The sequence below is a fragment of the Hippoglossus hippoglossus genome, chromosome 7 (genome assembly GCF_009819705.1).
Source record: "Hippoglossus hippoglossus isolate fHipHip1 chromosome 7, fHipHip1.pri, whole genome shotgun sequence".
Lineage (NCBI taxonomy): Eukaryota > Metazoa > Chordata > Actinopteri > Pleuronectiformes > Pleuronectidae > Hippoglossus > Hippoglossus hippoglossus.
The window spans coordinates 26,068,322-26,209,038 of record NC_047157.1 but is presented as its reverse complement, the minus strand read 5'-3'; the positions used below and the strand labels follow the sequence as shown (position 1 = coordinate 26,209,038).

Sequence of the window (140,717 nt, the reverse complement as noted above, 5' to 3'; positions counted from 1 at the left end):
AACCATCTTATTTAACTTGAACTTATTTACTTGAACTTTTGTAGTTTTGCTCCACGTCCCATCTGCTAACTAGGAGGAGGCGGCCAGCCACCAGGCGGAGATTCAGACTTTGGCTTCACTTTCAGGAGCCGTCATATCGTCCATCTTCATTTACAGTCGCTGGTTAGAATGAGAAGTGTAGGTGTCGTGTTTGGTCCAGATGTTTGACTGCTGCTGTCTGTCTGGTTGCCAGGACAACGCCTCCAAGCTGCTGCTGGCTCTGATGGAGAGTCGCCATGACAGCGAGAACGCCGAGAGGATCCTGTTCAACCTCCGACCACGAGAGCTGGTCAGAGATTCCTTCCTCACGTCCTTCCCTGCTGCCTTCCTCTTTATTTCTCTTCCCTCTGTTGTATTTTCTATATATGGAATAAAAAATATTAACATCTGTGTGTGTGTGTGTGTGTGTGTGTGTGTGTGTGTGTGTGTGTGTGTGTGTGTGTGTGTGTGTGTGTGTGTGTGTGTGTGTGTGTGTGTGTGTGTGTGTGTGCAGGTGGAGGTGATAAAGAAGGCCTATAACCAGGATCAGGACAGTGAGTGTGAGGGGGTGGAGGTTTCTCCTCGGGAGGTTGGACACAACATCTACATCCTGGCTCAACAGGTGACACAACACAACGTCTCTCTGTTACTGCATAATGAGTACTTCTGCTTTTAAGATGAGAGAAGATCCACTAAGATGAGATAAGATAAGATAAGTTAAAATAAGATAAGATAAGTTAATCCTTTATTAGTCCCACGATGGGGAAATGTTCAATATTACAGCAGCAAGAGTCAAAAATAGGCATCAGTAAGTACTAATAAGTAACTGTACTCACTTGTATTTAATACTTGAAGTAAAGTTTTGTGTCTGGTGTGTTTGTGCTCAGTTGGCCAGACACAACAAAGTTCTGCAGAACCTCCTGAAACCACTGAAGAAGAGTAAAGAGGGAGAGGAAGGAATCTCCTCCATGGTAATTCATCCGTCTACACCCTCAGTGACTGTGACAGTACTGCAGTACTGATGGAGCTACTGCAGTACTGATGGAGCTACTGCAGTACTGATGGAGCTACTGCAGTACTGATGGAGTTACTGCAGCAGTGTTACATGAATGTTTGTGTGTCTGCAGCTGAACCTGAACAACCGGCCTCTGTCCCAGATGTTGAAGTCCACAGCTCCAGCTGCTGTGGTGGATCAGGATCCTCTGGAGTACTACGAGCTGCTGACCTCTCAGATAGAGGTACTGCTCATGCTACACGCTAACAGAAATACCACCTGACATATATATATACATATGTACACATGTGTGACGTTACCGTGACGTCTGTGTGCAGATTGTCCGTGACGACCGCAGCATGGAGCAGATCGTGTTCCCCGTTCATCCCATCTGCGAGTTCCTGACCGAGGAGTCGAAGTTCAGGGTCTTCAACACCACGGAGCAGGACGAGCAGGGGTCAAAGGTCACACACTTCTTTGAGCAGTCGTCCTTCCTGCACGGAGAGATGGAGTGGCAGAAGAAGCTGAGGAGTGAGAACACACACACACACACACACACACACACACACACACACACACACACACACACACACACATAGCATGTAAACAGAATGTTTTCCTGAAGTTCAAAGTGAAGAGATGATAACTGTGTGTGTGTGTGTGTGTGTGTGTGTGTGTGTGTGTGTGTGTGTGTGTGTGTGTGTGTGTGTGTGTGTGTGTGTGTGTCAGGCATGCCGGTGTTGTTCTGGTTCTCTCGGAGGATGACTCTGTGGGGATCCATCTCTTTTAATCTCGCCGTCTTCATCAATCTCATCATCGCCTTCTTCTACCCCTACAACTCAGGACAAGGTACTGATGCAAATACTACTTCTACTACTGCAACTTCTACTACTGCAACCTCTACTGCTGCAGTGGTCAGTGTCTGTTGTTAATGTCTGAGTTCATCCATCATGAACCTCGGTCGAGACTCTCAGGTGTGAAAATGTCCTCGAGGCCTTTAAATGAATGAATTGAATGATGTCCTCTCAGCTGGAGCCATCGACGACTCCCTGCTGCTGATGCTGTTCTGGATCCTGACCGGTCTGTCCGTGCTGGGTCTGTTCTCGCAGCGTTACGGCCTCCAGCCTCTGACCCTGGCTCTGATCCTCAGATCCATTTACCACTTCGGCATCGGGCCCACGCTCATCCTGCTCGGCGCGCTCAACGTAGGAACCACGTCTTCCCCCCCTGACACAAGTGTCCTTAAATTACAACTTGATTTTATTGCGAAATTTATTAAACTTATTTAAAAGACTTGGTGGACACTCTCCTGACGACCTGCTGTGTTTCTCTGTTCACCTGCAGCTCATCAACAAGATTGTGTTTGTTGTGAGTTTCGTGGGAAACAACGGGACGTTTATTATGGGATACAAAGCCATGGTGATGGACGTGGAGTTCAACTATCACCTGGCGTACGTCCTGACCTCCACACTGGGACTGTTCGTCCACGAGCTCTTCTACAGCATCCTGGTAAACCACCGGCGCACCTTCGTCCTCACGTCTCATCTGTTTTCTGAAACAGATGTTAACCCTGTGTGTGTGTGTGTGTGTGTGTGTGTGTGTGTGTGCGTGCAGCTGTTTGACCTCATCTACCGCGAGGAGACGCTGTTCAACGTGATAAAGAGTGTGACTCGTAACGGTCGCTCCATCCTGCTGACGGCGCTGCTCGCTCTCATCCTCGTCTACCTCTTCTCCATCGTCGGCTTCCTCTGCCTGAAGGAGGATTTCATCATGGAGGTCGACCTGCTGCCACAGCTCGCTAAAGGTAACACACACCTGCAACAATCACCTGACTGACAGCGTGTGTGTGTGTCACTGCTGCTGTGGGTTAGTGACTCTGTGTGTGTGTGTGTGTGTGTGTGTCTGTGTGTGTGTGTGTGTGTGTGTGTGTGTGTGTGTGTGTGTGTGTGTGTCTGTGTGTGTGTGTGTGTGTCGTGCAGCTCCTCAGCAGAACGAAGCCTCTCAGGATTTCCTCGACTCGTGTTCGTCAGACGGAGTCAGCTGCACCTCGGAGACCAGCGGCGTCGCCGAGGAGGAAGGTGAGAGGAGGAGTCTGATCCTCACACATCTGGACTTTAACCCTTTGAAGCATTTAGATCAGAAATAAATAAGTTTGGAACCAGGTTTGCAAGATGGGCTCAGTAACCATGGATGTTCAAGTCCTAACCGTGTGTGTGTGTGTGTGTGTGTGTGTGTGTGTGTGTGTGTGTGTGTGTGTGTGTGTGTGTGTGTGTGTGTGTGTTTCAGACGAATCGCACACGGAGCGAGCGTGTGACACGCTGCTGATGTGCATCGTCACGGTGCTGAACCACGGGCTGAGGAATGGAGGAGGAGTCGGAGACGTTCTCCGCAAACCATCGAAGAACGTGAGGAAAACCACTGAGCTGAACTCATCACGTGTCATTACTCAGTTACTCTGCGGAAAGTAACTAAGTACTAACAAGTATTAGTACAACACCTTAGTCATTGGCTGATACTTTTTAACTGTAACTTTAAGTCGCAGTTTCTTTGTTGTTTAAGTTGTTTAACTGATACATATAAAATAAGTTATGATTAATAACTTTATTCACAGTTCAAAAGACAGTGACTAATGTTTTAATATGATCAGCTTCTAAAATAAGATCTGACTGAATAAATAAAATACTATTTACAATAATCCAATAATAAAAAATACATATAATGACATGAAGGAGTAATTTAAATGTCCAACTTTAACCTTTAAGTTTGAAAGTATGATTATATTTTTTTATCTTTGTGTGTGTGTGTGTGTGTGTGTGCAGGAGCCCTTGTTTCCCGCCCGGGTCGTGTACGACCTGTTGTTCTACTTCATCGTCATCATCATCGTCCTCAACTTGATCTTCGGCGTCATCATCGACACGTTCGCCGACCTGAGGAGCGAGAAACAGAAGAAAGAGGAGATCCTGAAGACGACGTGTTTCATCTGTGGTGAGTTGAGCCTGAACCAGAAGGTTCACCGGGCTCCAGGGTGTTTTAGTGTTTAAAGCGTCGGGTTGTGTTGCTGAGGACGGTTGTGTGTTGCTGCAGGTCTGGAGAGAGACAAGTTCGACAACAAGACGGTGTCGTTTGAAGAGCACATCAAAATGGAGCACAACATCTGGAACTACCTGTACTTCATCGTCCTGGTGCGAGAGAAGAACAAGACGGATTACACCGGGCCGGAGAGCTACGTCGCACACATGATCAAGGTACACAGACACACACACACACACACACACACACACACACACACACACGATGTGATCGAGGCACAAACACACACGTCTGAACGTTTTTTTCTTCCGTCTCTCAGAACAACAACCTGGACTGGTTTCCACGGATGCAGGCGATGTCTCTGGTGGTAACCGACGGCGACGGGGAGCAGAACGAGATGAGGATGCTACAGGACAAACTGGCGACGACCATGAAGGTGGTGATGACTCTGACGACTCAGCTGATGGAGCTGAAAGAGCAGGTACACAGACACGCACACACACACACACACACACACACACACACACACACTCCCTACACTAAAGATCTGAGCCAACAGGACTTTGTGTGTTTCTTGAATCTGCTTCCTGTGTGTAGATGACGGAGCAGAGGAAGAGGAGGCAGAGGATGGGATTCGTGGACGTTCAGTCGGGAGCCAACGCTGCACTGCCCCCTAGTGCTGGAGGAGGAAACCACCAGATGTACAAATCATAAGGACAGACCGGTTATGGAACGATATGACGGAGTTTCACTGTAAGATGCACGACTGTAAAGCAAAGAAAACACTAGAACACGGATACAACATGTGCAACGGATGTTTGTCTCCGAAGACACACGGAGAGATTTGTTTGTTTTCACTTTTTTTAATATCTGACCGATCCAGAGAGAGAAACACGGATCTCACAGCAGAAACATAATAAACATGTTATCGTTAGCAACTTGGATAAATGACATTAGGTTCAACATCATGTATTTAACTCCACAGATGTCTGTGTGTATGTGGAGAACTGTTCATGTTAGTGACTTCACACTTGACACGTGTGCTGTCAATCACCAGAGGAAGTTCCTGAAGCCGTAATTGGGGGCGGGGCCACGATTAAACCCCTTTCAGAAATTCAAGATTCAAGATTCAAGATTCAAGATTCCTTCATCATTGTAATTCAGCTTATTCAGTTTGATAGTAAAAAGGCATCAACTCACTTTAGTTAATTTAAGAAAATGTTAAATGGAAACAGAAAACGTTTGAATGTAAAGTGAACCCGTGTTTTTATTTGTTTTGTTTTTTTAAATGTAGTTTCTAAGTGAAATGTTTTACTATGAATATTATGGTTTGACTGTGATGTATTTATGGAGCGAATCCTGTTTTCTAACACTGTAACTGGCTCAGTACAGACACTGGACTAAACGTGAGCTGCTTTCTGCGAAGTCAAGAGAATGACTTCGCAGAGAAACAGAGGGAGGAAGAGGAGGATGGTGTGATGAAGACTACACATCTTCAGAAAAATAAAATATTTACTATGAAACACAAAGTGCACGTTTCCCTCACTTTTGAATGGATTCTAGAAATTCTGCCGTGTATGTTTGGGTTTTAGGAGAATCTGTCAAATGCATTGACCTATATAGTATATACAGTATATACACTAAGCCTTGCACAATGGATGTGTGACTACTAACCACTACTAACCCTAACCCTATCAAACCACAAGGTGGCGTGCTGCTGTCCTTGTGAAGCAGGAACAGCATGAACGGGACAACACTTCCCCCTAGAGGCTGACATTTAAAATTGCTGTTAAGTTCATTTGAACTGATGCTGGTGCTCATGGTAGTTTCACGGAAACATACATGGTGATAGGTTCAGGTGCATGAGGGGAAAGACACACATGTAATATCAGAGAGAGAAGATGACAACAAACAAAAAGAAAAGTATGATCTATGATTCTTTATTGCTGTTTTAATTGATGCCTCTTAAGTCCTTGTTCTTTAAAAAGAAAATCTATATACATGTCTCTATTTTCTAGATGAAATCGTTTCCTTGTATTGTTTGTTTATGTCTCAGCCAGTTCCTGTATGAATGTTCTACTTTATGTTTTAATTGATGAATAAGAAATTCAAAAGGAGTGTGTCAGCCAATCAGAGCAGGGTTGTGTCGTCACAGAGGCGAGCCCAGCACTGCAGCTGATTGGCCAGGGGGAGGGGAGAGCACGTGCCTGCCAGGTGGAGGTGAATGCTGCCTCCTGATTGGATGTGAGTAGTTAAATAGGAGGCACGAGACCCCGCCCACTTCCCCGTCTGTATAAAAGCCTCGGTGGAAACAGATGAAGAGAAACAACCAGGAGAGAAACAAAGTTTAAAGATCATCAGTCACAGGTAGGTGGACATTTCTGTTTCACTTTATACTTTAACTTCACTTCAGCTGAAACAGGAAGTTTCTTCACTCTGCTTCTTCTTCTTCTTCTGTTGCTGGAACTTTTTCTTTCATACAAACACTTTAAAAGTTTAGCATCAGATTTTCCTGCTGCTTCGTTTGTGTCTGTTCCACCTGTAACAGAAACAGTTATTCATATCAGGGATTCATGGATTCATGGATTGACCCAAACATTTGATTGTTTCTCAAATGTGAGAAATCTGAATTGAAAACAGAATTTTTGGTCGATGGGATAAAAAGGTATTTTGAAAAGTGGGATATTTTGGGATATCGTTCATTTTCACTTTCAGATTTGTAGATGATGTAAATAATCATTAGTTCACACTGAGTCTGGTCAGTGGGAGTTTGTTCTCTCTACAGTCTTAATATTATAAGTATATAAGTATATATTGTAGGTGTTGTGATTTGGTGTTGTACCAATCAGATGCTCTTTCATAATGTGAACGACCAGGTATCACACAATCATCAATATGTGATTATCAGATTTTAATCAACATGTCAAACATTTGATGTTTTCAGCTTCTTACATCATATTAAAGTGTTTCTCAGTATGAAGATCTACTTCTTCACAGAGGGGAATGAAGTATTCAGATCCTTAACTGCAGTAAATGTATTAATACTGCAGTACTTTATGATATTGTGACAAGTACATAACAAGTCCTGCATTTAAGAAAACATGAATAAGAGACAAACAAAAAGTCCTCTTTAATAAGATAATATATGAATGAATCTATTTAACGACCATAACACTGAGTTAATCTGTTCAGACAAAGTTAACATCTGAAAATGTTGTTTGTCAAATATCTGAAGATTTTTCTGTGAAGTGAAACAAAGAAAATCAGCACAAAAAAGCTCATGTCTGAAAAGTTCCAACCTGCAAATATTTCACGTGTTTGCTTGAAGAAACGACTCAGATGATTATTAGTGAAACGCAGTAAAAGGTGAATCACCGGTGACCGTCCACAACACAAAGACGAGTGTGGAAGTGAAGGAGCGAGTCACAGGGAGGCAGTCGTGTCTCACACTGGCCCACCTGCTGAGTAACGTGGAGTCTGTGTTCGATTCCCTGGAGGCTGCGTCGTCACCGGCCTCGTTCTTCAATTCACCTGAGGTGTGATGACACTTGTGCATCATCAGCTGACGACGCTGCTGCTGCTGCTACTGCTGCTGTGTGTGTGACCTCCAGACCCGAGGAGTTCAGGAGAGGCAGGTTGAGACGAGTTGTTTCCTCTGCTCGACCTTTAGCAGCATAAATACTGAGCCTGTCGGGACCAGTCGAGCTCAGAGGGACACGGTCTGGTCCTGATGAGGCCCGGTGTCATTCCTGTCCTGACATGGGGACTGTGGGTAGGTCGAGGTTAAAAGGAATGAATGATAATAAAGTTAATAGAAGAATGACTGATGGAAAGGTTTTGAAGACCAGAGGCGCTGAGCAGGAGTTTTATTTCTTATAAAAACTCTCCTGACGTCCTCGGCTGTTAAATTAGAAAAGATGAGGCACAGATGCATCAAATATTAAATAATACAGATGTTACCGACTCCAGCTCAACTTCATAAAATGAGACTCTGATAAAAATCCATGTTGGGATGTAAAAGTGATCTGGGAAAGTTCCTCGTTGTGAAATATCTGAAATACGGGAAAACTGGCTTGTGTTCTGCTCGAGCGTTAAATCTTTGATTTTGTCTCCTTGGCAACGACATCGAATACAAAGTCATTCAGTATTTTTTTTTAAAGTTGGTCTCAGATCGGATCACAAAACTGGAAAAATCCCTGATGTCTCAACGATTCTGATTTTTATCACATCAACACATGTTGGAAAATGAGTCATGGGAACGCGTCTGGTTTCATGTGGAGCTGAACTGGAAATAAAAAGTACATCAGATAACTAACGGTGATTCACCCTCAGTGTTTATTTCATCTTGTATTGATGATGGTAGCTGAGGCATGTTGACATGACCATGAATAGTCAGAGCGAGGGATCAGGTTTTAGGACGTTTACAGAGAGTGGAAGTCGATGCAGGATAGCGTGTGTGTGTGTTGTAGGAGTGTGAGTGTGTGTGTGTGTGTTGTAGGTGTGTGTGTGTGTGTGTGTGAGTTGTCTGCTGCTGGTCGCCCTCGGGCCTCAGTCGGAGCCCTGTCACATGAGAACAGATGGTCGATGGCGGCGTGACGTCCTCTATTGACTCTGACTCAGGCGGCGCTGATGTGCAGTCGCTCAAATTGATTGATTTCTGGGAGAGGGTTTTGTACAGACGTGAAAGAATGACTGGCACCTTTTTGATCTGAAACACGCAAAGAGCTGAGGGTGACGTTCACTCGTCAGCGGGAGACGGGCGTCGTAAAAGTTTAACAGCTTCAGCAGCAGAGGAGAAGCTGAGGAGAGAGTTTGTCCTCAGGTTAGTTTTACTAATTCAGTCGTCCTCTGTCTGTCTCAGAGTCTTGTTTCTGGACGTCCGGCCGATCGATCACTCGCACACAGAAAACATGGCCTCCGTCGCCCCCTTCAGCCGCAGGCAGTGGGCGTCCCAGTCACTGAGGGTCACCGCCAAGGAGATGTCCATCGTCTCCGCCCGGGGCAAAACCAACGCCATCGCAGAGCGCTTCTCCAAGTAAGTCGCTCGTCACTTTAATAATTCAGCAGCAGCCACTCAGCAGATCAGCCTCTGTCTGTTTCCCTCATGTGGCGCCGCACCCCCTCTTCTGCTCTCCTGGTGAGAAACCAGGTCACGACGCTTCCTCTCCACTCGGCTGTTTTTCAGTTTCCTCTTTTCTGTAAAAAAAATGTGACGATCACACCTTCAACCAGTCGTGTCGGTGTTTCTGGTTCACAGACTTTACTGAGTGGAACTGGGCTGAATCTCACCTTCACATATCAAGTTACTTCTTTCTGAACTGAGCAGGTGGGGGTTTGGATGTTTCCTCTGTAGTTCCTCTGTGTGACCACCAGAGGAGCCAGTGCTGCTGTGGATGATGAACACACATTTTAAAGGTTCAGTGTGTAGAATGTAGTGACACCTAGTGGTGAAGTCTCATGTTGCAGCTGAATACCCCTCACCATTTAGATGAAACACAAGTGAAAACATCACTAGGGTTATTTTATATTCAATTTCTGCCAATAGATCATTTTGACCTAAATATTAAACACTGAACCTTTTTTAAATACATTTATATAGATTTATATTCCCTATTCACCTGCACTTTATCGTTTTATTCATTAATCGTTGTAGCTCATCGTGTGTGTGTGTGTGTGTGTGTGTGTGTGTGTCTGTGTGTGTTCGTACGTGCACCAGATGCTCCTGATTCTTTGTCTGTGGTTATTTTGCGTCTGTCGTCTCATTCACTGTCCGTCCCACGTGTCCTCAGGTATCAGATGGCAGCGGAGGAGGGAAATGCAGAGAAGAAGAAAACGGTGAGTGTCGGTATGAAAACACAGATTTACTGTGTTAGGATCTTTATTAGCAGTATTGTATGTATTAATACTGCAGTAATCTAGTACAAGTCCTGTATTTAAGAATATGAGAGTGAGTTTCTCTCTCAAGCAAAAATGTGCTGAATGCATCAAAAGTAAAATCAGGCAGAACTGAGTGTTTTTAAGGATGTGAAATGACTCCAGCTGCAGTTTAGTTATTTTCATATCTTTAAAATGAAGTTCACAATTAGAAGCTTTAATTATGAGCTGATTATAAAACTGTGTTAATTGGTTTATAAGTGATGACATCACCTAAAGTTTCACTGACTTTCCAAGTTGATTATTCCGACATCACATGAACAAACTGTTTCACACCCGCTGATCCACACACAGACTTTATGTTAGAGACATTAATCTGAAGACACACACACACACACACACTCCAGCAGTCCAGCAGTGCACAGAGAGCTCTGGTGAAAGTAGACGAGGAACAATGGCATCTGCTGTCGTGTGGTAACAAGACTCCTCCGACCCACCTGATCTGGGGGTGGGGGGGGGGCGAAGACACACCCACCTACCACAGGTTTTCTCACTACGACTCCTGTAGCAGCAACACACACACACACACACACACACACTTTTATGAAGCCTCTGGAGTTTCCTGGCGGCCTAGACCCCCGGTCGTCCTGAGCTGGTTGAACTGTGGCTGTTGAGACGGTCGAGGACACGAGGGACGGGACAGGATGGGGGGGACGTCCACGCTGTCCAGGCTCATTACACTTAGGTCTCTTCTCTGGCTCCGTGTCACAAACAGAATTCAGTTTAAATGTCTCACTCTTACGTCTCGACATTTATGTACCAGGTCTGTTTCTCTAAGAACTTTACTGGACTTAGAGAAACTTTATACATAAAAACAAATGTGTATATAGATGTTTTTCATAACAGAAAATTCAGTTTACAGCTAAAAACACATTTCGCTGCCGTATCACTTTAATACGTTTTGTGCAGTAATATATTTTTTGTAGAGCAGGAATGAGAAAGTACTCTGAGGCTTTTCTTTGGCTCCAGTTTCCTAAATAAACGTCTGATATCTGGGTCACGAAGGTTCATCACTTTCATTCCAGCTGCTTCGGTCTCTGAGTCTTTGAGGAAAGTTTCTCTCGCTCTGTTTGGGTTTCTCTCTCTCTCTCTTACCTTTCACTCATTTCCTGTGTTTTCGCTCCTTCCCTCACTGACGGTGTCTGTTTCTGATTTTCTCTCCCGCCCCTCGTCCCCTTCACTCCCTCTGTTTCCTCCCCTCTCCGGGTTGTAGGGGGTGGGCTGCTGGCTTCTCTGATCACTTCTCAAGTCTCTCACATCTGGGACGGGTTGTAGCATTTCCAGCCGGTCAGTAGACACACACACACGCACGCGCACACACGGTCGCACAACGCTGACTGGACCGCCGGGTCGTCCTCCTCTCTCTCAGGTTTTCAACTCTCTACTTTGACAGTAAGAAACGTGTGTGCAGCTGTTTCCAGGTCTGTGGCCGACGAGCAGCTCTTTGTCTTTGGTGCAGTTGTTTCTCTTCACTGTCTTTTCTTCTGACTCTGCAGGACGTTTGAGTTGAGTTTTAGTGGTTTCTTTTTAGCTTCAGTGGCCCGAGTCCAACTCTGATGAGGAAATGAAAAACCGCTTGAAAGAAGCGGAAACGTCTTGATGTCTCTGACTCTTTGTATCTGAGGTGTTGGTTTCTCACGTCTCTGTTTGAATCCTCCTTCATCCAAACTCTTCCTCATGAGTCAGACCGTGTGAAGCTGTAGTTTCACTCCTCTTCATCGACTTTAATCCTTGTGACGGTTCGTTGAACATCTTTTGATTCAACAGATTTTTCTTTGTCTGTTTTTTAGCTACATGATCGATTTAGTTTATGTTGTGTGAAATAAACTAGACTAAATACTAATGGTCCTTGTGTTGTTGTGTTAAATGGATCGGTCATTTGACCTTTTACAATCATTTAATGTTGACGTCGCTTTTTTTTTCCAGTAAAATTTGAATAATCCAGATGAAACTTTGCTGCTTTTCTCTGTTTTTATATTTGAATTCTCCGTAAAACACTTTGATGACATCACCTTGATGTTTAAGATTATTATTAAAATGAGTAATTAACAAAGAATGATTCATAGTTGAGGTCCTAAATCAGAAGATGGTTCATTTGCATTGGCTGATCTACAGTCAGTGTCTGGAAAGTTGCACATTTTGTGTTTCTGCACATTTAATTATAAATAAATTAGAAACTGCACCAAAGTCTCAGCTTAAGATTGAATCTAGTTAAATGTTTGAAACCTCCTCAGGTGAGTTTATGAAACCTCCTGAGACGTGAGCTTTTTCAAGAGGAACCAATGAGCTTGAAGCTGAGACTCAAATGCAGAGTCACAGCAGCTTCATCTTGAAACCAAGCTTCAGGATCTTTGTGTGACTAACAGCTGCTTGTTCTCCGCAGGCTGCAGAACCTCTGCCCTCAGCGTTACGCAGCGGGAATCTAAGTGTTTTAAAGAAACGCTGGGAACAGCAGCAGCCGTCGTCCTGTCACCGAGCCCAAACTCAGGAGGCCACACCCTGCGGCCCCGCCGACCCTCAGAACCCCATCAGCCAATCGACGGGCCCCAAAGCCTCACCCAGGTCACTGTTCAAGAGCCGCTCGGACACCTGGGGGAGCTCCGCTGTGCCACAGGAGCAGGACACGGAGCCACAGCCTGAGACCGGTGAGGATCAGCTGGACCTGACGGACATGGAGGCGCCGCCGAGCAGAACGACCGACGAGCTGGAGGCTGAGGCCGACGTGTCGGAGTGTGAGAAGCCCAGCGTCCCCCTCAACAGCCTGAAGAGGATGTTCGAGACGGGAGAGAAGCCGAGAGACGAGGTGAGTCCGTCTGTCTTCATCTGATCTGCATGAAGGCTCACGGGGGGGGGGGAAGTGACTAAGTACATTCACTCAAGTACTTTAGTTGAGTACATGTTTGAGGTACTTGTACAAATTTGTATGTCCCTTACTCTACCACAATCCAGAAGGAACTTATTTATACTTTACTAATATAATTATGTTACATTACAGTAATTGCATACATTAATAATCTAATTACACAATATACTACTCTAAATATCAATGAGGTCATCTAGTACTTTTACTTTTGATATTTAAAGTAGATTTTGCAGATAATATCTTTATACTAACGTAACATCTGGAATCAAAGTGTTTTAAACCTTCATGGAGGATTTATTTATTCGACTGCATCAGTTTTGACTGTACCTAACAAACCGCACACTCGTTGTACACCACTAGTTTGTCTCTGGTTGTTGTGCGTTTGTCTTTTTGTTGTCATGTGCGTGTTTCTGCTGCTGTGACGTTGATGATCCGTCGAGTCTTTTGTTCCATCGCAAACTAAACGGGATCCTGATTCGTTTTAGTTTCAGAGGAGGAAAAAAAAAAAAAAAGACGTCTGCTTGTTCTCAAAGAATCAGCGCTGTCATGCTTCAGTCACATGGTGCAACCGCACTATCCTTCATCTCATCACACACACACACACACACACACACACACACACACACACACACACACACACACACACACTCAGCTGACTTGCATCTCCTCTCAGTGACCGGCTCGGCTTCACGCTCCCCGGGGCAGCGGATTGTTTGAGGACCAGAAGGTGGAGGCCCTTAACGTCCGGTCATGAATTTCCCTGGAGGCGTGTCCAATGTAAAGTGCTCGTACTCGAGGTGTGACTCGTTAACAACGGCCACGCTGTGCTTCCTGCACACAGAGTGTCCATTTACCACAGAGGGAACATTACGAGTCATTATGAGGCTTTAAACAGCTCAGGACACTGATGACTCACTGTGTAACTGACCCAGAATCTGCCTCCTAATCCATTCACCGCACATGTTCCGCTCTTTGTTTTGACTTATGCAATAACACTGTTGGAGTTTATGGAGTCGAATTTAAGAACTCACAGAAAAACAGACTCTGCAGCCAGACAGCCTTTTCAAAATAAAACCATCTCTGTCCACACAAGCGTTTTGGCTTCGATCTACTAACACGCCTGGATCACATGACCTCTCGTACACTGGACACGTGTGTGCCGGTGTCACTAGGACAACATCTTGTCTCCTCCACATTCACACAGTTGTATAAATGTGAAGTACAGAAAGGAACTGACCCACAACTGGGTCAGTGACACATGTAGTTGATTCCCGGTGATGTTTTCTAGTCTGGTGGTTTGAAGGAGGTCATGTGATGCGAGTCTGACGAATCAGTGAAAGCTACGTCGTGAGTCATCGTTTCCAAACATCTCAGTTTCTGCTCGTTCATTCCTGGAACTTCTCTGTTCTACCGACTGTAAATCTCCAGAGTCGTGTGAAGCGGAGTTGATGCATTTCAAAACAGAAACTTATCCCGTTTTTAGACGTGAACCCCGGAGGATGTCAGCAGAATAGCGTTCTGTCTTTCTGCTGAGTCTCCTGAACGACACAGAATGTGGTGACGGGCGGAGCCGCAGGATGAATTCACTCGGCCGTGGAGATCACGTGTTTTTGTTTAAAGCAAATCGACCCTGGCGTCGAATGATGTCACCACAAACTCTCTTGAGATCTCCGTCAGCGTTCTGCGTGTGTGACTCTGCGTTTTCATCCCGAGATCTTTTGGTTTTTCTTTTTGCGTCCGTCCCGTGATGGAAACGTCATCCACACGCCCACATCTCCGTCTCCTGCTCCTTCACTCATCAGCTCCTCTGGATGTTCTGCAGACGTTCCACCAGGAGGCTGCAGGAAACGCCCGGACGTTTCTGTTGTCGCATGCAGCTCCTCTCTGGAGCTCGGTGCAGGTCTGAACGTGTTTTTATAAAGATTCTCGTCCTCGGGAACAGTTCACACAGAAGATAAATCAGGCGTTGGCTGCTCGGATTCTTCTCGTCAGCGAGTTTAGTTGTTTCATGAGATTTATTGAGAAGAAGAGAAACTGAGCTTATCCTTTTTTAAACGTCAGATGGTTTCTGTTGAGATTCCACGAGAATCCAAAGTCAACACAGGATCGGCTCCTGGCAGAGAAACGTGGTGGAGACATTAGAAAGTGGATTTTCCAGCCCCCCCCCCCTCCCCTCAGCACTGACTTCCTAATGTGAGCGTTTTAAAGACTGAGATCAAGCAGCGCTCCGGGAGTTTGGGGGATTTTTTTTTCCTGACGCGTCGCATAGTTTTCTTACTGAAGGAGGAACTGTTTGGGGAGTTGAACAGTAGAATCCGATCCGTACGGTTCCTCTGACTCACAAGAGGCTCCAGTGTGGAGCTGCTCCTCTTTGTTGAGCTGCACTTCACAGGATGATGTAATGGTGCAGGCTCATGACTGCAGACAGCTGATCTGACCGTCTCCCCTGAGGCCCCCCCCCACCCCCTCCCCCTCCCCCTCCCCCTCCTCATAAATCATCCCTGTGCTCCACTTTCTGCTCCCCTCCTCCTCCTCCTCCTCCTCCCCCTCCTCCTCCCACGCACGGTCAAATACCTCCACCTCCACTTTGGCCTTTTTCTTCAGGGCTCAGTGTTCAGTCCACTTTGTTCCACTTTGTCTCAACTTTCAGACGGTTGAGTTTTCTACAGGCGTCTAAACGAGGAAGAACATTTCAATCCCCCGTTTTATTTGTAAAGCCGATGTTCACAAATCACACAAATCACACAATCTGTCTCGTGGGGATTAACAAAGTGCAACATCCTCTGTTCTCGACCCACAAGACGAGTGAGAAGAAACGATGATACAAACAGAAACCCCAGAGAGTCGGTGAGGAAGTGAAGCTGAGCACAGCCACAAAATAACAATATGAACTACGTTGCTGAGAAAAGACTGAAACATAAGTAGAGTTGTATCAATGTTTAAAGGTTTTATTGAAAAGAAAATGTCTGACGGAGATGAAGGAGCAGTAATGAGTCTTGTCAGTTATAGTATATGAGAAGTTATATTGTTTTTTTTAATCCAGTTGCAATAGTTTGAGTGATTTACTGAACTCGTGTTATTTTGTTAAACAACCGACACAATTTTTAAACCCAAGATCACAACTTTTCAAAATAAAAGCTCTGCAGTTCAGCTGGACACGCGCAACAAAACAAACCTTGTGCTTTTACTTTGAAGAACCTTCTTATAAATTAGAAACATATTAAACTGCCTCATGAAGACACCCCCCCCCCCCCCCCAGCTAAGATGGAAATGATGCCACGCCCACTCTGAGGGGAAAATGTGCATCACCAGACACAATGAAATTAATGGACCTCCCCCCCACCCACACACACTCAGCTCAGCCCCTCCTCTCCCTCTGCCCCCCCCCCTCTTACAGCACCAGCTGCTCCACCACCCACTGTCCCCGATGACTCCACCCCCCCCCCCCCCTTGTACGCCTGCCGCTGTGTGCCGCTGATTTAACTCACCCATCTGTAACACCCCCCCCCTTGTCATCCCCACCTTCATTCAGCCACACCCCCTTTGAACAGCTCCCCCCCCCCGGAACACCTGCTCCCCCCACTGAACCCCTCTCCAGAGACCCTGGTCCCCCCCCCCCCCCCGGTCTCCCCCCCGGTCTCCCCCCTCGCCGTGAGTCAGACCCTCTCAGTCTGAGTCTCTCTCTCCTCTGGAGCTCGTCTCCTCAGAGCTGCGTCTCCTCAGTTTCTCTGCGTCTCCTCGTCTCATTTTCTGGCTTTAACTTCACGAGAGGTAACTATGACGTTTTCATTCATGTTTGACTTCCTGTCTCTGTCTCTGTCTCTGCAGCTGGAGGACGACGCAGCTGCAAAGACTCAGAAATGAAAAACAGCTTCTCAAAGAACTTTATCATTTTATACTGATGGACTGTGTTGCTCCAGTTTAACAGTTTAATATTTCTAGTAACTCTGTAGATGCCTTCGTCTTCTGTCTTTGTTTTTGGGGGGGGGGGGGTAGGGTCTTTGTGTGTGTGAGGTGTGGTGTGTGTGTGTGGGGGGGGGGGTGTGTGTGGGTGGGGTCATGAGGGGAAGTCAATCTGTCAGTCTGAGCGGGAGCTTTAACAGTATCAGGATTAGCAGCAGACTCTTTGTCTCGTGCCGCTGATCCAACGTCCTGAGACCGACGGTTTGTTTACATCCCACTGACCGCTCTATCCCCCCCCACACCCCACCTACCTAATCCACCCTCAGGGACAGATCCCTTTATTATAATGACTGTTTCCTTTGTTGTGATTGTGTCTGTTCTTCAGAATCAGGCTCCATCCTCACTTCTGTGTTTTCCTTTGAAAACACATGAGCTCAGTTTCAGAGAAGCTGAAACAGAGACGTTTATAAACTGGTCCCGTTTCAGTCTGGACGAGCAGAAACTGAGATGTTTGGAAACGATGACTCAGACTCGGGCTGCTTGCTGATTGGTCTTTAAGGTCACGACGTGTCCTCGTGATTCTGACCCTGTCGTCTTTGCTAACAGCTGCACACGCCCAGTGCACGAGGGGGGGGGGGGGTCACGTGTTTTCAGGCGTGTTAGTGGACGGAGATCGTTTTGGTTTGAAAAGTAAAAATGAGACGAAGATACTGAACCGAACTTAAAGCGACACGATGCAAGATCCGCTCTCGGCTTTTACACAGGCTCCCCCTGCAGGTGGGAGGTGTAATTCACTGTTTTTGTCGCCAAGCTGACGGAGAAGAAACCAGAAAACGTGTGTGTGTGTGTGTGTGTGTGTGTGTGTGTGTGTGTGTGTGTGTGTGTGTGTGTGTGTGTGTGTGTGTGTGTGTGTGTGTGTGTGTGTGTGTGTGTGTGTGTGTGTGTGTGTGTGTGTGTGTGTGTGTGTGTGTGTGTGTGTGTGTGTGTGTGTGTGTGTGTGTGTGTGTGTGTGTGAGATGTACTGAGGTACCGCTTCCTACTAACAGCAAACCTCTGCTGTAAAGCCTGAAAGGTGCTTTGTCCCTTTGTCCTCAGGTTCATGACACGTTGTGGAGTCAGGCTGCAGATTGTTCGACTCTTTTCTGCTTGTGGGGAAAGTGAAAGTTACACATGTTTACTTTAAAAGGAGATAACAAGGCGGGGGGGGGGAGTTTAACATCATCGTACTGTTACTTGGAAACTTGCGATGAACAGAATTGGGAAATAGCTGAACCCTGAGTCACTGATGAGCAGGAACTTGTCTGAACGTTGTGAAACAGCTGCTGTGTTTTCTGTTGTGAAATCTTCCTTCACCTGCTGACGCCTGCGGGGGGGGGGGCAGCGACCTCCACCTGGCACCGAACCTGCAGCAGAGACCAGATGACGTCATTCTATTTCCAGTTGCGTCTTCTTGTAGATTGAGTCTTTAATCGTGTTCTGGCGTCACAGGAAGTCGAGTCGGTCGCGTTTCTCGCCGACTGAAGAACGAGTAGAAGCGTCGGTTGTGTCACGGTGGAACGACGTGTGCTGGACGCAGGCATCGACCTGACGGCGTGGGCGTGACGGCTCCAGGAGAGTTTAGACTTGTCAGCAGATCAACAGACGATAACACAAACATGAGATCATTTAAGATCCTGCAGCTCTGAACACGCTCCTGCGTTAGATTCCGAACTCTCTTCCTCACGTTGTTGATTGTAGATGCATTTGAAACGAGGCTCTGCAGCGAGTCATGGACGTCCTGCAGCCGAGGGGCTTGTATCCTCTGATCTGGGATCTTCACCTGGTCTCGTTGACCTTTTGTTAAAGCCAGTGCATCATTGTCATTCCTCAGGAGATCGTCTGTTAGATTCCTCCCATGGTCTCAGGTTCCATCTTCACTCATTATTCAGTTTAAGATCCTCACTGCGTCACATCCCTGCTCCATCAGGCTGCTTCGTGTCCAGCAGGTCGACTCCATCCGTCCTCTGACGGTGTAAAGAGACGCGTCTACAGACCTGTGGCGTCGGAGGTTGTGTGATGTCCTCACTACGTCTTTAAAGGGATTCTGTGGAGTCATTTAAAAAACAGTTTAAATATTCATTTGAAGTTCTGGTCTTAACGTCTAATATTCGGTCTTTAGCTCAGTTTTTTGTCTACCGACTTGTGAGGGAAATATCTGACTCTAGTCTCTCTCTGTCTCTGTCTCTCTCTGTCTGTCTCTCTCTCTGTCTGTCTGTCTCTCTCTCTCTCTGTCTGTCTCTCTCTGTCTCTCTCTCTCTCGCTCTCTCTCTGTCTGTCTCTGTCTGTCTCTCTCTGTCTCTGTCTCTCTCTGTCTCTCTCTCTCTCTCTCTCTGTCTCTCTTGTGCTGACTTCAGCCTTCAAATCCAAACGAGCTGAACAGACGTGTACCGCTTTTCTGTGGATTCATCACTTTTGTGTTCCAGCTCTTTCTCTTCATACTTTTCACTGTTTGTCATTTTAGTTTGTGTGAAAAGTTCAATACAAACAAACTTTAGTTTCTATCTTAATAATAATAATCAGTTCAAACAGACATTTAAGTATCATCTAGTTTTCCGTGCACGTCTCATATCGGCTCCCCTCGTGTTCTGTTATCTGAGGCCTCGTGGTTTCTTTTTGGTTCTTTGGTTTCTGATGAACTGAATCTCGTCTGAATCCAGAAATCTCTGAACGATCGTGGTTAAATTATGTTTTCATATTAAATTAATAGAATTTACGAAAAACAACAACAGTGACGTGATCTGTTTGTTTTGTGGCCGACTGTGAACAGACGGAGTGAGTGTCTCAGACTCCGTCTCCCTGAGCCCATAAGGGGATTAAAGTGGTTTGGACTGGACACACACACACACACACACACACACACACACACACACACACACACACACACACACACCTTGTTCATCCATCTGCACTTTGATCATCCTGATGGACACGAGTTCTTCTCGTCTGTTTGCTCCACTGACTGAAACATGTGAGAATGTGTCTGTTGTTTAAAAACAGCTTCACATGACACGAGGCTGTTTTTCACTTTGACTTGTGTCGTCGTCGTTGACCTTGTTGTTGTTGTTGTTCCAGGAGTCCAGGGAACAGACGGGCGATAACATGGAGCAGATACTAGGAGGTACAGTGGATTTGTTTTTATGTTTCATCACATGTTAGAGATCTGGAGGATGTGAATATATGAATTCAACCATCCTTCAAAATGTTCAAAGCTTCTCTAATCAATGTGTTATATCTTTTAAACTCTGACTCCACTCAGCTCCACTGAGCGTTTTAGCATCTTTAATAATAATAATTGTTGATTTGTGTCAGATCTGGATCCTGCAGCTCTTGATGTGTTCGTTGTAAGATTTTTATTTTTAACTTAAACTTGCTTTAAGGGTTTCTTATTGGCCACTGGGAGGCAGCACAACAAACTGTAAACACAACACTGACGTATTATCACCTTCAACAATATTGTTTATTTAAAGTTGTGTTCCAGGTCACATGACGTATTAAAGTCCTTTTAACTCAGTTTGTCTAAGTCCGACTCGTTAGCTGCTAAACAAGTGAGCTTGAAAAACTTCCTGAAGACATAAACAGTTTCCTCATCTCGACCCTGAGAACAAGGTTTAATTCATGTGACCCTTCAGCATCATTTGACTTGATTTGAACTGTGTGTGTCTGTGTGTGTGTCTGTGTGTGTGTCTGTGTGTTGTCGGAGCAGATGGAAGTCTCGCTGACTCCACTCCTCTCCGGGACAGGATGGCCCTCTACCAAGCTGCCATCTCCAAGCAGGACGTCACCGTGAGTCACTTTCTCATCACGTGTTACCCTGACGTCAGGAAGTGAAGTGGGGAGGAAAAGCTCGGACTGGGTTCGGACTGGGAGTGTTGGGGGGGGGGGGGGGGGGGGGGGTGGTGGTCACGGTCTTAAACCCAGAGGTCAGCTCGGTGCCTCCAGTCTCACCTGCAGGGTGGAAACCTGACGAGGACCCGACGGGTTCAGACTCAAGTTTAGAAAGTCGAGTTTGTTCACGTCAGCCGGACATTCAGGCGTCGGTGTAAAAAACCATCGACCTGAAGTGTGTATATATATATATGTCTATATCTATCTATATATTTCTTGTGAGAATAACGAGTCTGTAGTTGTGTGTGTGTGTGTGTGTGTGTGTGTGTGTATATGTATATATACACACACACACGTTATTCTCACAAGAAATATATATATATATATATAAAACCCTATTCACACAGCCGCTGTTTGACTCTGAAGTCACGCTCAGAGTGTGAAGCAACAGAGAATAGAAAGTTACAATCTGAATGGAAATGGGGACATTGTCTCTCTTCTTTCTGACTACAGTGTTGATAAGAGACTTGTTCTACGTCCCTGACTCGGCTGATTGTTTCAGAGCCTGTAAAACTCTGTCCTCTTTGGTTTTCAGCCAGTGGAACAGACAGAAGACGACATTAAACGTTCTGAGATGCAGCTTGGACAAAGTGAATCTCTTCTAAACCAGAGTGACGAGGCTGAACACTGATCTCCTGACAGTTAACAGTCTGGCAGCTGAGTTCTGAACAGTCTGTAGTTGCTCAGTAGATTTTTAATTCAGTTGCAGTAATCCAGACAGGATGAGATGAAGGTGTCTGAAATGTTCTGTGTTTTTAAAAGTGAAGAGCGATCGCTTCCATGTCGTGGTCGGTGCTTTAAACCACGAGGTCACAGGGCAGTTTTATTTAGAGCATGATGTTTCAGAAACCTCAGCTATAAACGATGCTATCGAGTTGCATCATGGGAATTGTAGGATCCAGATATTATTCAACTTGTTTACCTAGCGGGGACTAAAGGTCTGGATCAGATTTGTCCGGCTCCTCTCTGAAGCGTTCAAGGTGACTGTCGTCAAATCCAATCAACCAAACTGACTTTGCAGCCAAGACGCAGCTCATGTGAGCGTCGTCAGCTGAGACAGAGACAGAGACCGAGGCCACCGGCAGCTCGGTCCGATCTGAAGTCTGAACGAGGTCGTGTACGAGGAGCGTTGAAATATCTTTGTCCCTGAACATCGTCTTTGTTTGTGTCTCAGAGCGAACAGCTGGACGGTTTCTGTGGGAAGCAGAAGGAGAACGTCCCTCCGTGCTCGCTGGACCTGGTGAGGAGACAAATCCTGTTCAGATGATTTATCATAAATATCTTACACACACGGTGAATGTGAAGTCGTGTCGAGAACAAATCAACAGGATGAATGTTTTCTTCTCTTCTCTTGTTGCAGAGTCCAGAGTCTGAAGCAAACGGCAGAAGAGTTTTAACTGCAGAAAGCAACGGTGATTAACTTTAAGAGCTCATCAGAAACCTTTGTCCATATGTTTATATTCTTAAAGTACATATTATAATTATTTTAAAAGAGCAGGAATCACATTTATTTCTTTATCTCAGGATTCTCTCTATCTATTCTACTGTTATTAAAGATGAGGACAGCTCCCTCTTGTGTTCAGAACATGTCGGTGCCTCCTCTCATCCTGGTCTGTCCCCTCAGGTTCTGGTCCCGGCGCCCCGGTGTCGTCCAATCAGAAGGACTCGTCTCAGCCCAAGACTCCCAGAGTAAGTCCCCGAAGGAACGAGGAGAAAGTTTCCTCCTTCATCTCCTGTGAGAAGAACTGACTGAGAGTCACAGCTTCAACTGTCACAACCAGTTGAAGCTGTGAAACTGAACTGAGATCAGTTAAAAAGACTCAGAAGTTATTAAAAACCAGAGTTTATCTCCAATATTCAGCAGGAAACTTTGAAAACATAAAGGATTCTAAACAGTTTGGTGGATTTGTTACAGCAGCTGATCTCAGGCTGCAGGGGGCGCTGTCGCTCAGTAACAGTCGCATGTTGCACGTTTCGTGTCGGTGACAGATTTTGGTTTCGTGTGCAGAACTTCCGGCTGCCGGTGAGGGAGACCTGCGTGTCCTGTCTGAAGACGGTGTATCCTCTGGAGAGGCTGGTGGCCAATCAGCACGTTTACCACAGCTCCTGCTTCCGCTGCTCGCACTGCAACACCCAGCTCAGGTGAGGAGGGGGAGGAGCCAAATATAACACCCAACCAATCAATGCACTCATTTACTCAGCAGCGTCGCTTCCAGGGTCAAACTGACATCACAGTAAAACCCTCGGTAGGTTTTCTGGACGTATCACTAACTGCTTCGTTCTCTCCTAGTCTGGCGAACTACGCCTCCCTGCACAACAACGTGTACTGCAAGCCGCACTTCTGCCAGCTCTTCAAGGCCAAGGGCAACTACGACGAGGGCTTCGGCCACCGGCCCCACAAAGAGCTGTGGGAGAGCAAAGGCGACGCCGGTGAGTCTCCGCCGCCGAACAGCCTGAAGATCCAGAGCTCGGCCCCGGCCCCGGCCTCGGACCTGGACAGCCCCAGCGTGGAGGACTCCCCGCTGGCGAAGGTCAACGTCCTGATGGCCACGATGGAGGCGCTGGGTCAGGGGTCGGCAGAGAAGGCCGACAGACCCACCGAGGGGCGCCGACTCAAGATCTCCTGGCCGCCACGCACCGAGCCGGAGGAGGGCGGAGCCACCACAGAGGGGGGGTCTGCTGGTAAACCCATCAGAGCCAAGTGGCCCCCGGAGGACGACTCCCCCTCCTCACCCACCGAAGAGGCCAAGGAGACGTCCTGCCTGCTCAACAGCTCCTCCCTGAAGGAGCGCAGCCTCCCCTTCACGCTGGCCAACAGTCCTGACTCCAGGAAGCAGAGTTCACCTCCTCCTCCTGAGGAGCTCAGCCCTGAACCCTCCGGCATGGAGCTGCAGCTCGGAGACGGCCAGTCGTCCCACAGCCAAACGCCCACTGAAGACAACTGCGTCGACATTCACACCAGCTCAGGGGAGGAGGAGCAGGAGGAGCAGGAGGAGCAGGAGGGAGAGATGAAGAGCGAAGAAGTGGCGGAGCATCATGTCGTCCAGGAGGAGGAAGAGGAGGATGCTCTGGGAGGACGAGCTGAGCAACAGGAGGAAGACGAGGTAGATAAGATGGAGGAGGAGGAGGAAGATGGAGGCGTGTTGGAGGAGATGCCGACAGAGCAGGTCTCGTCTCCTGAGGTGGAGGTGGAGGCCAGCAAGGCGTCCCAGGACGTGGGGTTCTGGGACAGCGAGGAGGTGGATGATAAAGAGGAGGCGCTGACGGTGGAGGAGATGATCAAACGTAACCGTTTCTACGAGGAGGAAGAGGATGTGTGAGGCCAACACGTCGACTTTCAGGACTTTTTCAGACGACTTCCTCTTCTCCCTCCTCTTCCTCTTCTCCCTCCTCTTCCTCTTCTCGCTGCAGTTTCCAGTACGATCTCTTTACTCTTCTGTATTTGTGCCTCTTTAAACATTTCAGCTCATAGTTTTTACTGTTGCTTCGGCATGACTAGTTTTTTAAGTGAAATATTTAAAACTACATGTTATGAATATTTTTAGAACAGAAAAAGTTGTGACACGTTGATTATGCATTTTAACTTTGTGTACGTACCTGTTGTAATAATTGTGTTTTCTGGGGATGCCTCTCGATCTGTTACACCAGCTACGTGGTCTTATTACGCCAAGAAGTGGGAAACTCACTCGTCACTTAGGAGCAAAGTTAAAGGTGAAAGTCCGAAGCTGCTCAGCCCGAAAAACAAACAAACATTTCCTGTTTTTATTAACGACGGGTTTTCAGTGGAAAATAAATCTGTCACTTTCTTTTCAGTTGCCATGAAAGAAAAAAAAAATACAGTCATCTTGTTTTGTTTCGCATTTTGACGACGTGTATCTGAATCACGATCTTTTTAAAATCAGGGACCAAATATCCTAAACTTCTACTGTTCAAATAAATTGTTATTTACTAAACCTGTTGAGTTTGTGTCAAATATGTTTGTACAGATTCTTGTTAACGATTCCACGTCTGGTTGTGTAGTTTAATTGTCTCGAGCTGATTTTGATTCGTCCATATTTTGTTCCCTTCAGTGTCCAGAGCAACGTTTTTGAAGCGTTCACAAAATCTGGAATTTCCAGCAACCACTCGACGTTACCTTTTATTTCATTTTTTTTTTTGTTCTTTAATTCCATCAGAAGGAAGCTCGAGGCGTCACTCATGTGGTGATTATTCTGTCTATTGATTTAAAAATGTAAAGGAAAGCTAAATTTGGGATCAAATACTTATTACAAAATATGACAAACACACCGAGAAACACAAAGATGTGATTTTCACAAATGATAAACATCAGGTCATACTTTTACTTTGAGATTCTTAATGTCTTTAAATATGTGAAATCTGGTGCAGCTTGAATGAGACTAACGGACAAAGAGTTTAAGAACCACAAGAATTTCAAGATCAACTTAATTACTGAGACTAGACAACAACTGGTTGGTTTTAAACTAAAACATCTGTAAAATATAAACCAGATTTATGAATCAACTTCCGAACCTTTTTAAATGGATTGAGAAAGTTAGAAACAAGTGGACACAGCGTTGTTACTTCACTGAACCTTTATTGATGATCAAACATGAAGTGAACAAGGCCGTTATAGTGCAATGTCAACAAGGCCAGAGATTATTATTATTATTACAGGACTGAGGAGGTTAAGAGATGCTACAAAGATTTTTAACCAGATTTTGCTCTAATTTGGTTGAAACGTCATTTCTTTTGTAAACTGAGATTCTGAGTAAACTTAAATACGAGTGACTTTAATACCCTGAACGTCGATGTGGAGGAAACGTCCACATCAGTGTCACATTAATATCTTTGCACTGTCTAGCTTCAGTTTTACAGTTCAGACGTGTACACGAGTCTCTATCCAGCCCTGCAGGACAACAACACACTGATTTACACAATTCTTACACATTTCACCGATGGCTCGAAATCAAACGCACAACAGCTAAAAACAAACGTACAATCTCCAGCAGATTTGTGATTCAACAGTTAAACCCTGTGTCGTGATTATACAGCATGTTAGTGTTACTGTCTGAAGGATCCTCGTTGGTCTACATGCAAAACGAAACCACTACAAGAACCTGCTGTGTGCCCCCAGAGGAACGTGTGATTAAACTACACAGAAACAGACACACACAGATAACCGTGAGAGACTTGATGAAGGTTTTGGTTAACCCATTCAGCTGATACATTAAAATCGTTCCCTTTAATCAAACACAAGACAAGAGACAATCTTTTAACTTACCAGCCAAACACGACATTATTCTAACTTTACAGGTGAAACGGGGAGAAAATGGAAAAAGAGTAAAACCGTCTACGTGTCAAAGCAACAGTGACAGTATGATCCAGTTCAACAGCTCGGACTCTGGTGAAGGTCGATGAGACTTTCAGGGTCGTGAGTTGATAACCGAGGAAACTTCTGTCCTGAGGGAACTGATCAAGTGTGATCGACCCAAACTCGTCCTGAGATCGGAGGCGTTTTATTCTTTTAAAATAGCAACTTCCTTCTTCATAGCAGCACAATGATTCACTCTCTCTCCTTCATGCCAACACACACACACACATCTGGAAACTCTGACAGGATAAAAACATTATTTGTGAGATCTGATCAAACGACTTCACAGGAGACGCATCCAGGACATTACATGTTTTAAAGGTGCGAGTGGACGAACGCTCACCACTTGTGTTCAGATCCCTCAGGACAGATACCCGGGGGGGGGGGGGGGGGGGGGGGGGGGTGTCCTGATATGGCTCTGATGCATTGGACTGTATCATACTGGAAGTTGTCTGTTATCTTGTCCACCCACTGTTTTGCACGTCTCCCCACCGTCCACGTCACATAGTCAAAGTGCAAAAATCAAAACACGCTCCCTGAACCTTTGACGTAGAAGATAAATTTAAATGCGTATTTTGCAGATTCCTTGTAGAAAATATTCCTGATGTGTTCGTTTGATCGTTTCCAACACGAGACTAGAAAAATACTCACAAATCTATTGATCCGCTCTTAGGAAACGTCTGATCGGACGCTGCTCAGGAGCAGAATCTCATGTTTGGTTTGTGATATAAGATGAAACGGATCCAGAGCAGCAGCTCCCTGATCGCTCACCGGGGGGCAGCGTCACCCAGAGAGAGGAGAGGAGCCAGGCTGAGGGAGGGAGGGAGCGAGGGAGCGAGGGAGGGAGGGAGGGAGGGAGGGAGGCTCTGTCACCTGAAACATAAAGTGCCAACGAGCTCTGACTCGGCACAACTGTTGGCCTCGCTCTGCTTTGCTTTGGGGTCGTGACAAGCTAAACAGAAGACGTGAGCCAGCCCTCAGGAGCAGGATGGAACAGCTCAGTGTTTCAGAGACGAGCTTCATGCAGGACGAGGTGAGAGGACGACAGCAGAGCAGGTTGCATAGAATCAACAGTTCAACGTCTGTCAGGAGTCGCCTGCTCCTGGACTCACGGTCACCCGGGATCTCTGCTACTACACAACCAGGAGGGGGCCCCGGTTGTGCTCCTGCTTATGATTGTGTGTTTCTTATATAAATAAAAGCCGGGGGGGGGGGAGCGACGTGCATGTGTGCAGCTGATCTGCGTGTGTTCTGGTGAGTGTTAGCAGCATGCTAGGCTACCGGGGGTGAGCTCTACAGCGCAGCCAGCTGTTTGCAGGGCGTCACGAGTCCGAGTCCCGACCCTGAGCTCAGCCGCTGAGAGGATGCAGATCCACCTTCACCTTCTCGCCGCTGCTCAGCATCCCCACGGTGGGATAGAGGCCACCAGGGGGAACCAGCATCTCCCTCCGGCCCATCAGCTTCCCGTTCCTTGTGAAGAACACCTGCGGGACCACAGGGGGCGACAGCGAGTTAAGATAAACAAACACAAAGCTCTGGGTGAAGGTAAATCCTCGGATGGAGCGATGGAGGAATTAGTCAAGAGAAGAGAAGTCTTACGTAACGATTCTTAAACAAACTCCATGTGAGAGGACTCGGTGCTCCGCCTGTAACCAGGAATCATGTGCAGTTCGGATATTGTTAAGTAAATAGGCGACAGTGTAACGTCTGTCTTCTCGTGGGGGTAAAAAGTCAATGTTTGCACAACGTGTCTCTGCTAAATCAGCGAGTGATCAAACATCATCCAGCTGTTCTCAAAAGAACATCAACAAGCTTTTCGATGCTAATGCGAGGGCTTCTCTCCAAGTCCGAGAACAAACACTGACACACGAAACACAACAAGACAAGTTCTGTGAAGTGTGTGTCTTCAATTAATCAGGCTGAGTCACACATCAAACAGCCAGTGTGCCACCCACTGCACCGCTGCTCAGTGACTGGAGAAGGTATGTGACTGGTTTCATAGGTAAGAACAACACACACACACGCACACGCGCACACACACACACACACATGCACGTGCAGCCGTGCCCATAGTGGCCTGTGTGATGTTGTGGAGCGTTGCACTGTGGGTAAATGTGTCCTGCTGGATAAATATTGACAAATCCCTGGATTACAGTTCAGCCTCTTCCTTCTCACCCACTTGGGTTTCAGCACCGTGTTGTTGCACCAGCGCTGTGAAACCCCGCCGGCCTGCGAGCGTACGATTCTCAGCAGCTTCGAATCGAGAACAATTAAAAAAACGCACGGTGTTTGATTCCCAGCTGCCAGGTGTCGCTCGGTGAAAACAAGACGGAGTGGCGACGTCGTGAAGAGGAAATTGTTGCCGTCAGGAGGAGGAGAAAAACCTGCAGAGCTTCTCAAAACAAACGCCCTCTGAAGAAAATCCCGGAAACTAAAGTCCCCGCTCTGCGAAAGGTTTCGTCCGCCAACCAGAGCAGTTTATTAAGTTCAGCCGGGCGCAGCTGACAGAGACAGGAAGTGACGCATCATCTCCGCTGCGGAGGTCACGTGGTTTTCTTGGCAACACACGGACACAGTCGTCGGCTCGTATCACCTCAAACTCTCTTGACTCATTCATCTGCGTCTGCTACGTGTTTTCAACAGGAGATTTGTGTGTTTTTGTTGTTGTTTTCATTTTTGCGTCTGTCGCTCGCTGAACTTCCTCGGGTGTAAATACCTGCGAAGTTCTGTGCATGTCTCAAAGCGGCTGATTCTTCTACACAAAATTATTGAGACATCTACTGTGATTCTGTATTTCATTAAGAGCCTCGTGCTCGAACCGTCACCGGCCAATAAATCTAAAGTTGTGCAGATTTCCTCTTCTTCACTCGTCGTGGACAGGAACCATCTCCAGCGCCTCCGACCTCTGTGCGTTCCAGTGAGGTGCAGGGAGATTGGGCGTATGTGTGGTATATTTAGATTCCCAGTAATGGGTCCCACAGGAGCCATGTTACAGCAGAATATGAAAGTATTCATTATGATGCAAGTCTCTGGGGCTCCTGCTTTTACAAGTCATGTAAAATAATTGCTGTAATCCTGCTGAGTGCTGCTCCACAGGTAGAGCTGCCAAAAGAAAGATTTAATATATGTTAAAGGTACCCAGTGGAGGTTTTGAACACCAGTGAAGCCATAATGTTTTTACAGGTGGAGCTCTGTTTGGTTGTTCTCGTGCACGCACACACGAGCACATGCGTGAAAACACACATGTAAAGATATTCCACTGATCTACAGATGGCGGTAATGCACCAAAATATGGAGCCAATATTGAGTGTGTAGAGAGTTGTACATCTACCTCAATTAATGTGAGTTTATCAGATTTGTAATTGTGTAAAATGTATAATGAGATTTGAAGATGAATCTGTGAATGTGTAGATAAAGAGTAGAACCACCAGAGAGAGAGAGGAGGCTGAGACGAGCCGCCCTCTCTCCCTCGTTTCTCCGCCATGTTGCGTTCTGTCAACGCCATAACCGCAATGCATGATGGTATTTATTGAGGGACACGATGAATCCACTACACAGGGTAGAAAGAATTTCAATAAACATTTGGAAAACACTACAAAGTAAGAGATTTCAGACACAGCCCAAGTTTCCGTTTCTGGTTTTGTCGGCTGAATTCACACTGTTCCACAGAATGAATGTTTAGAAAGTCCTCCTGCAGTTCCATAATATCTTAACTCCTGATGTTTAACGCTGTTTATTCTCTATTTGCTGAATTTACTGTGTAAAATGTTGCCACATATCTGTCGTCACGTCTGTAGCTCGACAACAATGACATGAACTCAGTGGAACCTCCCAGGAAATCACACATTAGGTTAAAGCTCAAGACGTGAGAACCACCGTCACCTCCACAATAAGAGTCAATACTGTAACATTCACTGAACTGGATGAAATATAGGTAACAGTCAGTATTCCTCACCGTGACCTTCCTTCCCTCCTGTCCCTGCTCTACCTCCTCCCCGTCTTCCTCCTCCTCCTCCTCCTCCTCCTCTTCCTCTTCTTCGTTGAGGTACAGGACGTTCTGGACGCCTGCAGGACCCGGACGGACCTCCGGCCGATCCCAGTCGTCCATGTCACCTGAGGACAATAAAGCGAGTTAAAGAAAAAGTCATTCATACAAAAGCAGAGCACAGGTTAAGTAACTGATTAAATACCAGGTTATAGTTTGGAGCTAAGACATTTTTCATTAATGCCTTTAAACATACGTATTAAAAAAGTGTACATGTAAAACCTTGCACTGTATAAATGTAGTGAAGGAGAAAGTACAGATATATGTAGCAGAGTAATAGTGAAAAGTACCTGAGATTAAGTACAAATACATGAAAAATGGAAAAAGAAAAGTATAAGTAACTAAGTAAATGTACTTAGTTACATCCCAGCACTGTTTGTGCGCTCTTATTTGGTTTTATTAGTTCCTGTCATGTTTCATTAAACGTCGTGAAACCACATGAGAGCAGAAAGTTTATGTTTCAGGGAACAGATGGAGGACAAGACGTTTCACCTGTGAGTGACTGCTCAGGTTTCCGTGCCGGGACCTTGGTTAATATCCAGTTTCTTTCCAAACACAACGAACCTCTGTTAAGACCGAACGTTGCAGCAACCGTCTTATGCTAAACCTCGGTAATTAGGGCGAAGAGCGAAACCTCCCACGAACACGTCAACCGCTTTTAACGAGTGACGGACGGAATTCTACCACCTGAACCCACGCCGCTCACCTTCTCCGTCCAGGATGTAGTCCCGTGGGAACATGATGCCGCAGCCCATGATGTCGCCTTTGAAGCAGCGCGGGCCGAAAGCGTCGCCGACCCCGCTGCCATGAAAGATCTTCCCATCGTCTGTGAGGGCACAGAGGAGAAGAACTGGATTTATTATTGTTGGTAGGTAAATCAAACGAAATGATGCAACTGTGTGGGTGAACCTTTCTGCAGCAGTCTTTCACAATCACATCTGCCAGCGTACGAAAGTCTGATGAAGAACCATCGAGCAAAGAGACGTGAGTTTACTGGTACAAAACCTTTGAGCAACTTTAAACCTTAAAAGGCATCGTGACAAACTGTAAAATCTAAATAAGACAATACGCAAAACTGAAAAGACATTAAAAGAGCTACAGAGAGAATAGAAGTCTATTTAAATAAGAAGTAAAAGAGTTAAAGTCAAAATTAGTCATTTATTAAAAGTAAACAAGAAAGTCCTGAGCTTTGATTCAGAAGTTCTTTGGAGTTCAGTCGGGACAATATGGCCTCTAACGATTTATTATATTACATCAATAGAATGAATTTAATAAATACGACTTGCATCAGGTGCAGTAAGTGTCATAAAAAGGAAATAAATTCATTATCCTTCATTATAAAACTCATCAGGGCTCGCAGGTGAAGTGATAAGTTACTGGAGCAGCAGCAGAGACACTTTGTTTCAGGCCCGACGCCAACTTCACCAAATCTGCAACTTACACAATGAGACCAATTCGTCCAGCAGTGATTTCCACATGTTTAACTAATCAAAAGAAAAAAATCATACTGGACGTCTCCATAAGAAAAGATCGAACTGCCTCCTGCAGCATGATGAAGTGTAGCACATAATAAATTATACAGGAGAAAGAAAATATTTAATTAAGTTTAAGACTTTTCTCGCTGCTTTTTGAATCGAGACCAGTTTGAGGTGTTTTTTGTCCCATTGCTGGAAATCAAGAGAACCCGTTTCCCAGCGTGTGCAACATGTGAACATGTAACGCGGCACCAACATACAGGACATCCTGACATTCCAGTGAGATGATGGTGTGTAAAGGTGAAAGCAGGCCGAGTAAAAACACTTCTCACCCCCCCCGCCCCCCACACAGGAAAAAAAAAGACATGCACAACATCCAAAGGAAATCATCAAAACAACACATCGCTGCAGCGGCGAGAGACAACAATGGGGGAAAAAAAGGGCAAAAGAAAAACATTACAGAGGGAGACTGCAGACGAGCGCTCCTCAAGCGAAGCGGCGTGGCTGCTGCCGGTAAATATTTATGGAGTTGTCATGGGACCCGTCCCCGGCTCAGGATACTGTTTAAACAATCTCTATCTGAGCACCAGGAGGGAGACGGAGACACTGTATTATTACGGCTCCCATGCGGGCCCTTGTCACAACACCACACACCAGGCGAACAGCGGAGCCACGCCGGCACCGGGGCAGCGCGGCTATAAATAGCAGAGGTCGCCGGACAGTGACACAGACGCCTGCTGGAGGTGAGCTGGGCTGTGGAGGCCCAGGTTCGGGCCTGAGGATGGAGCCAGTGAAACGTAGGAAGAGCCGGCTGAAGAGCTGGAGGCGTGTTTTGCCACTGGAGCAACTTTCAGATGTGTTGGAAGTTTTTATTCAGATTGTATCTATAAATTAAATCAAGTTTAACTATCACCAAACGCTTAAAAGACTAAATTAATTAATAAGCTTTTATTCCTGCTCAGAACACACAAACTTTAACCCTCAAATTTCACTCAGAGATGTTAGTAAACTCAATATCTTGCAGCTGAATGAGAAACACATTTTTCTTGTTTTGTGTTTACTGTTGTTTCTTTAACGAGTGTCTGTTACATCTACAAACACACGTCTGACTTCCTGTCTGACTTCCTGTCTGACCGTTCATCTTATCAGCTTCACACTCCAGGAGAGTGATGTGTTGAATTCGGTGCCATTTGGACACGTGATATGTTCAATATTAATAAATATGTTATAAACAGGAGGCCGTCTGTAGCCGTCAGTAGTTAAGCGTGATCTCCATCATTAAAATAACATTGATAGAATCACTTCCTCCTCAGCAACGTGTCTTCAAAATAAAAGCACAACACCTGTTTTCTTGCCGTAATGCTTTACGTTGAGCCGGATTACAGACTTTTTATTTTGTAAAGTTGTGAACTTAAGTCTGAATATTGTGTCGGCTGTTTAACGAACCTCTGAAATAACAGCTTATACATAAACTACACACGTGAACGGTGATAAAGAAAATTCTGTTTCACTTTATGAAAAAACTTTGACGATAAAACTCTTCCCTGCAGATAAACCAGGTGGGATGAACACAAAGTTTTCTAACTTCCCTCTGCACCATAGACTGTTTATAAAAGTATCTGCACACAAACAATAAAAAGTGACGGTAGATCGTAGAAGAGTTCGAAGACGACTCACTAATGACGAGGATTAAATCTGACGTACAGTCCAGAGCCGGCACAGAGGACGGTAACTTCAGCAGAACCATGAAAAACACCGTGAACCTCTGGAGTTCTTCATGGCTCAGAAACTGCTGCTTATTCGTTCCCACTTCATTCCAGGTCCAACCAGCCATTACTTAAATATACTGTCCATGATCTTAATAGCTGGGCCTCTCTGGCAAATGGTCCCAGGAAGTACACTTTACTGTTTACGATTTATCAGCAGCTCAACACGTAGAAGCTGCAAATGGAATTTATAGTAAATTCTCAGGAACGTGTGCAAATATCACGTATGTGGGGGGGGGGAGAATATAAATATTGTGTCTTAATTTCTCATGTTTTAGGAGTCTGTGAAGTCATTGTTCCCTGGGCAGGGAAGCCCAGTCTTTTCCAGACAAACTCTCATGTTACGAGAAAACCTGTTTTCCTATTCCCAGCTGGTGTCGGTCCTCAGCCAGGTTCTGGGCTCCTGCCCTCTCCTCCCGTGGGCCCGGCTCCAAACCCTTAGATGGGATCCAGTATTTCACCCTCTTCACGAACCTCCCAGCCAGCACCTGGTGGTCGTCACTGTTTTCCTTCCCAGCGACCACCTCGCAGCGATCGGCCCGGCTTCTGCATTAACGCCATCATCAGGTTCTCACTCCATCACGGGCCTTGGTGCCAAACCCTGGTCAACACCTGTAAGCTAATTTTAAACTCTCTTAGTCTCCAACACAAATTTTCCACCACATCGTGGCTCCAAATTGAGCCGGCTTCCTGTGGATCGATTTCCACCCTTTTTAGCACCAGAGCACACTTAGAAAAGCAACAGAAGATATTATTGTATGCTCAGGAACAAAAATAGCTGCACACAGCTGCCTGCCAAGCTGAATTATACTCAAGACTTTTTTTAATATAACAAGATTAGTTCAATATTTACCAGAATTGTTTCTAATTTAGTGCGGTCATGATTTATTGTCGGTTAATAAACTGCCCATTTCTTCCAAACAATTACAAGGTGCCACTTTGAATTGTTTAAGCAACGATTCTGCACATGAAGTTCAGCTTATTTGTAATAAAGTTACCAGACACTCCAGCTTGTGAAAACCATGTCTACAAATACAAGTTAAGTTTTCGAGTTTCGTTCTCTGAACAAAATACAGAATGGAAAAGCAAATGTTTATGTTTATCTGTTGTAATCCTGAGAGAAAAGTTGTAATATTACAAGAATAAAGGAAGAAAAAGTTTCACAAACATTCTCATTGTGAAACCATGAAATCTCTTTCAGTATGAGACGGATGTGAAGAACGATAACGTCACAATCGACCACGACCAAACACTTCCTCCTCCACTTAACACACAGTTTCCTCCGGGTCTGTGGTTCTTTCTTCTGAACAGACTCAGTTTCTTTCTAATAATCCGACTTTATTCTCGTAGTATTATGACTCTTAGTATTACTTCAACATGGCCCTAATACTTTTTCCAACTCTCCCGTCAGAGGACAAGCTGTCACGTCACGCTTCCTGCTTTGGTCCAAGTCTTTAGTGTTTTTTGATTTGGTTATTTATTTGACAAATTACTCTCTTTACAAAGAGTTCTGTCATCACTGTAATGGCGTCTTTAACCACACGCACAGTGGAGCTGGACAAACTCTCCTGTGCCTTTATTATTATATGAATGTGCACATTGTGCTGCAGGGTTTTTTTCATGGCCATAATGAAACGGACACCGTAGCTATTTTCAAATGCCCCAGGATACCGTCTTACCACCCGACCCCAGTGAAAACACTACAGGGAGCTTTTGAAAAAATAAGCCAGCATTCAGGAGGAAGACGGATCAAGTCTGCGGAACTTGACCTGTTGTAGTGATTAAAGTTTTCTTAACTGTCCCAAACCCAAAGACATTTAATTCACTTTGAAATATTAACAGCAACTCCTCACATTTGAGTGTTTCAGTCCAAATGTAAATATATATTAAACCAGTGCAGTGCTCACGCGGAACCTTTAACTTTGCAAATGCTTTTTGACATTTTCACTGATATCAGGGAATAATCTTAATAACAACCAAGCAACTTTAGGGGATTTATATTTATGAGTATGTACAATTGTGTGCAGATCCAAATATAAATCTGTGAGGAAGTCCGCTGCAAACCTGTAACTACCACTGATGTGTAACGAACATGACTTTATGTGGAGTTCAACGGGACTGTTGGGTCTTGGCGGAGATGCATGCATGCGGAGTTCCATTCTAGTTAAATAACCGATTTAGTGAGAAAAACTATATAAGATTATATCAGGAGATGATTCCTTTAGTGGTGACGTCTTTGTTCCGTACAAAGTGTAACAGAGACAATATCATCCAAACCCATTTTTGTCCCTTTAGGTAAGAAGATGATAGCATCACTCTGCACAACATGTTGCTTCTGAATAATTGTTTTTGCGGAACCTGAGCTGGAATCAGATTAGACCCCGTCACTGATATACTGAGCAGCCCAGAAGTGAGACTGAGCCGTATTATCTCGGGTTATGTTGGTGGTGAGGGATGGATGGTGGCGGTGGTGGTAGGGCACAACCTTCAGCTGCGGGTGTTGAGTCATAGCACGTGTGATTCACTGATGGGGGGTTTAGACGGTTAATGAGGCTTGCTGAGGAGCACTCAATGGTTGGATGGCTGTTTGCTCCCGATAGGGCCCACAGGGGCCTACAGGGGCCCACTTTCCCACACGGACCATTAACCTGCGGAGCCAACACATAGGATGGAAGTCCACGCTGGGCCAGCTCTCAATACAAACACTGGTGGTAACACCAGCCTGCGCCAAAGAACTCTACAAGCTATACAGGGGAGCAGCGATACGGTCGAAGGCCACTTGTATATATAACTGGAATAAATCTGGAGTAAAGTAACAACCTTAAAATAATACAGCAATACACATCCCATGTGATCCAGGTCCAGACTGGTCAGAGGACACAGAAATAGAGCTCAGGAGTCAAACTGTACAGGCAAAGTATAAAAAGGGAAATCATTATGTTATTTATACATTTGCTTCCAGGCTGAACAATATAACTCAAGAAACTATGTAAATCCAGTGTATTCCTGAAAAGAAGTGATAACATCATTACAAACACTAAGACTATGAGGTTTCAACTGTCTATATGAAGCTGAGACCTGCCAAGAATATTCTGGCAGATACTTTTCCTTCTAGATTCTGAGGTCAAATACAAATGTAACCAAAAATAAACAAGGTACCACGAGTCGTAGCAGCACCTCTTCACCGCTTGGCTGGCACCGACCAGGAAAACCAGAGTGACAACGCTGAAGTCGTCTGTTCTTAAAGCAGTTTATGCTGTGGTCGCACGGCCTTGTGTGGGTAATACATTGTTTAAGTTTTTGTCATCCTGCCAAAGAGGGTCTGAATGCAGTTCTCGAGGCTCCGCAGCTGTTCAGTAAACATCTGGGATGCATGGAGCGGCGAGGCGAGACACTGCATGAAGAAGAGGCCCTGGCTGTTGATTTTAAGTAGCTGGATCCGAGCCTGCACCTTAACCAAAGCATGGGAAGGCAAACCTCATGCGCACAGCGTGGAAAACCACATGCATCATTTTAGTCTCTAACAAATAAGATTAATGGGAGCTGTGCTGGGGCGTGCACATTTCTGTGGTGTCCAGTGCACGGCAGCCAAACCAGACAGACCGCAGCCCTAGACCTCTGGGACTGGCACGGGGAGCCTCTGTGAATGATTGGTCTCGTCTGTCACTCAGCAACGAGGCATCATCCACAGACCCCGGCAGGACACGCAGCATCAACTGTTATTATTACCAATGTGTCCAGAGTAGAGAGTCGGCACGGGGACACAAGGATTCAGGACTACAAACATCAACTCCGAATATAAATGGAATGTGCGGCGTGAACAAGAAAATGTGTTCCGATAGATTGGGAGGTCAAACGGACAGTATGTACAACTAAAAACAAAACAAAAAAAAGAATTGCTCATTTCCGGGTGGAAATCCATGGAGAGAAAATGACATTTGTGGCGTGTGAATCAGAGTAAGAGCCGCTGAAATCCCCCGAGAGAGCGATTAACAATGCGATGCTTCAGACCAAAGTCATGTTGATGAAAGCCAGCGAGCTCCTAACTGCTTTGCCCAGATAAGGACTAACAAGATCTTGACTGTGACAGTGGATTGTCAGATAAAGACCTGGCTTCCCACTGTAGCTTGTAAGGTTGTAGTAGCAGCCACCTACCTGCTGTAGCTGACGCTTTTCTCATAACACGGCAGCAGCTAATCTCTTAGCACTGATAGCGACGGGTGCTGAGGCCTGGAATGGGAGCTGTAGGGGTTTAGTGCAGATGCCGGTGCAGATAACTCTCTCGGGCTTGTGGTCACAAACAACTAACACTGAATGTGTGTGTGTGAAAGCAGAGGGAGATGAAGATAACTTTGACTAAACTGGGATGAAGATACAATCGTTCTCCTTTTTCTGATGCTGTCACCATGTGTTTTATCTGCTTTCTGTCCGTCTCATCTGCCTGCGCGCCTCCTTGATCTCTGTTTGTGTGAGGCACCTCCACATCCAGCTGAGGCGGTGCCCTGTGATGTTTGCATCTGAAGGCAGCAGATAGGTGCTTAAGAGGAAGTATATCAAATTGATGTGTTTCATTCAAAACAGACTACAGAGGAATTCCACACATACGGAGGAAGTAACACAACAACCTCTTCCTGAGAAAATAACAAAAGACAAAAAGGGGAATGGTGAATATCTCACCTGCATGGTAGGCCACCGACCCTCGGCTCCAGCCCGGGTGTCTGTTCCTGGGGTAGTCCTTCACAAACACAAATACACACACAGGTTACAAATGCACAATGTCACAGGGATTGATTAGTTTTGTGACGCAGACAAGAACCTGCAGTTTGTCACTTGAAAAACGACGCCTGGTAGTTTCACTGAACCGTAGAGTGAATTTAAAGATGATCTACCCCTGGTGGTCGGCTGAAATATAGGTCATGTTAACTGCCTGCTCCATGTTAGTTGACAGGACAGGGTACAAACAAAAAAGTACAATGGTGAATAAATGTTTCGCAAAGATGCTTCCTGTCATTTTAGGTCGTTCTCATCCCACTGATGTCTGTTCACGTGTTGTTTTTCATTTGTTATTTGATGATATAAAAACCGAGTGAAACATTATGACTGACAGACTCTGAATAACGTCAAAACCACAAGATGGAGGCAACCATATCGGAGGTATTTTAGCTTAATTTTTGTACAGTGGGAGGAAGTGGACACGCGTCTTTATTTACAATCTTTGGGAGGAACTTATACAGTTTAATAATGGGGGCGTGGCTACTGTGTCATCAGTCCAGTCGGCTACTTCATTGTATCATATTTTGAATCTGATAAAATTGTTTTGATCCACAAGTTGTGATTGTGGGTGAAGTTTACGACCACAAGCCTCAGATATAAAGAAATGTTCCCGTCAGTCTGTATCAGACTCACATCCACATGTTCTTAATGAAGGTGAGTGCACGCTCAGAGGCCATGTGATGTCAAGTACACAGCAAAGAGTTGGAAGTTTCTTGTGCACAGAAACAGTGTGAGGAGAAGAGCTAAAGTGCAATGGCACAGGTTGAGCACAAGCAGAGCAAATCTAAAACACAAGCTATTTGAGTGCGAGTTCAAGGTTCAGAGTGAAAGCATTACAAGTTCTCAAACTGGACGACCACTCTTGAATAAAGAGTGGAAGAACACACACACACACTCACACTCACACACACACACACACACACACACACGTCCTCACTTTTCGATCCATTCCTCGCATGTTTATTCTTGCAATAATAAAGTCACCACCCTCCAAACTCTCCAAAATGCAGAATATCAATCTTACTACATCTCGTGCACATCGCTCCAACACGGGCAGCAAGTGAAAGTTTGACGGACGTCCTGCGCCCACTTGACATCGCCGGGCGTTTGAGGGAGGAGTTTCGCGGGCGGTCAGTTCGAACATCCACAGCTTTGTATGCAAATGAACCGAAGATGAGAATCTCTTGTTTCCCAGGGAACTGCAGGTGGAATCCGGTTGCTGTATTCCTTTACCAACGCTAATGACTACAAGGACTCCATATCTGGTCTCTCTCTACATCTGCACAGTATGGATGTCTCTCTCCAGGCCTCATGATGCCAACAGAAATAACTAGTGGGCCAACTTTTGGATAAGATCAGAGTATGACTCAGAGGTAATTACCAGAGATTCTTATCTGTCTTCTAGGCTGCACCTCAATTACTGTAGAAACACAATAATGAACAAGAGAGGAAGGACGAGGAGGAGGGAAATGACATTATACTCCTCTTTCATCTCTCCGTTAACTACTTCTAAATGCTTTCTTGTTCATATTCTTGCAGGTGAACTCTCTCTCGCGGCTGCATTTCGTTCCTGCTAGTACTAACAGGCAAAAAAAAAAAAAACAGAAAACCAAAAGGCCCTTTTATTTTCATCTTCTCTCAAGTCTAATAAATCCGACATACGACCACTATGACGTCCAAGAAAGACGAAAAGAAGGTCAGGCTTTAGCAAGTCACTGTAAAGGAAAACATGGTTTTATCCAAACAAAAGAACGGCTCCCGATGACGGATGAAGAGACTGAAAGAGGCAACACATTACTCATAAGCAAAATAAGGCAAATTAAATTATTACTATTAGCACCTGTGAGGAGCAGAGATGTGAGTAATGGGGACGCAGCGGACGGCAGCCAGGTCAGGCAAGGCAGCGTTTGAGGCCAGGACGGATCAGTGAAACACCAGCGATCATGTCTGACAACCCCATTGGGGACTGAGGAAGAGGAAATGGAGATGGATTGGGGGGGAAGCGAGCGGGCAGGAGAAGGACGGAGTGAGACATCAGCAGAGGAAGACAGAGAGACATGGAGGAATGCAGCTACTGCTCCAAGCCTGAAAGCCCCTGATCCGCCAAGTCTGCTCCTCTTTCTCCTCGTCTCAACCACAAGCCTGAGGATTCCTTTGGCTGACTGGCATGTGGGCTTCATCTCCGCGAGGAGAAGAGGAAAGACTGCGTGTTTGTTTGCTCCCTGATTGATGATCCACAGACTCAGATCTGATCAGTGATTTGGAGGAACTTGCTGAAATAAGACAACATTAGGAACGGCAAAAAAAAAAAAAAAATTAGGAATGGATTTATAGTGCTTTAATGGGAACCGCAGACTTGTGTCTGATAAATGGATCAACTGGTAAATGCCTGTTTGGGTTGCTGTCTCCTTAGTAATTGTTGTGTCCATCATCTCTAATTCAAAACATCTCCTCTGTGTGATCTGTCCGTCCCTGCGCTACAGAATGCAGCTTCACAATATCCCGTTATCTGAATAGAACAGCATCGACTACTGAGTACGGTCAGTCCATCGGTGGCCTAAACGGAAATATCTGAAAAGCTATCGTCTATATCAGGGGTCAGCAACCTAAGGCACCATAATCATTGGCACGCAGGCGATTTCTTAATAAAGAAATGTTCAAAGGTTTTGCCGTCACGCAGCCTGTATTATTTAGCCTGATTGATGTTAACACCTCCCAGCCACTAGGTGCCAGTAATGCACCATAGGCTGGATGCCAATCGCCATTAAATAATAAGAAGCCTCCCAGCCGGCGCTGCTCGCATTTCCCACATGAATCTCCGTGAAGTGCAGCCGTTCAGGTGTACTGGTGATGGCATGCCCGCTAGCTAAAAAAAACGAAGGCACAGGCATTTCAGCCCTCATGGGCAGAAGACTAAGGCTTTGTTTTTCATAAGGACCGTGCTGTGTGCACGTAATGTTTTGAGAATAATGAATAACGTAATGAGACTCAATGAAACGTGCAGTGTCCAGGTATGAGAAGCAAACCAACTCTCTCAAAGTCTTTGAAGCAAGCTTTATCAATTCTGAATACGAGTGTGGTTGGTGGGGTTAATGACAAACTTATTATTGCAATCATAATGAGATAAACATGTTTCTTTAAAGTGTTGTTCTATATATAGCCAATATGGATGGAATAAAATGACACGTCTGTTGGAAATAATGTGGTTCAATAATAAAACTTAATATAAAAAAGTGTTGATATGGCACACTAATTCACAAGAAAATGTTACATTGGCACTTATTGTCAAAAAGGTTGCCGACCCCTGGTCTATACTTCAAACACCAGGACCAACGAGTGCAACACCGCAGTACAAGAGCAACGCACTGAACTCTGATAATCTCCGGACATTATCCGTAAATGTCCAAGTCAGTCGCTCGAGACATTCTCCGGAGACTCTCCTGCCGGCTCCCTCCAGATAATGTCCAAGCGAGCCCACTTAAGAAAACAGCAGGATGTTGTCTGGAGAATTATTCACCACGAGCGAGTGGGCATGTCGACGATGTTTCTACCACACGCCACAAGCAAGACTGAAAAAACTAAAAAAGAGAAGCCATACATGTAGACGCAACAGACAAAGACGTCCACTTGGGAAGACGAGATTCGAGATGTGCTGTGAGTAACAACACAGGAGCTCCACAGCGGAATGTGATGTCCAGTCTCCTGCTTGTTGTGCTGCCCCTCACCTCAACGCTCCAGAGATGTCTCTGTGTTGTGTTGGACAATCTCCTGCTGCACTCTTCACATGTGAAAGGCAAACTCTGCAGAAAGTCCGGACCCCGTTACGATGCCGACCGTGGAACAAGTAGCTGTAGCTTCTTGCACGTGTGTGAAACCATCAAGTGCACATTTCAGACTCTCTTACCACATTGTTGCAGCAACAGGAATCCACAGACTGTTGACAGGCAACAAACTGCATTTTATATTGAAGTCCGTATTCCTGCCAGTAATTTGGGGCAATACAAATTTGCTATTCAATAGCCTCCTGTGTCGAGGAGAAACGCACTTTGCCAAGTAGCATTAATCAAATCACCAAGAAGGCAACACACTGACAGTCTAAAAACAAAAGAGTAAAAAGATTTGTTCTGTGGGACTTGGAACAGATCACGTCTGATAAGAGAAACATTCCAACCTACTGTGGTTTGGGAGTTAGGGGTGGCGCCACTAATTCACACCTACACTTCTCTATCAACACACGATGAAATGATGAAACGCAATGTTAATCAGCTGCTCCGTTCCCTTTGGAAACACGGTGGATACCTCCGCTGGCCTGCAGAAGCCATCAGTGAGACGCAAGCTGCGGAGCGAGGGTCTGCAGCATCAGATCCTCGGCTGCAGCACCAGCGTCTTCAGAGCAGCCTGCATTTCCACACTGTGGCAGAGTAAACAAGTCTGAGAGAATACCGAGCGGAGAGGTGCGGGCCGAGAGGAAAACCGTGTGGAAGCAGATACCCATCATCTGGTGCAGATATCAAACTGGCATATCACGGAGCTGCCTAAAAATATAACTAAAGCTGTGTGTGTGTGTGTGTGTGTGTGTGTGTGTATGTGTGCGCGCTGAAGCTTGGAACAAGGGAAAGTAGGGTGTTTCTGTTTGTACCTGCCCATACAACCTCACCTATAGGGGTTGGGCAGAGACTGTGTAGGGAACTAATGCAGGTCTGTTTGCATAACCTTGTGTCATCAGGCTAAAACCTCTGGCTCCCCACACGATAACAGCAACTGTCTGACATTAGCTGACGATCTGACTGGAGAGAGGAAAATTACAGCCCATCTGTGTGTCTATGTGTTCGGGCAAGTCTGTCACTTTTTACGGATGCAAGTGCTTTCTCTATACAAACAGATAAAACTGATACAATACCAAGTTTGTTCTGTTGCTGAATGAGTAGCTTAGCAGTGTACTAATACATATATACGTATACACATACATACATATACAGGTATATATATATATATATACACACACACACACACATCTTCAACTTATAACAGTATAAGAGATGTTCCGATCCCAGGATTAGAAATGACGGTGATACGGCCAAAAAATGCCCGGTCGGCCATCGGCGAGTACGTGAGTCCATGAACTGATCCGATAAAACGTCTTTAGAGTTTCACTCTGATAAAACTGTATTTTCCTTTTGCCAGAAATCTCTTCTTAAGTTGTGCTGTCACTGGCAAGTGCTGCTTTTAGAGCGAAGAAGAAGTAAAGTAAAACGGTGACGTGTAACTCAAAAGGTCTTTTCTTTTCATAAACAGTGGCTGCACATTAACAGCTTTTTAAAAGAAGTAACTGTTGTGTATTCCTAGATTTATAGATTTTTAAGTTGCGACTGTCGGAGTCGATAATAACAGAAGTTCTATGGCCGTCGTTCTCTGTATGCAACTCAATTTGTTTCCTGGGATTATCATCATGAGTATGGTCGTAAAAATCATTTCCTTGTCGACATATTTTCTCATATTAATGATTCATTGTATTGTATTTAAAATGTCAGGAAATAGTGATAAATGACTGTTGGAATTTTACAAGGATGAAATCGGGTTAGGGGTTTCGTTTATCCAATCAACTTTCAGAAACCCAAAGCTACTCAGTTCACTATGTACGAACAAGAAAAAAATAAAATTCTCACATTTGAGAAGCAAAACATCTTTTATAAATAAGCAAGGTACGGGAATTGTATTCATAAAGTACCTTGTACCTTGTCAAGGTGTTGTACAGGGACATTAAAAAATTATAAGAAAAATGTATAAAAATTGTCAGCTTGCTTTAAAAATGAATAAAAACCTACATGTTTGATAATAATTGCAGATTAATTCTCTGTCAATCTGTTCTTGTACCAGGGAGCAGGTCAGTAGCTGGGATGATGGCGCTGTGTGTTCTACAGCTTCCAGATCCGAGGCTTTGGCACAGCGGCTGCTCTTTTGTTTCATATCAAACTGACCTCTAGGAATAAACAGGGTCACAGGAACCGCGATTAACAGTCTTTGGTAGGACTGCTGCATCACAGGAGGAAGAGGAAGGGAACTGTTCCCAGGACCTGGTCCTGGGGCAAACGAGGACAGAGGAAACGCTGCCATTCCAGTCCGCGGAGCACTTCATGTTTCTCGCTTGTGTGTAGGAATGCATAATGTATTGTGTGTGTGTGTGTGTGTGTGTGTGTGTGTATGGCTTTATGGCTGCGTAGCTACAATAACTTTGAGTGAGCCAATACAGTAATCATTAAGATATAGAGGGGTCAAGGGTGAACTGAGAAAACTCTCGTTCCCTTCACTCCTCATCACAGATATGACACCTATCCATCAATCTTTTATGTTTTACATCCTATACCCCTACCTGCCTCTCCACTTCCTGCCCCCCCACAGAATTAAGATGTTTTTTTTCAGCACATGAGGGTCGTCCTGCTCGTTCCTCAGTGTTTTTCATCTTCGTCTTCCCTTTATTTTTCTACCTCCTAATGTTTTACCTCGCTACCCCCACCCAAACGCACACAGACACACCCACACACACACACACACACACACACCCATCTAACCCCTACACTTTTCCACCTCATAACTAAGGCGAGATCTCTCTTTGTCCCACATCCTAGCAACCGGTGTGTGTACCGGATGAAAAACAACCCACCAACATACCAAGCATATGCATGCTGTACATTCATTAAGAGGCTTTTCTCCAGAGGAACGGCGGAGAAAGCAAAGGGTCACGTCAGGTCTAGGAACAGCAGTCGGGTTCGAGATAACAAACCTACAGAAAACACATTTGCTCTACATAAAAAAAAAACCCATTTAAAATCAGAACGAGTTCCTCCAACTTCCCTGTTGGACAGGAAACTGGCAACAGGGACTCCGGGGATTACAAGAACGTACTTCCACATTTTTTAAAAACCCAATTTGATTTGAATATCTTGAGCCTCAGTTTTCCCTTTGTACTGAATCTTTGAAAAGATTTTCACCAGAATGAACAGCGAAATTCAAACTATGAATGTTCATGTAAACAAGATCAATAGTTGCTGGCGGCTCTGTGAGGATGTAGAGGTGCACGCTGTGTAATGTTACTGTGTGATGTTTACCATGTTTACCATGCTGGCGTTTTCTAATTAGTAGTAAACACAGAGCTGCAGCTGATGGTTAAGTCATTAGTTCTGCAGCCATGAATCAGGAGAAATTAAATCCTGACCTGCGCTTGGCACCAGAGGAGAAGTCTGTGGATCACAAACAACATTATGTTTAACGCTGATGGATACGTGACCGTCTAAGTCAAATCACGGAGTCTCGTCCAGCCAAGCCTCTGGTCAGTAGCTGTTGTAATTCACAACAATCACCAGTCCTAATTGGTCTATATTCACTCAAAGCACTTTACACTACAGCTTTACACACAAACACATTCATACAGTGCATATGTGTGCAGAGAGATCGAACCGCCGACCTTCTGGTTAGAGGACGACCGCTCAGAATGAAGTACCTGTGTTCACACCTGGTTTCAAAATACTTGTGATCCTATGTCACTTCCTGCTCTGTATGAAAATAATCAATCAATTGTTGTTGCGTTTGCAAAGATCAACTGATGTTGTTTCTAGTTTACAGATGTGTCTGATGACAGAGAGTCAGTGAGACGACTAAATTCATTAATTAATTAAAGACAGATTTTCCTCATTTAAGAAAAGATCAGATTTCAGGACGGATGTGGGCGTGTTCAGACCCGAACTTAGCGCTGACCACTTGTGATTGGATAACTATATGGAGTCTGAACAGGGTCCATAACTATTTACAACCTCAATCAAAAAAAAACCGTCTCTCATAGATTGTTTCTGTTGATGTCTCTGATCAGTTTGAGTTAACAGGGGGAGACGTCATGATTGACAGCTGAGACTGACTGGTGATTGGTCGAGCATGGGTAATGGCTGGAACTACTCAACAATCTCTACTGGGCAGGCTCTCGCTCTAGATGACATCAAAAAGTGCAAGATGGCCGCCCGCAAATCCAGGATATTTTGGCTTCATTTTTGTACAAAGGGAAGAAGTGGGGACGTGTCATCCGTCTATATTTACAGTCAATGGATGGAGATTGTATGTGTTTCATTTCTTAAGACTTAAGGGAAGAAAGAGATTTGTAAGGTGAAGATCTACGACAAAGTTTATCCTGCAGTCATGAACCACAGCAGAGAGAGAGAGAGAGAGAGAGAGAGAGAGAGAGACACTCTGGTATTAATGAGTGGATCTGTGTTTATATCCAAGCCTGCTTTCTTACCACAGGATGCTACGTGAAAGAGACCAGCATGCAAACTTGCGACTGCTGTAGAGTAAACAGTCATTACCCAGGGCCCTCAATTTGGTGCTTTATCACCTCTCCTGGACTGGAGCTTAATATCTTTATAATGAAACCCAGATGCAGGGAGAAAAGTGGTGGAGCAAACAGAAAGGACAGGGGAACTCTGAGGAGGTAATGGGACTGGAGTTATCACCTCTCGGCTTCTTTCTCACCCATGGGAACACCGTCTGTTTGTTTAACCCAGAGGATGTGTGTGTGCACATGGACTCCTTTTTTTTGTTCAGCAATTATCAGAGGGTATTCTAGTTCTAGTTTTGCATCACAATCAAACAGATCACAATCAAAGTGAATACAATAAATGTATGTGATGAGTATGATGGGATTTGAACCCATTGCTTTCAGCCCTGTCTGTGTTGGTTTCTTCAGAAGCAGGATTTCACAGAAACAGCCAAACGAATTTCCACGAAACTTGCTGGAAGGATGTGGTAAAGTCCAGGAAAGAACTCATTAAATTTTGGAGCAGTTCCAGGAATATTTTTCTTCTCATTCTTTAACATTGTGAGACATTTTCCCAAAAGAATAATTAATGGGTCTAGATATCAGGGGACTGAAATGTGGTGCAGCTTGATTGAATATAGTTTTCTTCCATATCCAGATAACTGTGCTGTAGTTGTTGAAGGTCCTGCTGTTCTCACATGGGCTCAAACATTATCCAGAGTGTTTACTAGGAGGCCGGCAGGAGAAACTCTGGAGCATGTCCGCAGCAACTGACTCTGAGATTTGTGTTCTCACACACAGCCCCTCCAGATCATTCCAGGAGACTACCTGGAGTTCAGTGTGGGCCTGAAAGCAGCTACACAGATGACTGAAGTTACACATCTGCTCGTCGCTCTGAGTTTTGATAGTCTGGTCATTTGCGGTCACCACAACTGGACCCATAAAAGAGAGAACGCGAATGCCAGCTCCTCCTCCGTATATATACGCGATGAAAACAAGTCCAGCAGGAGTTGAAATAACTGAACAAAAACTACCGTCTGGTGTGAATCTGTGTTAGACTACCTAACCTGCAACAAAACTGTCTACAAAAAGGATTATTCAGATTCAATTGTTCACTGGATGGAAACCTGTGAGTAACACACGTCTGCTGTCTAAGGCTACATCTACATTTTAAGAGGCCATTTTAAGGCTTACGTGAGAAGAAAGTGACAAATAAAGGAAGGACACAACGAGGCTGCTAAGACCCAATCAGGAGGCGGATTTCAGTGCCTGCATCATCATTTCCAAAAAGTCTCATTTTCTAAAACACAACCCAGGAGTTTTGACTCTGAACCAGAACCAGCTGCAGTTTCAAATCTCCGTTTTAGAGGCTCGAAAACCTCTGGAGTGGTGCAGAAGTTCTGCTGCATTCCAAACTAAAACATATTAGAGTGGATGTAGCCTAAGTGTGATCCTTCAGGCATCTGAAGCTCTCTTTGTCTTCATGTTATTCAATGACCTGTGAGTTCCTCCGTTCCTGTTTTATATAAACCGCCGTGGAGACCTTGAAAAACTGTTGTACAAGTTTCATCATTTACTTTTGTTATTAAAAGGAGCAGAGTTTTGAACCTGGGGGAGACGGCGCTGGCAGCGCTCCGCGGGCCTTGGCTCGGGCAGTCGCTAATATTTCACACTCATAACACTTTCGAGGCTAAACTGACAAGGTGTAAAAAACTCACAAATCATGAGCTCTGCTGTCAAAGACGTAGTTACCGAGTCAGAAGAATAATATTAGGTAAAAATGTAATGCAAATAGTTTTTATGAGCGAATCCATCTATCAGAAACCAGACATTTATACAAGTTTAATCCTGCTCTAATAAGCCTAACAAGGCAGATTCCAAACAGCTCTAGAGTAACTAGTGCAACATCCTTAACTGTTACTGCTCATACTTAACATCCTGGCTGCGGCGTATTGAAATGTTAACCTCTATTTTATTCACTCTTGGCACCTCTGGCTGTTTATCATTCGTAGTCGGTGCCAAAGCATCTACAGGTCTGCTTGTTTTATTCTTCAAAGCAGATCAACATGGTAATAGTCGCTCGCAGAGCTGCAGTGCTAATTCTGAAATGGGAACCGTATGTGCATTCTTTGGAAAAAGAAATGAGGGCTCAAATGAGAGGTGTTAAAATTTCTCTAATTGTATTTTCCTCTTGGAAGTGTTTCATGTTCCCAAAGTAGACCATTAGATCCAAAAGGAATGGCTCTGCTGATGGATAATAGGAAAGAATTTTTTAAACCTTTATTCAACCAGGAAAAACGCAAAAGGAGACAAAATTGTGAAGAAATAGAAATCAACTTTCAAAACTGAAGCTTTGTAAGCAGGCAGGTTGAAGCGATGCATCGTAGGGAGTCCGTCTCTAGTTCTTACTTTGGATTTAAAAGCATTTAATGAAATGGATTCCTCAAGCTTCAAGTGCTTCTGCAGCGTATAACAGGCCACAGGTGCAGCACAGACAGAACCAAGACGTTCTGAGGACGCTGAGAGCTTCCTCCAGTTCTTCTCTAAGTCGAATCTCCACTTCTGACATTTTCTGGATACGAACGCTGCCACCTTCTGCTTTGACGTCATTCGGAGCCGGAGTCTGTGCAGCGGTGATCGGTGACTGGAGCGTCAAGATCTCGCTGCTACGCGTGCTCAGTCTCAGCTGTCAATCATGTTGTTTCACCCCGTTTTTAATAGGATCTAATAACTAACTAACCCATGTTGACATGGTGCAACATATGCGTGTATACACCTTTAAGACATTTGGGTGCTTCTACCATTTGAAGTATTTTCCGTTTCTTGTCAAGACATGTGACTGATCGAAATACATCGTGATTCGCTGAAATGTTCGTGGGAAAGGTGAAATTCACTATAGGTGACGTGGCTTGTTTTTCAGAGCAGTGATATTCGTAGAAACAAATATGAAAACAACGGCAGATTCAGACCCAGACGATGTTCCTGCTGACCGAGGCTCAGTCGTTAAGGGACAGGACGAGGAGGACGAGGAGGACGAGGAAGAGTTTAGGGAAAACACAATGATTGACAATAGAAGCCAAATGTTTAAGCTACAGAATATCTTTATTCTAAGTTTCTTCCTGCTTCAGGAAACGTTAGTAATTCTTTCTGCTCTTCAGAAAACCCACAGGTTTCTGTTTTCTAACAACGCACTGGTTTCAGAGTGCGTCATCTTTCAGCACCTTAAGTCTAAATGGGTTAATATGTTGTTAGCTCAGCTACTTGTTGATCTATAGGGACCAGAATATGAGAGCATGCTGCAAGAATTAGCCAATAAGAGCCATATTAATGCACTCCACATCCTCATAGAGCTCGACTGCCTTAAATATGACAGTGTGGAAAATAACATGAGCGAAGGGGCCATATTAAAAAAAAGCTTCCCTGTTGAGTGGAGGTGCGTGTGAAGTTGTCAAAAGTTGCTGGTTTCTTAGAAAGCTTACCCTTCGTGCCAAACCCAGGGCAATGTAGCACTTCTCCCCGGCATCAACGATCTCTACTTCATAATAGTGGCAGCGGGTGGTCAGGGGCTGACGGGCCTGGGCCAAACCCACGTCCATGATGCTCTTTCCTTTGCCAACATACTCCAAGAGCTGAGGAAGGCAATAAAAAGAGGGAGAGAGAGAGAGAGAGGAATGGGGTTCAGAATTTAAGAGATAAAATAAAAAGCGACAAACCAAACAAAAATATGCTATTATACAGGCTCAGATTATCCACTGAGTTATTGTTCTTTCATCAGCTTGTTAAATGTGACGCGTGATGTAACATCCAGAGCTGCGTCCAAACCTCCAGGTCGGATTCCATAACAACGGCAGAACCTGTGAATTTATTAAACATCACGTCTCGTTTTTAGTGAGGCATCAATTAGGGCAAGAAACTAACTAAATTCGTTTCAGGTTTTTTCTTCCTGGCTAACGTTAGCATGCACGGGTCTTGTTTAAACTGTTCCACCATCTGAGATGCACAATTACAGAAGAGGACAAATCACTGAGGCATCTTGAAAATACTAGAACTTGGACCTGAACTCATGTCAACACGTTCACTTCCATCATATGTCATTTTTCACAGGAAGCGAAGACAACCTGTTCTGACTTGAACACTCTGATGAGCTTTTGCACAACGTTTTGCACATTTTAACGACTTTGGTTGTTTTCAGACCTGAACTTCGCACTGACCACTGGTGACTGGATCACTCAGGACGGATGTTAAGACCACAGCATTCTGTCAAAGACCCCGTTCAGACTTGGTATTCAGTTTCTGAGGAAACCGACTTCCAGCAGTCGTGTACTTTTCCTGCCTCACTCTTTAGAAAAGGTTCGTCAGGCGACCTGACACAAAGGGCCAGCAGGTCGGCTTCGTGAGGTGGAAAGTTGAGATGGAGACAAAAGATGGTCACAGCAGATCAAGCTTGGGCAGGATCCTAAGCCCAGTGTTGTTCAAGAGGAGAAGGACTTACCCGTGCAACTCGCTTTTGCAAGTGCGCCCTCAGTGAGTGGGCACCGTGGTAGATTGACACCTGCAAATCCAGTCCAACCCTCACTGAACCGCCCATTCAACAAGTATGAACAACCATTGGAGACGGCCCCGCATGTTACCTGATAATGAAATTACTTTCAGGTCTATTTTGATCCTAAGCATCTAAACAGGTGAAGCTGGGTGAGTACAGGTGAGTGGGTGGGCAGCTAGGCAACCACAAAGCCTTTAGGCTGAACAGTGTTTCCATGACATGTGAGTCCATGTGTGTGAGTGAGTGAGAAGAATACGCCCCCGGCTTGAAAGACCAGGATGACAGACAAGGTGGGGGTGGACAAAACTACTTCTGTTATTCAGCCTCTGTGTGTGTGTGTGTGTGTGTGTGTGTGTGTGTGTGTGTGTGTGTGTGTGTGTGTGTGTGTGTGTGTGTGTGTGTGTGTGTGTGTGTGCACGTGTGCTTGCCTGCGTGCGTGTAAAGCCGCCTGGGTGTGCTATGTTTCACTAGCCAGACACTTGAAGGACACACCTGGTGGGAACAGCTATTCAACATCTACGTCAAGTGGCTCAATGAACTTATTACCATTTTCCATTTCTGTTATTCCCTGTTGCTTAGTGATCCATCAAACTGAGAACTCCTCAGAAACGAAGCGAACACAGGCGAAAAGTTTCATTTCTGTCTCCGACCTTGATGATGGATTAAACCTTTTGCTGAGAACTTGTGTGTGTGTGTAGTTTCTGTGTGGCCATAAATTATACGAGTTCAGGTGGACTGCCAAACGTCACTGAGAGAAATGCAACAATCACCCGTGATTTTCAACAGTGCTTCATGTCCAGAACGCTTCATTTGACTTAGTATTCAACTCATTCCACTTAAAAAATAATACATTTGCTTGTTTGTCAGCAGGATAACACAAAAACTGCACAATGGTTTCTTATGAAACTTGGAGGCTGGGACATGAGCCAAAAAAGAAATGATTTCCCAAATAATAACTCATGGACCTTGATGCATGTTTAAATGACTGATATCTAAGAGTGCATGATGATTCAGGGGACTGTTTGGCTGTGGTGGACGTTCGCCTCCTCCACAGAGTTTATCTCTTCATCTTGGTTTGTTTGTTTTGCTATTAGTTAGTAGAATTACGCAAAAGCCACTGGACAGATTAACAAACTAGGTGGAAGGATGTGGAATGAGTCAGGAACTGTTTTGGTATAGATCCAGATCAGGGGGCAGATCCAGGAAGTTTTTTTTTAAACTTTCTTCAACATTTTAGTTTATTTCTCAGGAATCAATTCATGGTTCTTGATGATAAAAAAATCATGTTTTAGAGACTGATATTTATGAGTGTGTGCAATTTGATGGTAGTTGGAAGAGCAGCACATACACTGGTTTGGCTTTACAGGATTATTAAGCTAACGCCCGTGGCACTGATTATGTAATTCCATCAGTCTGGTTGCATAAAGCTGCAGAAAAAAAATCTGTCTCCATTGTCTGGTTGAGACAATTCCAACAGTATTTAAAGAGACACTACACTTTTTTTGAGCTGTGAACTTAACTTAATGACAGTTCTTTGATGAAATAAATGAATTATGGTTTAAATATCACATTTATTACCTTTAGTTAAAAAGATCTGCATGTATAGTTTGAACATGGCTCATGGAGCAAGAGAAACACTCTGTAACTGCATATTATTCACCACAATGTAAGAGCTGCCGTCTGACAGTCTCATGAGTACTAATGTCTCCAAACCCGGCTTCACCTTCATGCCAGGACAACGGCTGTTCTTTGAGAGGACAGGAGGGAAGTTTCAGTTTGATGTACACTCAGTCACACCCTTTTATTTGCTTCTTGCTGCTGAGTAATGAAGGAGGAAAGAAACAAGGGGGCAGAAGAAGAGAGACGCAGCTCTGAGCGAAATAAACCTCACTGTGATAGCTGATGATAATCTCTCTCTCTCTCTCTCTCTCTCTCTCTCTCTCTCTCTCTCTCTCTCTCTCTCTCTCTCTCTCTCTCTCTCTCTCTCTCTCTCTCTCTCTCTCTCTCTCTCTCTCTCTCTCTCTCCCCTGTAATTCCGAGTGTGGAGAACGGTGGTGGTGGTGTGCGAGGCCATGTTTTGTTGAGGTGCTGCCTGGGAAACAGATGCAACGCCCAAAGAGTGGTCCTGCCAGCTTCCTGTCACAGCTAATGGGGGAACTTATAGAAACTGAAATGAGGAGACCTCCTCTTTATTCTCTTCTTCATTAACTCGATTAGACATCACATAACAGTTGGTGAGTCAACATAGCTCAGCTGCTTTTATGTGTTTATTCTTTCCATTACACGTTGTCCTCTCTCTGGGTTGCTTCTTTGGGATTTTGTAACTAAATTCCTTTGTAAAAGTATATTTTAGTCGGCTTTTCCTCGCCTTCTACCTTTTTTCCTTCATTGCAACGACTTTATTTAATAAATCCTCACTATAAGTGTGATCAAAAATTACAACATAACTACATGACAGATACAGAGCAACTGTGCCACTTTGATTTGGAAAGTACATGAGCTGCTTCTGGCCTCGGGAACAGTGGCTGTGCTTCCCTGCTCCAATTAATATCCCATTTGGGTTAGATGGCCTCCAGTAGCTTAATGGGACTTGTCCATCAGTCTCTGTTTTGTGCAAAGAACAACCAAGATGAATATCTCTGTAATGTGTCATGTGACATTACAAGCACTTTCATGGGGACTGACATGAAAACACAAAGTGAAACCTGGCACCAAAAGATGTGCAAAATAAATAAAAAAAAACAGCTGTAATTGGCATGTGAGTACAATCTGTTACAAAACAAGGGGACCTTTGTCTCGGATGCAGCATCACATCTGCAGCAACACTGTGAAGAAGAATTTAAAATAATAGCGCATCACTCACAGCAGGATATTAACATTATCGTGCCAGACGGAGCATCAGGCAGCAAACACCACCTCATATGGTCTCACTCAATCTCAAGAGGAACCGGATGTTAACTAAACGTAAAGACTACGGTGCAAGAACTTGCTCTAATGTTAGTAGCTTTGCAGCGGCAAAAAAATATATATATATATATATATCAGAAGGCTGAAGATACAGTCGAGCTGGTTGGTCTTCAGCGAGAACTAGAGGAGAGATTTTAACGTTAAGTTTGAACATTTGTCAACAGAAGAATGTTAGCAAACATTCTCCTCAGGGCTATGTCTTGGTAGCACTATCATCTATCATCTGCTGCAGGATTAACACGATCTTGTCTCGATCACTGTGAAAGAACTGAAGTACTCGCAATCGTAACCGTCCAGACTTCAAGATTTAAACTCCTACAGGTTTTGGTTGTACCTGAAGCCAAGTGGGACGTCCTGAGTGCTCAGGACCAGACTAACATGGAGAATATCTCTGTACTTTACTCGCCCCCCCCCCCCCCCCCCACAGAATGATGCTGACATCACAGTTGAATGGATATTAGACAGGTGATGAGTGATGCCTGGTTTCCTCCAGGCCAAACTGCTCACTCTTACTCTCATCAAAGAGTCCTTAAGAAGCTTTCATGTGTGTTTCTCTCAGAAGAGGCTGTGATATAAAGTCCAGATCTGTGCAGTGCTGCACTGAGACTTGTTCTTCTGCAGGAAGTCTGAAGGTCACCCCAAGGTCCCTCTGCCATGGTGGCTCAGTTTGAACATCCAGCTCCTGAAGAGTCCTGGAATGTTTCAGACTTCTTACCAGTGCAGTGCCCATTGAGTTCAAAAGTTCAGAGGTTTTCAAAAATAAAAGCTCTGTAATTCTGCTCGATATAAAGCACTGCAGCAAAAAAATCTAATATTGTGCTTTTACTTTGTAAAAGAGGAAATGATTCTATGAATGTTGCAGCCATGGTGGAGATGTCATGTCTTGAGTGTCAGTTTCTCAGTCTGATATGGTGAAATAAAAATAATCTTATTATCAAAATGATCTGAAGGGGCAGATATTGCCGCCAGTTGCCGACCACTGCTGTAAGTTATCCAATGACGTGGAAGAAGACATGTTTAACTAGTTAAGGAACACTGCCCTGCCTCCACTGACTGCAGTAGCTGTTTGCCTTTCTATTGTTATCATTATGATTGCGTGTATTGCAGTTACTGCGACCTTATGGCTGTGGTGGTAGATGTTTTAGACTGAAACGATCAGTGGAACATGCCACAGTAGAGACGCCTCAATGTCACAGCAAATCAAGACTTGTGTCAATGTGAACAAAAACCTTTTTAAACTTCTGTTATTGCTTCGTCATTATGAGATTTCTGGATTGGTGAGGAGAAAAAGGCTAAATGTATTCTAGCTCAAGGTTGCATCACAACACAACGTGAAGAGGTCTGAACACTTTGAGTGAACTGTACAGTTACTTTGCGGATTTAATCAATCAATCGTCCCTGTGCGATTCCCGTTGAAACCTGTGAGAACCAAGGACCTACATTGTTGCCCTTCACCAACACCTCATCACTCATGGGCCATGTGGAGCTTTTCATCACCTTTTAATACATTCCTTTTATTATCACAGTTACCACTGCTGGGAAGATGTTACCCAAATTAACCTGCAGGCTCGGATGCCGGCAAGTATTTCCACCGGCGCTGATTTATTTGGACAAAGTCGTAAAAAGTTACGACTCTACAGGAACGTTGTATAAAAACACAGCGTTACTCTTGAGTAAGAGCTACGAGTACAAGAAATTCAGTTATACTTCATGTATTGTTGTATTTTAGTGGAAAGGATGAAACTGTAAATCACAACTACACCTTTAAAAAAAAACTTCCATCTGACACAAAGACTCAATAATTGGATTCAACAAGAAAGTGTCAGAAATACAGAGAAGCAGACAAATGAATGTGTTCATGATTAGCACCAGGTTCACTGACGCAGCATCGAATGCTGTCAAATATCAAAGACTGGAAAAAATGGCTATCGTAGGCTAGTTATGCTGAAATAGAAAAACTCAGTACTCTTGTAAACTAATAAAAGTTTTACTTACATTGTTTTATTTACCAAAATATATTGTGTCTATCACTGAGGTCTAACAAATTTGATATATGTATTTCCTTCTTCATAAAACATTTGCAAAACCAAACATTTTGTATTATATTATATTGTTTACTACCTTATTAAGCCCGAGAAGGCAAATTGTGATTTGTGAATATAACACAAATACAATTCGATTGATCTTTTGTCTGCATCTCTGTACATCTTGGTGAGTTAACACCATCTGTATGAGTAATGAGTAAATGGGAAGTTTATAACATTTAGATCATATAATGATTATTAAATCCCTGAGGTGTATTTTCTTCGTCATAAAACATTTTTCAAAGTAAAACAAAGTCAGGTCAGGGGAGCATGACTCGTTTGTTTTTTGTACAAAGTAAAATACATAGCTTTGATAGAGGTAATAAAATCCACAGGAACACTTTGTGTGAAGAAATTAAAAAACATAACTTCTTAAATACATAATTTAACCTCTTTGTTCTCCAAACGCCCTAATTGTGGCTGAACCGTAACAATATATAATGATTCTTGCTCGATCACACCTCCAGAGAAATGGAGCTTACAACCAGCTGCGTATCACAAAGCTGTAAACAAATAAGTTGCATGTTGCAGTGGGTGTGGAACCGTGTGAGGAGCGCAGCTGAAGCTGGAGCGCAGGAAATCTGCCCAAGCAACTAAATATCTGAGTGCAAGCGCACAGTTCGAGCACAAGCGGAGCAGAGCTAAGCACACGCAGGGTCCATCTGAGTGCGAGCGCCGGGTTTTGAGTGAGAGCTTTACAACATCTGAACGTGAAATCAACAAGTCCTCAAACTGAAAGACCACGTTTTGAATAAAGAAAGTTAAAAAAACTTAGTTGACCAGCCGGCCCAACGCTTGAACTTAAAACTAATACAGTTATTATACAACGGTACATTGTTATTCAGCTTTTCAGTGCAATTGCACAGGGATCTATTCAAATTTGATTAATGAAGTTATTCCTGGTTTATTCTTTCCTTACGCTGCTCAGGTCAGAGAACTGGAGCCAATCATCACTGAGCCACTGGCTGCAACAACTTGATAGGCAAGTCGTCCACTTTCCTCAAACAGCAGTGTCATGTTGGGATTCTAACATCTTCTGGAATCTATTGTTCCAAGAGGAAGACAGGAAACAGGAAACCTGCATAGGTGCTGCAGAGCAATGAGGATAATTAAAATCTAAAAAACACACACACTTGATCTGCTCAGACAGAAGAGCAGGTGCTGTGAATGGATACAACAATATGTAGACTGGTTTTTAAAAAAAATCTTAACTGCTCAGCAAAAAAAATTGTGTCAGAGGGTAAGAAGCATACTTCCTGAAGAGTTTTAATCTCCTCGTGGAGGGGAGAGGTGGAAAGAGAGGGGGGGGGGGAGCGAGAGAACACGAGATGTGCCAGTAAACTTGGGAAAACCGATAACTGCCGACTCAGGTGCCGTCCACTTACTCATCGGCCCGCTCATCCGCAGCTGAGGGGATTAACTCGGTGGGCACAGCGACTGCCGGGACAACGCAGGAGGCCGAGGATTGGAGGCCTGCGTTCACACTGAGCCGCACGTACGCACTGGAAACTCAGCCAAATGTCTCCTCTCAAGACAAACAGCAGAGCAGCAGCACGGCGGCAAGCGAAAAATAAACCATATTTCATTTCAGATTACTACGAAACAGGCCCTGTTTGCCTAAGACACAGTCCACTGGCAAGACAAAGGTATAGAAAGAAAGTCCAACAATCCATATGCGATGAGGTAACTGTACAGAAATCAAGAAGTCACTTCAGCTGGAGAAGAATGTTAAATTTATTGGTGTTTAACAAAAGGCCTGAACAGATCAATCAAGTCTTTGTGTTCTAAGCTCGACCTGTCGAAGGAGCTCAGGGACAAAACAGCTGTTTGAGTTCATGTCATGTGATCAAATAGATTTCCTTTCTGCTGTTAAACACCAATTTAACAAGTTCTATTTTTAGTTACCAACCAAGAACATCCTGCTGTGCTGAACAGAACATTACTGGCTGGGTGATAAATGACCGTTTCACCAGTTGGGCTTGTTCACATTATGTAATATTATATTATATAAAAGGCAAAATGTGCAACTCGAGTTGAACTCTGTTGCGTGTTACTGTAGGTCGCTGCATGTGAGACCATTTGTAACAATGAAGATGACGACTCTTAGGGAATGAGAGTTTCCTCCGTCTGGTTCCAAGTTGTCAACTTCTGACCTCACCACACTTTAATTGATCAGTTCAGCACAAGATAAACTGTGTGAGGACAAGAAAATTAAATCCTGTATTTTATATAATAAGGCTATTGATTTATCATGGTTGATAATAATAATGGGCTCTTTTCATCCCAACTCCCAGCAGCTCACACTTTATCATCCGAGAGACGATTTCACGTATCTCAAAGTTTACTATTATTAGTGTTTATGACCGTAATGAAAACCATGAAAATAAAAGATTTGAATTCCTACATGGTGTCTGACAGTAATTTAAATGTGCAGTAATTTGCCAGAAACCCACAAATCACTGATGATTTCAGACTGAGATTATTAACACAACCCTAACAAGCAGCGGACTAATGGTTACTTTTAATCACTAACCCATGTCCATATAATTTAGGCATGTCTGTGTGTGGGTTCCAGTCTGACACGTAACAAACCTGAGGCAACAACAAATGAAGTAACTGAGGTTTCTCCACTGATGGTCCTTTGACAGACAGATATCAGTCTCTTCAAAATGCCTGATTTTAAATTCAAAGTGAAGGTGAAAAGATATTCCTGGGTCCACCCCCCCGATTCAGATCCGCACCGAAATTGAATGGGTTCTCTCTTCACCCCCCACTTGAACATGCACCGTGTTTGACTGCTTGCGTGACCTCTGGCCTCGGCATGAAACACTGAAACTGTTATTTAGTGTTAAATGATTGTACTTTTCTTTATTATGAGATTTTGTTATGTAAATTTGCTGAGGGTTTTGCCCATATTTAAATCTGTACCATATCTATCGATGTATTCTATCTTCTATACTATCTATAAGTATACTTTGAACTCTTGACAGTTATATGTTAAATCTCCAATTTGTCTGATCAGTTCTGGCATCGGAAAAAACCCAAACATTGCTCAACGCCACCGGACACATGAGGACACTGAGGAGAGAAGGTAGTGAAATATTTGGTGAGGTAGGTATGATGATAGTGGGCAGAAATCTCGGATCAGACACCCACCTATCTAAACAGGAGTGGCACCCCCCCCCCCCTCTCCCCAAACTGTAATGTAAACAATTCACAAAGGCCACGATTTAGCTGCAGACAAGTCACTACCATCACCATTGTGCTCCGTGCATTCTGCGGCTTTGCGCTCCTCAGTACTGCCTCATCAAAAGCATACCAGTCAGGAAAGTCATTCCTCTTGCAGCAATCTTTCCCGTCACCCTGTTTTTTTCCCCCCTCTCCTCTTAACAATCAGTAAGGACAGCTATCATCCGGAACAGTGATTATCCACACTTATCAAATAGCAACCTGTAAAAACTATTCCACTGTTTTGACCGAATGTTTGCGAGGTGCTGCTGGGTGAGACAAACCACTGACGAGCCGCAGAGGTGTAATTCATCTGTGGCAACCCAGCGATAGATACATAAGTCATCGGAAACCACCACGACTGGAAATATCTGTTGCAAGCCGCATGTGTGAAAAAAGGAGGAAAAACATTTCGGTGCCTGTTAAAATATACACCTCACAGCTCGAGGCCTGACAGCTAAAATGTTATTAAAATCCATAGGAGCTTTGTAAATATGGAGCAAAGAGGAGGAGGAGGAGGAGAAGAGAGGAAACAAGGATGGGGGAGAGGAAAAGTGGAACAGTGGAGACCAAACAAGGAGAGGAGGGAAAAGGATAGTGGAAAGGAAAAGAAGCACGACGAGGGGGAGAGGAGATGAGAAGAGAGATGAGAGAAAGAAAGGAGGAAAGGAGACAAGAGGAGAGGAGAAGAGAGGAAGAGAGGAGATGAAGATGGGGAGCGATGAGATGAAAGGAGAGGAGAGGAAAGTAAAAGAGGAGGCTAGGAAGAGAGGAGGAGAGGAGGAGAAGAGATGAGGAGAAAGAGTAAAAGAGAAGGCTAGGAAGAGAGGAGAGGAGAGGAGAGGAGAGCGTAGATCCAAAGTAGACACTTGGAAAAGTTGAGGCAAAGCTTTGGTTAAAACCACTCAATGAAGTGAATTAGAAGTCAAAACCAACACAGAGATTAAGTGAGACCACCTTGTGGCTGACATAATGTTCTGCTCTTAAAACCTAATCTTACCTCATTTTAATCCTGCTCCTCAAACATGTCTGGCCTTCAAAACAAACCTCTACTTTACTTTAACTCCTCGTCCTGTATTTTTATTTCCTCGGCCACACTTTGCTTTTCTTTCGCTTGTTGCTCTTTCTCAACAAACTTTCTCTTGCTACATCCACACAAAGACATTTTTATTTTAAAGGATCACCTCTGCTTCAGATGCGCCCGGCGTCCACACGACTCCGGAGTTTTAGAGCCGCTAACATGGAGAAGTTCGGAAGTTTGGTAAAACAGATATTTGGAAACTATGACGTAGACACACAGCCTCTTGCTGATTGGGTGATTTCTGTCTAGATGTAGACTTCACTGATTCGTGAGGTTCCTATCACATGACCCCCTCCCCGGCTACCAGTGTATAACACAACAGGGATAATCAGTTTCAAGTGTTGGTCACCCTGTTGTCTCTGTAATAGAACTGCATACAGATCAGCTGGCACGTGCACGCCCAGTGTACGTGAGTGGTCACGTGATATGCGTTTATATGCATGTTACTATGGACTTGGATTAAAACTGATACGGAGCCAAAACACTTGTGTGGACAGAGATCGTTTTAGTTTGAAAACGCCTTTTTCAAACGTGAGTGTAGCCTCTGTGGTTACAGGGAGCAGCTACTGTTACAACTCCCACAGCTTTCCCTGTCTCCAGGGTGAACTTGTCAGGACTTGACAACCTTATCTGTTTGACTGTTATCACCCTGACAATAGAGACCACATCACGGACCTGGAGGCTAATGGCTGCTTGCTCATTAGGAAAAAAAGAAAACCTGAGAAAAAGAAAAAGGAGAGAAGAGAAAGAAATCAGTGTTGGACTGTCGGGCCAACCGTGCAGCCGGGCGCTCCAGCTGTGAAAACCTCCAACCACATAAGAAAGAGTGGAAGATTCCTTGGAGTCCCCTTACTCCACTTATTGAAATTTTACAACCTGGTGGGCTGCCAGGCACTTGGCTCTGGCAACACGTCTCATGCCATTGCCACTCCTCGGTCCAGAAAAACAGAAAAAGGGAGACAGACAGAAAAACAGAGAGCAAGACTGCTAATTGAATCATCCCTCTCATCTGCTCTCGGAGAAGACGGTGGCCTCGGCGCTGTATGTCGTGTGACGGATGTTTGTGTGCGAGGAGACGCACGTTTATCACACGGCCTGAGCGTCACCTCCGCCGGGTCGATGAGAGACCGGCCTGTCGTCCTGTGGTTTGTGAAGTGGGAGCAGGGGCCGATGAGAGCTCGCACCTCAACACAGAACAAAGGTGTTACAGTTCACTCCTGTAAAGTGGCGGGTATGCGGCGCCCTGATACATCTGATGACAAAGTTGTTTCCAACAATGAGCACCATTCACGTGGCTGATAGAAGCTACTTGAATCATAGTTTAGTCTGTGTCTGAGAAAACAACCCTGCACCTGAACTCTGCCAAATGTCGGTCATTATTAATCACTGTGCGACGCTTGAATTTGGCCCGAAGCAAAAGGTGGAAAAAAATCTGTTATGCTATTTAACAAAGAGACTAATTAGCCTTGCTAGCTGGCTGTGTCAGCAGGTTGGTCCACCATTTGGTTCAGGGTGAAATATCTGAATCGTTAAACGACTTTAATGTGACAGGAGGACGAAGACTAAAGACGTTTGTGATCACCTGACTTTTACTTCTAGTGACACCATCAGGTTCCCATTTCTGGATTCAGGTGAAATGTCTCTGTTGGATGGAGCGAAGAGGAAATATGTGTCAACTTGCCATATTCTAGTTTGTCCCACCGCAGTTTCATTATGAACGCGTGTGGCTCGTGCTGTCGTGCTGTCACGCTCTCGCACTACCACTCGCTCGCGCTATGGCCCATAATGTTTTTACCGTTCACACAGACACTCAGACCTCATAGCTTCAGCTGCAGTTGGGGCACCAATGCAGTTTACTCTCACGCCAGAACTTATCTTTCACTCTTAGTCTGTGCACCTGTCACTCAGAGTGAAAACAACCCTGTAACCACCATAGATTGAATAAATTCAGTGGGAGACGCTGATTCATATTCATTTGTGGCTAAAGACAAAATAAAACCAACAGTCTAGACGCTGATGCTGCATCTTTTCGTTAATGCACGCGTTGAATGTCCGGATGTGGCCATGAGCGTTAATGTTTTTTTTAATCCTTGGTAACAATGAGCAACTGTGATTTAGTTTTTTTCTTCATATCGTGCAAGATACAACAGAGACAGCGAGTGAGGGAGCTTCTCAGTTTCCTGTGCTTTCATGACGTCCAACATGTCTCACCAGAAAAGAACATAAAGGCAAACTCTACTGGCGACGGTGAAGGAGTCCGTCTTCATTTTTAGGTCTAAAAGAGGGAAGCCTCTCGTTTATTAATTCTGAAGTATCAAGTATCTTTTTCATATTTTTCGCTTTTGTGAACTAGTTCTGACAGAATCATAGACAAACCCTAACTGTGTCTTCGGGCCGAACGCAAAGGGAACTTTAGAGACAGTGCAATTGCGAAGTCAATGGAACAATACGACTCGACACAAGTTTGCTGCAAAATCGGACAAAACTACCTAACAGAAATAACTAGAACAGGAGCAGGATGGAAGTCAAAGCTGCTCAGACAGAGAAGGCAAAAACATTCCTGTACCGTTTTCCACAAACACAATAAGTAGCCTAACCTCCCTCGCTGCATCACCAGATGAAGAAGTGTCCTGATCTGACACAGCTGAGAGACTAGAAACCTGATCAGGCTTGCAGGAGGTAATTACAGTGCACAGAAAAATAAATAACTCTATAGTGTGCGATGCAATGCAACACAAAGGTCCTGAAATAAGTAGTATTAGAAACACCTCTCATGAGGCACGTAGATGAAGTCATCATCACAAAGTAAAGTTGTGTTTAAATCAAAACTATAGAGCTCACCAGCATTGATTTTCTGTAGAGATATGATTATCAGCAAAAACATTTCTCCTGTAGAAGTCACAAGTTCCGATCATATCAATTGAGGTTTAAGAAAAACGTGTTCTATTATTGATGTTGAGGAGAAGAACTACCCTACCCACAATCCTCAGGTGTGACAGTGACATCTCTGACCGATGGAGCTCGGTGTCACCATGGAAATGTTTATCACACCACGAAAACTAGCCGGCTATGATTGGATGGTTCAGTGTTACAATACTATGATACTACACAGCATGAAACACTAATCACAAACAGACAACACACAATATATAACAACAAACAACAAGGTTAAAGAAGAGAATCACTGGAAGTCGTTCTTTTTTCCATTTTCCAATATTTCTTTGCTCTGAATCTAGTTTTATGGTCACAATTCATCTGGTGGTTAGTCGGCCTGGTTCCAGACTTTAAACTCTTTTTAGGATTTTCTGAAACGTCACTGGTGAAAATGAATGTGAAATGTATTTTCTGAACCACAGCCTGTAACAAGCAGAGTACCTTTAGGCATTTATCACATCAAGTCAAACTATAGACAGATGTCAGTCCATCACCGATACATCACTATCATCACCTTTCATCCTCATTTGTTTGCTTTTTCTGTCGGTCAGATCATTTGCAGAATTACGCAAAAACTACAAGACACATTACCACGAAACTTGATGTGTGATTCGGTGCAGATCCAAACAAAATGTGGATCTAGCGAATTTAAATGTGGTTTCATAAGGAGACTGTTGGGCCTTGGCAGTGATACGTGCTCCCTGAGTGTCCTTCTAGTTTATATCAGGTCTCAGCTCCACTCAGCTGTATTTTCTCAAGTAGCTCTGTATACACCCCCCCCAAGCACCAAACACATGGCAACTAGTTGATGAGACGTCACACGTCACAGCAGGTAAAGCACGGTGGAGCCATCAATATTAAACGCGTGTTCATTAGTTCACCAAACACACAACTGTTATAGCGTGTGAGGTCTCTGAGTTACACCAAAAGCAGTGAGTAGTGTGAATTAGGTTTAATTAGAATTCATTAGGTTTAATTGGTGTATAATGGTATAATAACACACAGGACTACAAATTATGACTGCAATTAAAGTGATTACAATGTGGCAACCAAAAGCTGATGATGGTTCCTTGAACGAGACACGTCTTAAGATTCATATGCATCTCTATCTGCAGATAAAAGTCACCCTGCTTGTGTGCCTAAGATCTGAAAGTTGATTTGCCTGTTGAACTGATCTGAACTGTTGCATAATCCCCAACTATGAAGTAGCAAAGAGGGAATGAAAGACGAGAGACTCAACGTCTTCCCTGACAGTCTGCTGTTTATCTTGTTACTGAACCTGGTGTCTACACAGAACTCGGAGGAAAATCCCTGAGCTGATGTCATGAAGCAACCTGCAAAAACAAAGGTGACCCAAATCCAGTCACGGCAAGACGATGATGGGACGAGACAAAATAATTTAAATTTCAATTATTGTGTCTCGAGCTTTCCCTGAAGCATTAAGCACGGCTGTCAACAACGAGGGATATGTGAAACCACGAGCAGATGAATGATCTTGTAAGAGCACAAAACAAAAGGGTACAGAGCCCGTTTACATTGTATATATAATTACTACTTTTGTATTTTCTGTCGTGTTTACATTGTTCCTATTTTTATATTTTCCATTTGCTCGTTTCTCACTTTATATATTTTGAATGCTGCTTTAACAAGGCATTGTGGGACTGAATAAAAGATATTTTCTAATCTAAACAAAAGCCCAGATTCAACCGATCCCATTCCAAACACGTATGCAAGAAAAACACACAAAATATACAATGTGCATTCAGCAAAATCCACCCGTCCCTACAAGGCTATTCAGCTGTGTTTAACAACTCTGAAAATAGCAGCAAGGTGGTTGATACAATTACTTAACACACTGGGCTGAGTGATATGTGATGATAGGAAAATGTCTGATATTTCATGTTATGTTCCATCATCTATCTTGTTATGCCGCAAATCTTAGTTCTAAGCTAAACACAGAACTGTTCGTAATCACAAAAGATGAAAGTGATACTCGTCTTATGTAATTCTCAGTAACGTCTGGGCCACAGTGGATGTGTGAGCAGCGCGCGTTGAATTAGTGTTAACAAGGTTTCTGTTGTTGTTATTGCAGAACCAGAAGATGCACAGTTACATACTGGAGAGATCTGTCATTGAGTTGAGAACATAGGCTACTTTTATTCAAGGGAATACAGTTGTCGTACCAGAAACCTCATGTAGCAGCTCTGCAGCAGACACAGCAGACGCACATGAGCTGCAGCAGGTCCGTGACGCAGCTGTCGCACACGCACCCAGTGGGGCCCGAGCGTGAGGAATACAAATTTCCAAAAAAAGTAGAAGCACTCCATTAGCCAATAGAGAGTTCTTTCTCCTTCTTACCGTTCCGCTCACCCTGACGTCGTAAAGCCGACCCCAGTCGTCTTCATGGCTGTCAACCATCATCATACTCTCATCCTCCTCCAGGAACCACTCAGCCTGCAGGTCAACCTTCACCTCCTCCCCCATGGAGTGCATCCCTACCGCGGGGAACAGCCCCTCAGCCAACACAGGAACCTCCACTGAACCCACCTGAACGGGAGAGAGAAGAAACAGTGAGTGAAGACACACAGAGGGCGAACACGGACGCCACCACGTCGAAACACTTACCTCTTTGCCGTTTTTGGTGAAAAAGACTGTTGAAAAACCTGCTTCTGTATTTTCGGAGTGTATTCCACAGCCAACGCGGTCACCTCGGGCACATTTTGGTCCAAACTGCTGCCCCACAGGGTTTCCATTGTACAGTCTGAAGGAGAGAGGAGAAGAACATCTCACTGCTGCTGCTCTATGTCTCCTCTCCTACTCCTACTGTTAAAAATAAAGAGTCAATCATCATTATTTTCCTAGTGATTGGTTTAAAGTGACGGTGTCAGTGATGATCGCAAAAAAAAAGAAGCCATTTGTTTATTGATTATGTCGGGGTTGAATAATTGTTACTCATCAAAACTACATCATACATTTTCTTTGTTAATTTCATGTATCGCTCGACTGATTAAGAGTCGTGCAAAACCAAATGTAGCTGTTAGAAAAACTTCCATTATCATAATATATATAATCTCAAGTCTCTTTACATCACAATGAAGAGAAACTCCCTCATTAACTGGAAGAACTGAACAAAATGCTAATGTTGCTGAAGTCAAAGGTTTTTCCACTGTCACCAAACAACATCAAATATATAATGAGTATATTAACCATCTGTAATAAAAACTGAAGTTGACTGTTCTGGGGGAACGAGCTGTGTGAGAGGCTGGATGAGCGAATAAAGAAAAGGAGGAACAAACACCGTGTTTAGAGCAGGCCGACCTCTGACCTTCATCCCACACAGTTCACTTTTACATACGTTTACCTCATTATCTGCTCTCCTTGAATGACCTAGTGAAGAAATATGTAAACACACTTTGAGCCATATAATTACGGCGACTGCTATGGCCTGATAATGTACAACACATCTGCCTAATGCTGCAGGAGTGTGCGGTGCCATCAACGGGTGAAATCGGATGCTGAAATATCTACAGCGGACCGCGAATATAAATCCAGTCCTAAACATGACGCTAAACACAGAGCACGTAGTGAAAGTGCTTAGCACCCAGTTTGGGTCAAATAAGTATCTACGGCATGTATCAGAAGCCCGGGCCACCTCCGCCAAGGAGCCTATGTTTTCTTCTGACTCTGTCTGTGAGGAGGAGGACTCAAAAACCACTGGAGGGATCATCATGAGACTTGGTGGAAGGATGTGGTGCAGAACTTTACATTCAACAGTAAACATCACATGTTGATGAGAAACCTGATCAGGGGGCTGATGCTGATCTGTTTTTCACTTTCTATTATCGAGGACGTGATGTTTTTCGTCTGCATTCGTTTGTTTTTCTGTCTGTTAGTTCATTAGACACTTGGAAAGATGCAGTGTTGTTTGGGGAAGAACCCAATTACTATGGATTCTGGATTTATCTTTTTACTGTCTTTCACATTGTTCAATTTTAAATTGATTTCTCAGAGAATAGAGAATATCAGACATGTTTAGGGAACTGGTTTCTGTTAGTGTCAAATCCAAACCCAAATCAGGATCTAGTGAATTTAAATGTGGTTTAATAATGGAACTGTTGGGCTGTAAATAATTTACAATTTCTAAATCACCAAAATCACAAACAATTAGCAGATTAATTGATAACAAGATCTTGAGAAAATTAAAGATTTTGACAACAACAATAATTCTTGCTTCCTTTCTCTTTGCTTTTTTATTGCAAATTAGATATTTTTGACTTTAAATTAATGGTCAAACCAAACAAGTACGTTAAAGACGTCACTTTGAATAATACTGATGTGCACTGTTCAATATTTTTCAAATTATTAGTAGTAAAAAGAAAGTGATGTAAATCTATAAAGAAAGAAAATGTATAATTGAAGCCAGACAAACAATTCTGAGGCCTGTGGGGTTCGGAGCCATTATCCCTGCATCAAAAGTACTTTATGCTGGAGCAAGAAAAAGTAAGAACCAAAAGCAAGAACTAAGGAGAATTATATACGGAATTACTATTGCGGTTATATGTGGATGCAGCAGCAACAGGCCACAATCCATTTTCCCAAACCATGCAAGAAACTGTAGTGTATAGATGACTGTGGTTTGACTTACTTGCCGTTGTCAGCGTGGTAAGCTACAGAGTATGGCAGCCAGCCAGGCTGGTGGTCCAGCCTGTAGAATTTAGGCACCAGGCCCACAGCAATGGTTCCCCTCACCCCTGTGTCCACTATCGTCACCTATAACAAACACACACACACACACACACAAAGAGAGAGAAAACACTGTAACTAGGCCACATCTATATTATTACATTTTGTTTGGAAACGTAATTTTCTAACTAAAACAATCTCTGTCTACACCAGTGTTTCGGCTCTCAGACTCCTTGGCTCTGTTTTGATCCTCGTCCACACTAACACACGTGAAAACGCATATTACGGATCCACCCACGTGCACTGGGCGTGAATGTGCCGGAGCAAACAGACGGCTCTAATAGTTGTTTCATTGTAAAATGTTAGCAAAGTTAGCAAAGACAACAGGGTCAGCAACAGTAGTAATTGATTATGGGAGCTGAGGCCAATGTCAGTTGTTTTCTTTCGGCAGGGGGTCATGTGATAGGAGCCTGACGAATCAGCGAGGGCTGCGTCATCATCGAAAAGAGCCAATCAGCAGCCGTCTGTGTGCGTCTACCTCATAGTTTCCATCACCTCAGTTTCTGGCCGTCCAGACTCAAACGCAGCCCCAGAGTTTTCAAACTAGAACAGAACCAGCAGCGTTTCCAAACTTCTCCATTTCAGCAGCTGTTCGACTCCGGTAGTGTGGACGCCGGACACCGGACGCATCTGCAGCAGAGTTGATGCGTTTTCAGACGAAAAAGTGTAAGTGTGGAAGCAGCCTAAGACCAGTACCAGTTCAATCAACTCACAGCTGGAGCTGGTCACATTTTACTCTGATGTGTGCAGAGTTTTATCCAAACCAAAGTCTGACTCTACACATAGTGGAGATGTGCTACTGTACTGGTCTCACTACATACAGGGCTGTTTGATATGAACACATTTTGTGTGACAATAGAAAAATGTCTACCGTGTCTCTATTGCTGCCTGACGGCGCAAAAACTACTGAACCAGATTTCTTGAAACTTGGAAGCAGCGTGGAGAACGAACAGAAAGAGAACTCACTGACTTTTGGCACAGAACCAGACGAAGGGCTGGATCCAGGAATTTATCACTTTGAACTGAATTCAAGTCATAATGTTTATGAGAACAATCAAATGTGTAGAGTGCTAATATCCAGGAACAGGAGAAATTGTGGTGCTGATGGTCGATCTACTACTTCCAGGAATCTCCAGAACCGTTAATCTTGTTGGCTCCACACTTGGCATGAGGATTGTCCGTGGCCCAAGTAAGTGTAGTGTAGACTTTTGTGTAATTTGGACACTTTAAACGTTAAATACTAATAAACTTTGAATAACTCAGGCGACTCTGAGGCAGCAGCGGCTGGGACTCATCAGCGTAAGTGACCCTGAAATGGAGACGCGTCGTCCATCTTTATTTACAGTCAATAGTTAACAGCTGCACATGAAACATCCAGAGCTCACATGGCGGCAGGAAGAGCGTCACAATAGACTCCTCCCCCCTGACACGACACCAACCAGCCAATTAAACCCAATCACAGACACATGACCCAGCAGAAATGGGTGAAGGACAGTAACCATAACAACCTGATCATAATTAGGTAATAATCAGGTACAGAAGAGTAACTGTTTGTGTCTGTTTCCTTCCTTCGTTGGTGACTTCTTCTGCATCGTTCCTCACGTCTTCCACTTCACCTGCGTGTTTCATTATTCACCTCCTCCTTCACCAGCCGAATCACTGCTCCTGCTCGACGGCTCCTGGCACATGAAACCAAACTTCTTGTGTTTCCCTGACTAAAGATTCCAGGATCGATTCCTTTCCAGTTTGTCAATTTAGGGATCAGACATCATACCTTCGCTGTGTGAGGAGTGAATTCTTTCCCTTGGCGGGATCCCACGTCCACACCTCAACTGCTAAAATACCATGAATAAAAAGAGCATGCGAGATGACTTAGATTATGAAAGAGCAGGAATGTGCTCACCGATGAGCCGTTCAGTTATGTTGACATTAATGTTTCAAACAACGCTATTAAAATGAGTGGAATGCTGCAGATGTTGAGCTGGGCTCGGGGAGGACTGATGACAAAAACTGGAGAAAGTGCAGCAGCACTGACAACAAACGTGAAATGGATTCCTTGTGAAAGCAGAACGAGGGAGAAACACGAGGATAGCAGTGACGCATATGTCGACAGAAGCCTGACCTTTATGAGAATAAATGCTCCCAAATTTTAGAGATATCTGGGAAACTGACAGCATGTGCGTCACGAAGTAGAGAAAAATGTAGCATGAAACTCTGGGTAATGACCACACTAAAATCCTCTTGTTTAAATGTCAGAGGGACCTGCGAGGCTCCAAATGTGATTCTCATTTAAATATAACCATTGTTATCTTAACGATTTGCATGCTGAGGCAGGAGAGAGAAAGGGATCTGGAGGTCAGATGAGAGTTTGACATCATATTTAGAGGAAATGTCACATCTGGCACAAATCAGGAACTCCTCACAGCACTGATAAAAAAAAAGGTCAAACTACATTGTTAGCTCGTAGTCGAGTCGAGTGAAACAAATCTGAAATGTTCCATCATGTGCCCGAAATAGTGCTTCCCATCTAGAGGAGGCAATCTGAAAGGAACAGGGGGAGAAGAGAATCAGGAGAGTTCGGTGTGGCTACAGGACTCGGATGCAGCGTGGTCCTGTCTGGTTTCTATTTGCAGCCCGGTAGAATGACGTAGGCTCCCTGGATAACGTATGGCCTAATGTTTCCTCCTGAAGCCAAGACAAGAGCGACCGCCTGCCTCACCTGCAGCCTCCTGAACAAACGTCACAAGGTCTACCATGACACGCACCATCCACAAAGGAGCTGCCTCATAAAGAACACTCTGCACCTCAGCACCTAATTTACGACTGAACTCTTGCTACTTTTCCGGTGCTAAATCACCAGGATACTTTCCTCTTCCCTCTACTGTATGGATGCAAACGGTTACAGCGGCCTGATAGTGGCTGTAGGAGCTTTGCTCTAATAAAGGTCCAATGCTTTCTCCTTCTGCCAGTCTGCTGAAAAACACTGTGTGTTAGACTAATCTTTGTGCTCAGAGATACCACCTAACCCACACCCTATCCCTCATTCCAATGGAGCTAGGACATTTTTGAGGTAGTGGTTTTGCACTGGTGAACTGGGACTGTGGGGGGGCACTGAGAATTTAATATGAAGTTGAGAAAATTGTCAGCAATGGGATTCCAGGGGATAAAATTGCTGGCTGGATGGAAAAGCAATCTTGGGCACAACCAGGGATGACGGTATGTGGGCCTATCATACTGTGAATAACAAAGTTACAGATAGCAGTTTGATGCAATCACATCGAGTAACGATGCACAAAGAATATATAATAATCAACCTAATAAGAATACGATGCCTATCTTGACCAAATGAAGGCATGAGCTGCTTTCAGACATGCACTGGACTCCGGAGAAACCTCTGTACGTTCTGGATGGGGCTTGTATGCGAGAACGCAAATCAAGTCTGAGTGAGAGACTCTGGACTTTCTACGGATTTTCTCTAGTAAAAAAAACTCGATGTGAGATCACAGCAGGATTCACCGCGACCAATTCCACAGACATTCTCTGGAGGGTGTCCTGTGGGTCAAGAGGTTACACATGGTGGCAAAGGTCCCAACTTGCCAGACGAATACCAGAAGGAGGTTTTCGCTTGTGTTTTAACAACGTTTGGTTTATTGATCCGGGAAAGTCACAGTTCACCCGTCTCCACTGCTTCACTCGACAGCAATCCCCGACATCGTGTTACGGCAGCTACAGAAAAGAGTAGGTGAGCTCAGGTGTTACTGAAAGGGAACCAGGATGAGAGCGAAGACAACCCATCTTGAACTGAAGGAGTGAGGATAGATGAGTCTTTGCCCCGCCTAACTAAATGCCTGCTCTGTTTACCCACCTCTGTAACCAAGGCATGGGATTAGATTATTTATTGCTTTGTTTTGATATTATTCCCGTTTTTTTTTTATGCTGTGGCTGCAAAGATTTTTGCCACGGCAGGGCCGCCACGTTAAAGTGGTATCAGCGGAAACACTGAGCAGTAGTTTCACTTGCTGGCCAACTTGTTGAAACTGTGCAAAATTTGAAACATCTTTATGTTTCACTTTTTGACTCCCAGGTGAGGTTCTCTGAACACACAGAGTATGTTTTTTAAGAAATGCTCACAGACACTTTATCTCCCAAGAAGACGCAGTGGCCTCAGAGTCAGATTTTAGAAGTACAAGTGCAAAGTGTTATAACTTTTTATCTTCCTGCGAGATACGGTCACATAAGCTGCAGAGCAGAGATCAAACTTTCCAGGGTTGTGTCGATGACAAGCTAAATAGTGAGCAAACTCAAAAAGCCCTTGACCCAACTCTTCACCGAGAGGAAGAGGAGGAAAGCGAGGAGTCTCCTGCCACTTTGAAACTCTGAGCTCAGGGAGGCGCTACGGAGAGATTTACAGCATCAGTTTCAATGTGTCTTACCTCGAAGTAACAGTTTCCCTTTGATAGAGGATGGCCAGCCACATAGCAACCCACTTCTTCAGAGTTCCCTTGGTAACTAAAGAGAAGAAATCACAGGTTAACAATAGGTGACTATTGGTTCAACTGCTGAATCAGAAACACGTCTGGAAGAACGGCCTCATCCTGTCAAACAGTCTCAACAACAGTATCAGCGCGATCGCATGTCTGACGCATCTGGAAATGGGGATAAATTGAGATGTACTCAGTGTGTTAGCGGCGGGATAAACAGGCATCGTTATATTACTGGTATCTTTCCATTTAACTAAGTTTATCCTAAGAAATTAAATTTGTTTGTAACAGGAGATAGATCATCCCTCCCTCCTCTCTCTCTGAGACTCATGCAGTCAGCCCTCACCAAAGTGACACGACACTGTCGCTCGGTGCGCACTCTCCTCAAAGGGAAGGATAAGAGAAGTATAAAACAATGTCTGGTTGGTTTGGTCAATCCTTGCCGCCAACACACCCAGTACATCTCCATCCTTCCCTGTTTCCAGATGTGCCAGGCGCATCCTGTCACCAAAACACCAAATGTGCACAGTCACGTTCAATGCGCCATGGTGCACGAAAAAAGTTGTGTATTGACCAGTAATGTCAAAGCTTCTCTGACAGGCTGCTGGTTAAAAAAATATACATTTAATTTATAAAAACACAGAAGTAAATAAACAGACAATTAGCATAAATGGTTAATAAATGAATATGTATCTATAAAACGGTTTTTTCAGGGTTTCTGCGCAGCCCGTGAAACTTGAACAGCAGGCTGACCTGAGTGCGTCTCCGTCTTTCTGCAGCCTCATGTATCGCTCCTGTGCCGGGCGCCCATCCCCAATATCTCTGATTCGACGCCTTAGATTCAGGAGGCATCTGTGGTGTAGTACATTGATGTCATCCATCTAAATGAACAAGAACGGGTCCATCAAAAAAAATGAGCTCTTCACCGTTCAGCTCAGCCGGCTGTGCAGTGTTTCCTGCCTGTTACAGTGACAGAAACCTGTCTGCCTGTCTGTGTCTCACCTCGAGAACCAGTCAACCTTTCTCCCTCATACTTGTGCAGCGTAGAATTTGGTCTGATTTGGACACGTGACAGGCTAAGTATTAATAAACAGTATAGTATAAAAATGAACTTGTTCTTTTGGACAGAATACGTGCGGTGACACCTCCAACCTACTTTAACATTTTCTGACTCACCTACACTAACACTGATACATCTGCAATAAGGTATTAACACCAGCGTTACTCTGGCTCTAGTTTAAAGGTCCTGGCTTCATGGTTACGCAGCCATAATAAAGCAGAGACTCTCTACAGCTGTGTAGTTGACGTGTCAGCATATTTTGGATTAACAACGAACAAGGGCAGGGAAAAAAATTCAACAAAAGGCAGCTGCTCAATTCAGTGTTGAAATACTGCAGTGAAGCAACAAACCTTGAAAAGCATTTCATAAGACGCCACTCCAGCTCCAGTGGGTCTGAGACAAGCATAGCTGCAGTCCGTTGGTTCAAGATAATATGATGATAATATTCGCTTATTTTATAAACTGAATATGCTTTCAGCAATGAGTCCATGTGTATCTTCCTGAACATCAGTCCTGGGGCTGTGTGTACGCACAACCAGAAAGTCAGTGTGCACAAACAACACTGTTTCTGATGACAGCATTTGATTTATTGTCACAGGACTTGTGTGATGTCTTTAGTAAAAAACACTAACACATCGAACTCTGGCCCAGTTCAGACCTGGTTTTCACATTCATCCTGAGAGATCCCATCAGGAATGGACAGCTCAAGTTGGTCTATTCACACCTGACATCCAAATGCGTACTGATCGTGTCTCCTTTGATCTCTTGCGATCGGATCTCACTCCCACACTTTGTATGCAAATAAACATGTACGTCACGAAATGATGTTGTTTTTACCCATTTTGAGTTTACGGGTGTGTCCTGTGTGAGTGTGTGAGAGAGAGAGAGAGAGAGAGAGAGAGAGAGAGAGAGAGAGAGAGAGAGAGAGAGAGAGAGAGTGTGTGTGTGAACAAGTAAAAGAAAGAGGAGTCAGGAGGGACTAAATGAATTTTGTGCAGCTGCTATGAAGATTTTACCCATTTGAATATAGAACCAATCACTATTCAGTGTTGATATTGTTTCCACAGACAAATCAACGTATGGACCTTCTGAGGAGAAAGAATAATCCAACATAGGAAGAGACGATATGGCCCAAAGAATTATGTCTGGAATAAAAAGGTTAATATCAGCAGATATTAATACAACGTAAGCTCCGGCGTTCATATTGGACTCAAAACGACTCATTTCCACCAGGTTTTAAGACTAAATGTCCTATTATATCCTCCTCGGACGCACGTTAACAAGGACGCACAGGAAAACCGCACACACGCTCGCCCAAGTGCACGCTCGGGGTGCACGTTCGCATCGCTACAGCCGCTAGCATCGCTGCTTCTGGTAGTGGACCCTTAGGCTTAAAAAAGGGATTGTCGAATTTGTATCTCGGTGCTTCCAGAAACTTGGATGACACCACAGGAGCCGTATGGAGGCATGTTGTGTTTTCTTTTATGTCCCCCCCCCCTCCATCGGCATAGTGGTGAGTAGATAAAGAGTGAATTTTCATTTTTCTGTGAACTATCCCTTTTAGTATAAAGACTGATTTAGGCTGTGTGGTTCTAAAATCTTCTTTATTAGTAGAGACTGACCAACACTCGGCCATCGTGGATTCAAGGATCCTGCCTGTTGTGATCACATCAACTCTGCCTGACATACAATACGCCTCCTCACATATTCTACCATTACTGACAAACACTCCTCAATTCATACAAACTGTTTCTTCTAATCAATGTTGTAAATACTGTTAATTGTTGATGTGTTCAGTTACACGTGACATCTGGGCGGCTACAGTGGTCGTCCTCCAACCAGGAGGTCGGCGGTTCAATCCTCTATCTTCAACATCTGCATGCCAAAGTGTCCTTGGGCAACACACTGAACCCCCCTCATAGATGTTGAAAGCACTAATTGTCACTCGCTTTGGATAAAAGCGTCTTCCAAAAGACATGTAAGTTAATCTATAGAACTTCAGTCCGTCCTGGGAGACGGATCCTCACACGAGGTCTCGGAGGTCTCTGGGGTCTCTGAGGTCTCTGGGGTCTCTGAGGGTTTTCCCTCCAGTGAACAGGAGTTTTTTTGGTGGTTTTACTCGTGTTGAGGGGGAAGAACAGAGGACGTCGCACCTTGTTAACATCTGGGAGACACATTGTGATTACTGATTATGGGATATACACATAAAATCTGATTGACTTGATCAACAGTGTGTTCACACTGTGTAACAACGCGTTATACTTCCTCATTGTATATATATATATATATTTATATATATATATATATTTATATTTATATATATATTTATATATATATATATATAAATGTATTGGGCTTTTGTTATATTGCTAGTGATGAAAACTATATTGAATAATTCTTGGTTTAGGTTTGTTGCTCAGCTTCAGTCCAACATTAAAACGCGAGGGGGGAAAGTGGGCGTGCCACTGTTTACATCCAGCTAACGCTGTCAGGGTTCGAGAGCTAACACCTGAAACCCGCGAGCTGCCGGTGCAGATCCCTGATGTTAGCATGGACAGCTACATGCTAACCCCTCTGCCCACAGCGGGTAATGGCTGACTGGTCATTTAACAGCATTTAGAAAACGGTCCGTCTCGAGCGGTTCAGAGCTCGAGACGGGTTAGCATCACTAGCAGCTAACGTGCTAGCTCCTTCGCTCCAGACCGAGTCTCCGTGGTCACCAGGGAGCGGGAGGTGGATTCTAACAGCGGTGGACACAACACGGGGTCATCGCCGGAGACATCGCCGGGGACACGTACCTGGTGTTCGGTCGTTTACCGGGACACAGACGCACTTCTGTCCATCGGTCCGCTGGCGACACGGCAAACTTTACAAACTGCAGTGCGGCGCTTCGCACTGACGTCACGGGCCCGTGCGCCAATCACAGCGAGGCGTGAGAAGTGGCGACGAGAATCCAGCCAATCCTGTGGCACCGTGTGTGTGTGTGTGTGTGTGTGTGGTTAAGAGAAGGTTTAGGATACGTGTACAGGTAGGTTGAGATTAGTTATTAGTTTTTGTTATAATTAGGGCCATGTTTAGGTTTAAGTTTAGGTTATGGGTTTGTTTGTGATAATGTATTGTTAGGTTTGGTTAAAGTTAGGGGTATGTTGAGGTTAGGGGTTTAGTTTTTAGTCTGGGTTAAAATTAGGGCCATGTTTAGGTTGTGGGTATTTTAGGGTTTAGTGTATAGTTAGGTTTAATTAAAGTTAGGAGTATGTTTAGATTTAGATTAGTTTTTAGTTTTGGTTCAAATTAGAGCCATGTTTAGGTTATGTTTGGGTTTAGTGTATTTTTAGGTTTAATTAAAGCTAGGGGTAAGTTTAGGTTTAGGGTAAGATTATTTTTAAGTTAAAGGTACCACTTTATTTTCGGTCAAAGCTGGTTAAACACCCAGATGGCAAATGTAGGTGCGGAGACTCAGAGACAGTAAAACTGATCCTCATCCAAAGTAAGAAGTGTTCGTCCCAAAGGAGGAAACGGTTCAGAGCAACTGGAGAAACAGTTTTTACTGTGATCTACTAAACCTGGATAACTGGACCAGAATGAAGTGGACTGATGGACTATCTGCACAGTATTGGTCAGTATAAACACATAACGGTTACAGTAGAGGGCAGCAACACGCCATTGCAGCGTCTGGTCTGCCAAATAGAATAAAAAGAAGAAGAAGGTTCAGGTTAGAGTTTGGGTGTGTTTAAGTTTAGGTTCAGGTTTAGAATATGATTATGGGTAGCTTTGGATTGAAGGTACAGTTAGGTCTAGGTTAAAGTTATGGGTATGTTTAGGTTTAGATTTAGGGTCTAGTAAGGTTTGGTTAGGTTCAGGTTAAGGTTATGGGCCTTGGCGGAGGCCTTGGCATGTTCTGCCAATCTAGTAATTTGTAAGCTCTTTCGATGTTTTGTGAGCAAAAAAGAAATCTTTACTTGTAAATCAACTATTAAATAAAGCTCCGGATAAATATAGTAGAGTAAAAACAAAACAAAAAACCTCCTAACTGTAATGGCGTAAAAGTATAAATTACCTCTTGAGTTAAATGTCTCTCCTGGTGTCCCAACACACGGGTTGTGAGGACCAGGGATGTGTTGTAAGCAGAGGTGGCAGCAGAGAGATTCTCTGCGACAGACCTGAGCCAGCGAGGCAGAGACCAGGAAGATATCATGTGTGCGGCTGCCTGGAGGAGGAAGGAAAAATGAATAATCCAGGGCAGCTCCCGTTGGTCTGGCGTGGGTCTTGGAACATTCTCCTGATATGTGGAAACAGACGAGAGCTCCAGAGCTCATGGGAACACGAGACGGCAGGTGATTCCTGATGAAGATGAATCAGAGCAACAAGCTGCTGATGTCAGGGCCTCACGTAGTCCCGAGTCCCAGCAAGCACTGTCCACTAAGTACGTCTGTGTCTCCCGTTCACGTCACAAGTCAGGAAACACCTAGCACTTATCGTCTTTATCAATTAATCTGAAGATAATATTATCAGTTAATCCATTTATGGTTTGGTAGGCTACAGCAGTGCCTGTTCTAAAACTGCCTGTTTGCTTGTTCTGTGGTCAAACTGCAGAAATAAAGCTGCAAGCAAACTGCAAGAGTAACCTTCAGCTGAGCTGTGGAAAGTAAAGACCTGCTGCACAAAGAAGATGGTAAAGAATCAGTCGTAGCTGTCGTGAACACACGGTTGTCAGGAGGATCGACTACATCACTTACGTTGATGAGTCCCAGTCACGCTGGTCACCTATTTATTCGTATTTGATCAAAATTGAACGTATCACATGTTCAAATTGCACCAAATTCAACACCGCACCTCACTTGGCCCTTAACAATACTCCTGCCAAGTGTGAAGCTGATAGGACGAACGGTTCTTGAGATATGTGGGTCACATACAGACAGACAGAGATTTGGAATTAGTAAATAAATAAAACATCAGTAAACAGTGAAGAAGGCCTGTCACCATAACCTCCAGCTCAAGCTGACATCATTAAACCTGACATCTTATCAAACCAGCTGACAAATATGACTGATTCTTAAAGCTTCAAGTTGCATGCTGTTGCTCGATGGTGGATATTCATCGCTAAGATTATATTCTAATTCTGTTTGTGCTTCATTGTCTGTTCTGAGTTCATGTTACATCTGTCACTCGTGGCACCGAGGCCAAACCAGATAACACTGGAGACAACGGGACTCGAGATAAGAGAGGAATTCATTCCTCAGCACAACTGCAAGACTCTACCAGAGATCTTTACATTTCTGCTTTTACACTTTTATTCTGTTTACACACACACACACACACACACACACACACACACACACACACACACACACACACACACACACACACACACACACGGGCGCTAGAGACTTACTCTAACCTTAACCATAGTTACTACTTGCCTAACCCTAGGTTAACATAAACCCAACATTAAACTAACCTTAACCTTAAAACATGTCTTAACCTTAAAACTGAATGATTTACATTATGGGGACTTGATTTTTGTCCCCATCATGTGATTGTGTAAAAAGATTTAGGTCCCCGCAACGTGAGTAATACCTGGACCACACACACAAACCTAACCTTAACCTTACTTTAAAACGTGTCTTCAATTTAGAATTGAATTATTTACTTCACTCTGTCCCCATAAGAAAGACAGGTTCCCTTAATGTGCAACAACTGGTTCACACACACACACACACACACACACACACACACACACACACACACACACACACACACACACACACACACACACACACACACACACACACACACACTCATCATTGCTGTTAAACGACTTCAGTAAACTGCGTAAAAGCTTTTTCGTGATCATTTAAAATTTAAGATTCATTTAACTCACTATTAATAATGAAAAGTGTATTATATCATAAACTCAGTAAAAAAACCATGATGTACCAGTGATTCTAACGGTTCCCTATGATCCACACAGAACATTCTGGCTCTGCAGCTGTGGGGAGTGTGTGTGTGTGTGTGTGTGTGTGTGTGTGTGTGTGTGTGTGTGTGTGTGTGTGTGTGTGTGTGTGTGTGTGTGCGTGTGCGTGTGCGTGCTGTGATCTTTTGACGATGGCGCCCGTGTACAGAGGATCTTAACTGGCTGAGTGGAGCGATGGATTGCATTATTAGCTCTCCCACTCTGGCTTCTCGACGTGCATTCCTGCAGAAGAAGTGAGTCCTCCTCCACCTCCTAATTATCCAGATGATTACTCTTGCAATTCAAACGACTGGCGAGGAATAGTCTCCGCTGCCCTCGTACTTCAACATGTGATGTGGTCCAGTTCATATCAGATGTGATCCAGAGTGCGACTGACTAAAGAGCAGATTATCTCTCTGTAGAGGCAGTGCATTGCACGTCTGACTCAGCAGTGGTTTGATGAAGCTGAGGCACAGTTTCAGTTCACATATCAAGTAATTCACACTTCTAACATTTGTGCATCCAACTCTTTCCTCCAGTATTCTCCAAACTTTGATATATATGTGACCAAACATGAAGCTCTATAGCATCAGCAACCTCCTCCGTCACAACCACCTCCAGGATTCAACCAGGAGCAAACACACAGCCGTGCACACGTTGGGGCAAATGACATTGCAGCTGCGACGCTGATGGAGGCACACGCACATTTGTTTTAGTTACCATGGCAAATGGGTCTGTGACCACTGGAAAGAAAGTGCAAATATCTGAGCATGACAACTACTTTTAATGTGTAAGAGGACGTATGTGTGAGTATATAACAGGAAAGGGTGGAGAGATTTTGATCATTTCTGAAAGGAACATAATCCACCCCCCACTTGCTCTCTCCCTCCCTGCCACCTCCCTCTCTCTCTCTCTCTCTCTCTCTCTCTCTCTCTCTCTCTGAGTCCCAGCCCCTGAAGGTGTCATAACTGTGCACTCTCTCTCTCCCCCTCTCTCTCTCTCTCTCTCTCTCTCTCTCCCTCCCTCCCTCTCTCACTCACTCACTCACTCTCTATCACCGCCTTTCAGATCTTTAAAAGCTGGTGCTTTGCTGTTTCTCTCTCGATCTCCATTTGTCTCCTCTGGCACTGCAGGGGACTCAACCGGCAAAGCACCAAGGAAGACTACTGTATAGAAACAGGAGGAAGACCGAGGGAAGGAGAGAGAGAGAGAGAGAGAAATATACATCCAGAAATAGCATCAGCCACATTTAACTGATAGAGAGTGACAGTGTGAAGAACCTAAGACCTGGACAGAAAATGCCTATCCTTTCTAACTTAACAGCCATTGTTTTGTTGCTGATTGCCCACTGCGGATCGTGGAGCGGGGCAAACCGCTTGGGGCCCTTCAAGGTCTGTCCCTCCTGCAGGGATCCACTGGGGGCAGGTCGGCCCCCCAGGGACCATAATGTTGCCGGCAGCACATCAGTGTTGGCCCAGGGAGAGCCCTGTGGTGTGTACACACTGAGCTGTGCCAAGGGGCTCCGCTGTGTTCCCCCACCACGGGAGCACAGCCCCCTCCAGGCTCTGTTGCAGGGACGGGGTATTTGCGCCAAGCACAGCAGGACTAGTCCCACTGAGAAGCCCCCCCCCACAGGTAAGATACTGTACATACACACACACGTGCATGAAATCACGTATGCACATATGCATACATGCATGCATGCACCTATAGATGCACATGCATGGGAACTGCAGGTAGCCTTGAATTGCACAGTGGTTTGTTGAGGATGTCACAGTCACCTCACGTGATTATATACGAAGTGAGAATCCTGCATATCTATAGATTGCATGTGATGCTGTGTCACTCACCAACAAAAAGAAAGCGCAGTTAGTGTGTGACATTTAAGCCTGGATGCATTTTGTGCACCACATCTGCAAACCTCCACAATCCAAGACTCCTCTGCAGCGGCTCACTGGGATAAAAATGTCTTCATAGTCCTGTCATTAATCTGAAATGATTCAAACCTCAGTGGCTATTTGTGAATATCATTCAGTGAGAAACAGTGTTTAAGTTAAAATGCAGATTTATATGATTTGTTCGTTTCAGTGACAGTGTGCACGACAGTGATCTGTCCTACAAGTCATGCTCTCTGTGGAGAATTCAGAATGAATGTGAAACTGTCACAGTGTCACCTACATCCTGATCAAGCAGCTTTTCATTGCAGTGATCTCCATCTACTGTTCAAACGGAGATACTGCGATTAACTGTGTGAAAAGGACACAGTGATGGACATTAGGCGTCTCGGTGACCATCCTCAGATAGAGCTCATCTGTGTCTCCATGTTATAATGTAAAATGTGAGAGTGGATGTGGTTTGAAGATGGTTTCCTGTCACGTTCTCATGCTGCTGTGTCGTTTCCCCTCAGGTCCACATCCCTCACACAGCGGTGACATTGAAAAAGTAAGTTCTTGCTCTTATTTCACAGTCTTTGATGAGTGAAGCTGACGGACTCTTACCTGAATGGCTTGTGTCAAGCATTATTCATAACCCAGATTTCAAAAATACACATCAGACGTGCTGGAGAGGGTTGAATGTCGAGCTGCGTTGTAGAGAGTTAGTAGCACAGATCCTCTGCTGTCTTGGGTGTTGCAGTGGCATGTACACACACTGCTCTAAAGCCATGCATTATGGTGCATGATGTGTGCGCTGCTATGCGGCAGAACTAATTGAGCATGATGTGAATCAGGAAAGTTTCAAGTCTGCCGCTGCCACCACAGATTATTTAGACTTTACAAGCTGATCTGCAGCATTTGAACTGAAATGTCTGACAGCAGTCGCACAAATGATGAAGATGAAACCGATTAGTTCCACAAAGTGACACAAAAACGCACAGTCACTTCTCCCAGTGACCTGAAAAGCCAAAGCATTGTGTAACCATATGATTATATAATGTTATACAATATGTGACATCTGATATATATAAATATACATATCCCCTGCTCCTGGCTCTGCTGCTGCATCACAGTGGCTGATCCTCTGTGATTCACATGGACAGATTGTGTGATCAGAGAGGATCTCTGCCAATCAGCTGAGGGGGGGGGGGGGCACTCTCCACATGGAGACAGGTCCTCTCTCTTTGCCTCTGGTGATGTTTGAAGACACACTCTGCGTTGCTGTTTTCAGGCACCCTGCCGCAAACTGCTCAACAGTGTCCTGAGGGGTCTGGAGCTGACCATCTTCCAGTCTGACCGCGACATCTATATACCCAACTGTGACACCCGTGGGTTCTACAGGAAAAAGCAGGTAGAGTATTCACCTGAATCCACACGAAACACTGGAACTTTGTTGGATGTGATGTGATACTGTGTGTTTGCTGCACTGACCCGGTGTCACTGTGCACGTTACTGTCAGAGCTGCACTCCACTGCAGATTTCTGCATCCACAGATTTGTCTGTGGCCACAGGGGCTGAGAATAACTGACACTTCCCCCTCGGAGCGTCTCAGCTGTGGGCACAGAGAATCAGGACTGCGCTATGATGACATATCATTTTCTCTCTCTTCCTCTCTCACCACCTTTCCCACTCTCCCACTCGATCTCCGCCCTCCGTTCCCTTTCAAAATCTCCCTCTCTGTCTTTTCATCTCGCACAGTGCCGCTCCTCCAAGGGCATGCAGCGTGGCCATTGCTGGTGCGTGGATGAGCTCGGCACGCCCGTGCCCTCACGTGCCAGCGAAGATGGTACTTTACCATGCGATGGGGAGTGAGGGATGAGTCTGTCCTATTGCTCTGAGCCTGGAGGAAGAGGAGGAGAAGGAGGAGGAGGTGGCGGAGCAGCAGGAGCACAGGGAGAGGGGGTGGCTTTAGCTTGTGCTAGACACTGCCTAGACAGGAGGCAGCAGGGATAAACCACTTCCTATGGGAAATCCACAACAGTTAACGTTCATGTCCTCTCTAGAAGCAAGACACACACACTCTCACAGTCACAGCGACAATAACATCTGCCTGAATGTTCAACAGTTGCAGCAACGTCCTCTGCATCGTCCGGTGACATGCTGCATGCTCACATTAACTCTCCGTGAACTGCCTCAGTGATCCGAGCGGTATTACTCAGAATGATCTCTATATTCCCTGGCTCTTGTCCTGGCTTTCTGGTAGATTTTCGTTTTCCTCTTTACTTTAGGATAGCTGACACTGCCTGTGCTCGTTCTGATCTCAGTGGGCTGAAATACTGTTACGCAGGTGATGTGACACAAGACGTTTGAAAAATGTGTCTCCCTCACCGTCCTCTCTCCCTCTCTCCAAAGATACACTGATATCAGCGTACCTAATCGACAGAATATTTCTTTTCTATTAATTTATTTTTGAGTATGTATTTCCATCAAGTACTGCTTGAATCTTACAGTATCTTATATATATGTAAAGTCAGAAAACATAGTCATAAGAATATGATCTTGGATGCTTCTGTTCATTTTATTTGTCAAAATGGCGTTCTGACTGCTTATTAGTTGATTGTTTGTACATATGTTGGAAATTTTGTGGTCGACTGTGTGTTCTGAAGTGGCAGACAAAAAGCTTACGGCTGTTACCCTTTTCAAAAAGTTGTAAGGCATATTTTTATACACGTCAATATAATATTTTATATATGAATTGTTGGTTTATTTAATGAACTACAGTACAATGCCATGTATTTTTATATTGTCAGCAGTTTCTTATTTAAAGACAGAGATTATTTTATTTCATGTTAGGGGAAGAGGCACCTTTATGGCAAAACTTCACTTCACATTCATCAGAGCTCTATTCTATTAACTGCTGTACATCTTATGGTTATATCTCATGTTTTTAATTTCCTTTTTTTATTTATGCTTTGTTCATTTGAGAATTCAGAATGTCCATGTTACTAGTATGTTTTATTTTGGCACATCATACTATAAATTCTGATTTCAACGGAGGGATAGAAAATAAAAAGATCAAATTTGTTATTGTTATAGTTCGTCTTTCCCTAGTCCTTGCAAAAGTCATGAAATTGTGTGATTAAAGTGTGATTAGAATTTATCTCTTTCTGACCTTGTTGTGCCGATGTGTGTGTGCCGTGATGACAGGTCTGTGCACAAAGGACCTTTAGATTTGCAAATATGAAAATAAAACTTAATGATGATAAAAATGGAGAAGAATAAAACATATATTAATATAACAACAGGTGTTGAGTGTGTTCTTTCAATAACATGCACATGAAGCAGAACTGATGACTTTAATGATGCTGCTGTTATTGATATTATTGATTATTCAGGAGCCTCCTGTGATTTAACATCTATTTTTCAAGATATGCTGAGTTAATAACAAACAATATAACATAAAATAGCAGTAGAGTTTATTTAATCTAAATTTATTAAAGGTACTTTTATTTGACTTAACTACTTTAATCATATTTTAGTTTATGTTCCAGCAATGCTTACTATTTACTTTACTGATTCATATTTTACAATAAAACAAAAGATCATCAGATGAGATATGATGCATCACTGATACTAATAAAAGTATTATTTGATAAAATGATACTTCACATGATGAATTTCTGCCTTTGGAACTCAAATAACATTTTGCTGATAATACTTTAGGACTTTCAAGTATTTAAGTCTTAAGACTTTTTATATGCGGGTGGTTTACATAAATACATCATTTAAATACATTCACCCATTCACAATTACTACTATAATATTTCATTCAATATCTCTTTTACACCAAAGTTTGCAGCTTTATTAAACGTGTCGACTCCGCTACCAGAGAGAAGTTCGTCTTGTCTGACGTCATGCACCAGAATCTGAGAAGCTCTCTCACCTTGCTGTCATATGACGTCAAACATTTCTGTTGCATGTAAATCATAAAGCATAAAAAAACACAAACATTCACGACTATTTACGCACCAACGCCCGGAAGTTCAGTGTTCCTCATAACGTCAGAATAAAGAGGAAGAAATGATCGCGTTCACCTGAATGTCATGTTTTATGATCACAGCCGATAGAAAACCTTTCTACTCATCTGACCTGGGAGTGAACGTTGATTGAATCTATTCAAATGCAGAAATAATCCAGATGTTCGTGGGTTCCAGAGGAAAGGGGATTCGTTCCCAGTGTAACCATCAATAATGCTGTTTACTCACCAGTTTTAAGCTCAGGCTCAGCATCAAACTTCATTTCTTTACTCACCTCCGCTGTCTCCAGCCGACACTGATGTGCTCCGTCGTTTCTATACCTGTTGTTTCTAATGACGTTAGCATGCTAATCGTCGTACGGCCCAGGGCCAAGTCGACTTTCCTTAACGTCACCGAAGCGTCCGGTCGGTCCTGAAGACGTGGCTGTTATTAAAACCACAGACTGTATATCAGGAAGCTGTGATTGGCTCCAGCTCCACCCAGAGACCCTCTGGAGGATGAGGGGTGGAGGTTCATGGATGGAGATGTGCTCTGAAACAAAGATGGACGACATGACACATGTGAAGCAAAAGCATGTTGATCGCCATCTGGTGGCTGACTGCAGCAGAGCTCGTACATCCAGCCTCCTTCATATTAACGGATGGGACATGAACCAAAATCATTACATACATGTTAAATCATTTTAAGTAGTTGTTATTGTTCTGATGTGTGTTCAAGTGTTTCTGATAAGTTTTTGTCTTATGATTGACAGCTGAGACTGACTCTGGATTGGTCGAGTGCCGAGGCTCCGCCCCTACATTGATTCTGCTCGGACTCTGGCTCCTACGGCACAAGATGGCGGCGCTCATCCCCGGGATGTCGGGGCTTCAGTTCAGGAAAGTGGGAGGAGGCGGAGACTTGTTGTCCATCGTTATTTACAGTCTATGACTATAGAGAAGAATAGAACAGAATAGAATGTTTCTTTATGTCCAACAAGGTGGAAGTTCGTCGTCTGCAAACACAAGAAAAAACAACAACTTAAAAAACAAACAAGCAATTAGTAAAACAAACACATGGACGAACTCATATGATACATTCAGAATCAGTTAAGTTAAGGATATTGATGGTACTTTGGATGAAGGACTTCTTAAATACATATTTAGTTGCTAGACGGACTCTATAGCGCCTCCCAGAGCTCAAAGGCTCAAACTGTCTGAAGAGTGGATGGGAGCTTTCCACCAGGATACTTCCTCGTCCTTCCTGTAAAGAGTCGAGCCAACGGCCTTTGGGGTTTGCCAACTGTTTTGGTTGCCATTGCCACAACCCTAGAGAGTTTATGCGTAGATCTAGAGTTTAGGTGATCGTACACGATAGTGCTAGTGCCTAACACGCGGCTGCTGAGTTTCCTGAGGAGATAAAGTGAACTGTACCGAGATGTTTAAAATTTCCCACAGTTTCCACATGTCGGCCGTCGAGTGAAACTGTTTTCAGATCTTGTTTTGTAGGAGATAATAAGTTATTTTGTCTTACGTTGATTTCTAGCTGGCTAATACGACTCCGTGTCTGAAGGGCCGTAGTGTGAGCCAGATAGGCAGCTTCACCGAGAGACTCTCGTCTTGTCAACACGGTGATGGCTGAAGGTCTTGGCGAGCAACCGTCACCACCGCCACCGCAAAAACATCCCTAAAAAAATGAATCCAAAGAGTTTTCAGGGTCAGTGTTTGTAATTTATTGCAAAACAAACGTAGTAAGAAAAACGAAATGCAGAAGTCCATGAGTTGCTGAGACTCTCGTTGAGGCTGAGGTCAGTGACGGTATCTGCTGTCACCCGCCTTCACTCTCATGTGTCACGCTCGCCGTACTCACAGATCAGCGCCGGCCCTCACACCCGAGGAGGGAACCTGCTCACAAAGGCAAATAAAAACAACGATAAAGAATGTGAATATAAAGAAACTTAAACGCGGCTCCAACACAAACTGTAAATATTCATAAGAAGAAAAGTACATGATGGTGATGAGGATGAGGAACACAGGAGGATGGGTACAGGTCCTTCCTTCGTGCACAGTCACTTCTGAAGTGAACCTCATTCAGCAAAAAGAGAAGAAAGAAAAGTGCCTGAGTTCCTGTGAATCATACGAACATTATTACTGATGTGAAGAGCGTCGTCCTCACATCCATTTACTGTGAGGAACCGTTCGCCAGCAGTGAAACTGAAAAGACACATTAGAGCACATTAGAGTCATGCTGCTTTTCTGCCATTACCCGGCACATAAAGGATCATTCTCTCCCCCGTCTCCACACGGGGACTCAGCACATGCCTGTTTCCAAGGTAACAGCATAGAATATCCCATTGTCGATGCATAATATGAAATGAAGGCCTTTGCAGAAAATGAAGGAGGAAGCATGATCCTTTGTAGAATCACACCACCACATGTCCTACTTCTCTATCTGGGCTGCGTTTGCTCTGCTGCGACTCGTTTCTGTGCATCGAGCGGATGAAGCCGGCGACGTCTGTTCTGTGTAACTCAATTTAAACTATGATGTGAGGAGAGAGAGTGAATTCATATTCCACAATACAACGTTTAAAGAGTCTCGGATGTTTAGAAAAGGTCCAGATGTTAAAGCTCATCTTCGTCAGAAACTGTGATTATTATTTTCATATATTTTAAAAACACACATATTGCTTGTATCAAGGAAAGTAGCCGAGAGTTGAAACCAAGGCTCCTGCATTGATTTGGTCCTCATAACGGAGGTTTCAGGTATTTACATTTTGGTCATTTAATTTGTTTATCGGGGGCGAACACATGTCAACATGATGTAAAGATTTAACCGGGGGTTGAATTTAGTGTTGTATATGTGGCACATTGGTAATGAAAGATAAAGACGAGTCCAGTGGGACAGTTACTGAAGTTCTCAGTTATATCAGGGGGAGTAGAGCAGGTCGTCCTCTGACCAGAGAGTCAGCGGTTCGATCCCAGTCTCCATTATTCCACATGCTGAAGTGTCCTTGGGCAAGATACTGACCCCACTGCTGGGCTGTTCTATAGAAAAAGTGTTGCAGAGGTGTGAATGTGTGTGTGAATGGCAAAACTGTACTGTAACGAGCTTTGATTGGTCATCGAGACAAGAAAAGTGTCATTTAAATACATATTTACCAAATGAAAAGATCCATCCCTCATCTGTACACTGGTCCTTTGACGGTCATGTGGGCGGCTTGATCCAATCCCAGCTCACATTTTGAAAGTGTGTCACAGTCCAACTTTTTTATACCTCGAACTTTGCTCTGCTGCTCTTTTCTTTCTCTCACAGTTTCATGGACGTGCAACAACAAATGACCAGTGTCAGTTTAGTGACAAATCTGAAAACTGTGTTTCTGCAGGACGCTCGGTGCTGTTGGTTCTGTTGGTTCCCTCAAAACCTGAGGCTGACACTTTGCTTTGGGGTCTTTCTGCCCCCTAGAGGTTAAACATCTCTTTAATGCACAGCTACTGTGTGTGAGTTACATTTACAACTTTCAACTTTATTTATGTAGTTTCAGGCACATCTGTAAAACATTTAGAGGACGAGATAACGTTCAAATGTTCAGAGCTGTATTCAGATCGACAGTTATCTGAAAGTTTTCAAATCTATAAATCTGAATTTCTTTAGAAAGATAAGACAGCATGAACCCATAAAGGTAGCTCAGCTGTGTGTGCATGCCATGATACTATATCCTGAAATATGGTAATAATAATAATATCTGAAAATAATGACATACGTTTTTTTAAAAGAGGAAGAAAATATACACTTATACTTCAACTCAACTGCATTTAAGAGTGAAATATTATACTTTTTGTGTCTTTACATTTTTACTGTTGTAGTTTTTTGTCAATATTTTACATAAAAATTACGGATATGGTTAAACCGGATTTAACCAGTGATTCCCAGCACTTTGTCACTGAGTAATATAATATAATAAATAACTTGCAGCAGAACTTTTCTATTAAACATCTCATGACGTCTCAGATCATATCATATAATTGTGAAGGGCCCGACTGCAGTAATAAGTCATGTAGGAGCTGGTGTGACGCTCACAGTGACGCTGAGTGAGAGCTGTCATGTCAGGAACAGAGACAAAACATCCAAACACACAATCATCATCATTTTAGTTTTACTCTTCCTCCGACAACACAAATATATATATATTTATATTTCTGATTATGTTTCTGACAGGCAGTTCAGAGAGATCTTCAGTTTACAGTGAATCAAAACAGAAAAAGCAGCAGCGACTTCTGACATTTAAGAACCTGGAAGATTACAGCATTGTCCCCGTTAATCATTAGTGCATTCATATCAAAAACACATGTTCACTGCAGTTTATGGTTAAAATAATAAAATAAAATAAAATTGAATATAAAAAGATCAAAACAAACATATTGACAATAACTTATGCTAATTATCTACCCTGAGGTCTAAAGTTATTCAGTGAAGACAGAAACAAAGACAAACAACTAACAAACATATTTAGAATCATTACAGTATTGAAATAAAGTGTGTGAATAATCAGTCTGATCACAACCTGTAAACCTCTGACTAGAAGTACTCAGAAGTAAACAGAAGTACTCAGAAGTACAAAGAAGTACTTGTTTTGACGTTGAGGGACGGTTTGGAACAGGTTTTTCAAGTTTTAGAAAGATGTCTGATATTTCCGACCGTGGATCCTCACGCGAACGCCACATAAACCTGCGAAGCCCCACCCTCTGAGGTCACATGACGCAGCATCGCAGTTTTGACTGGCCGCTGTCAGCTGTCAGTCACGGACTCAGCACGTGGTTTATAAAAACACGCAGGGCGCTGGGAGGAGACGTTCAGAACAAACATGGTGAACGCAGCGTCCGCCAGGGATCCGCAGTCCACCCGTTGATCCGAGGACCGTGTGACTCAGCGGGAGTTGGACCGGTGACCCCCCCTGCTCGTCGGTGCGAGGGACCCGGGGGGAGGAGCGGCGACAAACCGGCGTGTGGCTCCGTGAAGGCAGCGCGCAGGAGGAAGTGTCCCCCGCCCGCTCCAGCCTCTCCGCCCGCGGTCATGGCTGCTCCCGGGAACTCGGGGGCCGCCTCCAGCCCGATGGTGATCCTGGCGCCGAAGACCAAGACGAAGAAGAAGCACTTCGTCCAGCAGAAGGTGAAGGTGTTCCGGGCCAGCGACCCGGTGCTCAGCGTCTTCATGTGGGGCGTCAACCACTCGGTGAGTCGCTGTAGCCGGGCTAACGCGAGCTAGCTCCCGTAGCAGGAGCTCAGCGGGGAGGCGGCGGGGTGTGCGCCGGCCAGCTGGGGCTCCTCTGGGCCTGGGTCCGAGCAGGGTCCCGGCACCGGGGCCCCGGACCCCCGGAGGCCCCCGGACCCCCCCCCCCCCAGTCCACCAGGTCCTCCACTGCCTGTTCGTGTTCAAGCTAATCACGGAAATAATCACAACATTAATCGGTTAAACATTCATATTACAACACAACTATTCATTTACTGCACTTATTACTTGGACATTACTGCATTTGTATTTGTATTACATATACTAATATTATAACATGTATTCTTCTTATTATACAGATATGATGAATACATATAGAGGCGATACAAGCACAAAGGGCCCAAAAGCAAATGTATTACACATTTTTACACAAATACCCCAAACCACTGATAGATACATGAAACCTGTATGTGAATAAATAAACATAAATACAATAATTGAGGTTCCAGCTTCTCAAATGTAAGAACTTCCTGCTTCTGTTGTGTCATCAAAGTAAAACTCAATAAAACAAGACATTTGACAACATGGACATATTGGACTGTTATCTGAGGTTTGATAAAAAGTCTGCACATAATTAGTTTTGATTGATTTTAATAAACTACGTGTTTTCTCTTTGCAGATCAATGATCTCAACCAGGTGCCTGTTCCTGTCATGCTTCTTCCTGACGACTTCAAGGCCAACACCAAAATCAAAGTGAACAACCACCTCTTCAACAAGTAAGACTCACGACTCGGGTCATGGAGAAGCAGCGGCTGGTTGAGATATTAATAAAAACACATGTCTCACTGCCTCTGGTGCTTTCAGGAAACGTGAACAAATCCGACCCTGGTACCAAACAATATTAAATTGTAATAGATTCAGATTGGATGGGTCTTTTGTTTTGGTGAACGTCTCCACCAGAGGTCAACGTGAAGATGTCTCTGCCCTGACAGACCGAAGAAGGAATAATCAGTAGTTACAGGATGTGCTGCGTCATGCGAGTGTGTTTCTAGTAAAGTTTATGGGTTCAACTTATGTGTCACTAATCCAGTTGGGTTTTGAACACTGGGAAATGCCAGAAGTGTCTTGATGAGTTTTCATGGTTAAAGCCTGAAAGTGCTCATGAAGCAAACTGCACTGAGTCGAAAGTCGTTCAAACTTCAGTGGAGATCAAGGCTGTGGAATGTGTTCACGTTTTCACTTTGTGTGTCTTTCCACTGTAAGTTGGGTCATAGATTTCATATCTAGTTGTGAAGGTGACGCAGGCGTTCGAATGTGTGTTCAGGGATACGTGACGCAGGAGTGGAAGCTCTGAATGTCGGAGAAAGAACTTCACTCTACTTTCACCCCTGCTGATGATGTTTGAATTCTTAAGACTTTTGTCCCAGAGAATGAAACATCTGATTGTTTGTGTGTTTGTGTCGGCACAGAAAATGTTGCATCAGCCTCCTCCTCCTCCTCCTTCTCCTCACCCTCCCGCCTTCTCTCCCTTTTGCAGAGAAAACCTTCCGGGACACTTCAAATTCAAAGAGTACTGTCCTCAGGTCTTCCGAAATCTAAGGGAGCGCTTTGGTATTGAGGATCTGGACTATCAGGTAGGTGATGACGTGCTCAGGGTGCAGAACAAGTACCAAGACCAAATCCAAAGGAACATGACTATAGGAGCTAATAACCCTAATAATGACCAAATAGGCAGATTCTTCACATTTGCTTTTACATAAATCTGATGTTCATATGAAGACGTTTCTCTGCTCATCTGTGTGCGTCTGATGCCCAGGTGTCGTTGACTCGCAGCCCGCCATCGAGGAGCGTAGACGACCAAGAGGGTCTGCTCCTCAACTCCTACGACCGCACGCTGGTCGTCAAGCAAATCTCCAGCGAGGACGTGGCCGACATGCACAGCATCCTGTCCGAGTATCACCAGGTGAGGAGTGCGTGGCTGAACCAGAAGTCTAGCAGCTTTCAGACCTGCACTGAAATCCTTATATCCCCTGAAATGATCCAGCGTGTATGTGAGAACGAGGAGGAGCCTTTCACCTGTTTGATTTGTTTCTTTGGTTTTATTTCACGTCTGCCCTCAGATCTGTGTCGAGCAGATACTTCAAAAAGTGTGTGTCTCTCACTTCAGGCTGCAAATGTCACTGAGTGACCTTTTGGCTGCTCTGAGCTGTGAGAGGAATGTGTGGCCTGTGGTCGCTCAGCCTACATGGAGCTGAGAGGCAGATGAGGAAAATGGAACCTCTGTTTCCCAGTGTTTTCCCTTTTTGCGTATTTATTTAGTTGAATGAACTCATTGTTATCGTTTGCAGGTTGAAGTTTATAATATCAGATTTCTCAGTCCCACTGGTGCATGTTTCAGCTGTTTTGTATGAAGCTCTGCTAAAGAACTGAGGATGAGATGTCGTACACACACAGAAACAGGACGTCTCTTCTGTAGAGGCCTGAACCGTCGTCGCACTTTGGGCTTTTAGACATTTGAAGGTTTAGGATCAGGTTTCGATGTTTGGCAGTTATAGGGATTTCATCATGGATGCATGTGACCTGCCGGGGCCTGACTGTGTGGAGCTTGTATGTTCTACCCGTGTCTGTGTGGGTTTTCTGCTGATACACCGGCTTCTTCTGTCTTTAACATCCTGCTCGTCCAGCGGGTTTCAGGGGACACTGAACCAGGCCAGTCTGAAGTCTATTTTAACTTCTGACAGTCTCGCCTGGATGGACTCACTAATTCATTTATATCCTAAGTGACCTTTTTAGAGGCTGCACTCGATAGAAGTACGTGTTCTCTGTTGCTGTATTTTAATCTTTTAGAATACACATTGTGAATAAAGCCCTTATCTGTGGTTCCCTCCCTGCAGCACATTGTGAAGTGTCATGGCAGCACCCTGCTGCCACAGTTCCTGGGCATGTACCGGGTGGGCGTGGACAGCGAGGAGACGTACCTGATCGTCATGAGGAACATGTTCAGCCACAGACTGATGGTGCACAGGAAGTACGACCTGAAGGTGAGAGGAAGAAACAGGCTGAGCTTTATTTAATCTTTTAATTACACTTCCCAAACAACATCAGTGCTTCACTACAACATGCAGAAGTCCAGTTTCCAGGACACATAGAGATAACAGCTTAGATGCTGTTTCACACTGGAGCTGAAAGGATGAACTGACGGTTCTACAGATATGAGACACTCATACACATTCTAGATTATTCTTACAATGCATTGAGGCTACAAGCAAGTAGAACTGAGTCTCATAGATCTGTATCTCCTGTACCATCGAGCCACAGACAGACAAAGAGTTCTAGAATCATTAGATAGATGTGTGAAGATTTAGTTTTTCATGGTTGATCAGACAGAAAAACACATTTGCAGATGTGATCTTATGATTCAAGAAGCTGTGATGGGCTTTATATCCTGTTTGTATTGACCAAACCGCAGCTGCAGCCGTGATTCACTCCCTTTGCTTGGACTTTGATCTGTTTGCATGTTACATGTATGAGCCCTGATCTTTACAGCTCTCTTCTGGCAGGGCTCTCTGGTGGCTCGTGAAGCAAGTGACAAAGAACGGGTGAATTCAAACATCTCTCCTACTTTCATTTTGTCTGACTTTTATCTGTGCAGCTGTCGCCTCTTTACCTCAAACATCCCGCTGAACTCTAAGTGTTTGTGTCTCAGGGTAAAGAGCTTCCCACCTTCAAAGACATGGACTTCAGGAACAACCTGCAGAAGGTGTACGTGACCGAGGAGCAGAAGGAGAAGGTCATGGAGAAGCTGAAACGAGACGTGGAGGTGGGTGACATGTTTGTTTGCAGAACTCAACCACACAGTGGCGCCGTCGTCCTGCACCAGTCCTGAGTTGCAGTGGAGGATGGAGGAGATTCAGTGAACAGGGACGGAGCTGGATTTAGACATTATGACATTAAACTACAGCAAAAATGGAAGAACAAACATTTAGATCATGTTTAATAATGTTTGTCTTCTTTTGTAGTAATTAGTCCTACGAGGTCCGGACAGTTTGAAACTCATTAAGAATGTTTTGAGGAGTTACTTGAGAATCACAACTGATGCTGATACATTTTCTTTCAATGGATTAATCGACTGTTTCATCTCTTTCCTCAGTTTCTGGTGAAGCTGAAGATCATGGACTACAGTCTGCTCCTCGGCATCCACGATGTGGGCCGAGCTGAACGGGAGGAGGAGGAGGGGGAGGAGGTTTCCAACGAGGAAGAACCCGAGGCGGAGAACGGCCTGGCGATGGGCGCCACGGTGGGATCCTATGGAACCTCTCCAGAGGGAATCGCTGGTTACATGTCCTCCTGCAAACCTCTGGGGCCCGGAGAGTTCGACCCGTATGTGGACGTGTACGCGATCAGGAGCTGCGCAGGTGAGCCGGTGTCGAGCAGCGTGTGGAACTTCATGATCTGGTTTAGTTTCCTAAGGGAGCTGTTACGTTGTTGCTGTTTAAATAACGCTGACTGTTCTCAGGAGCTCCTCAGAGGGAAGTTTACTTCATGGGCCTGATCGATGTCCTCACGCAGTACGACACCAAGAAGAAAGCTGCTCATGCTGCGAAAACCGTCAAACACGGGGTGCGTAACACGGGAGAGGGTGGGGGGGGAACGCAGTCAGCTGATCAGAGTTTACTGTGACATGATGCAATGCACGATGTGATGTATATGAATGATGATGGTCTCTTGTTTCTCTCTCTGTTGCAGGCCGGAGCTGAGATCTCCACTGTCCACCCTGAGCAGTACGCCAAACGCTTTCGCGACTTCATCTCAAACATTTTTGCGTAAAGGTGACGGAGCGCCGCCCACAAACTGATCCAGCCGAAGCTAAAAGTCAATAATATCATTGACCAGAAATTGTCATTGCACACGCGGATCTGAGGCGCGACTACAAATTTCTGTTGCAGCAATATAATGTACGACTTCTGATGCATATATTTATTTTTAAGATTTAAAATTGCATTTCTTATAAATGTTCAGCACTCTAAATGGAAGCGAGGGTACTTGGAAACAAACTGCTGTTGATCAGTGTTGGAGCTGTCAGACAACATCGGGGACAGATCAAGTATCGGCGTATTGACTTTTTCACTTTGCTCTGGTTCTTGAGGACGAACTAAATTTGAACGAGACAGATTTTCAGTCTCTCGTTGAGAGTTGGAAGAGGAGATTAAATTAAATATGAAGCCAGATACGACAGTTTATTCTCGTTTGTCCTCGGCCGTCGCCCCGACTCTGCCGTGTGAAACCATGTGTAACGTCTTCCAGAAGAACGCTCTTCTCACTCCACCTTCGCCTTGTCAAACACTTCCAAACACTCCTTCAGTACGTCACACAAACTAGTTCTGTTCTCTCCCGGACGTTATTAATCTTCTCCTCTTACTCAGCCAAAAAGTCCCAACATGTCGAACTGTTCCTTTTTTAAATCGTAGAATAATCTTTGATAAACAGGTGTGGTGTAGATAACAGGGTGAATGTTGGGAGTGCCAAACGTGTGGGATCAAAGATTTGTCAAAGCAGGATTTGCACTTTTATTCAGTTGAAACCGACTCTGGTGACGGAGAAGTTCAATAAAACACAATTTGAATTGATCGGATTCTGTTTAACGCCAAACTCTCGACTAAATTTCTAATAAATTCAGTAAGATCCTGTTTCGACCTGCTGCTACTGTCCTGAGGGATCAGATCAGAAGTGGGCAGGTCTGAACGCACCTGAATCAGTCCTGAGGTCCGAGCCACATTCTTATCAGTGTGAACCTGGGCCACAGGAGACAATCAGCTGACGTCTCTGACTCAACACGGATCACCACACAATGACTCAAGCTTTTCTTCTCACACACACACACACACACATGTCATCTGACTCCAGGGCTGTCACACATCTGGGTTTTCAAATGTATCTGAAAAAATATCATATCATGTCAAATTAGTTCTGCGTTGACTTTTAGAAACAGTGACGGACACATCTGTCAACTGGGTAGAAACAGCAGGATTTGCTTTTCGAACACAAATGATGATTTGCATAAAGAGCAGGAAGTCGACCACTTGACATCTGATCTCTCATGTCGCCATCAGCTCTGAACTGGGTCTAAATGCTTGGTGTTTAAACGGGGAACATATCTTATTATTTATCGTCTGAGCCGAAGCTGCGTTAACGACCAGGATCGGTCCCGACGCTTTAAAATGAAACGCGCGTCGACGCTTCCTGAAAATGAGCCCGTTCATCAGTCTCCCTCTTCTTGGAAAACGTGTGCTAATGTGAATCATTGTCATAGGATAAGATTTAGAAAAAGAGGCTTAGCAATAGAAGCAGGAAGTGTGTGTGTGTGTGTAGTGTAACGATGTAGTGCTAACCAGGCTACTTAAATCCTTTGACAGTAACACTACATGTCAGTAGCGTGTGCAGTTCGCCTTAACACAGTGAGAGGATGCAGCGTTCCGACTCCGGTGAGGCAGCGTAGAGACACTGACTCCTCATCTACTCCATGATTGCACATGTTGTATTTTTGCAAATCGGCTTTTGGACCAAAATATATTTTATGAAGAATTTCTGAAAAGTGTTTGACTCGTTTTTTTTCGAAAATGTTTTTACTGTGTTTACGTGTTTCTGCAGGAGGAAATGTTTCATCTGTTGACACCCGACACTTTCTTCAAGTTCCCGAATGACCTGATTGGAATGTAGAGGTCAAAGGTCAAGGTCACTATGACCTCCATAAATGTGTTAGCCATTCAAATTTGGCACAAATGTTAATTTAGACTGACGCATTAACTTGTAGGATTCAGGTGATCAAACCTCATCACCTGGGAGTTGCAACTTGACTCCGTTTCTCTTGAATTCAGAGGTTGTTTCTGATGGTTTTGAGTCTGAACTGGATGTAGATTGCGGGAGGTGGTGGTTAAATTGGAGATAAGAATGAAAACGCTCGCTCTCTACTTGTCTCAGTAACGTATTACATCTGATTTGGGAGGTCAAAGGTCACAGTGGCCTCAAAAAACAAGCCTCTTGAACATCTTCAGTTTGACCTCAGGGAGTTTCTTTAAACTGTTTGGTCTGGTTCTGTTATTGTCGATGCATTGAAGTTTTACACTCTACTTTACTTTCCAGCTGATGTTTCCTCAGGTTTTCAGTCACCGTCTGATTATTATTTGTCTTTAAAGGGACGAAGAACGTTCATCAACATGATTCCAACATGTCAATGTGCCAGATGCAGCCACACAGGCTAGTTGACATCTGCAGGCCCTCACAGGTTAAGACACAGAAAAAACACAAAAGTAAAAACAAGGTGATGTTGCCACTGACTGATTCCCACTGGATTTAACTGATTGATTAATTTGGTGACGCCTGAATTTCAGAATAAGCGAGAAGCTGTAGGTGTTTGTCTTACTAGTTGTTTTCTGGTCTTTAGATTACAACACAGGGTCAGGGACTGATTTTCATCCCACGCTTTCCAGAAATGGTGTTTTTCTGCTGACTTCTTCCTTCCTGTTTCATCCGAAGAGACAAGTTGCTGACTTGTTCCTCCTCGTCTTGCTGGTCACTGAAGGGACCTGGACAATGGGACGGAGACAGGATGAGACAGAAGCAGGGAGAAGTGTTGCTGAGCTACAAACTGCTGACGGGCTGCAGAGGCTGTTAATCAGTATGAAACGTGGCCAACACAAACGTTCCTGCACTCGCTGTGTGTGACGCTGACCTTCGTCGTGACCTCTGTGAGGAGTTTACCAGCAGCTGTGTTGCTCAATGGCTTCATTGAAATCCTGGATAGAAAATGATGCAGGACTCAAAACTTCTTGCAGCTTAATATTGACGAGACAGGTCCTGACTCTCGGCCCTGATACGTGCACCGTACCTACACCTCCATGCACCTGGGTTCTCTGTCCCCAAACCTTACGTACAAATGTACAAATCTCTGCGTCACCTTTGACTGTGAATTACATAATCACATCAGCTGTTATTTCTGCAGCTCAGGAAACTCAAACATCAGCGTAAAGAAGAAATCTAGAGATTATCCTTCATGCTTTCGTTTCCTCTCGTTTGGATTATTGCAATTCTCTCTTCACCTGCCTGAGCTCGTGCAAAACACAGCAGCCAGACTCTTCATCAAATCTACTAAACACTACCACTTGTTTTCTATTTGCCACATTTAAAGAAACCCTGTTAATACTCGGCTCATGTCTTCGTTAGATAGAACCAAACCTGGGGTAATCTGAGGATGTGTGTGTGCACGTCCAGGTTAAAGAGCCTCTTTCCACACTGAGCGTCCCTCCTCCGCTGTGTCGTGGCCATCACTCACCGTGGACCAGGGCTCGGGGAGCGGGGGAGCTTCCTGGTATTGTCCTCTGCTATGTGCTGCCTGTTTTCACTGTGTCTGTCTGTACCATCCTCACCAGCATGTGCACACAGGACCACGGAGGAGATTCATTCATACTCATTTCACCGGGACACTTTCCACGGTCTCCACTGGGTCAGTGAGATGAAATCATTGTGTCCTTTGAACATTATGTCGTTGACTCTCCAGAACAGGTCACCTGCTCATGCACAGAGGAAACATGGTCTGGTGATGTGGTGAAAAGAAAGATGAGGAACATATTGTCTCAAAAAGAAGAACTGCAATATAAAAGCTTATGTGAAGTGGAATTTGCATAAAAGATCCGTATGTGCACGTCAGCAACGTTCAAAGCAAGTTTGAAAGTTTATTTATCAGAGTTAGAGTCAAGGTGCTGGACACTAAAACACTAAACACTAAAAGAGATCAATTTAAAATCAGGTTTAAATTTAAATAAAAGAGAAAAAGGAGAAATCTGTAAAAAGATTAATATAATATAAATAAAACAAAAAGAAATATGCAAATACTGACCTTTTTATTTGTGTGAGTTTAATTTCTTCTATTGTTCGTTATACGATGACATATTGTACTTTTCAGGGAATCGTCTCTACTTCTGTTAATTTCTAAAAAACAGTGAAACAGTGAAAAAATTCAAAGATTTTGACAAAAATGCTGTGATATGAAGAGAATAAAGTTGTTATTTGGAAGAAAGTGATAAAATTACAGGATAGAGAGAATAAACAACATTCTTGTAGGAGATGAGCAGTGAGAAGAACCAGTTTCCCCCCCTCTGGTTGCTTGAGAATCCTCTTGACACGTGTGACGGACGATAACGCCACAGAGAACCAAACATTTCCTCCTCCACTGAAGAGGCAATTTCCTCTAAATCTGCGTCATTCATTTCTCAGAACAGACTGAGTTCAGTTTCTATTCTCGGGATATTTCAGATTTTAATTGTGATTCGACAATAACTGTCATTGTGGCTTTTCAGTGTATTTCTTCATCTCAGAAGTATTCTGGTTGAGTGGCGTCGTGTCACATTCTGCTCACTGTCCTGCGTCATGGTATCAAACGGGGACGAGGAAGTGGCTGTTTCCCGACGGTAGCAAATGGTCCCTGATTTTAACGATCTTTGTCTTTTCAGTTGCTGACCAGTTGGAGAGGTGTGAAACGAAAGATTCTTACGTGACGTATGAACCTGGATCACAGCCGTGCGACATGATTCTGTTCATAACAACATTTGAGTTTCAAACCCTGGTCAGAGTGCCACACTAAATATTATCTCTGCTTATGCAACTGCCAAAATGACATCAGAGCCACAAATCTGAGACTGTGCTCATCTCCCCCCACCAAGACCTCGAAGAAGCCTTCAGCCGGTGTCTTGGCTTGGCCAGGAGGCCTTCAGCATGTGTCTGGGTCTCATCTCCTGGGATTTCACTATTCACACAGTTCACACACATAGTTAAACTCACACACACATCTCTTCACTGCATCTGCATAAAAAGCACACGCCTGCAACTGTTCCTTGGTCATTCCCTCTGCAGAATGCTCTTCGCATGCTGTATGACTGTCTGACCTTCCTTGCAAGGAATAAAGTCTCCTTAAAAGACTATGATGTCTCTAGTCTCTTTGTTTCAGGAGTCTCACCAGGTCAGATTTCCATCTCAAACTTGGTGTCAGAAGTGGGATCCCTTGTGTGACTTGTCTGGAGCCATGAACAGACGGTGACTGGTCATCCTGAGAGAAAAAGTGCTTCAGCCTTTACCTCAGTGAAGCACAGAGACGAGAGGGCCGACCGCCGGGGCCCGGACCGTCACCACTGGGATCTCCACACAAACGGACCGTCGCTGTCCTTATGGTGAGACTGAAATAATTCTGTAATAATTTTGTTTAACCCGATTTAGTGAACAAATTGAATCAAACAATTAGGTCCTTTGACTCCCATCTGATCTGATAATTTGCCCGATTTTGAGGCTCAAAAGTTGAAAATAATGCAAATGCTGTTTGGTATAAAAAAAAAATGATGAGATGAATGAACGTAAACGAATGTGAATGTAGGGAAAGAAGAAAGAATGCAAAACAAATGCTGTGTGTTACCCGAGGGAATGAATGTGATAAAATGGCCAATGAATGTGAACGAAGAGATAAATGTTTTCTTTGTATCCTACAGTGCCTCAGTGAGTCAGAGTGGACCACGATCTCGACTGTGCCCCTCTTCAGAGACCTGAAGTGGCTTCATCCCCAGCCGGTTCACCTCCGTCCTATATTCCTCCACCAACAACTGCCCATCCACCAGACTCCACGAAGAGAACAGCAGACAACAGCAGCCGACCTCCTGTAACCCGCAGATCAGCCGACATCCACCTGTTACGCTGCTGCTGCCACACCAACCCTGCCGATGCTTGAGGTGGCCGCACGAGGTGGTCTGATGATGATCTCTGTCCTTGATCAGAAGCTGACATCGAAGCAAACCTGACTGGAGTTCGACGACATGCTCTGCATGTTGAAGAAAACTACAAGGCCCCACAAAGACAAAAAGACCTGACCATGTATCAGACACTTCAAGTCTCACAGACAACCCCCTAACCCTAATCAGACAGTGAATTCTTATAATTCTAATAATTGTGTTTCTGTTGCTTGAACTCCACAGATAATTAAGACATTCTAAATGATTTACAGGTCAAATTTCCATCTCACTATTCTTTCCAAATGGAGTCTTTTTAGCTGTGTGGACGTCACTGGACTCTTTTCCACTCCCACACTACTGACTGAGGATGTCCTGTTGGATGTGTGTGTGTGTGTGTGTGTGTGTGTGTGTGTGTGTGTGTGTGTGTGTGTGTGTGTGTGTGTGTGTGTGTGTGTCTATGAGAAATGGGAGGGTAGAAACTCCAGGCTGCTTGATTGCTCAGATAGTCGTCTACATTAGAGCTTCAGAGGAGTCCTCTTGCGTCCACAGGCTTCAAACATTAAAAACCCTCCAGAAGACGAAGAGGCCTCGGGCAGAACCTGCCCCTCTTCATCTTTCGCTCATCGCCACGACAACGAGGTACGGTTAAATCCAAATCCTTTATTTCTCAAGGTTTTAGAATCTGTTTCTACCTTTAACATGGGAACAAAAGGGAAGTAGGTCTGCTGACAGATCCTCGGGAGCTCGACCAGGAGAAAGACGACGTGGGAAAAGTGTTGACTGGGTGGTTGAGTTGCATTGTGGGTAGACACCAGGTTTTGCATAGGAAGAAGAATTCGTGCCCTGAAAAAAGTTTAAAATGTTATAATGTTATGAGGCCAAATCAGTGGATTACTCAGCCAGTATCTATTATTATCAATCTCTGTCTGTCTGCATGTGGAACGTTTATCTGGTGAACCGCTCATCTCAGCGACTTCATACCTGGCAAGTGGGTTTTTAATGGCCGAGGGAAGAGCAGAGTTAAGTTTGGTGCGATTTGGACACGTGAAACATTCAATATTAATACAAATTGAATAAAGAGGTGACCAGCGGTCAGTGGGGGGGACAGTGTGTCTTCAGTCTGTGGAGTAGAACATGTCTTCTTCGTCCTAAACGACAGCAGCAAGCGACAACTGGGTCCTTTTGATTATTTGACTGTTTTTATTTCATCATATCGGAGTGAGACACATTCTCTAGTGTCACAGACGCTGATCTCCGTCATGGCAGCGACATTCATAGAATCATTTCCTGTTTGGCAATTAGTCAACGAAGTAAAAGCACTAAAGTTAGTTCTGTTGCTGCAGTGCTTTGGATCTGGCTGAATTACGGATCTTTTATTTTGTAATATTTTGTTGTGAACTTGGGTCTGAAGACTCTGAAATAGTCAACATGTGACGTGTGTATGAAAAACAGGGGTTCAGTAAATCATTCACACTTATATATAAACCACACACAGTGAACAGTAATAGATCTTCACTGCAGATAAACCAGGTGGGATGAACACAAAGTTTTCTAACTTCCCTCTGCACCATAGACTGTTTATAAAAGTCTCTGCACACAAACAATAAAAAGTGACAGTAGATCGTAGAAGAGTTTGAGGACGACTCACTAATGACGAGGAATAAATCTGAAGAATCATCGACACAGGACAAGAGAACACAACGTTACAAACAAGCAGGTTTACTTTGTGAAACGTTTGCTGTAGGTTGTGAAATAACTTTTAATAACCTGTTGTGGTTTTAGTTTTTCTACCTCTGTGACAGTTCAGCTGAGCAGGTCTGCCTCCTCCTCCTCCTCCTCCTCCTCCTCCTCCTCCTCCTCCTGTGTTTCTGTTATACAACGTCTGAAAACATAATCAGATTAACCCACAAAGAAAAATCTAAACTCCAGATATCAAACACTTTTCCTCTTTTCTTGCTTCTCGCTCCAGACCATGACTCACGAGCACAACCTCTCAGACTACATAAATGGCACGCCGTGGTTCATCCACGACTGCACCATCGATCCAGACGAGGACTACAGGCGCATTGCCCTCTTCCTGCTCTACCTCTTCATCTTCGTGGTGGGCCTGCTGGAGAATGTGCTGGTCGTGTGGGTGAACTGGAGCAGGCGCCACTCCGCCAACGGGGTTCTCTTCTGCGTCATCAACGTGAGCCTGTCGGACCTGATGATGATTGGGATCCTGCCCTTCTTCCTCATGGAGGTGACCATGGGCGAGGTTTGGCTGTGGGGCCGCTTCCTCTGCAAGGTCACCAACCTCATCTACATGGTCAACTTCTACAGCAGCTCCCTCTTCCTGGCCTGCATGACCTTGGAGCGCTACCTGTCCCTGACCAGGCCCTCGTCTCCGGCCCTCTTCCCTGTGGTGGGCCGGCGGCGCTGGGTGCTCTGCGGAGGCCTGTGGCTCTTCTCTTTTTTCCTGGCCCTGTTTGAGAATGTCCATGTGGAACTTCTGGAGTGGGACGAGCCCGGCTGCTACATGATGCCCGAGCACAACTACGACAACTGGTTTGTTTGCGTGACGGTCCTGTGCTTGATCTTCCAGTTCATAGGCCCCGCGGCCGTCATCATCACCTGCAACGTGCTGATCGCTCGAGCGGTCAAAGCGACTCCAGATGTGCAGGGCCGGCGGGACGTGTGGCTGGTGCACGTTTACTCCCTGGTCTTCGTCATGTGCTGGCTGCCCTACCACCTGGTGGTGTTCCTGATGGTCATCGACAGCCTCGACCCCTACATCCTCAACTGCAACACCATACAGGTCCTCTACTTCTCCTACAGCCTGGTGCAGTGCCTGTCGCTTTTCCACTGCGTCGCCAACCCCATCCTCTACAACTTCCTCAGCCAGAGCTTCCGCAAAAACCTGATCAACACAGTGCTGACCCACATACCCAGAGAGGTGGAGCAGGTGGGAGCGGGGAACCAGCCCGGTGCTCCTAACGGCGGCGGCGGTCCGGGGGGGCAGCGCAAGTTGAGTAACGTCAGCACAAGCCAGTCTGACGTGGGATCATAAGTCAGAAGCTGAGGATCGAGTCAAGAACAGAACTAAACCCAGTCTCTGAAAACCAGAGTTCACTTTCCTCTCGTAATCCACTTCCTGTTTTTTTAATCGTGTACCTGATCAGTTTTTAAAAAAGAGGGAAGCAGGAAATGTTTGATGTCTTTTAGTTTTTCTTCTCAAAGCTGCTCATCTCCCACAGGAAAACATGGCGGCCTCTGAAATGTGGCGGCAGCAGGAATGTGTGTGTAAACAAAGCTGCCAGATGAGTCGTGCTCGTCCACACGTTAACATCTCACTTCACTGAAAGGACCAGTGTCACACGACGGATCAATTAAAGCATTTATTGTTGTACTGTTGTTGTCTTTAAGATCTGTTCAAATGCAATAAAACTCCCTTCAACACTGTTTGTATCCATCTGAGCTGGAAAAGCTGAGCAGCATCTTCAGGGTTTCTGCAGGTTGAGGTTCAATTCAAGATGTTTTCAGATCTTTGTGAAGTACGACAGGTACGAGGGATTATCAGAGTTACAGAAGTACTTACACTTCACTGCAACTACACAGTTATCAGTTCCATGTTTGTAGTTTTATTACAGCGTGTTAATACTGAGGAAGAACTACAACACACAGAGACAAACTGGTGGGTTCAGAGGACGGAGCAGAGGCGCCCCCCCCCTGCTACAGGTGTGGAGAGAAGGGACATTGGGCGAGGGAGTGTCCGGAGGAACGAGGTGCAGCTGCTCAGGTGGATTGGAGGAGGGGCCAGGAGAGAGCGGTGGGAACTCACACAGTATCACACCCACACCACACATACAGGAAGGTGACACATGTCACTGACACACACAGACACAGTTGTTGTGCCATAATGCATCAAACGTGATACCATAAAATGGTGTGCCTTTCGGCATTCAATAAATTTGGTTATCAAAATAAAATAAAAAAATATAAATATTTTATTATTAATATTAAATAATAACTTCAATTGATTAAAGTTACCTCAGGGCACCACCCTTCAAAGGAAGTGAAAAGATAGCCAATTTATTGAATAAGTCTTATAAAAGTACTAACTACAAATTTGGAACTCTGATTAACAATTAACTTAATAACTATAACCAAAATTAACATATAGATAGTTAGCTAAGTTGAAGGATATGGAGTTCTTGACAGTGTAGAGGTTGGCAAAATTCACTTATGCAACATTAATGAAAAAACATTTATTAAAGAAAAATGTTTATTATGAATATAATAAAGTATAAAATCACAAATTACTAACGGTCTAATTACTAAACAAAGATAGGTATGTGTGTGTGTCTGTGTGAGTCAGCGTGCTTTCAAAATGGCGGCTGGCCAATTGAATATAACACCCTCCCCCCTATTGGAATGTTTACGACCTGTAGAGATAATGAGGTGAAGAGTTATGCGTGTGTCTGTGTGTGTGCCAAATTAGAGAAAGTTACTAGATTGGATGCAACGAAAGACTGTGAAGAGCATAACTAGCATTAACTTTCTCAACAACTTGTAACCACAATATCACAACACAAATCAAACTTATAAACATCACACAGAATCGAATAAACAGTCTTGCTTAGCCTAGTATAATTATTAAGCCCAGTTGTGTTACCCGTCCGTGGAAAGGGGAAAAAGGAAGTTGCTGTGCAGTTCGAAGTCCTGTGAAGTCGTCTGGCTGGTTGTGGCTCCCGCCTTAGTGATTCTGTTGAGCTGTGCAGCTCAGTTGCTGGCTGATGTTTGCAAGCAGGACATCGAGTCGCTGCTTGAAGGGTTGGTAGAGCTTGGAGTGCGAAGAGGTTTCCTTGGTGAGATGAGCCGGAAGCTGCACCTTGGTGCTCCTCTCGAAGAGTTGGATGGGAAGAGAAGATGTGAGCTGGAGAAGAGGCTCGACAGCCTTCCCTCCTGTGGAAGGATTGTAGTAAGAGCGAGAAAATAGGGGGAACAGGCCTTATTTTGGCCCGGTGACCTCACAGGTCATGGGGTCCAGAGTGACCAATGGGAGTTGAAACCTGTGTCCCTGGGGGGGGTTTCACACCTCTGTGACGTTGATGGCCCCTGGGAGACTGAGTCCTGGAGGGACATGCGGCTTCAGGCTTTTGGCTGCACATATAGGCAGAGCTTTGGTCTCCCAAAAACCATGTCCCAACACAGTACATGCGAGAGGACTCTGCATTGTACATCACATGTTCATATGGGTCCTGATATCACATATGAAAAACAATGGTTTAGAGATGAATGATAAACCTTTGATAACACATTTATGCTGGGACACAGATCAGTGTGTGGGTTTATCATCTGATCAGAGACACAGTCTGAAATGTTTCAAGTCTCAGACTCCAGCGCACACATCTCACTTGCTAAAGGTGAAAAACTAAAATGGAAAGACCAAGGTCTCTTTGCTAAAATATTTTTAAAATGTCACTGATTGGAAAAATACTAAGGATGCATCCGTACTATATTCCCCCCCAACTGCATGCATATAAAAAGTGTTTTTTCTGTTACAGCGCAGAGAACTGTTCATCTGGTGCCTTTAATGTCGTCGACTAATCATTTTTTATCTCAAATAGATAAATCTCCGCCCGACAGGAAATCCCTTAGACACTGTGGGCTCAAGGCAAACATGACGATGGCTTAATAAAAACTGCTGAAGCTGTAGTTATTAACGCTTTAACCTGACTACAGATCCTCCCAACAGCAATATCCATTCAAAACTGAAGCCATTCAAGGTATTACTCCGGTTTTTGGATCATTACGAAAAGCAGGAGTAATCATTCCCTGCCATCACTCACCAGTACGCACTCCTATGTTTCACGTGAAAAATCTAAATTGCAATTTGTCAGACAAAAGTAAATTTTCTGGGTCATGTGATCGCAGCAGAGGGCAAATCCCTCTCACCCAAACATATTGAGACTCGACCGACGCAGAACAAAGACTTGACTGAGGCCGAGCACCTCTGAGTTCCATATGAGCAAAGAGAAACACGCAGATAAAGTAAATGACGATGGAGACAGCAGGACTTCCCCCCCGTGGGTGAGGACATCCATGTCTGTTTCTACCTGAGACTAATCCCTCCTGCTTCCCATGATTCCTGTTACAAGTGGGATTTCTAGTAATCAGACAGTGAATTCTTATAATTCTAATAATTGTGTTTCTGTTGCTTTAACTCCACAGATAATTAAGACATTCTAAATGATTTACAGGTCAAATTTCCATCTCACTATTCTTTCCAAATGGAGTCTTTTTAGCTGTGTGGACGTCACTGGACTCTTTTCCACTCCCACACTACTGACTGAGGATGTCCTGTTGGATGTGTGTGTGTGTGTGTGTGTGTGTGTGTGTGTGTGTGTGTGTGTGTGTGTGTGTGTGTGTGTGTGTGTGTGTGTGTGTGTGTGTGTGTGTCTATGAGAAATGGGAGGGTAGAAACTCCAGGCTGCTTGATTGCTCAGATAGTCGTCTACATTAGAGCTTCAGAGGAGTCCTCTTGCGTCCACAGGCTTCAGACATTAAAAACCCTCCAGAAGACGAAGAGGCCTCGGGCAGAACCTGCCCCTCTTCATCTTTCGCTCATCGCCACGACAACGAGGTACGGTTAAATCCAAATCCTTTATTTCTCAAGGTTTTAGAATCTGTTTCTACCTTTAACATGGGAACAAAAGGGAAGTAGGTCTCCTGACAGATCCTCGGGAGCTCGACCAGGAGAAAGACGACGTGGGAAAAGTGTTGACTGGGTGGTTGAGTTGCATTGTGGGTAGACACCAGGTTTTGCATAGGAAGAAGAATTCGTGCCCTGAAAAAAGTTTAAAATGTTATAATGTTATGAGGCCAAATCAGTGGATTACTCAGCCAGTATCTATTATTATCAATCTCTGTCTGTCTGCATGTGGAACGTTTATCTGGTGAACCGCTCATCTCAGCGACTTCATACCTGGCAAGTGGGTTTTTAATGGCCGAGGGAAGAGCAGAGTTGAGTTTGGTGCGATTTGGACACGTGAAACATTCAATATTAATACAAATTGAATAAAGAGGTGACCAGCGGTCAGTAGCGGTCAGTGGGGGGGACAGTGTGTCTTCAGTCTGTGGAGTAGAACATGTCTTCTTCGTCCTAAACGACAGCAGCAAGCGACAACTGGGTCCTTTTGATTATTTGACTGTTTTTATTTCATCATATCGGAGTGAGACACATTCTCTAGTGTCACAGACGCTGATCTCCGTCATGGCAGCGACATTCATAGAATCATTTCCTGTTTGGCAATTAGTCAACGAAGTAAAAGCACTAAAGTTAGTTCTGTTGCTGCAGTGCTTTGGACCTGGCTGAATTACAGATCTTTTATTTTGTAATATTTTGTTGTGAACTTGGGTCTGAAGACTCTGAAATAGTCAACATGTGACGTGTGTATGAAAAACAGTGGTTCAGTAAATCATTCACACTTATATATAAACCACACACAGTGAACAGTAATAGATCTTCACTGCAGATAAACCAGGTGGGATGAACACAAAGTTTTCTAACTTCCCTCTGCACCATAGACTGTTTATAAAAGTCTCTGCACACAAACAATAAAAAGTGACAGTAGATCGTAGAAGAGTTTGAGGACGACTCACTGATGACGAGGAATAAATCTGAAGAATCTTCGACACAGGACAAGAGAACACAACGTTACAAACAAGCAGGTTTACTTTGTGAAACGTTTGCTGTAGGTTGTGAAATAACTTTTAATAACCTGTTGTGGTTTTAGTTTTTCTACCTCTGTGACAGTTCAGCCGAGCAGGTCTGCCTCCTCCTCCTCCTCCTCCTCCTCCTCCTCCTCCTCCTGTGTTTCTGTTATACAACGTCTGAAAACATAATCAGATTAACCCACAAAGAAAAATCTAAACTCCAGATATCAAACACTTTTCCTCTTTTCTTGCTTCTCGCTCCAGACCATGACTCACGAGCACAACCTCTCAGACTACATAAATGGCACGCCGTGGTTCATCCACGACTGCACCCTCGATCCAGACGAGGACTACAGGCGCATTGCCCTCTTCCTGCTCTACCTCTTCATCTTCGTGGTGGGCCTGCTGGAGAATGTGCTGGTCGTGTGGGTGAACTGGAGCAGGCGCCACTCCGCCAACGGGGTTCTCTTCTGCGTCATCAACGTGAGCCTGTCGGACCTGATGATGATTGGGGTCCTGCCCTTCTTCCTCATGGAGGTGACCATGGCCGACGTTTGGCTGTGGGGCCGCTTCCTCTGCAAGGTCACCAACCTCATCTACGTGGTCAACTTCTACAGCAGCTCCCTCTTCCTGGCCTGCATGACCTTGGAGCGCTACCTGTCCCTGACCAGGCCCTCATCTCCGGCCCTCTTCCCTGTGGTGGGCCGGCGGCGCTGGGTGCTCTGCGGAGGACTGTGGCTCTTCTCTTTTTTCCTGGCCCTGATGGAGAACGTCCATGTGGAACTTCTGGAGTGGGACGAGCCCGGCTGCTACATGATGCCCGAGCACAACTACGACAACTGGTTTGTTTGCGTGACGGCCCTCTGCTTGATCTTCCAGTTCATAGGCCCCGCGGCCGTCATCATCACCTGCAACGTGCTGATCGCTCGAGCGGTCCAAGCGACTCCAGATGTGCAGGGCCGGCGGGACGTGTGGCTGGTGCACGTTTACTCCCTGGTCTTCGTCATGTGCTGGCTGCCCTACCACCTGGTGGTGTTCCTGATGGTCATCGACCTCCTCGACCCCTACATCTTCAACTGCAACACCATAGATTTCCTCTACTTCTCCTACAGCCTGGTGCAGTGCCTGTCGCTTTTCCACTGCGTCGCCCACCCCATCCTCTACAACTTCCTCAGCCAGAGCTTCCGCAAAAACCTGATCAACACGGTGCTGACCCACATACCCAGAGAGGTGGAGCAGGTGGGAGCGGGGAACCAGCCCGGTGCTCCTAACGGCGGCGGCGGTCCGGGGGGGCAGCGCAAGTTGAGTAACGTCAGCACAAGCCAGTCTGACGTGGGATCATAAGTCAGAAGCTGAGGATCGAGTCAAGAACAGAACTAAACCCAGTCTCTGAAAACCAGAGTTCACTTTCCTCTCGTAATCCACTTCCTGTTTTTTTAATCGTGTACCTGATCAGTTTTTAAAAAAGAGGGAAGCAGGAAATGTTTGATGTCTTTTAGTTTTTCTTCTCAAAGCTGCTCATCTCCCACAGGAAAACATGGCGGCCTCTGAAATGTGGCGGCAGCAGGAATGTGTGTGTAAACAAAGCTGCCAGATGAGTCGTGCTCGTCCACACGTTAACATCTCACTTCACTGAAGGGACCAGTGTCACACGACGGATCAATTAAAGCATTTATTGTTGTACTGTTGTTGTCTTTAAGATCTGTTCAAATGCAATAAAACTCCCTTCAACACTGTTTGTATCCATCTGAGCTGGAAAAGCTGAGCAGCATCTTCAGGGTTTCTGCAGGTTGAGGTTCAATTCAAGATGTTTTCAGATCTTTGTGAAGTACGACAGGTACAAGGGATTATCAGAGTTACAGAAGTACTTACACTTCACTGCAACTACACAGTTATCAGTTCCATGTTTGTAGTTTTATTACAGCGTGTTAATACTGAGGAAGAACAACAACACACAGAGACAAACTGGTGGGTTCAGAGGACGGAGCAGAGGCGCCCCCCCCCCCCCCCCCCCCTGCTACAGGTGTGGAGAGAAGGGACATTGGGCGAGGGAGTGTCCGGAGGAACGAGGTGCAGCTGCTCAGGTGGATTGGAGGAGGGGCCAGGAGAGAGCGGTGGGAACTCACACAGTATCACACCCACACCACACATACAGGAAGGTGACACATGTCACTGACACACACAGACACAGTTGTTGTGCCATAATGCATCAAACGTGATACCATAAAATGGTGTGCCTTTCGGCGTTCAATAAATTTGGTTATCAAAATAAAATATAAAATATAAATATTTTATTATTAATATTAAATAATAACTTTAATTGATTAAAGTTACCTCGGGGCACCACCCTTCAAAGGAAGGGAAAAGATAGCCAATTTATTGAATAAGTCTTATAAAAGTACTAACTACCAATTTGGAACTCTGATTAACAATTAACTTAATAACTATAACCAAAATTAACATATAGATAGTTAGCTAAGTTGAAGGATATGGAGTTCTTGACAGTGTAGAGGTTGGCAAAATTCACTTATGCAACATTAATGAAAAAACATTTGTTAAAGAAAAATGTTTATTATGAATATAATAAAGTATAAAATCACAAATTACTAACGGTCTAATTACTAAACAAAGATAGGTATGTGTGTGTGTCTGTGTGAGTCAGCGTGCTTTCAAAATGGCGGCTGGCCAATTGAATATAACACCCTCCCCCCTATTGGAATGTTTACGACCTGTAGAGATAATGAGGTGAAGAGTTATGCGTGTGTCTGTGTGTGTGCCAAATTAGAGAAAGTTACTAGATTGGATGCAACGAAAGACTGTGAAGAGCATAACTAGCATTAACTTTCTCAACAACTTGTAACCACAATATCACAACACAAATCAAACTTATAAACATCATACAGAATCGAATAAACAGTCTTGCTTAGCCTAGTATAATTATTAAGCCCAGTTGTGTTACCCGTCCGTGGAAAGGGGAAAAAGGAAGTTGCTGTGCAGTTCGAAGTCCTGTGAAGTCGTCTGGCTGGTTGTGGCTCCCGCCTTAGTGGTTCTGTTGAGCTGTGCAGCTCAGTTGCTGGCTGAAGTTTGCAAGCAGGACATCGAGTCGCTGCTAGGACGTTGGTAGAGCTTGGAGTGCGAAGAGGTTTCCTTGGTGAGATGAGCCGGAAGCTGCACCTTGGTGCTCCTCTCGAAGAGTTGGATGGGAAGAGAAGATGTGAGCTGGAGAAGAGGCTCGACAGCCTTCCCTCCTGTGGAAGGATTGTAGTAAGAGCGAGAAAATAGGGGGAACAGGCCTTATTTTGGCCCGGTGACCTCACAGGTCATGGGGTCCAGAGTGACCAATGGGAGTTGAAACCTGTGTCCCTGGGGGGGGTTTCACACCTCTGTGACGTTGATGGCCCCTGGGAGACTGAGTCCTGGAGGGACATGCGGCTTCAGGCTTTTGGCTGCACATATAGGCAGAGCTTTGGTCTCCCAAAAACCATGTCCCAACACAGTACATGCGAGAGGACTCTGCATTGTACATCACATGTTCATATGGGTCCTGATATCACATATGAAAAACAATGGTTTAGAGATGAATGATAAACCTTTGATAACACATTTATGCTGGGACACAGATCAGTGTGTGGGTTTATCATCTGATCAGAGACACAGTCTGAAATGTTTCAAGTCTCAGACTCCAGCGCACACATCTCACTTGCTAAAGGTGAAAAACTAAAATGGAAAGACCAAGGTCTCTTTGCTAAAATATTTTTAAAATGTCACTGATTGGAAAAATACTAAGGATGCATCCGTACTATATTCCCCCCCAACTGCATGCATATAAAAAGTGTTTTTTCTGTTACAGCACAGAGAACTGTTCATCTGGTGCCTTTAATGTCGTCGACTAATCATTTTTTATCTCAAATAGATACATCTCCGCCCGACAGGAAATCCCTAAGACACTGTGGGCTCAAGGCAAACATGACGATGGCTTAATAAAAACTGCTGAAGCTGTAGTTATTAACGCTTTAACCTGACTACAGGTCCTCCCAACAGCAATATCCATTCAAAACTGAAGCCATTCAAGGTATTACTCCGGTTTTTGGATCATTACGAAAAGCAGGAGTAATCATTCCCTGCCATCACTCACCAGTACGCACTCCTATGTTTCACGTGAAAAATCTAAATTGCAATTTGTCAGACAAAAGTAAATTTTCTGGGTCATGTGATCGCAGCAGAGGGCAAATCCCTCTCACCCAAACATATTGAGACTCGACCGACGCAGAACAAAGACTTGACTGAGGCCGAGCACCTCTGAGTTCCATATGAGCAAAGAGAAACACGCAGATAAAGTAAATGACGATGGAGACAGCAGGACTTCCCCCCCGTGGGTGAGGACATCCATGTCTGTTTCTACCTGAGACTAATCCCTCCTGCTTCCCATGATTCCTGTTACAAGTGTGATTTCTAGTAATCAGACAGTGAATTCTTATAATTCTAATAATTGTGTTTCTGTTGCTTGAACTCCACAGATAATTAAGACATTCTAAATAATTTACAGGTCAAATTTCCATCTCACTATTCTTTCCAAATGGAGTCTTTTTAGCTGTGTGGACGTCACTGGACTCTTTTCCACTCCCACACTACTGACTGTGGATGTCCTGTTGGATGTGTGTGTGTGTGTGTGTGTGTGTGTGTGTGTGTGTGTGTGTGTGTGTGTGTGTGTGTGTGTGTGTGTGTGTGTGTGTCTATGAGAAATGGGAGGGTAGAAACTCCAGGCTGCTTGATTGCTCAGATAGTCGTCTACATTAGAGCTTCAGAGGAGTCCTCTTGCGTCCACAGGCTTCAGACATTAAAAACCCTCCAGAAGACGAAGAGGCCTCGGGCAGAACCTGCCCCTCTTCATCTTTCGCTCATCGCCACGACAACGAGGTACGGTTAAATCCAAATCCTTTATTTCTCAAGGTTTTAGAATCTGTTTCTACCTTTAACATGGGAACAAAAGGGAAGTAGGTCTCCTGACAGATCCTCGGGAGCTCGACCAGGAGAAAGACGACGTGGGAAAAGTGTTGACTGGGTGGTTGAGTTGCATTGTGGGTAGACACCAGGTTTTGCATAGGAAGAAGAATTCGTGCCCTGAAAAAAGTTTAAAATGTTATGAGGCCAAATCAGTGGATTACTCAGCCAGTATCTATTATTATCAATCTCTGTCTGTCTGCATGTGGAACGTTTATCTGGTGAACCGCTCATCTCAGCGACTTCATACCTGGCAAGTGGGTTTTTAATGGCCGAGGGAAGAGCAGAGTTGAGTTTGGTGCGATTTGGACACGTGAAACATTCAATATTAATACAAATTGAATAAAGAGGTGACCAGCGGTCAGTAGCGGTCAGTGGGGGGGACAGTGTGTCTTCAGTCTGTGGAGTAGAACATGTCTTCTTCGTCCTAAACGACAGCAGCAAGCGACAACTGGGTCCTTTTGATTATTTGACTGTTTTTATTTCATCATATCGGAGTGAGACACATTCTCTAGTGTCACAGACGCTGATCTCCGTCATGGCAGCGACATTCATAGAATCATTTCCTGTTTGGCAATTAGTCAACGAAGTAAAAGCACTAAAGTTAGTTCTGTTGCTGCAGTGCTTTGGATCTGGCTGAATTACGGATCTTTTATTTTGTAATATTTTGTTGTGAACTTGGGTCTGAAGACTCTGAAATAGTCAACATGTGACGTGTGTATGAAAAACAGTGGTTCAGTAAATCATTCACACTTATATATAAACCACACACAGTGAACAGTAATAGATCTTCACTGCAGATAAACCAGGTGGGATGAACACAAAGTTTTCTAACTTCCCTCTGCACCATAGACTGTTTATAAAAGTCTCTGCACACAAACAATAAAAAGTGACAGTAGATCGTAGAAGAGTTTGAGGACGACTCACTGATGACGAGGAATAAATCTGAAGAATCATCGACACAGGACAAGAGAACACAACGTTACAAACAAGCAGGTTTACTTTGTGAAACGTTTGCTGTAGGTTGTGAAATAACTTTTAATAACCTGTTGTGGTTTTAGTTTTTCTACCTCTGTGACAGTTCAGCCGAGCAGGTCTGCCTCCTCCTCCTCCTCCTCCTCCTCCTCCTCCTCCTCCTCCTCCTGTGTTTCTGTTATACAACGTCTGAAAACATAATCAGATTAACCCACAAAGAAAAATCTAAACTCCAGATATCAAACACTTTTCCTCTTTTCTTGCTTCTCGCTCCAGACCATGACCCACGAGCACAACCTTTCAGACTACATAAATGGCACGCCGTGGTTCATCCACGACTGCACCCTCGAGCCAGACGATGACTACAGGCGCATTGGCCTCTTCCTGCTCTACCTCTTCATCTTCGTGGTGGGCCTGCTGGAGAATGTGCTGGTCCTGTGGGTGAACTGGAGCAGGCGCCACTCCGCCAACGGGGTTCTCTTCTGCGTCATCAACGTGAGCCTGTCGGACCTGATGATGATTGGGATCCTGCCCTTCTTCCTCATGGAGGTGACCATGGCCGACGTTTGGCTGTGGGGCCGCTTCCTCTGCAAGGTCACCAACCTCATCTACGTGGTCAACTTCTACAGCAGCTCTCTCTTCCTGGCCTGCATGACCTTGGAGCGCTACCTGTCCCTGACCAGGCCCTCATCTCCGGCCCTCTTCCCTGTGGTGGGCCGGCGGCGCTGGGTGCTCTGCGGAGGACTGTGGCTCTTCTCTTTTTTCCTGGCCCTGTTTGAGAATGTCCATGTGGACCTTCTGGAGTGGGACGAGCCCGGCTGCTACATGATACCCGAGCACAACTACGACGACTGGTTTGTTTTCGTGCACTTCCTCTGCTCAATCTTCCAGTTCATAGGCCCCGCGGCCGTCATCATCACCTGCAACGTGCTGATCGCTCGAGCGGTCCAAGCGACTCCAGATGTGCAGGGCCGGCGGGACGTGTGGCTGGTGCACGTTTACTCCCTGGTCTTCGTCATGTGCTGGCTGCCCTACCACCTGGTGGTGTTCCTGATGGTCATCGACCTCCTCGACCCCTTCATCTTCAACTGCAACACCATGCATGTCCTCTACTTCTCCTACAGCCTGGTGCAGTGCCTGTCGCTTTTCCACTGCGTCGCCAACCCCATCCTCTACAACTTCCTCAGCCAGAGCTTCCGCAAAAACCTGATCAACACGGTGCTGACCCACATACCCAGAGAGGTGGAGCAGGTGGGAGCAGGGAACCAGCCCGGTGCTCCTAACGGCGGCGGCGGTCCGGGGGGGCAGCGCAAGTTGAGTAACGTCAGCACAAGCCAGTCTGACGTGGGATCATAAGTCAGAAGCTGAGGATCGAGTCAAGAACAGAACTAAACCCAGTCTCTGAAAACCAGAGTTCACTTTCCTCTCGTAATCCACTTCCTGTTTTTCATGTACTTCATGTACCTGATCAGTTTTAAAAAAAGAGGGAAGCAGGAAATGTTTGATGTCTTTTAGTTTTTCTTCTCAAAGCTGCTCATCTCCCACAGGAAAACATGGCGGCCTCTGAAATGTGGCGGCAGCAGGAATGTGTGTGTAAACAAAGCTGCCAGATGAGTCGTGCTCGTCCACACGTTAACATCTCACTTCACTGAAGGGACCAGTGTCACACGACGGATCAATTAAAGCATTTATTGTTGTACTGTTGTTGTCTTTAAGATCTGTTCAAATGCAATAAAACTCCCTTCAACACTGTTTGTATCCATCTGAGCTGGAAAAGCTGAGCAGCATCTTCAGGGTTTCTGCAGGTTGAGGTTCAATTCAAGATGTTTTCAGATCTTTGTGAAGTACGACAGGTACAAGGGATTATCAGAGTTACAGAAGTACTTACACTTCACTGCAACTACACAGTTATCAGTTCCATGTTTGTAGTTTTATTACAGCGTGTTAATACTGAGGAAGAACAACAACACACAGAGACAAACTGGTGGGTTCAGAGGACGGAGCAGAGGCGCCCCCCCCCCCCCCCCCCCCTGCTACAGGTGTGGAGAGAAGGGACATTGGGCGAGGGAGTGTCCGGAGGAACGAGGTGCAGCTGCTCAGGTGGATTGGAGGAGGGGCCAGGAGAGAGCGGTGGGAACTCACACAGTATCACACCCACACCACACATACAGGAAGGTGACACATGTCACTGACACACACAGACACAGTTGTTGTGCCATAATGCATCAAACGTGATACCATAAAATGGTGTGCCTTTCGGCGTTCAATAAATTTGGTTATCAAAATAAAATATAAAATATAAATATTTTATTATTAATATTAAATAATAACTTTAATTGATTAAAGTTACCTCGGGGCACCACCCTTCAAAGGAAGGGAAAAGATAGCCAATTTATTGAATAAGTCTTATAAAAGTACTAACTACCAATTTGGAACTCTGATTAACAATTAACTTAATAACTATAACCAAAATTAACATATAGATAGTTAGCTAAGTTGAAGGATATGGAGTTCTTGACAGTGTAGAGGTTGGCAAAATTCACTTATGCAACATTAATGAAAAAACATTTGTTAAAGAAAAATGTTTATTATGAATATAATAAAGTATAAAATCACAAATTACTAACGGTCTAATTACTAAACAAAGATAGGTATGTGTGTGTGTCTGTGTGAGTCAGCGTGCTTTCAAAATGGCGGCTGGCCAATTGAATATAACACCCTCCCCCCTATTGGAATGTTTACGACCTGTAGAGATAATGAGGTGAAGAGTTATGCGTGTGTCTGTGTGTGTGCCAAATTAGAGAAAGTTACTAGATTGGATGCAACGAAAGACTGTGAAGAGCATAACTAGCATTAACTTTCTCAACAACTTGTAACCACAATATCACAACACAAATCAAACTTATAAACATCATACAGAATCGAATAAACAGTCTTGCTTAGCCTAGTATAATTATTAAGCCCAGTTGTGTTACCCGTCCGTGGAAAGGGGAAAAAGGAAGTTGCTGTGCAGTTCGAAGTCCTGTGAAGTCGTCTGGCTGGTTGTGGCTCCCGCCTTAGTGGTTCTGTTGAGCTGTGCAGCTCAGTTGCTGGCTGAAGTTTGCAAGCAGGACATCGAGTCGCTGCTAGGACGTTGGTAGAGCTTGGAGTGCGAAGAGGTTTCCTTGGTGAGATGAGCCGGAAGCTGCACCTTGGTGCTCCTCTCGAAGAGTTGGATGGGAAGAGAAGATGTGAGCTGGAGAAGAGGCTCGACAGCCTTCCCTCCTGTGGAAGGATTGTAGTAAGAGCGAGAAAATAGGGGGAACAGGCCTTATTTTGGCCCGGTGACCTCACAGGTCATGGGGTCCAGAGTGACCAATGGGAGTTGAAACCTGTGTCCCTGGGGGGGGTTTCACACCTCTGTGACGTTGATGGCCCCTGGGAGACTGAGTCCTGGAGGGACATGCGGCTTCAGGCTTTTGGCTGCACATATAGGCAGAGCTTTGGTCTCCCAAAAACCATGTCCCAACACAGTACATGCGAGAGGACTCTGCATTGTACATCACATGTTCATATGGGTCCTGATATCACATATGAAAAACAATGGTTTAGAGATGAATGATAAACCTTTGATAACACATTTATGCTGGGACACAGATCAGTGTGTGGGTTTATCATCTGATCAGAGACACAGTCTGAAATGTTTCAAGTCTCAGACTCCAGCGCACACATCTCACTTGCTAAAGGTGAAAAACTAAAATGGAAAGACCAAGGTCTCTTTGCTAAAATATTTTTAAAATGTCACTGATTGGAAAAATACTAAGGATGCATCCGTACTATATTCCCCCCCAACTGCATGCATATAAAAAGTGTTTTTTCTGTTACAGCACAGAGAACTGTTCATCTGGTGCCTTTAATGTCGTCGACTAATCATTTTTTATCTCAAATAGATAAATCTCCGCCCGACAGGAAATCCCTAAGACACTGTGGGCTCAAGGCAAACATGACGATGGCTTAATAAAAACTGCTGAAGCTGTAGTTATTAACGCTTTAACCTGACTACAGGTCCTCCCAACAGCAATATCCATTCAAAACTGAAGCCATTCAAGGTATTACTCCGGTTTTTGGATCATTACGAAAAGCAGGAGTAATCATTCCCTGCCATCACTCACCAGTACGCACTCCTATGTTTCACGTGAAAAATCTAAATTGCAATTTGTCAGACAAAAGTAAATTTTCTGGGTCATGTGATCGCAGCAGAGGGCAAATCCCTCTCACCCAAACATATTGAGACTCGACCGACGCAGAACAAAGACTTGACTGAGGCCGAGCACCTCTGAGTTCCATATGAGCAAAGAGAAACACGCAGATAAAGTAAATGACGATGGAGACAGCAGGACTTCCCCCCCGTGGGTGAGGACATCCATGTCTGTTTCTACCTGAGACTAATCCCTCCTGCTTCCCATGATTCCTGTTACAAGTGTGATTTCTAGTAATCAGACAGTGAATTCTTATAATTCTAATAATTGTGTTTCTGTTGCTTGAACTCCACAGATAATTAAGACATTCTAAATAATTTACAGGTCAAATTTCCATCTCACTATTCTTTCCAAATGGAGTCTTTTTAGCTGTGTGGACGTCACTGGACTCTTTTCCACTCCCACACTACTGACTGAGGATGTCCTGTTGGATGTGTGTGTGTGTGTGTGTGTGTGTGTGTGTGTGTGTGTGTGTGTGTGTGTGTGTGTGTGTGTGTGTCTATGAGAAATGGGAGGGTAGAAACTCCAGGCTGCTTGATTGCTCAGATAGTCGTCTACATTAGAGCTTCAGAGGAGTCCTCTTGCGTCCACAGGCTTCAGACATTAAAAACCCTCCAGAAGACGAAGAGGCCTCGGGCAGAACCTGCCCCTCTTCATCTTTCGCTCATCGCCACGACAACGAGGTACGGTTAAATCCAAATCCTTTATTTCTCAAGGTTTTAGAATCTGTTTCTACCTTTAACATGGGAACAAAAGGGAAGTAGGTCTCCTGACAGATCCTCGGGAGCTCGACCAGGAGAAAGACGACGTGGGAAAAGTGTTGACTGGGTGGTTGAGTTGCATTGTGGGTAGACACCAGGTTTTGCATAGGAAGAAGAATTCGTGCCCTGAAAAAAGTTTAAAATGTTATGAGGCCAAATCAGTGGATTACTCAGCCAGTATCTATTATTATCAATCTCTGTCTGTCTGCATGTGGAACGTTTATCTGGTGAACCGCTCATCTCAGCGACTTCATACCTGGCAAGTGGGTTTTTAATGGCCGAGGGAAGAGCAGAGTTGAGTTTGGTGCGATTTGGACACGTGAAACATTCAATATTAATACAAATTGAATAAAGAGGTGACCAGCGGTCAGTAGCGGTCAGTGGGGGGGACAGTGTGTCTTCAGTCTGTGGAGTAGAACATGTCTTCTTCGTCCTAAACGACAGCAGCAAGCGACAACTGGGTCCTTTTGATTATTTGACTGTTTTTATTTCATCATATCGGAGTGAGACACATTCTCTAGTGTCACAGACGCTGATCTCCGTCATGGCAGCGACATTCATAGAATCATTTCCTGTTTGGCAATTAGTCAACGAAGTAAAAGCACTAAAGTTAGTTCTGTTGCTGCAGTGCTTTGGATCTGGCTGAATTACGGATCTTTTATTTTGTAATATTTTGTTGTGAACTTGGGTCTGAAGACTCTGAAATAGTCAACATGTGACGTGTGTATGAAAAACAGTGGTTCAGTAAATCATTCACACTTATATATAAACCACACACAGTGAACAGTAATAGATCTTCACTGCAGATAAACCAGGTGGGATGAACACAAAGTTTTCTAACTTCCCTCTGCACCATAGACTGTTTATAAAAGTCTCTGCACACAAACAATAAAAAGTGACAGTAGATCGTAGAAGAGTTTGAGGACGACTCACTGATGACGAGGAATAAATCTGAAGAATCATCGACACAGGACAAGAGAACACAACGTTACAAACAAGCAGGTTTACTTTGTGAAACGTTTGCTGTAGGTTGTGAAATAACTTTTAATAACCTGTTGTGGTTTTAGTTTTTCTACCTCTGTGACAGTTCAGCCGAGCAGGTCTGCCTCCTCCTCCTCCTCCTCCTCCTCCTCCTCCTCCTCCTCCTCCTCCTCCTGTGTTTCTGTTATACAACGTCTGAAAACATAATCAGATTAACCCACAAAGAAAAATCTAAACTCCAGATATCAAACACTTTTCCTCTTTTCTTGCTTCTCGCTCCAGACCATGACCCACGAGCACAACCTTTCAGACTACATAAATGGCACGCCGTGGTTCATCCACGACTGCACCCTCGAGCCAGACGATGACTACAGGCGCATTGGCCTCTTCCTGCTCTACCTCTTCATCTTCGTGGTGGGCCTGCTGGAGAATGTGCTGGTCCTGTGGGTGAACTGGAGCAGGCGCCACTCCGCCAACGGGGTTCTCTTCTGCGTCATCAACGTGAGCCTGTCGGACCTGATGATGATTGGGATCCTGCCCTTCTTCCTCATGGAGGTGACCATGGCCGACGTTTGGCTGTGGGGCCGCTTCCTCTGCAAGGTCACCAACCTCATCTACGTGGTCAACTTCTACAGCAGCTCTCTCTTCCTGGCCTGCATGACCTTGGAGCGCTACCTGTCCCTGACCAGGCCCTCATCTCCGGCCCTCTTCCCTGTGGTGGGCCGGCGGCGCTGGGTGCTCTGCGGAGGACTGTGGCTCTTCTCTTTTTTCCTGGCCCTGTTTGAGAATGTCCATGTGGACCTTCTGGAGTGGGACGAGCCCGGCTGCTACATGATACCCGAGCACAACTACGACGACTGGTTTGTTTTCGTGCACTTCCTCTGCTCAATCTTCCAGTTCATAGGCCCCGCGGCCGTCATCATCACCTGCAACGTGCTGATCGCTCGAGCGGTCCAAGCGACTCCAGATGTGCAGGGCCGGCGGGACGTGTGGCTGGTGCACGTTTACTCCCTGGTCTTCGTCATGTGCTGGCTGCCCTACCACCTGGTGGTGTTCCTGATGGTCATCGACCTCCTCGACCCCTTCATCTTCAACTGCAACACCATGCATGTCCTCTACTTCTCCTACAGCCTGGTGCAGTGCCTGTCGCTTTTCCACTGCGTCGCCAACCCCATCCTCTACAACTTCCTCAGCCAGAGCTTCCGCAAAAACCTGATCAACACGGTGCTGACCCACATACCCAGAGAGGTGGAGCAGGTGGGAGCAGGGAACCAGCCCGGTGCTCCTAACGGCGGCGGCGGTCCGGGGGGGCAGCGCAAGTTGAGTAACGTCAGCACAAGCCAGTCTGACGTGGGATCATAAGTCAGAAGCTGAGGATCGAGTCAAGAACAGAACTAAACCCAGTCTCTGAAAACCAGAGTTCACTTTCCTCTCGTAATCCACTTCCTGTTTTTCATGTACTTCATGTACCTGATCAGTTTTAAAAAAAGAGGGAAGCAGGAAATGTTTGATGTCTTTTAGTTTTTCTTCTCAAAGCTGCTCATCTCCCACAGGAAAACATGGCGGCCTCTGAAATGTGGCGGCAGCAGGAATGTGTGTGTAAACAAAGCTGCCAGATGAGTCGTGCTCGTCCACACGTTAACATCTCACTTCACTGAAGGGACCAGTGTCACACGACGGATCAATTAAAGCATTTATTGTTGTACTGTTGTTGTCTTTAAGATCTGTTCAAATGCAATAAAACTCCCTTCAACACTGTTTGTATCCATCTGAGCTGGAAAAGCTGAGCAGCATCTTCAGGGTTTCTGCAGGTTGAGGTTCAATTCAAGATTTTTTAAGATCTTTGTGAAGTACGACAGGTACAAGGGATTATCAGAGTTACAGAAAGAACTGCAACACACGGAGACAAACTAAATTGTTGTCAAAAATAAATATTAACACAATGAAAACCTACCTAAATGTATTTAATATAAGATGAGATTAACCTTTATTTATCCTCTGCAGAGGAAATTTACAATCAACACAGCAGCACAAGGGGAAAATGTCGTAAGAATCAAAATAAGAATAAAATAGAAATACTATATACAAGAACATTTTAAATATTAAAATATATACACAAGCCTGTTTTTCCAAATGTGCAACATAAAGATGGGGATAAAGGTTGAATGTGAAATAAACAGTAAGTGCAGCAGTCTCTCTTGAATTATGGATTTTAATGTTTGACTGTGAGTTTAGTTCAGTTTGTAATATTTCAGCACATTTAAAGTTCCGATGATTGAATTTGAGACTTTTGCAGAAACCCTGATGTTTTACTTCATCGTCGTCAGATCAGTGAGAAAGATTTGGAAGCTCTATGTGTTTATTTTACTGAGTTTGCGTTTCTCTGCTGATCTTCATTACATTTACTCCCATTTCTGTTTCCATCTGGAATGTGTCACATTCAACGTTTTGAACGATAAGAAGCCCGGCAGAGGAAAAGGGGCTGTCGGTCCACAGACGGCACAATGGCAGGAAGACAACGGGCTTCGAAAAGGGGAAAGGTCGCGGGCCCCTGGAAACAGGAGGTTCACAATTCTACGCAGATTTCTGCAAGTTAATCACTGAAATTCTGATGATGGCTGTTTTTTTGTGGTGCGGGGCATCGGAAAAGGTCAGAACAAATCACTTAAAAGGGGGGTAACAGTCCTACAGGCGTTTATTATTTTTAAAAAACAATATTTAAAAAAAATAGTTGCACTGTCATCATAAATATGAGGTAAGACACAAACATGGTGTGATGGGAACTTAAATAACACAGAACGCTCCCCAGTCTCACACGTGAACACAGCACGTGACTAAATGGCATTTCCCGATAGATAAAGAGCTGATTATAATCAGCATCAAAACAAACAAACATCTTTACAAATTCAGTTCTCTAGGTTGTAGATTTTGCTCCGTGAAGTGAAAACATGAAACTTTTAAAGATTAAAAAAATCTGTGTGTGAAAGTGTAAATATAAGAAAATAATTTCTGTGCTACAACGAGTCGCTACATTAATAATTTACTATCCATCACTGACATTAAAAACTGTGTTCGGATATAATATCAGCAGACGACTGCAGCACAGTCAACAAAGACGTTGTTTCACTGACACAGACGGACACGCTGCCACCAAGTGGCTGTTTGAGACACTGACCCTCAAACAGGTTGTCCAGTGAACAGCACGTGACACGGGACATGTCCACTACATTCTGTCTAACACAGAGACAACGGATCAATTCATTGATCACAAGAAAACTAAATCATTGTCTTCATTTGACTGATTTATGAAGCAGAAATTCCAAATATTTTCAAACTGTGTATTTGTGGGTTTTAGACTTTTGACATTTTAAGATGCCACATTGAGCTCTGAACAACTGTGACAGATATTTTTACAAGCTATTGACATTTTATCTAAACGTTAATGACAATCTGCAGTATATGGTCCACGGCAACCAGACCCAGGGTCAGTGTCAGAGGGAGAAGGGACGAGGACGGACGGCCGACACAGAGCCGATCAGGTGTCCACAGTCGGCAGCGGTTCTTTCGAGTGATCGTTGTACATGAAGGTCTGCTCGATGTTGAAGTCCGGTGGCAGGTGGTCCTTGTGCAGCTCCATATGTGACGACACCAGCTTCAGCGTGGAGAAGTAAAGGCCGCAGACGGTGCAGCGGTACATGAGAGCGCCGGCGTGCGTCTTCAGATGGCAGATCATGGTGGAGCGGCCTCTGAAGAAACGCAGACACACTTTGCACTGGTAGGGTTTTTCACCGGTGTGGATGCGGAGGTGGTAGGTGAACTCCCCCGAGTGGGCGAACCGTTTCCCGCAGTAGCGGCAGCGGTACCATTTCCCTCGGACTGCTGCCGCTCCGGCTCCTCCGTCCTGCCCTGAGATCCCGTTGGGCAGGAGCCCAGAGGACAAGCTATGGGCTGGCCCCTGAAAATACTTGTCCGGCACGCTGAAGCCCATTCCCAGGCCCAAACCCAGGTTGCTCATCTTAACGAGGCCACTGACGTCCCGTGGTGACGAGGAGGAGCAGGAAGATGGAGGACAGTCCAGAGACTGCTCCGCCTTACGTTTGCCCAACCAGCTGTGGCCCCCAGCACCTCCACCACTCCCCGGGGACTCGTTGGTGTGCACGCTGAGGTGATACTGAAAAGCGGATGCTGAGCGGAAAGTCTGCGGGCACAGGAAGCAGTGCAGCTCCTCCACGCCTGCCAAACCTCCCCCCCCGACTTCATCCGCCCTGACTCTGTAAGTCCTCAGCGCCAATCGCTCCCTCTCCTTAGCTGCGGCCTCCTCCGCATGTGCAGTCATGTGTCTGTCCAGGAGGGGGCGCTCTACAAAGCAGCGGCCGCAGTGTGGGCAGGTGAAGACAGGCAGCGAGAGGTGGGAGAGGGTGTGCCACAGCAGGGAGCACAGGGAGAGCTGGGGGAGGTGACACACTCCACAGCTCAGGCTCTGAGGACACACGTGGTTCAGCAGGTGGTCTTTGACCGTCTGACGGGGGGGGGGAGACAGAGACATGAAGACACTGTGAGAACATCATGATGTTATCGTCAAATCAGCTCACAGGAATAAACTGGTTATAAAAAACACACTTTAATGTAAAGAAGTGAACTGAAATTCTGTCTCTAAATGAATCTGCTTGACCTCATATTCCACATGAACTAACCTGGAAGTCCCTGCTGAGGGTTTTGGTGCACACGGCACACTGCAGCTCCGAGCTCAGGCCCTGGCTGCTGCTGCCGGTGAGCGCCGCCTGAGGTATGGTGTAACCCGACGACTCCTGGTGGTGGTGACGCAGCAGTTTGCTCTGGCTGCAGAACTGCAGGTGGCACATGTCACAGGTGAAGAGCTGCACCCCAACGTGGGAGAGAGAGTGGGTGGCGCCGGCGGCGCGGTCCGGGAACGAGGCCCCGCACACCCTGCAGAGCCCCAGCTCCGTCAGGTGGGTGTCTGCATGTCGTCTGATGGCGACCGGGTCCGGAGGGAGAGGCACCGCGCAGGCTTTACATGACAGCGTGTCTCCTGTCACCTGCAGGGGTGGACAACGTTATTTCTACTGACAAAACCCCAACGTCACAATCCTGCACGTCCCTAATGTAACTGGAACCGTGCCACCGCCGTCTTCCTGCAGCAACACAAGTTCGCGGCTCTATGGGACAGAATCTTTTTCTGATGTGGACAATTCCACCAAATCCTCAGAGTATGTAAATGTTTTTTGTCCACCATCTTGTTTCCCGTTGCACTTACTGTCTTGTGCAGTTTAACTCTATTTGCACATAGTAGTTGTGTTTATTTTTTCCGGTTTCTTTCTGTCTGTAGTTAATTGTGTGTCTGTCTTGTGTCTGAGTGAAATTACACCGGAGTCGAATTCCTAGTCTGTGAACACATACATGGCAAATAAAGCTGATTCTGATATTTGACTGCGATGGCCGTCCCCACTTGTTTGAGACGGACGAAGAGACGTGTGTGATGTTCCCAGAGCAAGAACAACATCAGCCTTTTAATGGTGGATTGTTGCAGTTGCCCCATAACATTACATTGTAGCCACTTCCGTCATGTCGCGTGGAGACAAACTACTGGAACAACTCTTAAATTTTTGTAAGTACCATTAATCTACACACCCACATTTTTAAACAGAGGGTTTTAAAAATATCTGAACTTGATGGTTTCTTCCTAATTTCACACCTCCACCAAATATCTGGAGACTGTATTTTTTACAACCAGCTCTTTGGATCTGAGGACTGAGAATCTTGGTTCAAACGGTACCTGGCTGCTCGAGCTGCCTCCGTCTCCGTTCTCCACACACACGAGGTCGTCCTCGTCCTCGTCCTCGTCCGCCTCCTCCATGTAATTCTCGTCGTCGCTCAGCTCAATGATCTCCCCCGCCAGCTGTCTCCACTGCTCCTCCTCCGTTCCCTCCACTGCTCCGTTACCTCGCAGGACCGCCTCCCTCTGCTCCTCGCTCTCCCCCTCCTCCACCTCTCTAAACATCAGCCCGCGGTCCCTCTGCAGCTCCACCACGCCGCCCTCCAGCGCCCTGACCTGCAGGCCGCCCAGAGAAGACGACGTCGGGGCGCAGGCCTCCGCTACGAGCTGAGCTGAGGAGTCGGGGAAGGAGCAGGAGACGGAAGGTGCGAGGTCGCTGCTCCGAGGCAGAGACACGCCTGAGCTCTCAGAAAGCATCGGTCCGTCTCTGTTGCCTTCCTCACAGCTGCCTCCTGCCTCCTCCTCCTCCTCCTCCAGCCCCTGCTCAGTCTTCAGCTGGAGCACAGGAGGCAGCACGCCGTCACTCTGAGTGGAGTTGCTGCTGGTTAGAAGATCTTCTCCTGGCAGATGATGATCTGACGCCATCTGCCCGTAGCCGATATGAGACTGGACATCCTCTGCTTTTAGGTCCAGAGTCAGCGCAGCGGAGTGAACTTCACCGCCGGCCCTGGCCGCCCGGGCCTGGAAGAGCGGCGAGGGAGCAGCGGCAGGAGTCGGGGCAGCTGATGAGGACAGAGACGAGCAGGAGGCGGCTGACGAACAGACGGACGACGCGGACACAGACGCTGCATGAACCACGGCCACCGTGGAAGCAGCCGCGGTGACGCTGGAGTCTAGAGGGAGGTCTCCAGGGCTGCTGGGTTTACAGTTTGACGACACAGACGCTTGCAGGTCGGGGAAGATGGCGTGACAGGCCCGGACCAGCTCCCCGACCCCCAGCCTCTCGGCCAGCTCGTACAGGACCCCGACATCTATGAGGTCGGTCAGGATCTCCCCCGTGTAGACGAACGTCAGCACCTTCTCAAAGTTGGCCGGCGAGATGAACTCCAGCGAGAAGGTGGCGGTGGACGAGGCGGGCGCCCGGGCGAACAGGGTGCAGAAGTAGGTCCCGGAGCAGGCCAGCACCGCTCGGTGGGCGGCGAAGGTGCGGTTTCCCACTTGAAGGAACACGTCACAGTAGCGACGGGATTGGCGGCAGCGGTTGAGCTCGGTGAGAAGGCCGGCGGCGTGGCCAGGACCCTGCAGCCGGATCCTCATCCCTGCTGCTGGGCTGCAGGTACGAGACCAGGACACATCTTCATCGTGAGCATCACAAAAATCTATATAAAGATTATTTTCATGTATTTAATCTTTATCTACTCAGACGTTCACAAACAGAAAATACACAGAAAACACCTGAGGTGAATAAAACCTGAATATATTTCTCCTCTTCTTCATCTATTTCTCCTCTTCTTCATGTATCTCTCCTCTTCTTCATATATCTCTCCTCTTCTTCATCTCTTCTTCATCTATTTCTCCTCTTCTTCATGTATCTCTCCTCTTCTTCATCTCTTCTTCATCTATTTCTCCTCTTCTTCATATATCTCTCCTCTTCTTCATCTCTTCTTCATCTATTTCTCCTCTTCTTCATCTCTTCTTCATCTATCCCTCCTCTTCTTCATCTATTTCTCCTCTTCTTCATCTCTTCTTCATATATCTCTAATCTCCTTCATGTATCCCTCCTCACCTTCATGTATCCCTCCTCTTCTTCATCTATCTCTCCTCTTCTTCATCTATCCCTCCTCTTCTTCATCTATTTCTCCTCTTCTTCATCTATCCCTCCTCTTCTTCATCTATTTCTCCTCTTCTTCATCTATCTCTCCTCTTCTTCATCTATCCCTCCTCTTCTTCATCTATTTCTCCTCTTCTTCATCTATCCCTCCTCTCCTTCATGTATCTCTCCTCTTCTTCATATATCTCTAATCTCCTTCATGTATCCCTCCTCTTCTTCATCTCTTCTTCATCTACCCCTCCTCTTCTTCATATATCTCTAATCTCCTTCATGTATCCCTCCTCACCTTCATGTATCCCTCCTCTTCTTCATCTATCTCTCCTCTTCTTCATATATCCCTCCTCTTCTTCATCTATCTCTAATCTCCTTCATCTATCCCTCCTCACCTTCATGTATCCCTCCTCTTCTTCATCTATCTCTCCTCTTCTTCATCTATCCCTCCTCTTCTTCATCTATCTCTAATCTCCTTCATCTATCCCTCACCTTCATGTATCACTCCTCTTCTTCATCTATCTCTCCTCTTCTTCATCTATGCCTCCTCTTCTTCATCTATCCCTCTTCTTCATCTATCCCTCCTCTTCTTCATCTATCCCTCTTCTTCATCTATCCCTCCTCTTCTTCATATATCCCTCCTCTTCTTCATCTATCCCTCTTCTTCATCTATCCCTCCTCTCCTTCATGTATCCCTCTTCTTCATATATCTCTCCTCTTCTTCATCTATCCCTCCTCTTCTTCATCTATCCCTCTTCTTCATATATCCCTCCTCTTCTTCATCTATCCCTCCTCTCCTTCATGTATCTCTCCTCTTCTTCATCTATCCCTCCTCTTCTTCATATATCCCTCCTCTTCTTCATCTATCTCTAATCTCCATCATCTATCCCTCCTCTCCTTCATGTATCTCTCCTCTTCTTCATCTATCCCTCCTCTTCTTCATGTATCCCTCCTCTTCTTCATCTATCCCTCCTCACCTTCATGTATCCCTCCTCTTCTTCATGTATCCCTCCTCTTCTTCATCTATCTCTCCTCTCCTTCTTCTATCTCTCCTCTTTTTCAAGTATCCCTCTTCTTCTTCATGTATCCCTCTTCTCCTTCATCTCTCCCTCCTCTTCTTCATGTATCCTTCCTCTCCTTCATCTCTCCCTCCTCTTCTTCATGTATCCCTCTTCTTCTTTATCTATCTATCTCTCTCTCCTCTTCATGTATCCCTCTTCTCCCTCATCTCTTCTTCATCTCTCCCTCCTCTCCCTCATCTCTTCTTCATGTATCCCTCTTCTCCTTTATCTCTTCTTCATCTCTCCTTTATCTATCCCTCCTCTTCTTCATGTATCCCTCTTCTCCTTCATCTCTTCTTCATCTATCCCTCCTCTCCCTCATGTATCCCTCCTCTTCTTCATCTATCACTCCTCTCCTTCATGTATCCTCCTGTTCTTCATCTATCCCTCCTCTCACTCATCTCTTCTTCATCTATCCCTCGTCTTCTTCACCTATCCCTCCTCTTCCTCATCTCTTCTTCATGTATCCCTCCTCTTCTTCACCTATCCCTCCTCTTCCTCATCTCTTCTTCATGTATCCCTCCTCTTCTTCACCTATCCCTCCTCTCACTCATCTCTTCTTCATCTATCCCTCCTCTTCTTCACCTATCCCTCCTCTCCCTCCTCTTCCTCATCTCTCCTTTATCTATCCCTCCTCTTCTTCATGTATCCCTCTTCTCCTTCATCTCTTCTTCATCTATCCCTCCTCTTCTTCACCTATCCCTCCTCTCCCTCATGTATCCCTCCTCTTCTTCATCTATCACTCCTCTCCTTCATGTATCCTCCTGTTCTTCATCTATCCCTCCTGTCACTCATCTCTTCTTCATCTATCCCTCCTCTTCTTCACCTAGCCCTCCTCTCCCTCATCTCTTCTTCATGTATCCTCGTCTTCTTCACCTAGCCCTCCTCTCCCTCATCTCTTCTTCATGTATCCTCATCTCTTCTTCACCTATCCCTCCTCTTCCTCATCTCTTCTTCATGTATCCCTCCTCTTCTTCACCTATCCCTCCTCTTCCTCATCTCTTCTTTATGTATCCCTCCTCTTCTTCACCTATCCCTCCTCTCACTCATCTCTTCTTCATCTATCCCTCCTCTTCTTCACCTAGCCCTCCTCTCCCTCATCTCTTCTTCATGTATCCTCATCTCTTCTTCACCTATCCCTCCTCTTCCTCATCTCTTCTTTATGTATCCCTCCTCTTCTTCATCTATCCCTCTTCTCCCTTGTCACTTCTTCATCTCTCCCTCCTCTTCTTCATCTATCACTCCTCTCCTTCGTGTATCCTCCTGTTCTTTATCTATCCCTCCTCTCACTCATCTCTTCTTCACCTATCCCTCCTCTTCCTCATCTCTTCTTCATGTATCCCTCTTCTCCTTTATCTCTTCTTCATCTATCCCTGCTCTCCCTCATCTCTCCTTTATCTATCCCTCCTCTTCTTCATGTATCCCTCTTCTCCTTCATCTCTTCTTCATCTATCCCTCCTCTTCTTCATGTATCCTCGTCTTCTTCACCTATCCCTCCTCTTCCTCATCTCTTCTTCATCTATCACTCCTCTTCTTCACCTATCCCTCCTCTTCCTCATCTCTTCTTCATCTATCACTCCTCTTCATCATGTATCCTCCTGTTCTTCATCTATCCCTCCTCTCCCTCATCTCTTCTTCATCTATCCCTCCTCTTCTTCACCTAGCCCTCCTCTTCCTCATCTCTCCTTCATGTATCCCTCCTCTTCTTCATGTATCCCTCCTCTTCTTCATCTATCCCTCTTCTCCCTTGTCACTTCTTCATCTCTCCCTCCTCTTCTTCATCTATCACTCCTCTCCTTCATGTATCCTCCTGTTCTTCACCTATCCCTCCTGTCACTCATCTCTTCTTCATCTATCCCTCCTCTTCTTCACCTATCCCTCCTCTCCTTCATCTCTCCTTCATGTATCCCTCTTCTCCTTCATCTCTTCTTCATGTATCCCTCCTCTTCTTCATGTATCCTCCTCTTCTTCATCTATCCCTCTTCTCCCTTGTCACTTCTTCATCTCTCCCTCCTCTTCTTCATCTATCACTCCTCTCCTTCATGTATCCTCCTGTTCTTCACCTATCCCTCCTGTCACTCATCTCTTCTTCATCTCTCCCTCCTCTTCTTCATCTATCACTCCTCTCCTTCATGTATCCTCCTGTTCTTCACCTATCCCTCCTGTCACTCATCTCTTCTTCATCTATCCCTCCTCTTCTTCACCTATCCCTCCTCTCCTTCATCTCTCTTCATGTATCCCTCCTCTCCCTCATCTCTCCTTCATGTATCCCTCCTCTTCTTCACCTATCCCTCCTCTTCCTCATCTCTTCTTCATGTATTCCTCCGCCGCGGCTCATCACAGCATCTTACCCGCTCGGAGTGGTCTTCAGCCGGGGAGGATCTTGGTTTTTCTCCGGTGTTTTTCACACTAGCTCCGCTGCTCGTCCCCAGATCATCAGTTGTGTTTTTCTTCTGTTATAAACCTCTGCTTCCTCTGTCGCGTTTTTGTGACGTATGTCAACAAAGCAACAAGCGAGGTCGCCCCCTTCAGGCCGGACGAGTCACTGCAGTGAGAAGGATCCAGACAGAGGAAGTCAAATACTTCAAGTAAAAGTACAAATAAACAAAATGGACCCAAGTAGAAGAAAAGTACCACATTGAGTACAAGTAAATAAGTACTCGCTTTAAATATACATATATTATATTATAATACAATATCAGTCCCATAAACAAGATCAATGAATTATTATCTGAGAAATCAAGGGAAATGTTGAAATATGTCAAATATCACAATGTTCAAGAAAATGAGACAAATGATTCTGGATCCGCCCACAGACAGAAAGACACACAGACAGACACACAGACAGACAGACAGAAAGACACACAGACACACAGACAGACAGACACACAGACAGACAGACAGACAGGCACACACACAGACATGCAGACACACAGACACACAGACAGACACACACAGACACACACAGACAGACACACAGACAGACAGACAGACAGACAGACACACACAGACACACACAGACAGACACACAGACAGACAGACAGACAGACAGACAGACACACAGACAGACAGACAGACAGACAGACAGACAGACACACAGACAGACAGACAGACAGACAGACACACAGACACACAGACAGACAGACAGACAGACACACAGACACACAGACAGACAGGCACACACACAGACATGCAGACACACAGACACACAGACAGACACACACAGACACACACAGACAGACACACAGACAGACAGAGAGACAGGCACACACACAGACACACAGACAGACACACACAGACACACACAGACAGACACACAGACAGACAGAGAGACAGGCACACACACAGACATGCAGACACACAGACACACAGACAGACACACACAGACACACACAGACAGACACACAGACAGACAGACAGACAGACAGACAGACACACAGACACACAGACAGACAGACAGACAGACAGACACACAGACACACAGACACACAGACAGACACACAGACACACAGACACACAGACAGACACACACAGACACACAGACACGCAGACACACAGACACACAGACAGACACACACAGACACACACAGACAGACACACACAGACAGACAGACAGACAGACAGACAGACAGACAGACAGACAGACACACAGACAGACAGACAGACACACAGACACACAGACAGACACACAGACAGACAGACAGACAGACAGACACACAGACAGACACACAGACACACAGACAGACACACAGACAGACAGACAGACAGACAGACAGACAGACAGACACACAGACAGACACACACACAGACACACAGACAGACAGACAGACAGACAGACAGACACACAGACAGACACACAGACACACAGACACACACACAGACAGACAGACAGACAGACAGACAGACAGACAGGCAGACACACAGACACACAGACAGACACACACAGACACACACAGACAGACACACAGACAGACAGACAGACAGACAGACAGACAGACAGACAGACAGACAGACAGACACACAGACAGACAGACAGACAGACAGACAGACACACAGACAGACACACAGACACACAGACAGACAGGCAGACAGACAGACACACAGACACACAGACAGACACACAAACACACAGACACACAGACACACAGACAGGCAGACACACAGACAGACAGACACACAGACACACAGACACACAGACACACAGACACACAAACACACAGACACACAAACACACAGACACACAGACACACAGTCACACAGACAGACAGAGGACTCGTCTGTGGTGGAGGTAACAGCATCATTCTGCAGCAGGCGATGAGCCGAGACATAAATACAAAGTAAAAGACAAATGATCATAATAACTCAGATTTCTTTTTCTAAAAACTTTATTTTATTCTGGTAACTATTTGTTTGAGCTCATGAGGGATTCACTCGACCCACAAAGTGTCAAAGTGACAGTGACACCTGCACCTGCTTCATACTGGGACTCATGGGATCGACCTACACAACAGGAATATGAGTATGAATCATGTCGTCATCCCAAATCAAACCTTCAACAAATAGCCACATGTTTACACATGTAAAACTTTTTTTTTTTTTTTTTTACTGGTTTATGTTTTTGTGACGTGTCAGAGGATAAGAAATTATAAAAGACAATGAAAAAACAAACTTGACATATTTTCAAAACTACCTGTAAGAAAACATTTACAAAATCGAGTCTGAATCTCCGGCTGTGTCTTCGTTACAGAGTGAAACATTAAGTTTGTAGTATAGATACATTTACAGAATATTAAAGTCTTGACCTGTGAGAGTAACACTGACATATTTCATATTCCAAACCATTCATGTTTCTAGTCTAAGCAGAATAATCTCAGCTGGTCCGTTTATATATAAACGGACCTTAACACTGCGGCAACGGGGACACGCAACTAACAACAGGACAAATTGTAGGTTTATGTTTTATCTGTAAAGCCAAAGGAAAAAAAGCAGTTTTGGTCCAGTCACAGAAAATGTGAGTAAAAGCAGCTCCCTGGTGACGTGAGGCTTCGCTCAGCGCCACACTCGTTGCTTCTCCCTCATCTGATTATTGCACTTCATCTGGACGAAGTGGAACCGAAGCAGATCCAGCGTCTGCTCGGAAACTACAGACGACGGCTACAAAGTTCTACTCGAGTCATTTCGTATTTGAGGTCAACAACAACACAGCATTTCAGCAATATTACATCTGTCATCAACAACAAAGTGAGTATTGCTTTTTAAGTTGTTTGATATGTTGTTCAGTCTTCAGAAGCATTTTTTTTAAATCATTAGTTCTGTGATATAGTTCTGTGATTTTTCTTATAGTACAGAATCCTCCCCCCCGCAGCATCTGCAGTCCACGCTACGACACCCGCTTCCTGGAGCTGGTCCGGCCCAGGCTGGCGGTGCTGGAGCGGCGGGAGAGGACGGGCGTGGCAGTGGTGGGGGACGTCTCGTTCGGACAACCGTGCTGGAGCAAAATATCCATGCAGCCTTTGCTCCCATTTTTTCGGGCCATCATCATGGGCGTCTGGCCTTGGCTGTCTTTCGCTTTCACGTCGATCCCGTACTGCAGAGGAGAGAGAAGATGACACTCGCTCAGAATAAGATGATTTATGGATTGAATATTGTTCACAGGTAGAACAGTGAGAGCTGCTAAACTCAAACAACTGAATTCAGTTCATTACCACGGAGGAGATTCACCTGACACAACACCTACGGAGGCCGTGACGTCTCACACGAGCTCATTAACGGGAAACACAAATGCAACAGGGACAACACAACCTATTCGTGGACACATGAGTCGAGTGAGTTGACGTTTGTGAAAACCTGGTGAAGTCAGTTGCTGCTTTGAATGTGATGCTTGTTGATTTGAGATGTTACAGATGCTTGGAAAATCCGAAAAGACAGAAAACATCTGCACCACAACACGTCAACAAACAGCATTGAAAACAACTCCTTGGTGGACGTGGTTAAATCAGTCGACATGTTCAATATGTCAGAATCCATCAGACGAAGAAGATTCTTATTTCATCTGCAAAAATAAAGTACCAACTAGGAAAAGGAGATAATTCCAGGACCATAAAACTCAGGTTCACTGCACATCGCTTGTTTTTTTAATCTCATCCACATCCTACTTTATTCTGGAACCTTTACATTCTATCAACATATGATGAATCCATGAGGAGTTGAAGAACCAGAGAGGAGAGACCCACCCAGACGAGCAGCTGAGTCATGACCACGTCCCCCAGGTGACAGGCGGCGTGCAGGGCCGTGCGCGGCGGTGAGGTGGAGCCGGCCGGCTGAGCGTTGATCCATTCCTTGGTGCTGTGGGCGAGGAGGAGCAGCAGCCTGGGCAGGTCTCTCTCCGTCACCGCAGACAGGAGCCACACCGGCGGACTGTCGTCGGGCGGCTGGATCCCCGAGGTCGGCTGGAGCGGGGCCACAAACGCCCGCTGCTCGTACTTCGCACGGATCCAGGACTCTCTTCCCTCACTAGGAAAACAGACACACAAACAGGAGACGTGGTGTCAGTGTGTATTCACATGTGCAACGTATATGAGGAAGTGATCTTCTCACAAAGAGAAATCTCAGCAGAAAGAAGACGTCTTAACGACCATCATGTTTTTATCCTTGTTTTGGATTCTGACAAGTTCCGATGTCTAAGGGAAAAGTTATGTAAACTTAAAACTTTCAATCAATCACCAAAATCTGATCAGTTAATCCGTGAGTGTCAGTGAACATTTGTACCAAATATTAAAGGATTCTCTCGAGGAGTTTTAACAAAACATGTTCAAGAGGCAAAAGAAGAACTTAGTCAGGTCCCAGTGACTCTGACCCTTGACCTTTGACCTTTGACCTCCTTCTCTGAGTCAAAATGATGGTTTGTACCAAACGTTGAAGAAATTCCCTCGAGGTGTTTCTGAGATGTTCAAGATTCCGAGCTACATCACAGCTCTAGTTTCAACAATTCACAAGTTCCAGTTAAAACCTCTTGCACACAAATGTTATCAGATCTATGTGGGTTTTTAAACGCAGGTAAACCTGTTGAACTGAAGGTGATGGACTTCATTCTCTTTACCAGTGGAGGAGATTGTCTGTTTGCACGATACGAAGAAAGAAAACGCTGTAAAAAGCAGTAAGTGCACAAATGTTCAGGACTATTTACAACACATGGAAGTTCAATGTGCATCGTAACGTCACAGAAAAGCTGCAGCATCAATAAAGAAGAAGCACAGGGAGAAGTCGGAGTGTGATGTTTCTACTCCAGGTATTTGACCTGGTGTTCTGACCAGTGGAAAAGAGGCTTTATAGACTAAAAGTTAAGAATAATAAGTTAAAAAAAACATATGAAAATGTCCTTTCACTGATCACATCCCAAACAGATCACCTCCCAAGTCCCAGGAGCTAAAACCAGAGGTGGAACCCACCGTGTGGCGTTGGGCGTGGGTTTGGTTCTGCCCTGCGTGCAGCCCTCCCAGATGCTGTTGGCCATGTGGTTGCCGATGGCGGCCAGGACCTGTGTGAGCTCCGGGGGCCAGTCGTCCAGGTCCAGCGAGCGGACGCGGGACAGGTGAGTCCCCAGGTTTCGATGGATCCCCGAGCACTCGATGCAGATCAGCGCGCCCAGGTTGAGGCTGGCCCAGGTGGGATCTGCAGGGAGAGAGAAGAGGGTTGTCAATAGAGATTCATGGAGTCGAAACAAACAGTGTGATGTGGGACTCGGCCTCAGGCTGTGAACGTTGCATGAAAACAGAAATCTGCAGCTGGAGGGGGAAGACGTGTGGAACTCACTGGGAGCCTCACAGTCCACACACAGGCCGTTGCCCTTGGCGTTACGGACGGACTGAAGCGCCACGGCCTCGCTCTGGCTGCTCCGACGGGCCTGAACAATCACACAACACACACACATTTAAATTAGTATTCACAGGATCAACAGAAGATAAAGGACAAGCAGAAAGACGTCGTGTGATTTCTTATTTACTGCTGCTAATGTTTCAGTGAATCAGATCTAAAGGCAGAAGAAAAACTGTGAGAGCGGAGAGCAGAGTCTGGACGACGATAACCTCAGTGTTACACAGTGTGTTCATGTCAGTGTGTACCTTGTTCCTGCCGCTCTCACACGACTGCAGACTGGCGAGAATCTGGCTCTCGATCGCCGACACCCACGCGTCCCTGTCCTCCAGACTGTGGGCCTCAAAGTGCCACGTCTGCCCCGTGAACGACACCACGATGAAGTCTGCGTTCTCCTCGTCTGCAGGACAAGAACAAACCCAGCTGAGATCTGCACGTGCTACACAGGTGACCAAGCTACAGTGGACGGCCATTTTGGATCTATAGTCAGGGGATCCGTTCACACCTGGTGTCATGATGTGTCCTGAATGGGACCAGATCAGATCAGATCAGATCAAATAAACATGGACCTCACTTCTGTCCATGAAGACCAAATTTTGATGTTTTTACCAAGTGTGTGTGTGTGTGTGTGTGTGTGTGTGTGTGTGTGTGTGTGTGTGTGTGTGTGTGTGTGTGTGTGTGTAATACCAGGTGTGAACTGAGTCGGTGAAACAAACACAAAAAATGCAAATGTGACAAACAAACTAAATTTGACAGAAGGTGAAAACAGAAAAATCTTGTTATTACAATGAAAGTGAACAAATGAAGAACTGAGGATTCTGTGGATGAAAACGTATGAAAACAGAGACTGTGCGTTAATCTGCTCTCACTCGTTACCTGTCTTATTAATGTTTCTCAAGCTACCAAAGCTCTTTAATTTCCACATTTTACGTTTGGCTGCAGAGCGAGAGACAAGCAGAGGGGAAGAGAGAGAGAGAAAAGCAAACATGTTAGGAGGTGAAGAAACATTCAGAGGAAGAGCAACACCTCGGCTGAATCCCGTCCTCACAGAGCAGAGAGGAGAGAAGGAATCAGAAACAGAAAACTGATGATTAAAACTATTTTTGATCACATGTGGCGACAGAAGCATCAGATCCTCCTCTTCCTCAAGAAGCCTCAAACATGCTCAAAGGTTTTATTTCGAGTATTTTTGTTCATTTTTCCTCGTTCCTCACCGTCTGTGTGCGGACATATAATCCTCGTCTATAGACTATCAGCATTAAGAGCTGTATTTGAAGAAGAAGAAGAAGAAGAAGAAGAAGAAGAGGAAGAAGAAGAAGAAGAAGAAGAAGAAGAAGAAGAAGAAGAAGAAGAAGAAGAGTTCCTGTGTGACGTTACCTTCAGCCTGTCCCACGGCTGTGTCTCCTTTCTGGTTCATGCTCTTCTTCCTCCTGTTCTTCTTCCTGTCGCTCATGGGAGACGACTGACCAACGTCCTTTCCAGCAAAAGGACCGGCCGTCCCTTCAAGGGCGTCTGACATCATAATAATAATAATGATGATGATGAGGAGGAGGAGGAAGAAGAAGAATACAACAAATTTAAAGATACACGTCGTCTTAAACAGTAAAAACTGTCTGAATCATGTTGTTTACAGTGGTTTTCACTTCCTGTGTACGTACCAACACTTTGTGCTTTGGTGGACAACGAGGACGAGCAGCGCTGAAGACCTTTGTCTCCACCTTGAGGCGACAGTCCACCGGAGCGATCCTCCACCACGGACAGGGTGGACGGACACAGCTGAGGGACTGACAGACGAGAGGACGGAGAGTCAATCACATTCACACTTTGTGTAACTGGGCTGGTTTTAAACCTGCTGTGTTAATAAAAGACGTTTCGCGCTCGGTGACTCATGTGCTCATGCTCTGTTTACGTGTGGCCGTACCGGTGCTGGTGCTGTCGGCGGCCGTCAGCTCTTTGCTCAGCCCGTTAACTCGAGGTAGGAGGCCGGGGGCCACAGGGGGGGGGGCCGTGGGAGCCACCGCCCTCGGAGGACGTTTCCCGGGAACTTTAACCGTCACACGAAGCAGGTCGATGTCTTTTCCGTGGATATTCTGTGTGTAATCCTAAAAGAAACACGACAGAAAACATTGAAGAGATCGGATGTTTTCCAACATTTTTAATCGATTTCTCAGAGAATAATTCCTGGATCTTGATATTTATGTGTGAGTGTAGTTTGGTGCAGATCCAAATAGAAATCTGGATCTGGTGAATTTAAATATGGTTTCATAAGAGGACTGTTGGGATCTGGTGCAGGTTCAGTTCGACTGTTTGTCAGTTTGGAGGATTACGCGGTGGAAGGAGCTGTTATGGGTCAGAGTTACATATAATACACGGATAAAATATTTTCTATCCAGCATTGGATGAAACTTAATGACAAATATATCACTGAATGTTCCCGGTAAAATTAAAATTAAAGGTTCAGTGTGTAGAATGTAGTGACATCTAGTGGTGAGGTTGGATGTTGCAGCTGAACACCCCCCCCTCTTCCAAACATGAGAGAGAACCTGTGGCAGCGTCAGTTGTCATAACAACTCAAAAGGTTTAGTTTGTCCAGTCTGTTTAAAAAAAAATATGGCCGCCTCCGTAGAGTCAACCCGCTCCCCTAAATATAAAGTATTTGAATCACTAGGATTATTTTATATTAAATTCCTGCCAACAGATCCCTTTCACCTAAATCTTGCACACTGGCCCTTTAAGTTTGGCTGTTGGAGACGAATGTGGTTTGTACTGAACCCACTGAGGTGAAGTCGGGTCGAAACAGCTGCACAGTGAAAACCTCCATGTGCTGAAGCTTCCCTGTGTTTTGCTGCTGAATCGATTCGCTCGGCGGTGTTCTCTTACACTGGCGCTGGAGTGGTACGACAGTGAGCCACTGTTGGACAGGGTGACGTACTTCTTCTTCCACTCCTTGTTCAGAGAGTTTCCACTCCTCTTCCACAGGGTGCCCTGTCGAGAACAAACACCAAGGTCAGCGCGCTCGCAGCCAGCGACACGTTGAACCTGCCTAAATTTAGAGTCGACATCAGAGAGCAACTCTTCAAAGTGCAGCAGCAGCAGCGCAGACAGAGAAACAGCTGAAAGCACAATATTAATATAACACCCTTGAGGAAGCGTGAACACGATCAAATAAGAGATTTTTTTTTTGTGCTGCTTATGTAAGAAGTAATAAATAGAGAAGAG

At 44.9% G+C, this 140,717-nt stretch overlaps 11 protein-coding genes across 18 annotated transcripts in view; 8 read left to right on the top strand and 3 right to left on the bottom strand.

Annotated features, from left to right (window-relative positions):
* The window catches only part of itpr3 (inositol 1,4,5-trisphosphate receptor, type 3), a 37,715-nt gene extending 32,144 nt beyond the window's left edge, over nucleotides 1–5,571 (top strand). For both annotated transcript variants that reach the window (XM_034590576.1, XM_034590575.1), the window contains 15 exons: nucleotides 233–328; nucleotides 533–640; nucleotides 906–989; nucleotides 1,146–1,256; nucleotides 1,351–1,543; nucleotides 1,742–1,861; nucleotides 2,042–2,217; nucleotides 2,357–2,521; nucleotides 2,627–2,816; nucleotides 2,992–3,090; nucleotides 3,299–3,417; nucleotides 3,832–3,997; nucleotides 4,097–4,257; nucleotides 4,362–4,523; nucleotides 4,640–5,571. In XM_034590576.1, the coding sequence (XP_034446467.1) occupies nucleotides 233–328; nucleotides 533–640; nucleotides 906–989; nucleotides 1,146–1,256; nucleotides 1,351–1,543; nucleotides 1,742–1,861; nucleotides 2,042–2,217; nucleotides 2,357–2,521; nucleotides 2,627–2,816; nucleotides 2,992–3,090; nucleotides 3,299–3,417; nucleotides 3,832–3,997; nucleotides 4,097–4,257; nucleotides 4,362–4,523; nucleotides 4,640–4,756 (2,067 nt within the window). In that variant the 3' untranslated portion in view covers nucleotides 4,757–5,571. The remainder of the gene's footprint in view (nucleotides 1–232; nucleotides 329–532; nucleotides 641–905; nucleotides 990–1,145; nucleotides 1,257–1,350; nucleotides 1,544–1,741; nucleotides 1,862–2,041; nucleotides 2,218–2,356; nucleotides 2,522–2,626; nucleotides 2,817–2,991; nucleotides 3,091–3,298; nucleotides 3,418–3,831; nucleotides 3,998–4,096; nucleotides 4,258–4,361; nucleotides 4,524–4,639) is intronic.
* A 798-nt stretch (nucleotides 5,572–6,369) lies between these two features.
* On the top strand, nucleotides 6,370–24,408 carry lima1a (LIM domain and actin binding 1a). 3 transcript variants are annotated; one of them, XM_034590577.1, is made up of 11 exons: nucleotides 6,370–6,409; nucleotides 8,904–9,077; nucleotides 9,832–9,877; nucleotides 12,360–12,779; nucleotides 19,854–19,899; nucleotides 20,485–20,564; nucleotides 21,841–21,906; nucleotides 22,027–22,078; nucleotides 22,291–22,355; nucleotides 22,675–22,808; nucleotides 22,957–24,408. In XM_034590577.1, exons 2-11 carry the CDS (start codon nucleotides 8,953–8,955, stop codon nucleotides 23,984–23,986), a joined length of 2,064 nt encoding a protein of 687 aa, XP_034446468.1. In that variant the 5' UTR covers nucleotides 6,370–6,409; nucleotides 8,904–8,952; the 3' UTR covers nucleotides 23,987–24,408. The 3 variants fall into 3 exon arrangements, with proteins under 3 accessions (XP_034446468.1, XP_034446470.1, XP_034446469.1); XM_034590579.1 differs by lacking the exon at nucleotides 6,370–6,409 and having other exon boundaries at nucleotides 12,360–12,476; nucleotides 12,585–12,779; XM_034590578.1 differs by lacking the exon at nucleotides 6,370–6,409 and having other exon boundaries at nucleotides 22,957–23,668; nucleotides 23,711–24,408.
* Nucleotides 24,409–25,247: 839 nt separating this feature from the next.
* On the bottom strand, nucleotides 25,248–76,496 carry spryd3 (SPRY domain containing 3). Its single transcript, XM_034590583.1, has 11 exons — nucleotides 76,318–76,496; nucleotides 73,213–73,340; nucleotides 72,412–72,487; nucleotides 67,881–68,005; nucleotides 65,861–65,996; nucleotides 65,594–65,782; nucleotides 49,878–50,027; nucleotides 38,001–38,058; nucleotides 30,789–30,908; nucleotides 29,993–30,150; nucleotides 25,248–27,521 (listed from the first exon to the last, which is right to left on the bottom strand). The coding sequence occupies exons 2-11, from the start codon at nucleotides 73,338–73,340 to the stop codon at nucleotides 27,387–27,389; spliced, it is 1,275 nt and encodes a 424-aa protein (XP_034446474.1). The 5' UTR covers nucleotides 76,318–76,496; the 3' UTR covers nucleotides 25,248–27,386.
* Nucleotides 76,497–79,912: 3,416 nt separating this feature from the next.
* On the top strand, nucleotides 79,913–84,645 carry igfbp6b (insulin-like growth factor binding protein 6b). The gene is made up of 4 exons (XM_034590584.1): nucleotides 79,913–81,107; nucleotides 81,880–81,914; nucleotides 82,638–82,757; nucleotides 83,105–84,645. Exons 1-4 carry the CDS (start codon nucleotides 80,771–80,773, stop codon nucleotides 83,216–83,218), a joined length of 606 nt encoding a protein of 201 aa, XP_034446475.1. The 5' UTR covers nucleotides 79,913–80,770; the 3' UTR covers nucleotides 83,219–84,645.
* A 5,451-nt stretch (nucleotides 84,646–90,096) lies between these two features.
* On the top strand, nucleotides 90,097–95,812 carry pip4k2ca (phosphatidylinositol-5-phosphate 4-kinase, type II, gamma a). The gene is made up of 10 exons (XM_034590580.1): nucleotides 90,097–90,588; nucleotides 91,265–91,362; nucleotides 92,124–92,220; nucleotides 92,403–92,549; nucleotides 93,481–93,627; nucleotides 94,147–94,185; nucleotides 94,293–94,406; nucleotides 94,737–95,001; nucleotides 95,103–95,206; nucleotides 95,333–95,812. Exons 1-10 carry the CDS (start codon nucleotides 90,112–90,114, stop codon nucleotides 95,411–95,413), a joined length of 1,569 nt encoding a protein of 522 aa, XP_034446471.1. The 5' UTR covers nucleotides 90,097–90,111; the 3' UTR covers nucleotides 95,414–95,812.
* A 5,973-nt stretch (nucleotides 95,813–101,785) lies between these two features.
* Nucleotides 101,786–104,635, top strand: gpr182 (G protein-coupled receptor 182). Its single transcript, XM_034590567.1, has 2 exons — nucleotides 101,786–101,994; nucleotides 103,325–104,635. The coding sequence occupies exon 2, from the start codon at nucleotides 103,328–103,330 to the stop codon at nucleotides 104,402–104,404; it is 1,077 nt and encodes a 358-aa protein (XP_034446458.1). The 5' UTR covers nucleotides 101,786–101,994; nucleotides 103,325–103,327; the 3' UTR covers nucleotides 104,405–104,635.
* Nucleotides 104,636–107,858: 3,223 nt separating this feature from the next.
* LOC117764632 (G-protein coupled receptor 182-like) lies at nucleotides 107,859–110,483 on the top strand. The gene is made up of 2 exons (XM_034590571.1): nucleotides 107,859–107,980; nucleotides 109,318–110,483. The coding sequence occupies exon 2, from the start codon at nucleotides 109,321–109,323 to the stop codon at nucleotides 110,395–110,397; it is 1,077 nt and encodes a 358-aa protein (XP_034446462.1). The 5' UTR covers nucleotides 107,859–107,980; nucleotides 109,318–109,320; the 3' UTR covers nucleotides 110,398–110,483.
* A 2,701-nt stretch (nucleotides 110,484–113,184) lies between these two features.
* On the top strand, nucleotides 113,185–116,470 carry LOC117764631 (G-protein coupled receptor 182-like). The gene is made up of 3 exons (XM_034590570.1): nucleotides 113,185–113,429; nucleotides 113,794–113,970; nucleotides 115,306–116,470. Exon 3 carries the CDS (start codon nucleotides 115,309–115,311, stop codon nucleotides 116,383–116,385), a length of 1,077 nt encoding a protein of 358 aa, XP_034446461.1. The 5' UTR covers nucleotides 113,185–113,429; nucleotides 113,794–113,970; nucleotides 115,306–115,308; the 3' UTR covers nucleotides 116,386–116,470.
* Nucleotides 116,471–119,176: 2,706 nt separating this feature from the next.
* LOC117764630 (G-protein coupled receptor 182-like) lies at nucleotides 119,177–122,767 on the top strand. The gene is made up of 3 exons (XM_034590568.1): nucleotides 119,177–119,421; nucleotides 119,774–119,950; nucleotides 121,292–122,767. Exon 3 carries the CDS (start codon nucleotides 121,295–121,297, stop codon nucleotides 122,369–122,371), a length of 1,077 nt encoding a protein of 358 aa, XP_034446459.1. The 5' UTR covers nucleotides 119,177–119,421; nucleotides 119,774–119,950; nucleotides 121,292–121,294; the 3' UTR covers nucleotides 122,372–122,767.
* Nucleotides 122,768–123,686: 919 nt separating this feature from the next.
* On the bottom strand, nucleotides 123,687–132,195 carry LOC117764628 (zinc finger and BTB domain-containing protein 39). The gene is made up of 4 exons (XM_034590566.1): nucleotides 131,978–132,195; nucleotides 126,804–128,073; nucleotides 125,704–126,066; nucleotides 123,687–125,528 (listed from the first exon to the last, which is right to left on the bottom strand). Exons 2-4 carry the CDS (start codon nucleotides 128,058–128,060, stop codon nucleotides 124,545–124,547), a joined length of 2,604 nt encoding a protein of 867 aa, XP_034446457.1. The 5' UTR covers nucleotides 128,061–128,073; nucleotides 131,978–132,195; the 3' UTR covers nucleotides 123,687–124,544.
* Nucleotides 132,196–134,003: 1,808 nt separating this feature from the next.
* The window catches only part of agap2 (ArfGAP with GTPase domain, ankyrin repeat and PH domain 2), a 21,060-nt gene continuing 14,346 nt past the window's right edge, over nucleotides 134,004–140,717 (bottom strand). For 3 of the 5 annotated variants that reach the window (XM_034590088.1, XM_034590085.1, XM_034590087.1), the window contains 10 exons: nucleotides 140,379–140,483; nucleotides 139,420–139,600; nucleotides 139,157–139,282; nucleotides 138,876–139,010; nucleotides 138,375–138,434; nucleotides 137,747–137,898; nucleotides 137,439–137,529; nucleotides 137,075–137,297; nucleotides 135,860–136,139; nucleotides 134,004–135,213 (listed from right to left, as the gene is read on the bottom strand). In XM_034590088.1, coding sequence (XP_034445979.1) covers nucleotides 135,007–135,213; nucleotides 135,860–136,139; nucleotides 137,075–137,297; nucleotides 137,439–137,529; nucleotides 137,747–137,898; nucleotides 138,375–138,434; nucleotides 138,876–139,010; nucleotides 139,157–139,282; nucleotides 139,420–139,600; nucleotides 140,379–140,483 — 1,560 coding nt within the window. In that variant the 3' untranslated portion in view covers nucleotides 134,004–135,006. The remainder of the gene's footprint in view (nucleotides 135,214–135,859; nucleotides 136,140–137,074; nucleotides 137,298–137,438; nucleotides 137,530–137,746; nucleotides 137,899–138,374; nucleotides 138,435–138,875; nucleotides 139,011–139,156; nucleotides 139,283–139,419; nucleotides 139,601–140,378; nucleotides 140,484–140,717) is intronic. The other 2 variants (XM_034590089.1, XM_034590086.1) reach the window with 1 other exon arrangement.

Bases quoted from the DNA above. Each gene is read 5' to 3' on its own strand.
- lima1a (XM_034590577.1), top strand. From the start codon at position 8,953: ATGGCCTCCGTCGCCCCCTTCAGCCGCAGGCAGTGGGCGTCCCAGTCA. The intron at 12,780-19,853 runs GTGAGTCCGTCT...TTGTTGTTCCAG, and splicing joins GAGAGAAGCCGAGAGACGAG to GAGTCCAGGGAACAGACGGG. The intron at 22,079-22,290 runs GTGATTAACTTT...CTGTCCCCTCAG, and splicing joins TTTAACTGCAGAAAGCAACG to GTTCTGGTCCCGGCGCCCCG.
- spryd3 (XM_034590583.1), bottom strand. From the start codon at position 73,340: ATGGATGACATCAATGTACTACACCACAGATGCCTCCTGAATCTAAGG. The intron at 38,059-49,877 runs GTAAGCTTTCTA...GTGTTTGTGAAG, and splicing joins CCCTGGGTTTGGCACGAAGG to GACTACCCCAGGAACAGACA. The intron at 27,522-29,992 runs GTGAGGAATACT...GTGGTCCCGCAG, and splicing joins AGGAGGGAAGGAAGGTCACG to GTGTTCTTCACAAGGAACGG.
- igfbp6b (XM_034590584.1), top strand. From the start codon at position 80,771: ATGCCTATCCTTTCTAACTTAACAGCCATTGTTTTGTTGCTGATTGCC. The intron at 81,108-81,879 runs GTAAGATACTGT...GTTTCCCCTCAG, and splicing joins TGAGAAGCCCCCCCCCACAG to GTCCACATCCCTCACACAGC. The intron at 81,915-82,637 runs GTAAGTTCTTGC...TGCTGTTTTCAG, and splicing joins ACAGCGGTGACATTGAAAAA to GCACCCTGCCGCAAACTGCT.
- pip4k2ca (XM_034590580.1), top strand. From the start codon at position 90,112: ATGACGCAGCATCGCAGTTTTGACTGGCCGCTGTCAGCTGTCAGTCAC. The intron at 94,186-94,292 runs GTGAATTCAAAC...TTTGTGTCTCAG, and splicing joins AAGCAAGTGACAAAGAACGG to GGTAAAGAGCTTCCCACCTT. The intron at 95,002-95,102 runs GTGAGCCGGTGT...GACTGTTCTCAG, and splicing joins CGCGATCAGGAGCTGCGCAG to GAGCTCCTCAGAGGGAAGTT.
- gpr182 (XM_034590567.1), top strand. From the start codon at position 103,328: ATGACTCACGAGCACAACCTCTCAGACTACATAAATGGCACGCCGTGG.
- LOC117764632 (XM_034590571.1), top strand. From the start codon at position 109,321: ATGACTCACGAGCACAACCTCTCAGACTACATAAATGGCACGCCGTGG.
- LOC117764631 (XM_034590570.1), top strand. From the start codon at position 115,309: ATGACCCACGAGCACAACCTTTCAGACTACATAAATGGCACGCCGTGG.
- LOC117764630 (XM_034590568.1), top strand. From the start codon at position 121,295: ATGACCCACGAGCACAACCTTTCAGACTACATAAATGGCACGCCGTGG.
- LOC117764628 (XM_034590566.1), bottom strand. From the start codon at position 128,060: ATGAGGATCCGGCTGCAGGGTCCTGGCCACGCCGCCGGCCTTCTCACC. The intron at 126,067-126,803 runs GTACCGTTTGAA...CCACCCCTGCAG, and splicing joins GAGGCAGCTCGAGCAGCCAG to GTGACAGGAGACACGCTGTC. The intron at 125,529-125,703 runs GTTAGTTCATGT...CCCCCCCGTCAG, and splicing joins CCCTCAGCAGGGACTTCCAG to ACGGTCAAAGACCACCTGCT.